Here is a 144,179-nt window from a genome sequence, read left to right on the forward strand (position 1 = left end):
AATTTACGAGCAAAAATCATCCGAAAGTCATAGACAAAATTGCCTAAACACAGGTCAGAATGAACATTCCGCGCACGCGGTTCATGAGCTGCGGTGTTTATTTTTACCTCTCCACCATAATTGCGGCTCTCAATTAATCTGCGCTCACAACGAAGAAATTACGTCAGGTAACATATTTTCTTCTTAAATTGACTCAATAATGGATGCACAAACTTATCTGCTAAATTCAATAATATCCATCTACCAGTCAAATAATTATAATAGCACAGCAAAATATATATAAATGTATCGGTCAGATACTGCCATTTCCCAGGCCTAAATTAATATAAATGAGCGCACATCAACCTTATTCAATAATTATTATTATTATGCTCATGACCTTAGGTGTTCTTTTACGCGATAACTAGGTTAATTTATTTTTATTTTTATTATTATTATTATCCCTGGCCGCGCAAGATCATACAGGCGGAAGCTACTGCACAACAATATCTCAGATGACTCTATCGCATTCGGAATCCAACCATACGTCGTATAATCGAGGAATGAACTCTGATATAATGGAATCCACGAAATTACTGTCCCATCTGATCTCAATTCAAGTATAAAAATTATTCACATAGTCCTAGTTTAACGTTGAGGTCGTATTACTTTTATTCTCCTGCCGCAATGAACTCGGGACAGTTGAAATATTTCTCGATGACATTCACTCAAACAAGCTAATAGGTTCAAAATACACACACTCATTCCCAAACTACCTTCACCAAGAAAGAAGAGGTGGAAAAAATTCTAACTAATAGAAATTCTTCTAAGCAAATAAGTAGAGGCTATGTCATTACACTTTACATTTACAAATAGGAAGAAAGAATAACAATGTTTAAATATTACTTGGTGGTGACTGTCGATCGTAGGACTCGGGCTGATGACCTAGTGCATTACCACGTTACGCACCATCGATCCTGGTCTCGCCCGTCTGAGCTGCTTTACGTTCTACTCGTTCATTGAGGACATGCTGGCGCGCTGGAAACCATACCATTCATCTCGTAGGAAGACAGGCATCCTGACTTGCACTCGAACCAATGATCTCCTCTGTAGAAGTTCTTGCGAAAGCTGAAACTGAAAATTAAGTCTGAGACAAGTCCAAAACACACACCGCTGTTTGACGAGATGGAAAAGCAACTTATCTTTTTAATATCTTCCGTTAATTGTAAGTAAAATCCGTGAATGTCTGAACTGCTATCTGCAAGATGTTGGAAGCTCTAAATAAGACGAAGTTCCCCAGTAAGCAAAGTGCGTCTTTTAACGTCTGTAGTTGAAGTCAGAATAATCTCCACTCGTCGCGTTCAGAGGTAGAAAATTTCAGAGTAAAGTTTCCTTAGGAAAATCCATAATTCACCGTCTTAAGACAGGGGTGAGTCTTTTCATTATACACGATTGGTCACTTCATTAACTTCACACCAAATTTATCACTTGATTGGCTGCCATAGTCAGACGTCATATACCTTTACTAATATCGATCGAGCACTTGTCACACATTTCGCCTGATCACGTGGTATTCACGGCTGATTTGAAGGTTACTTGGCTAGCGGTATCTGCTCGCTCCCTCTTGCTCGCCCTTGGGTGGGATTTCCGTACACCTGGTGACTGGTTCTAGTCGACTCGACGTGCTAAAACTCCCTTCCTGGTTCACAAAATAATGTTCCAATTCACAGTAGAAATAAAATATTCTCCAGTAAATGATTTTTACCACTTTTGAAGGGGACAGTATGTATGTATGTATGTATGTATGTATGTATGTATGTATGTATGTATGTATGTATGTATGTATGTATGTATGTATGTATGTATGTATGTATGTATGTATGTATGTATGTATGTATGTATGTATGTATGTATGTATGTATGTATGTATGTATGTATGTATGTATGTATGTATGTATGTTTTAGAATATGAAGTATATTATAGAGTATATATAAAAAGTGACTGCATAAAAACATGGTGAAACGCCGTTATTTCCACACCAAAAAGCTACAGCCAAACGAAGAGACGAGTGAAATGCAACACATTTTACAAGCAGAGCTCAAGGTATGTCAAGGTGGAAAATCCGAGTTTGGTGATACAAGAAGGCATGTGTGTACCGTGAGCATATTTAAGCCCTAAGAGTAGAAAACTTATTTCAAAAACCTAAACGTGTTATTCCCGTGCCTAAACCAGATTATCCCTTACCGAGTCTACTTGCCGTGCGTGCTGCCCTGGGTTCATTGCTAGGCAGTGCGAGTGGTATCGCAAAGGCTGTAAAGTCTGTAGAAAGAGCAAAATAGCTGGAGGAAGAAAAATTCATAATGAAACTATGGCAGCTATCCCGTTGCGCGGGAAATGGCTAGAGATGAAGGTGGCTCCCTTCAAATAAAGGACTTGGCATTTACATCAGTACAAACAAACCTATCTTAGGTGAACAACAGCGACGCACGAGGAAGTAATAAAATATGCTGAACAGTTAAAAATTCCCAATTTTTGAGGTGTTTTTATGCTAAATCTATTACCGTTACGTCCTTGGCACTACGAAACCGCCGTCATTAATCTAGACGATAGTCGTGGCCAGGCAACTCATTTTTAGCTTCCCTGCAGCGAGATAACATAGTGCGTGACTTGGATAGTTATGGGAACCTTCAACCTACAGCAGAGCTCGTACTATATTTTGGAAGCAGTGCAACGGTACATTATAATGTTCGACTCGAGCAGAATTGTTGCAGTCAAACTGTGAACATCTCTTCTTAAGTAGACATATTTACGTATAGACCTGGTTAATTATGTTCTATGTAGATTATTTTAACCGAGAGTAGAACAATCAATGTGCACGGTGAATGTGCTGATGTAACCAAATACTTTAATTCGCCTATTCAACCAGGTATCATCCCTTCGTGCTGGGACTCGTTTTTTTAAAGCTACAAGTACAGTGTAACATATTTGAAGATGTCAACGACAAGTTCTACTACGACGATCAAGTGCTAATTTTTCGTATATTTCTCCCTATTATGCCATCGCATTTGAGCGGCACTTCGTTTCTCACTACATGAAAATCAGCATTTGACTCCCCTATTCGAAGTTTTACCGTGCTCTTGGTTCAGATTTTCTCAGTGCTTATGTCTCATTACTCGGGGGGGGGGGGGGCGGATTTTTGCACAATCATAATATCTGAGGGTACCAACTGTTGTTTTAAGCGGGACACTTCGCCTCCCGTGTCTATCAGGAATCGGAGTAGGTTGTCTGGGCACCTCACTCCAATTTGTATGGTGCCCTCTATTTCAGTCGGCCTTTCGCCGTTTAACAAAAGTCCTTGATACGCTTCATGGACACTCAGACCCATGGGGAGTCTCTGCTCGAATATTCCTACACATCCTTCCTAGAAATTGATTATAAAGTCATGCCATACGTCTCTTCCTATTAATCCATCAATGGAATGTCTAAATTCATCCCCAACTACGTGAAATTCTGGGTAGTAATCACCTACTTGTAGGGCGACACACCCTCGGGTGCGGGAAGTACGTCGCGTAAATACCGCGAGCTCTATTTCAGCCTTACAATAATAAATTTCTCTCTTAGGTACGCTCCGTCCCCTTAGGAGACTCACATCAGCTCCTGTTTCGATCAAAATTCTGAACGGCCTTTCCCGCTCCTTTGAGTACATCAGGATCGAACCTGTGCGATCCCGTTCTGCGCGATCCTGTTCCACATATCACGGCGCACGGGTTTCTGTATAATCACACTTATGTTTCTTCCTCTTATTCGGTCTACCTATGTTCAGCGACTCACCAAGTGCCCTGTTAGTTTCCCTACCCTGTGGGCTAGTTATTCTACGGGACTGGTATTACTGCCCATGCCTACACTCCCCAGTTCATTTAAATCTCTGGTCGGCGGGCTCCTTTTCCTCTGAGCCTGAGCCCGGTTTCCACTAGGCCATAGGCCACCTGTTCCTCCTAGCTTCCCGGTTGCCCTCTTGGGAACGAACAGGTGAGCCTTGCCTACTTCTAAACCAGCAGACTCGTTGCAAGTGGCCCTTACGAATGTACAGAAATGATTCTCGTTCTGCAAGCTGGCGTTTCCACAGCATTCGGATTGTTTATGACCTATTTTGTTTCAATAGTAGCATAGGATCACTGCGCACACTTTTATTTCAAGCGACCCACATGGGCTTTTCGCCACCTGTCAAGCTCTTTACTTTTCGGCTCTATGACCGGTCATTTTACAGTGCCTACACACCGGAGGGTCCTTTTCTCTGGCCATCGTAGCTCTTCATTCACGAGCTATGTGTCCCTCACGGTTGCAATTGTAACACATTTCTCTAACAGTGGCCTCTTTATAAGGCTCCTCTCCGGATCGTCTCGCGTGAAGTCTTCACACCAACTCGCCCGAGTTTGCCTCTACACCTCCTTAAATCACTTCTTATTTTCCAGAACCAACTACTTGATAACCGATGTCACCCTGTTCGTGACTCTGAGTTGGCCCTTCCTGATTGGCTGGCCATTTCCCTTACCAGGGAAGGATGTCACCACGAGCATGTTCTGGAATTATTAAGCACAAAGGGCATTTCTATTGCTTACATGCGCCTTTGAAGCACCCAGCTTCCAATCTTTGAACATTTACATACCGGTGATAACCTGGCACAAACAGCTATGATGTTTCCTAATATTTCGTCATGCCTTGGCTCCACTCTAAGCCATCAACGAACTGAATTGCTTTTTCAGGGTTTCGCGTATGTATTAAATTATTCTCACTTTACTTTTTCCTATTACACTGAAAACTGAACAATGTGACTTCACTCATCTTTCGTTTCACTATGATGCTTGTTGTTTAAAGGGGCCTAACATCGAAGGTCATCGGCCCCGTTCCACTATGATACCACTGTAATTCTTGTAGTTAAGATTTTCTTTCTTAAAACTACTACATGTTATTTTGCATCTCTCTTGTACTGGGAGGTAGCTGTTCGACCCTGGTTCGAACAGTTCATTCTTTGTACGCGAATGGCGGAGCGCGCCATGCCGGAGACATGACAGAGGTGGTTTAGGGAGGGTTGTTCACGGTCGGAAGCTCGTTGGTAGGCGCGCTGGAATTGGGTGAGGTGGTACAATTCAAATTTGTGGAATGGAAAGATGTGTAGGGCCGAGATGGGATAGCGGAATGGGAGCCGGAGGGCGTGGCGTACGGTGTGTTGTTCTATGGAAAGGAGGGGGCAATATAGGTTTGGGTTGGATTTAGCTATTTCTGCTCAGGTGATGATTCCGTAGGTTATGTGAGGTCGGAATAATTACTTGCATGTGTGGAGAATGCGGGAGGATTGGAGACCACACCAGTTGCTGGCCGTGCTGCGCGCGGTGCACCATACGGGCACGGTTGACCGTCTTGGACTTGAAGTGTTGGACGTGGAGGGGATGGGTTAGTTGCAGGTCAAAGAGGTTGCCGAAGTATTTTCAGGAGGGTTGGGTTCGGATGCGGGTGTCCAGGACTTTTAGGTTGAGGTGGTCAGGATTGCGAGTGATGCTGGATTTGCCGCGGTTGCGGTGGAAGAGGATTGCTTGGGTTTTTTGGGGTTTAGTTTCAGTTGCCACCGGTCGCACAAGTGGATGACGGTGTCGAGGTAAGTTTGGATGGTTCGGTTGATGATTTGGACTGAGTGTAGTGTGGCCAGGATGGCTGTATAATATGCAAAATCAAGAAGTTGGGTGGGGGCAGAGGGTTACGGGATATCAGCTACGAAAGGGATAAAGAGTAACCGGGAGAGTGGTACCCTGAGGAACTCCGTGTGTGAGGGCGAACGGGGGGGAATGGTTTTTTATGGATATCAAGGTAGAGCGATCGGTAAGGTATGACGATACGAGGCGGATGTAGGAGATGGAGAAGGCGAAGGATCTGAGTATAAACTGGAGCGCGTGATTCCAGACGGAGTCGAAGGCTAGGTGGAAGTCGAAGGTGATTAGGAGCGTGGGACAAGCGCGGTTGAACTTATTGGATGTGGATAGGATGAGGCGGATGAGTAGATATTCGGTGGATAGTTTGGGTCGGAAGTCAAATTGGGAAGGATTTACACTGTAGGTGGGGATGGATAGGGCGGACCAGGATTTTATCCAGTATTTTGGCAAGGACTGTGATCAGGGTTATGGGACGGTATGAGTCGAGTTCGGAGAGGGGTTTACCAGATGTAGGGAATAGGAGCACTGTGGTATGTTTCCAGGAGGTAGTATAGAATCCTGTGCGAAGGATGAAGGTGTAGAGGTCGGCCAGTAATGTAAGAAGGTATGGTGGGGCATGTCGGATTTGGAGGTAGCGGGTTTTGTCGGGTCCGGCATCTCTGTCACGGGGTTTGAAAAAGACTGATTGGATTACGGTTGTTGTGCTTGGTGTGTGTAGGGAGTGATTGGAGACGGTGTGACTGTTTTAGAGAGTGAGGAGTGGGGAGGAGGATAAGGAAAGATGTATTGGGGTATCGGTGTTGTCGAAGTCGGAATCGAGGTTGGTATTAAAGCGGTGGAAGAAATGGTGGGCAAAGATTTCCAGCTTCTCCTGGATGTTGGAGCTACGCCGAGATGGGGTACTGGGTGTGGATTTAGTCCCGAGGAGTCTATTGAGTTTTCGCCAGTATTTAGTAGGATGGGAGTGTAGGAAGTTTACGTTAGTGCAGGTTTAGGCCCAGGTACGAAGGGAGTGTTCTGTAAGGTAGTTTCTGATGGTTCTAAGAGTTTTCCAGTGTAGGCGAAGGAAGTAGAGCTCCGCGGTTGTGATGAATTCTCGAAGGTAGGATTGCGAGAGTTTCTGTAGGTGGAGGAAGCGGGGGGCAGTCGGGGCTGTGACGGAGGATGTAGGGTAGTGGGGATGTTGGATTTTGAGGCGCAGGTTGAGGCGGAAAGAATGAACGTGCTGAGGGTATCGACAGAATTTGAATTGGTGAGAGGGAGCGGCGGGTTCCCTACAGCATTGTCTAGATTAGTTTGGTAGGAGGACCCGTCGGCTTTGGAGAAATTAGAGATGGGATTTGTAGGAGGAGATGTTGGCTGGGTGTTTGAGGATGGAATTTGGAGGAGAACTGGGAGGTGGTTGCTTCCTATGCTAGGTAATTTTTGCATGTTGAGGATGCGGGCTAGTGAGTTGTGGGCTATTAAGGCGTATATGGTATTAGTGGAGGCGAGAAAGGTTTGGGGCGGATATAGGAATTAGGAAGCAGTCCCTCTCACTTAGGAAAGTTCGGAGATTGTTCATTTCATGGCGGGTTTTAGAGGTGAGGTTCAGGTCTGCTAGTAGTAGGAAGTGGGGAAACGTATCGCTTAGGTAGGTCATGTAGTCTAGTGGAAGGGGGAGATGAGACCGGTGTTATATCGTGACTAGGTATAGGATACGGGAACGGAAGTACACAGTGATGGCAAGGGATTCTCTGGAAAGAGAGGGGGTGGAGTGGGGGTGTATGCGTTTGGGGAGCGATGTGCGGGTGTTTATTGCGGCTTCTACTTGGCCTATATCAAGAGGTGGTATGCTCTGTGAATAGTGAAGCAGAGTCTACTCATTCAGGAGCGAGTTTTATTATGCATATCATTTAAAAATCATTGATCAGACTGGGGATTAATAGGAAGACCAGAATAGCCTTCAATTTTACCTTTACACTATTTATATATTTCGACCACATATCATATTTAGAGTGTACTCATCCCGGAGCATGTTTCGATAAACATATCATTTGAAAATCACTAAATAGACTGGGGATTTACGGGAAGACAAGAAGCGGCTTTCTTTTTTGTTTTCTTTTACACTATGGGTTATAACTCGGCCAAGATTCATTTCTAGAGTGTACTCTTCCAGGGGCAGGTTTAGATATGCATATCATTTACAAATCACTGCATAGACTGGGAGTTAATAGGAAGACCAGAAGAGCAGGATTTTCAAATTTTTCTTACACTATTGACTATATGAAAAATTTGTAGGTTTTGTGAAACGCCCCTTCATGTTAAGTAATTTCTGTTTTGTACTTTGTAATTTCGCTTACTCTTCAAATGACGGAGAAATCACCATTTTCACGGGCTTCATGCTCTGCAGGCAGTGACCGACACCCTAGCAGACGTAAAGTTATTTAAAGAATCCGTAACAGGAGAAAATCAGAGGATACATCATATTTCTGTCGTCTTTAAAATTAATCCCACCTAATGTATCTGAACACCGAGGTAATGTGAGGTAGAAATTTTCCCTTTGGTGTCTGTCTGGTTATCTATCTGTTTGGTTATTCCTAGAAGTGGAAAACTTGTGGACTTATTTCAACCAAACTACGTATTTGAATTCTACACACTCAGTGTTGTGTTATCAGGTGAATATGAAATCACAGTAATCACATGGAGTTGGTATTTAAGGGAAGAGTGTTCTCAAATATTTTCGTTAACATTATGGCCTATCAGAAACTGTATACAACAAATGTTTAAGAATATGTTATTTCCGTTCCTTTATGCCATGTATCGCACGACGGATAATAACGCAAATGTTTACCAAAAACTGAATAATGTGTCCAAGTCCTCTGGGACATTCAGTGCATGTCACTTCAGGATGGGCAACGGGAAAAACTTAAGAGCCATTTTACTCTTTCAGGTACGATAAATATTAAGGGAGGTAGCATTAATATCAGAGCCCCTCGCCAGTGGTGAATGATGCAATATCGAATTTGAGAACCGAGGAAAATTTCGCACAACTTCGGACCAGGAACTGTTCCGTACAATAAATTCGGAAATCGTCATAATTATCTCTCAACTTTGTTCAGTTTCATCATATTTCACGTTACTCCCACGCGCCTTCGTACGAAAATATAGTTTTAACATGTCGCATTAAACGTGTGAAAAGAACTATTTTAATCGTACCTCGCACAAATTCATGAAGCTAACATGTAATTCACTGCAAATTCCCGTTAAAAGAACGGGTTCATATGCTAGTCCTATCTATGTTGCTATGTCACTTTCTCTAATGCACTCAACTGTAAAATTTAGTTATCAGTTTCTAACAATGACCAAGATTCGCGAAATGTATCTGAATTCTATAGACACGAATTAGCTCCTCCATTGTACCTCACTGACAGGAAGTTTTTCTCTTTCTGAGTTAGAATTCTTGTTTTGAAACCTTTTATTCTGTTTTACTTCCTGAGGAACACATTTCCAAGACGAGCTGCAATAAAATAAATATATTTTTTTGCTAGGGGCTTTACGTCGCACCGACACAGATAGGTCTTATGGCAACGATGGGATAGGAAAGGCCTAGGAGTTGTAAGGAAGCGGCCGTGGACTTAATTAAGGTACAGCCCCAGCATTTGCCTGGTGTGAAAATGGGAAACCACGGAAAACCGTCTTCAGGGCTGCCGATGCGCTTACTGGTGATAATGCTACAAGGAAATTACAGCATAGAACCTTACTATTTATCTCAATCCCACAAACAAATTCATTCTTTGTATGGAAACAGAAAATTTCCCACGAATTAAAGGCACCATGCGAAAAAGCATGAACATAATTCTGTGATTGCAGCTGGTTTGAAAATAAGATATTAGATATACAAAGTTAGAAAACAAATGGCTTGAACAGTTTTATGGTGGCAATAAATCCCTGCCAGGAGCTTGACTAACTGAAACCCTGTGAAACGGAACGTACGTGACAAACCCCATCGTGCGGTAAGTATCTCCATTCATCTGCTGTTTAGTCGCTCCTTCAGAGAGCAAATTGTTGTCGGATAGCATGTAATGCCAGCCATCAATAGTGACACTTTTTCAAGCAAGTGCACTTGAATACGAGCTGTATCGCGTGAGTGATAGGACGGACATCAGTGGTCCTCATCTCATTCATCATGTCTCAGACCTTGTGTGTTTTTGCTCCGTGTAAGTAGCTTGGGCCATTGCCGTCAATAGCTCCTTGTACTGGGCGTGCGTGAAGGTTCAGTTCAGTTAATGCGCTTATCGAGGACTATGTTCAATTCACTGTTAAGGGTGTTAATAAAACTTCACCTAATTACATTTCACTCATCAAAATGTTACTCGAGAGCTCCGTTTCATTATTGCGCTATAGGAGCGTGATAGCGAACTCATCCGTTGAAATACCACTAATTTATTATCTTGTACTTTTTTATTTGGTTTTACGTCACACAGGCTTAGACAGGATTTTTGCTAACCAAATGATAGGACAGGGCTGGAGCTGGAAAATAAGAGACCGTGGCTTTAAGTAAGGTACAGCACTGGCATTCGTCTGGTGTAAACACTGGAAACCGCAGAAAACTATCCTCCGGACTGCCGACAGTGGGGTTCGAACCTACCTTCTTCCGAATTCAAATTAATAGATACACAGCCTTAGCCGAACTGTTAAATAGCATGGTCTGATTTTGAAATTTGCAACGATTATTGATGATGATGCTTGTTGTTTAATGGGGTCCAACATCTAGGTCATCGGCCCCTATTATTTTGCTGTGATTATTGCATTAAAGCAAACACAAATACATAATCTCAGCGCCAAAGGAATAAACCAATAACAAACAAACAAATAATCACATATGGCTCAGCATTCATCGAACCCCAAACCCTCTGTACCGAAGGCCAATTCACTTACCATTCCACCAAGGAACTATAGGTCCTATTTACTTCCTTATCAGAAAATTTTCCCAAACCCTGGGCATTTGCGGGTGAAATCAGCACCACGCATAAGGACTTGATTATGCAGGTCGCCTGTACGGCGTCAACTCGGAAGACCTGCACCAGACCTCTTCGGAGGACACACGCCATAAAAACGATGGTAATTAGTAGTGTGTGTATGTTTCGTGTGCAAGTTAACGGGTGTGTATAAAGACGAACATACAGTCCCCAAGCCAGGGATATTAATCAGACGTAGCTAAAATTCTCAGCTTAGCATGAATAGAAACTCGGACTAAATACTGCCTATTTATTGCAAAAATTGTATGTATGTTCAGTCCTCAAACCCTAAGGCTGGTTTGATCCTCAACAGTTCCGCGATCAGCTGTCATAGATGTCCTAGGTATCACTGAAGAGGTGTATTACGGAAATGAGGAGTGAGGCACTTTCCTTTTGCTTTCCTCACCGAGCCAGTAGTAGTTATTACTTATCGGTCTGCTAAGCCCACTGAAACGCACGGACAAACCGACTCTAAGAGCAATGTTTGCAAAAAGTATTCTTCACCTTCGTATTATTAAACAAGAAACCTGCACGAGATTTAACCACTACTTCACTAACAATATACGGTATATATCGTTTTGTACAATTTATTTTACGACGGTACCGACACAGATAGGTCTTATGGCGACGGTGGGATAGGAAAGGTCTAGGAGTGGGAAGGAAGCGGCCGTGGCCTTAATTAAGAGACAGCCCCAGCATTCGCCAGGTGTGAAAATGGGGAGCTACGGAAAACCATTTTCATGGCTGCCGACAGTGGGGTTCGAACCCACTATATATACAATATAGAGTAGGCCTATATTTACGTTATAATATACCGATGTAGGATTAAATACAATGAAATTTTTCTTAACGGATTCCTCTGAACAGCAGACTTCTCTACATAATGGACAAGTTTTAATTCCCCGGCAGATATGTATAGGGACGAATTTGGAAGAATTAATTCTCAATAACGGACGCGGACAAAACAAGGTAAGCACCACCTGGTAACATTTTCTTTATAATAGACATGGACAAGGTTCCTGAAATGATGGTTGGAAAATGAAAGCGCTAAATGTGAACTTGCCGAATGTTTGTTATAAAGTGAAAAATTACTTCATCCATAGGGGAGTTGTATAGGTAGAAACCATTGTTTCAATAGTAGAAGTTCTAGGAAATATACTGTATATCGTCCCTGTTAAGGCAAGGCAAGGGACATTTTTGAGCTTACGATGTTTAAACGACAATTGGACTCCACTGCACATGCTGACAAATTAGCGTAAGCGTCAAATGACTCTAGAGGTGAAAAAATGTAAAAAAAAAAAAAAGAGTAATTATCGTCACCACCATCAGTAATATACAGTCCTTACATCTTAAGCGCCTGAGTTAAAATCTTGTAATTTGCCTACAAATTATAATATGGGAGAAGTTTTAATTCTGGAGGGAACGTTTCATTGTTCGTGACTTTTGTGGGTCATTACTGAAGTAAACGTTTTATAACTGCCTCAAATCAGTTTGGCACTTGAAACGTAAGACAAAGCTGACCTATCGCATGTTGATTGACAGCTAGTGTACTAGTGGAATGCTCAAAAACGGGTGGAAAGGGAAGAGAAGGCAGACTTGGCAGAGCATGTACGGTCAGTAACTAAACAAACCCGTTAATTGTCAGTACATACTCCTACTGTACTTGCTGCTGAAAATTCTAACTCAAGTTTGCGACAGCAAATGGACACACACGAGAGATTGTTTAGTGTTTATAGGTTTGTGAATAAGGAAGCTGAGGGCAGAAAGAATAAAACACAAGAAGAGTATAGAAGGGAATTATTGAAGGTACAAGAAAAAATAGCAGATGCAACAAAAGTTGTGTAGAGTACGGTCAAGAGAATTTTAACCGAGCAAGTTGGCCATGCGGTAATAGTAGCGCAGTTGTGAGCTTGCATTCGGGAGGTAGTGGGTTTGGATACCACCGTCGCAAATTCTGAAGTTGGCTTTCCGTGGATTCCAATTTTCACACGAGCCAAATCCTGGGGCTCTACCTTAATCAAGGACACTATGCTACCTTCAAAGTCCTAGCCCTTTTGACGCCTCCTTTGCCAAAAACCTTCAATGTGTTAGTGTGACGTTAAACAAGTACGGTAGTCAAAAGGAAAATAGTAGAACACAGACAGCACGAGACTAAAGAAACGTAATTTGGTACATCAGGAAAAACACGGAAAGGAAAGAAGCGTGTAACGGATTTTTAAGATTTAGAAGCACAATCCTTGAATTTTATATTCTTCAGAAAACAACTCCATCATTATATAAATTAAGACCTGTGTGAGGAGGGAGGATTGGTTTACAAGGAAGTTGTATCAGTTTGAGATTATTGTAAAGAAGTTAGGCTTCAAGTAGAAGATGATTAGAAATAACAGAAGGGTTTTAGCCGGGGTCGCTTGTACAGCGAAGGACCTGCACCCTGCATCCCAGGAGGCCACACGCCATGACATGACAGTGGTTAATTTGTGAATAAATTTATGACGGAGCTGGTGCGTAAACTGAGTGCACTTCTGACGACTGAAGTGACCTCGAACGAGGAAGTTACCAGGTGACACAAGACGAGTATCTAAACGTGATTTACGACTCCAACACAGTGATCTATTACCACAAACAGACGAGGAGTACTGATAAAATGTTCTTTTCTAAACATTTAACTGTAATCAGTATAATTTCATATTCTCTTATTGTAGTCTAGCAACTCAATTCTTCTATTGATTTTTATCTACATTTCTTAATACAATCAGTTAAGAAAATCTCTTATTATTCTCATGCCTTATAGTCCTCCAAACAAGGGTCAATGACCTAGATTTTAGGGCTTTAAACAACGAGCAAGCATCAACAAGAAGCAAGTACTTCAAGCCAATCCGTCTAAAATATCGTAAGCGCTACAAAAGCTATCCGTTAAACAGCGCACTCGACAACGAACGGCAAACAATCGTAAGCGACATTCATAACTTTAAAATAATTTCCTCTTCGCTGCAGTTGGATAAATAGTGTACCTGTTCAAGGCTTCAGTACATAAACAAGTTACCGTGGTTCATGAATATGATATTAGCATGGAGCACCTCCGATGAATTTCGAACTCAGCCCGGATACCTAAGTCTCACCTTCCCCTACTAGAATGATTCGCTAGCTGAGTCGGTATAGCATTTCGGGTCTGACTGGAGCGTCCGATGTACCTTTCTAATAATCTCTATATTAGGGAAATATTAATTATGAGAGGAACACTAGTTCATTACTAATGAGAAGAGAAACAATATATTGTATAACAATTTTACTATACTAGTGAAACACATCTTATTAACATGGATATGCCCTACAGCGCACTTTACAAATATTATTTAGATTGATCTTGACGTCGTTATATGGAAGCTAATGAATAATTGGAAGCGTTTGCTTGTCTTCTGTGTTAGTATGGGTTTATCTGTTACGAATACATTCTTCAAGCATAAGGTTATTCACCGCTACACATTGGAGGCTAGGGGTAACAGACCCATAATATACTAATCTTAGCTGACTTCGAATTCAGGAAATCTGTTAGGAATGTACGAGTTTATCGCGGATTTTTCGATGATACAGACCACTATCTGATCTGTAGTGAACTAAGTATCTCTAGGCCTAGGGTAGAGAAAGTGAAATCTGTCTGCAAACGAATAAGGGTAGAACATCTCCAGGACGAGGAAATAAGACAGAAGTACGTGGATATGATTTGTGAGAAGTTTCGAACAGTAGACAGTAATCAGGTTCAGGATATAGAAAGTGAATGGGTGGCATACAGGGATGCTGTAGTAGAAACAGCAAGGGAACACCTAGGAACAACTGTGTATAAGGATGGGAAAAGGCGAATATCTTGGTGGAATGATGAAGTGAGAGCAGCTTGTAAACGTAAAAAGAAGGCTTATCAAAAACAAGGGCCGAGGCAGACAGGGAGTTGTACGTAGATGAAAGGAACAGAGCGAAACAAATAGTTGTTGAATCCCAAAAGAAGTCATGGGAAGATTTTGGTAATAACCTGGAAAGGCTAGGTCAAGCAGCAGTGAAACTTTTCTGTACAGTAATGAAGAATCTTAGGAAGGGAGGGAAAAGGAAATGAACAGTGTTTTTGGTAATTCAGGTGAACTCATAAGAGATCCCAGGTAATCACTGGAGAGGTGGAGGGAATATTTTTAACATCTTCTCAATGTGAAAGGAAATCATCTTGGTGGTGTTGCAAACAGCCAAGATCATGGGTAGGAAGAAAATAATGTTGGTGAAATTATGCTTGAGGAAGTGGAAATGATGGTAAAAAAACTCCATTGACATAAGGCAGCAGGAATAGATGAAATTTGACCAGAAATGGTGAAGTATAGTGGGAAGGCTGGGATGAAATGGCTTCATAGAGTAGTAAAATTAGCATGCGGTGTTGGTAAAGTACCTTCAGATTGGGCAAAAGCAGGAATTGTACCTATCTATAAGCAAGGGAACAGGAAGGATTGCAACAACTATCGAGGTATCTCATTGATTAGTACACCAGGCAAAGTATTCATTGGCATCTTGGAAGCGAGGGCGCGATCAGTCATTGAGACGAAGTTGGATGAAAACCAGTGTGGTTTCAGACCAAAGACAGGCTGTCAGGATCAGATTTTCAGTATGCGCCAGGTAATTGAAAAATGCTACGAGAGGAATAGGAAGATGTGTTTATGTTTCGTAGATCTAGAGAAAGCATATGACAGGGTACCGAGGGAAAAGATGTTCGCCATACTGGGGGACTATGGAATTAAAGGTTGAATATTAAAAGCAATCAAAGGTATTTATGTTGACAATTGGGCTTCGGTGAGAGTTATGGTAGAATGAGTTCTTGGTTCAGGGTACTTACAGGGGTTAAACAAGGCTGTAATCATTCACCTTTGCTGTTCGTAGTTTACATGGTTCATCTGCTGAAAGGTATAAAATGGCAGCGAGGGATTCAGTTAGGTGGAAATGTAGTAAGCAGTTTGCCCTATGCTGACAACTTGGTCTTAATGGCAGACTGTGCCGAAAGCCTGCAGTCTAATATCTTGGAACTAGAAAATAGGTGCAATGAGTATGGTATGAAAATTAGCCTCTTGAAGACTTAATTGATGTCAGTAGGTAAGAAATTCAACAGAATTGAATGTCAGATTGGTGATACAAAGCTAGAACTGGTCGATAATTTCAAGTATTTAGGTTGTGTGTTCTCCCAGGATAGTAATAGAATAAGTGAGATTGAATCAAGGCGTCGTAAAGCTAATGCAGTGAGCTCGCAGTTGCGATCAACAGTATTCTGTAAGAAGGAAGTCAGCTCCCAGGCGAAACTATCTATACATCGTTCTGTTTACAGACCAACTTTGCTTTATGGGAGCGAAAGCTGGGTGGACTCAGGATATCTTATTCATAACTTAAAAGTAACAGACATGAAAGTAGCAAGAATAATTGCTGGTACAAACAGATGGGAACAATGGCAGGAGGGTACTCGGCATGAAGATATAAAGGCTAATTTAAGAATGAACTCGATGGATGAAGCTGTACGCATAAACCGGCTTCGGTGGTGGGGTCATGTGAGGCGAATGGAGGAGGATAGGTTACCTAGGAGAATAATGGACTCTGCTATGGAGGGTAAGAGAAGTAGCGGTAGACCAAAACGACGATGGTTAGACTGGTTTTCTAACGATTTAAAGATAAGAGGTATAGAACTAAATGAGGCCACAACACTAGTTGTAAATCGAGGATTTTGACGACGTTTAGTAAATTCACAGAGGCTTGCAGACTGAACGCTGAAGGATATAACAGTCTGTAATGATAATGTATGTATGTATGTATTGTGGCCTTGGCCGGGTGATAAGAAACCAGTTTTTGACATGAAGAGGGTGGCTGGATGATTGACAAAAAAATAAAAAAATAAAAGTGGACGAGAGAAAAAAGTAACCAGTGTGTGTCACCTGTAATTACATCGATCGGAAAGGAATGAAATATTTATAATATCATTGTTACCGTGGTATGCATAATTATGAAAGTGCTCATGGATCATATTTTACTGAACTGTTTTAATAATATCACGTGTGAGACATAAAAATCAAATATTGAATTTTTGTTTAATTTTAATGGTATTTCGGCTAGAATGATGGTAAAATTTATGTAGTCTAACCCCAGAAGAATTCAGTACTTGAGTTGACTTCACTTCCCACCACGAGGGCCATGCACAATATTTAAGACAAGTCATATGAGTACAAGCTCTCACCTGCTGACAAGTACACATGCTCACATGCTGACATGTTCCTGACCTCCGATCTACTGTTACTTCGTAGACGTCGTTAAAGGATTTCAACTTAGACAGCTGTGTAATACTATCATCAGGGATAGTGGACCCATTCCTGTGTTCAACGGTTCCTACAATTATATTAATCTACAACCGGAGTTTGTGCAGCGAACAAACGTCGAAAGAGCAGATAAAATTTATAAAGTACGTCTTATTTTCAACCTAAAATTACGGGGCGAGTTGGCCGTGCGCGTAGAGGCGCGAGGCTGTGAGCTTGCATCCGGGAGATAGTAGGTTCGAATCCCATTATCGGCAGCCCTGAAAATGGTTTTCCGTGGTTTCCCATTTTCACACCAGGCAAATGCTGGGGCTGTACCTTAATTAAGGCCACGGCCGCTTCCTTCCAACTACTAGGCCTTTCCCATCCCATCGTTGCCATAATACCTCTCTGTCTCGGTGCGACGTAAAGCGCCTAGCAACAAAAACCTAAAATTACGTGTGTGGTTAGGATTTGTTCTAACACATTTGTACAAGTTTCAGCTACCTCACGAGTGAACGTGGAAGAGGACCTTTACGTTATCATCGCCAGGAGAAGATGGAATTTCGTGTCATGGATTCCATGTGTTTCACCATGAAGTTTTAAGCCATCGACCGCCGTCGGCAGCGACGAAATGCAGAGATTTTCACCTTAGCATGGCTGATTGAGGACCCAGACTTCAAGATGTGAAGTCATCTGCATAAGATAAGTCGACTACGTCTTATCTATATCTTTTCTATGTAGCTCTTTATTTCTACTCTTCATCTTTCCTTAGATTTTTTCTCAAATATCTAGTAGATTTATTTCACGACTTCTCACTGTTTGTTTTCTAGATGTAAGATAGGACATGCTGCTTACTTTGCATACTTGCTTGATTCATGACCACGTGTTAACGAGCTTGAGGATGATGGTTCAGTTAAAGTGATCCATGTGTTATCGAAACCATCCTTTCTTATTGTATGAATTTCATTATGATAGTGAGGTAATATGTGTTTGACGAATTTATTGAGTTGATATTTTTCTGATATTTTTCACATTTTCATGGAATTAGGACTTTTAATTGTACCTTACATTTATGATAGCGTGTCATCAGGATATTAATTCTGAATCGTGTGTAAGAATTAAATAGAGTACTTGCATAATTGTATGTGATAATTGATGGATTAGTTAATCGTCGGGACGAATTTCAGGAGGATATTACGTATTTTGAGGACGATGAAATGTCCTTATGATTTTCATGGTTACACATGAGTGATAATGTTAATGATAATGTTAATGTTGTAATATTGTTATGCCTGAGGTTGATCAGGATAGGAGGAAAATATGGAATCATCGAAAGGTTATGAGGTTTAGTTAAGATGATAGTGTTTTCTGATGATGAAGACAAGTCCATGTTAATCGATGTACTCCATAATTCGAGATAATATCCTAATAGTGTTCGTGAAAGTCAATAATTCCGAGTTAAGGTACGTGGAAATTTATTGGAAGACCTTTGATCTTGTTAACAGATCCTCAGTTAAATATTCTAATAATATTCAGTTCGAAACCAGGCATGCTCATTCTTCAAGGTATTATTTAGTACTCACGTGGTGACTTTATCTTCTGAACACAATGGAACGGGTTATAGGAGAGTGGCAAGTTTGATTGACACTTTATGATGTGTAAATATTGTAGATATTTCTTCTTTAATATTTTCAGTAGCTGGTAGTAGATGTAGAGATTTCCTAGTTGCAAGACACTTATTTTCTATGTACTTATTGTGTGCTGATATGCGACACTTTGATAGTGTTAATTGATTGCGGACGGGATGTCCACGTTGAGGATATTTTCTACATTAGTCGATTTTCGTAGGTCATGATGTTAATTATTTTGTCCAGTTAATGACCAAGTGATTATAAGTTTATTATTAGTTCCCACGAGGAGATATGTGGGAAGACGTGAACAGATATATCCGACGTCTCGAGTTAACTTGTAGAAAATAAAAGGAAATTCAACTTTTCATTTTTTTACGTCAACAAAATTTTTGATAGAATTTCATTCTTATTATCATGGTAGTAAAATTAATTAATCTTGAATATTTATTTATCATACACTTTATTAAAATTAATTCAATTTTTCAGATTGTTCGTGGAATGATAGTGATGACCTCATTTTTTATTTTCATTTAAAAAATCGACTTTAAATTACTAAATTAATAATTTTAAAACGAAGAAATACAATTTTATGTAAAAACACTCAGTTAGAATGGTAGGTAAGATAAGTTACGTGTACTGTACCGTACCCAGGGGTAAATACCTTCTAGGACGATGCCTCCATTCCTGTATGAACATCCGTCTAACTCAGGGTTGGGCAGAGAGTGGGTTGGTCGTCAATTAGGTCAGGCTAAAAGTCGAAGTTCTACACTTAAATATAAGTAAATGACAGGAAAATGGAGGTATAACTCGAATGAGAAACAATAATATGGGGTAGTATGAGTTTATTCGTAAATATCCCCGAATCATACTACTCAAAAATCAAATAAATCAAATAATAAAATGTCATTACATAAATCTCAAAATTAAAGAAATAACTGGACATTAACAACGTTAATTATTCAAAGAAACAAAAGTGAAATGAAGTATGAAGCACAACATTGGATACTTGCATACTTTCAGAAATAATCTTCCTCTGTTTGTCCATTGTTCATGATATATGGTAACATATGTACGCATTCACTGATACGTAGTTAGCCTATTTCGAATGGAGTCACCCTTGAAATCATCACAACGATACGGGATACGAATTTAATTTAGAGTGAGAGCCGTCACAAAATTAAACGTTAAAAGGAAAAATTACAATATAAAGGAAAGTTACGATGAAAAGAAAAACTAAGACGCAATGGGACATGATATGAATTATGAAAAATACTAGTGGCATTATCCTACACTATATTTACAATGAACAAAATGAGCAAAATAACACATCTATTTACATTGGATAAAGAGAATGTGTCTTACATACTACACAGATTCTACGGCAATCGCGGTTCACCACAAAGGATCTAGTGAGAACTAGATTGACCATCAATATAACTCAGCACTCGGGCTGTTCCCCATTAACAACGAGACAAGATATTCAAACAACAAGAAACATCATAAAACATCATCCTGAAAGGGGAAAACATATAATTCTCCATCAATATCATGTAGAAAGCAATGGGCAACATTGCCTTCTTCTGCTGCAATTGAGCGCTCAACAGCGCGGTCATCCGTCAAGTATTCCCTGGTGGGCTGTGAGCTGAAAGGAAATGTTGAACTCAACACTGTACTAAGGCTTGGATTCTGTCTCCCAAGACTGTAACACGGAAATACCATCTCATTCGCGCCGTCTAAGAAACACGGCCAATATATCAGCTTGCAACGAGACATCTTTCGTCCGCTACACGGAAACTCACGTATAATCGTATTCCTTCCTAGCATGTTTTGACAATTTAACACACATCAGACTCATTGGTCTGGAATCAATTCCGTCAATTCTGATAATAATATTCTCTCAGAGGACAATAGCATGTACATATCCACTGCACATTATTCTTTCACATATCAGGCATGCAATCGGCCTGCATAATCACTTTATAACTCCGCATGCATTATAACTCCTCATATCTCTCACAAATCACATCAACCTTTTACATTATGAGACGCGGTTCGTTTCCTGTGCAAATCAATGGACAAAAACAGATTCCAACCTAAATTCGAAGATCCTATTCTTTCAACGTCGTTATGCAGCTCCTTATGTACAGCTTCTGAAATACCATGCTTCATGCAATTAACTATTACTGTCTCCCTAAATGACCAAAATAAAATAACGTAGCAAGTATTTAACTTTGAACTTGGATGAACTTGTCAATATAAACCTCCTAGCACTAATATACAAGGAGAAATCGGAATAATCTACATTAAATTATCATGCATAAATGAACAACAATTAATCCTATCAAATACCTCATTATCCCAATTATCTAGTCATAAATCAAAATAAAAATATAGATAACGTGCATTTCTCTCTTAACCGTATACACAAGAAGATCAAAGTGAAATAAACACATGCCGTCAGGCTTACATTACGTTAAATAAAATCCCTATTCTAAACTGCACTAGTATTTTAACATAACCCATATAACTTTCCATAATGAACACATGCGTCTTATCTTAACTTGGACGACTCTCTGGATACATGGCAGCAGCTCACATCTCTGCCTTATTGGGTTTCTACTCCATGTCGATCACTGCTTCAACACGTAGAAATACACTTCCTTCTTCCATAGGCGAAGCCATCTTCTTGCTGAAAGTTATTTAACACTGCAACACAGAAGGCTTTGGATGAATATCTCTTCACCGCTCAATTCTGCACGTGCCGAACAACCCTTGCTTGGCTACACACTCAGCCAACACACTGACATAAAATAAATACACTACAAGTTTTACACTTAAGGGTTTATGTACCCAGTTATTGAGAGCGGCACGCGGTACGGATCGAGAGTTCCTCGCGAAAAGCGACCGACACGAAAATATGAGACAATGGCACGTCTCTCCTGTACTTTCTACACTGCGGCTAATTTTCACCGTCTATATATTGGTAGTGAACTTTGCGATAATATGATCTGCAATTAACTCTGCATCAATTACTTTCTCCAACTACACGACTGAAACACTGTTTAAAACCATATACTGTTACTGATACATTCTCGTGGCAACTTTTAGGTATAATTTTCAGAGCACACCGAACAACTTCACATCACCTCGGCTACCGCGATCAGAATGATGCTCTCCAGAGCTTAGGGCGTTGAGGACGCTTAGGTAGCTCCGTTTCAACTATGGGATTCCCGCTTGTCTAGACAAACCACCAATAAGAATGCTTGCCGTTGATTATGACACAATATTAATTTTAACACATTAACAAACCACAGTTCAAATCATATCAAATCTCTTCCTATAATGTTTATATCGTATTCCTGATTATATTTCACTTATAGACCTGTGGAAATCCGATAAATGACAGAAGTGAACTCAAACAACTGTCCACGTTGGTCAACCTGGGATTATAACTTCCCGCGATGTAGACTCCATGTTTGCCATATCCTCACGTTCTCATTGGCTGAATATTTAGCTTGGTCAGCACCTTGTTCACGTGCCGATCTGTGCCAACGCTTGGTGACGCTAAGCTATTCTCCCGAGGAAATGTTGGGCAATATCCAGCGACTTGATGGCTCCATAGATTTCCGGTCTCAGCTATCTTGGAATTCATTACTCTACCATATATGACTGATATTTATATGAATAAAATTTATATATTATGTCGAATAATAATCTGAGTATCTCATTTGTGCCAGCATGATACGGCTCAGTACCATCCCATTTGTTTGCATTTTCTTTGTTACATCAAGAGCCACAGTAATTACGTAAAGTAGCGATCATTTCCATTATCGTAGCTGTCAGGATGGCTAATATTTCATTTTCATCAATAAATGTGTAATATTTGTTCTACATTTTGAACATGCTTATTTTCCGAACCCTATGTAAATCCTGCCACTTTTCATATATTTTTCTGAGCCTACGGCCATCGAACTGAGCACCCCTGGGGTGTCTCTAGCTCACTGGCAGGCCTAGTCGGGGACAGTATGTATGTTGACGTTGTGAATGTTCGTTAGTCTCTATCTACACCTCATTCGACGTTAAATTATTTCAAATTCAAAGAAGCCTTTCCTCTTGAATTATTTACACTATTTCAAAATTAGAGAGGCGTTTCCTCTCGAATTATTTACATTTATCACTTTGCGCACACATTTAATTAGTATAGGCATACCCTGCTGTAATTACGTTTACCTGTTGAGAATTAATATATTCAAATTATATTCATTAGGAATTTTATCAATACACATAACACGACATTTTTACATAACTTTGCTACTTGTGGACAATCATAAAGCAATTCAGATACCCATACATCATAAACAGAATATCATAGCTCATCCTGCAAGAGATGGGCAAGAACAAATACATTTCAAACACACACGATGAGTCACAGATGGTACCAGTCATCAGCTGCTGGTGACAGTGAGTAGAAGCTTTCACTATCTCCTGAAATGGACTCAGGATCTTCTGAGACGGGGTGTATTTAACCTGGAATTCCATGCACGCTGTAAATAATTAAGGCAAGAAATTGGAGGGATCCTTCCTTTAATGCACATTCGAATCCATGCGACGTTGGTAATATAAAAATTGACGCACGTAATCGCTGTGCCGAGAGGAATGAACCAACTACTTGTATTCTGTTCCCTTTCAATGGAGCAAACACTTTACTTCGTCTCCTTTGACGGGCTCGTAAATTACCTAGCTGCGAGTCGCCCATGACCCACTTCCAAATAGCGGGCCACTGAGTCTTCTCATACAATTGCTTCACGACAAATAATCTCACTTCTTTCCTTCCTGGCCGCATTGGTAGCACATTAAATATTGGCTCTAAATCCGGCCGTAATCGTCATCTTCGTAGCACGGTATCCACTTCGCGCTTATTAATAACAGATTCCAGGGGAACTTTGCATTTCTACTTCACAATATACATTAGGGCTACAGCCTGCCTAGCCCCTTGTTCCTCCTCTCGGTACCTCAAATACAATGCTACTTAATGATGGGTCCCTGCCACTCGGGTCCGAATTACATCACGCACTCATGAGCTAAATAATTCGACGATATATACCCCAATGTCATGCCTCCATCCGTTGTTTCAGCAACCTTAATTACTTGTTAGGAGGACTCCCTACCAGGTGTGAAGTGCAAACAAAAAATCAATTACTTAGAGATCTTTCATGACTCATATTTGCTATAGAGAAGATGATAACTGGAGTCATTTTTACAGAATATTTAAGTCCTCTTTACTCGACAGCACTTCACACTTAATTAATCTAAGGTCCTTAGAATTACGTCATGCATTACCAAAATCCCTTATAAAAACGGAAGTAAAATATGGTTGTTCCAAACCATGATGAATCTATTCAATAAAAAGCCCAAAATAAAATGAAATTATTATTATCCCTTTGAAATGGCATATTGGCGATCTACGTTACGTCTACATGCAAATTTATTGTATAGTTACAATAGGATATGACTTTCAAAGCTACACATAAATGGAAAAGTACTCATCCTCCTTAAAACCGCGAACACAGCATTACAGGAGGGCACGCCCATGCCTTTACTCTGAACTCAGGAGGCCATCAGCGATGTGAAGTCCTTTGAAGACCAACTGGCAAGTCACGAACATGACGGCTTGATCTCGTGCGAAGTTCCAGACGATATCTGCTACACCAGGCGAAATTCCGGCAAGCAGCTAGATACCTCGTTCACTCCGACGTTCTTGTAGACTCCTTGTGTAAATGAGGGGAAGTTATCTCATATGAATGGGTTAGAATATATTACACATCACAGACTAAATATATGGTTGGGTCTGCTTAATGACACAAGCATCCCAACCTTACGTCGGTTGTGTCCCTGAAGCCCGACATTATTCCCTTCTCATCCACCTATCCTTTTTATTGACAGCTACTCTAAGTCCTGAAGCTTCACTGGTTCACTTAGAAACGTCACTGGTTAGGCTACTAATGTGTTAGCACTCTCGTATTTCACAACAATAATTCAGGCATACTCTACTGCACTTAGTCATACGTACGTCGAGCTCTCTACTGCGTTACGGATCGATCTAACGTGGCACTGCCCTTAATCATGCTGACAATGAGCCGTTCATTCCCTTTCCTTATATTTCACATTCATATCGAGTACACTCACTCCACGCACTTAGTTAAATACGTGCCTATTTATGTTAATTGAGCCGTATTAGTTTAGGCATATATGAGGCTCGACGCACGACCTATTCGACACACAGACAGCCATCATCACGGTTTTGTACCGTTCCTACTATATTTGTCAGCGGCACACTGTACGCGCAAAGAACTTACTCAGATTGTGATTATTTCCACAACATATTCACAGACTTCAACAAATCACTGCATTACACTGCTCACATTACAGAATGATTAAATCATTTTTCTTCATAAAAGACACACACAAATCACGATGAACTGGTAACGAACTGACGTTTAACTGAAAATGAACTGGTGGTGTCCGTTCCTCAGCTCCTTACCATATAGGCGAGATGCCCTGGTACTACAGTGGGTGTAAAACACACCCCCTTCTCAAAATGTGCTTCGGTAATACGCAACGTAGAGTGAAGAACAGGATATCAAATTGTAGCTACTGTATTCCCATTTTCACTGAGTGAATATTATTAAAATAGCTTCGTGGATTACCAAGCAATCTTAAAAACGTCCTTTTGTTTCTGTCGGTGAATGATGACGAGCGCCAGGGGAATCCTTGAGCTGGCTGCCACGGTTGGGACCCAACATCTGGTAACCATTAAGACGAGCCCTTGTTACGGCGTAGCTACCGTTCTTTCAATTATGTAGAGCACTTCTTGGTCTCATAATTATGTGTAAAATTCTCTGATTCAAATGAATGTTTGCACGTGACTTTCCGTCGAGTATTTTGCGATTTAAAATAATTATTAGGGGAAAAACAATTGAACTCGATGAGTTGGCAGTGGTGAATGAATGAGGGAAACAGGGTATAATGTTAGTTCTCACTTTGGATGTACTCCCTGAGCTCTGCTAGTGACCTAGATTCTCTGTCACGTGATAACGTGTCTCTTTCCGTCTTACTCGTGGTTGGAGTGAGAAAACTTCGAGTACCAGCGCTCCTGCAATGCCTCGCTGCTAATTACCGACAAGTAGAGTTGGGTCGCGCGAGCCGGCATACCGCAAATCGCATCCAGGAGCGGGTGGATAAATCCAACTTGGACAGATTTTACGGCAGAATGACGCGGAAAACGGCATATTTCATCTCCTAGGTATCATGACATACTATATGTGACGTTGTGAACGGTCACAATACGTAACCTCATATATGACAATAAGGTGAAAAATTCATTCCTGGAGTGGAATAAAAACAGAAACTGTCTAAACTGTAAGTTTTTCACTCGTTAATCGTTTTTTAAATCTCCTGTGAAATTCATATTTTTTCGCCTACGATACTTTGCGTTGCCACGGACGATATATATACCGGTATATGTTTCTTGCAATTTGCTTACGTCTCACCGACACAGATAGGTCTTATGGCGACGATGGGTGGACGGCGCTAGGAGTTGGAAGGAAGTGGCCGTGGATTTAATTAAGCAGGTGTGAAAATGGGAAACCACGGAAAACCATATTCAGAGCTGCCTACAGTGGGATTCGAACCCACTATCTCCCTGATGCTAGCTGGCTAAAAAGACCTTATCGTGTGAGAGAAGACGTTGCACTTCTGACTGGAACAGTTATATTTGGCTTGAAGTGAGTAAAAGTAAATTATTGATGGGTATGTTATAAAGAGATACACCTGCTGAAATTTGTATACTTAAAAGTAACAAACAATCTTACTGAATGATAAATACTGTTTTTTAAATACAAATCTTTGTATTACAAGTGAACATCTTTTTAATTTTCTTTACCTCGCACCGACACAGGTAGTTCTTATGGCAATGATGGAATAGGATAGAGCTAGAAGTGGGAAGGTAGCGAGTGTGTTTTAATACAGATACAGTCCCAGCATTGGGAAACAGCACTGAAGGTAACTAAGGGTGATTGGTAATTGCGGGGAAGATAGGAAGCTAATAGGAATAGGAAGCCTTTGCTGGACTTCTGTGCTGAATAGGATTACGGGTTACTAGTACATTCTTCAAGCATAAGACTGTTCACCGATACACATGGGAGGGAAGGGGCACCCGATCTATAATACACTGTATCATAACCGAATTTGATTTCAAGAAATATGTGTCGGTATGAAGTACAGCTAAATGTTAAAAAATACCCTTTGTGAAGTTTTCAGCATTGGAATTTTTCTAACAGAGAAATAAATACTTGGGAGGATAATTCTGTACTGAAGCTGCAAGTTGTACAACTGGTGTTTCCAATCCCTTCTTGTTTCCATTTGTTCTTGGCCTAGAGGTACGCGGAGGTGAATGATTGGCTGTAGAGGCAGGTGCTATGGCTTGTGCCTGAGACACGCTAAGGAATACTTTTTCATTATTATTGTGTTCGTGTACATATCCTGAAAACGGAAGACTCACAGGTATAATTCCTTTCCATACCCTTTCTTCGTCAGCAACAACTGCTATCAGTTTGCGTGGATATGAAATATATTTAGCAGATTTAAACAATATCTAAGAAAACTTTATAATTTGCCAGTTGTGAACCTTCTTCATACTTGCATAAATCTAAAAAAAGAACATTTTAAAATGGTATAAACATTCTTGAAACTGCTATATACTGACTATAAACCTCTATAAAGTTGAAATAATGACTGGTCATCCCAAATCGGCACAAAATTAAATTAATGCAAGATCAAAACCTGATATACTATACTTCATTATAAAGCAGAATAAATTTCTATACTACTGAGCAACGACCTAATGCAAAATGAAAAACGATGGCATTTCAACGAGATCCTCCCCTAGTAATAAAATTATTATTATTATTATTATTATTATTATTATTATTATTATTATTATTATTATTATTATTATTATTATTATTATTATTATTATACGGGCCGTGTTTTTTAGCCTTACATTCACAAGATGGTGGGTTCATCTCAACTTCGAAGCTCTGCAGACCGTTTCCCGTTTTCATATCAGGCAAATGCCTCAATTAAGACCAGAGCTGCTACGTTTATAATCTTAGAACTGATCTCGATACAACGAACATAGCAGGCGAACACCTGACTATGTCATATGAATCTGAGCAAAAAATATGGATCAAAGTTCGCTAGGACATAAATATACAGAACGTATGTAAGTAATTCGAAGGACTGTAACGTGTCTCAAACTACCTGAGAACTTCTAATACTGCACAATGTCGTAGTACTGTGAGGCATGACAATTCCTAGGAGTTTCCGTTCAAGATTTTTAATCTAAATCTGAGGGCTGGAACGGGATTCACTCACGGGGAACCCATTCAACTTCGAGGTTTGGGAAGATTCATGTCGTGTATATATTTGAAAGCACACCACACGATATCCAGTTTACATCCCCATATCAGCTGCTAATTGAAAACATTGTGCGAAGGAGAAAATATAAAGTTTTCCTGCGGGTAAGAAGGATCTGCCTCTAAATAGGAAGATGATCTGTAGGTGATAAGAAAATTCACAAAATTATGAAAACAAACATTTAACACAACTTACGAGCATCGAATGAAGAATGAGTCACTCCAGTGACCACAAAAGTTTGCTCCATGTAAACGAAATGCGAACTTCTTCAGTGCGTTAAACCATCTAAGATGCTCATAAATTGAGGTATGCTTATCAAATCTGCAAACTGTGCAAATATCATTCTCTCAAATTATTTACAACAATGATAAAATCTCTTTATTTTAGATGGAGTGGAAAATTGTGATCAATTAATTGACTCGTCCTTCATTCGCTCCTCATGGTGTAAGTTGAATGTTCCGTTGTTTTAGTGGCTAAATTAAAACACTTATGTTGTAAATCAATATGACGATTATGCCATATAAATCTCAGAATAAAGGATGCTTCTTATCATTAATCTCCAAAATTAGATTCCTTCGTTTTGTGACCTCTGATGATGAGCACTTGTTGAAATACAAGTCCTGTCTAATATAGTTCATGTCTTGTATTTTAACAAGTGCTCATCGTCAGAGGTCACAAAACGAAGGGATCTAATTTTGGAGATTAATGATAAGAAGTATCCTTTACTCTGAGATTTATATGACATAATCGTCATATTGATTTACAACATAAGTGTTTTAATTTAGCCTCATCACTCTCGTGAATTCAGCAGAGGAATTAAATGATCTGAAAAGCAGAGGAGCTGGTAAAATGGTCAAATTTGGAAGTCGTCACCATGACCTATGTAACATTCTAATCATCTGATCGTGCAGTGGTGGTCTTCGAAAATCAAAGGTCAATAATGGGCTGTGCATTCCAGGAGTGTATTCTCCGTCCACCCTTCCTCACCTTTGCTCTCTCCCCCATTCTATCCCTGCGAGGATTCAGGTCGTACATGAATAAATATTTGCCTTCTAGTACACTAGGCTAAATAATGAGAATTTTCTGCATCACCTGGCAGCTTCACAGGTCACGTAGTGAATAAATAATTCGAGACGATAGTTTCGGAATGTATCAACCTACACATATTTATATTAATTATGCATTACGAACGTATGATCCGTCTACAGGAAAAGTGAAAACAAAAGAAAACCGTGTTAAATGCCAAATCTTCCAGGAAGAATATAACATGACATACATAAAATTATGTTTCTTGAAGGAATCCACTATCGTATTTCATCGTTGGCGAAGCTCTTTCGATTTTTCAGTCGATAAATCACCAGCATTTTGCAACATTGTGGTAGTGGGCTCCTCATTTGGATTGCGCAGTAATTAAAACCGAGAGGACATTTCCAATTTTGTGAAACTCAAACCTGACTTTTAACCCCGTTTATCATCATACCATTGCCTACTGTCCATCTCACAACATTATCGAGGTCATTTTGCAGTTGTTATTTTTCCATGTACTGAAGTTTAGTGCACCAATTAGACACTTGGTTCACACGTAAATTCACAGAAGTTAGTTTTTTTAATGCCAGCTTCTTACAAAAATAACAATCATCTTAGTAATATCTCAACAAATCTCACGTGATGCCCTTCTTTAAATTTCTGATGTTGTAAGTACCGACAATATTCCCTTCTAAATCTTTTAAGGAATATGCACATTTCCCGATACGGTTCACAATCGTGAAATATCCCTGACACAAAAGAAAGAATTTTGACATATTTCTCGCCTCTGCAGATGATGGAAATGGAACTCTGAGTAGCACCTTTTCACCCAAATTGAATTCGTCCAATTTTGAATTTTCTGCTGGCGATTGCGTTTATTTCCTCCTTTGATTAAATTTTCCCCTGGCCAGCTGGATATAATAATCCTTAGATTTTCCCTCTCCCAAGTCTAAACCTACCATAATGAATTTCCTAAGGCGTACATCCCGTAGACTCGTAAAACGTAGTATTACACCATCTTTCTATATTACCTAGTCGTGAAAACCACGAAATGTACTTATCGTGTACGTAGGCCCTAAATAATCTCCCTCTCTCTCTCATGACCCGTTCGACCATATTACCTTGTAGGTATCGAATAGACGAATATATGGTCTTACCACCCAGTTCATTCAACTTGGTAGTCCATATCATTGAAATGAACTGACTGCCGTGATCTGATTATATTCTGAGTGGACATCCAAACTCAGGAATATATCTATCAATAACCTTATTCAGGAAACCCCTTCCCGTAGCTTTTATCAGAGGATACATATTGCTATATTTGCTGAAGGCATCTATAAAACGAGCACATATCGGTTTCCATACCGAGATTTTACTAGTTGTCCATACAAATCTACGCAAATCAGTTTGCCTGGCTTGTCTACAATGACGGTCTGCCGTGGCCCCTCTAACGTTCTGTTAGAATGCTTACTGCCTTGACATAGATCACAAGTCTCAAATAATTTCCTAATACTCCTTCACATATACTTCCACAAGAAATACCCTTGAATTGCATAATGAACCTTGTTTGCCCCAAAATGACCTAATTCTTTGTGGTAATACCATATCATATCTTCCTGCAATGCCCTGTGTACACAAACTTTAAATTGACCAGATTGACACTTCCTTGACAGGAAACCACTAATTATTTTGTACTCATGTTTACCTTCCTTCACGACTACATCTGCCCCCTTATCTCTTAGCAAAGTCAGGAAAGCATACATCTCATCCTCCCTCTCATGTTCCAACATGAGATGACGTAATCGATTTCGTTCCATTATGTTGTCCGTGGCATTTCCCACACATACCAGCATCCCTTCTCTTATCTCTACATACCTGGACTCCGTATTACCTGACAGATTCCTACTGAGGAAATCGGCCAAGATGTTATCATTACTCGCAATATGCCAAATAGTAAAGTCATATTCACTGATGGCCAAAATTCAACTTCTCCTTCTATTACTTGTTAGCTTACATGTCTTAATAAATACTAATGTGTGGTGATCTATCCATATATCAAACTTATTTCGTAATACATACATCCTAAACTTACTATGAATAAATAATGGCCATGAACTCAATTTCCGTGAAGGTATACCTCTTTTCTGTCAAGCTGAGTCCCCGACTCGCCAAGGAAATAATACCCAAATTTCCTTATTTATCCCTCTGACACAAGCACCTAGAAATACCATTTTCCGACGCATCGATCATGAGTACGAATTCGCAATCAGGTATGGTATTTAACATAACGGCGTCATTAAAACCTTTCTTTAGCCTAAGAAATGCCTCATCATGTTCACCCGTACACTTCTATTTAGCTCCACCTTTCAATAATCCTATAAATGGCTCTAACAACGCTGCATATTAAATAACAAGACGTCTAAAATAATTACAAACATCTAAAAATTATGTTAACTGTTTAACATTAGGTGGAGTACTCGTATTGTTAATATTCTATAATCTCGTTCGTTCTGGTTTTATCCCCATGTGCAGATAGAGTGTGCCCAAAAAATGTTATCTGTTATGTTCAAAATGTCCATTTATCCAGTTTTAATGTGAAGCGCCCATCTGTAATTTTCTGTAAAAGTACGTTCAAATGTTCCTTGTGTTCTTCAAAAGGGTGAGATGCTATAACCTCGTCATAAATATACATCGTAACAAAATCCCACGTATCCCGACCTAAAACTCTAGACAGAGCACGAATCAACGCTGCGGATGATGTCTTTGTCCCAAATGGGACCTTGACAAATTGATACAAACAGTTCTTATATGCAAAATCTGTGGGAGGTCTATCCTCTTTTCTGAGGGAAATTTGCCAAAATGAAGAAGAAAAATCCGTGATGGAAAACCATGTTTTTCCTTCAAAACGCTGAATGTGTTCTTTCGCTGTTTTAGACCTCAGTTGTTCTGCCTCAATTTTCTAACTCATCAGCCTGACGTAAATACATATCCTGACATATCCATCCTTCTTGGCAACAACAATTAAAGGATTAATACTATGACTGCAAGTTGGTTAAATTATTCCGTAATCCAGCATAATGTTTTTTGTTCTTCGACGGCACTAGCATATTTAAGTAGAATGGGGTACATAGGTCCCAAAAAATGATGAATGGTCATGTACTACAAATTTGTGTTCATATACGTGTGTTCTTCCTGGCTTGTCGCTAAATATGTCCCCATGCCCAACTAACATCGAACACAATTATTTTTCCTGTAATTCACTGAAATTACTTCTCTCCACTGCCTCATACAGACTATCCCTGGAATCCTGTCGTGTAGACACGAGACACACATCAAAACATTTCATCTCACTAGGAACACCTTCACTCACCTCTCTACTATCTTTAATAGAACACACGTTTCCAGCACCTACCTCAGACACATCATAATTTACATATACTTCATTGCTAGTTTTCCCCCAGGACAAACAAGCACTATCTAAATCAAAGTATAATCTTGCTATATTTGGTCTACTCTCCTTTATGGCGTTGAAGCTTGGACGTTAAAAGAGGCCGCCATCAAAAGACTGGAAGCCTTAAAACTTTGGCTTCATAGAAGAATGCTTAGAGTCTCGTGGATTGACCATGCCACCGATAAACAAGTATTACAGAGAGCAAAATGCAAAAAAGAACAGGTAACCACCATACAATGCAGAAACATTGCATACCTAAGGCATGTTTTGCGTGGTAAAAAATACGCAGTTTTACATCTAATTTTGAAAGGCAAAATTGAAGGGCGCCGAGCAGTAGGCAGAAGGAGAAGAAGATGCCTTAAGATTATTAAATACTGGAGAGGCATAAAAAGCACTGACGAAGTGTACCGTATTGTTGAAGACAGAAAAGTACTCTCCACATTAATGGCCAACGTCCGCGAGACTGGGAACGGCACATAGAAGGAGAAGAATCTAGCTCGATGATTTGTAAGCAAGTCTCATTACCGACATTATGAAAGTTAACAGTCAATATATTCCATCAAATGTGAACATGAGTAGAATGTCACTTTAGAACTTTGAGTTCAGACCACCCCACACAAGCAACACAACAGGACCTCCTCCTAACGTCTAAAGGACTTCAACACACCCACCAGCCACACACTACATCTTGAATCCAGTGAACGCTCTTCAACCTGACACTAAATAACCTCAAGAAGCTCCACAACGAAATAACATACAACAAGTTTATACGGTCATGTATTAATCCGTTATCTAACAAATCTTGATCAAACTCTCTAACAGCATTCTCGCCTTTCCACTTTAAGGCACCTAAATGTTAATGCTCATTCTTCTATGGAGTGATACTGATCTATAGAATATTTAGACCTAAAAAAACATATAAGCTGAAAATGTTTCAATGTCCGACAAATTTAAAATGGTATATTTAAATGCTATGACTTCAATAGACTATAATGCCATCCCAGCATCAGCATTTTCTCCATTTAACAGGATATGAATAAGACATTCCATTGAAACTTCAAGACAAGTTCAACCACTTCAGTTCCTAAATGTACCATAAGTTTGGATATATATTATGTAAATTGTTGTAAAAAATTATGTTTAAAATAGTTCTAGCATATGTTAATCTCCAATAAGTTGTAAAAATGTACAGATGATTTAATTCAACTTTCAGCAAGCCGTTCTCATTACCGTCATTATGAAAGTTAACAGTCAATATATTCCATTAAATGAGAACATGAGTAGAATGTCACTTTAGAACTTTAAAACATGGACGGCTTAATCAATCATTTGCAATGTTAAATAAATAATATTGACTATGATTAATCCTAAAATAGCACCCACTCAGAGCTCTGACTTGGAGATAGAAATAATGGCTGATGATGCCTGCTATGCCATGCGAAACAAGTACCATACTCAAAGTTAATGTAATGACATTGTTATAGTCATAAAGACTTAACCAGTATTGAATAGGTGGTTTCAATAAATTAATGTTCAACATTTAATAATTGATTTTCAATACGGTCAAAATGAAAATAAACATATAAACATATAATAACTGTGTACTGTAGCCAATAAACGCCTTTGGGTGTGTCTTAATTATTCATGAAAGGTCTCGAAACTTCCCCGAGGGTATAAAAACTGCTGATTTTCTTGTCTCTCGGCCACTTCATCAACATCTTAGTGTATGAACGTGTAGCCGGAGGCGGGAAGGGCCTTTTTCTTCAGGCAGCAGTTTTTCAGTAAGGTAATGGCCACTTAACATGTTTATTTCTTGCTAGCTCAGCAGTTTAACCCGCGGGGAAGGTCCGAAATTTTTACCATGTACTCCATCACTTTAAAATGTACATTTCTTCTTGTTTATGTAAAAACTTCACATATCTTTAACTGTAAATCGGGGATAGAGAGCGCTTTACCCTCTCGAGCTCCCCTTCATTTTGATTTGAGGTGACTACGTTTTTGTAACCGATTTTCTACTCTTCCTTAATGTATTAAATTTATTCATTATACGAGTTACCTCCATAGTTTGGGAATAGCCCCTGTTTCATCGGCCTAGTGCCTCTTAGGTTTTAAGAAGTTTCAAGTAGTTGTGCAAATTCACGCCTCCATTCATTTTGCATTTTGGGCCATTGACTTAACCTATTATTTTTCTTCTAAGGCCCAGTAGGCTGGGTACAATATACCCCGTTTCATGTTGTGTAAGTTGTGCCTTGATGTCAATTTAGGGTTGCGCCTGGTGTTGCCTTTCATAGGCTTGGAGAACTGAGAGCGGGTCAGCTCTTTCAAGTATTGGAAATGTGCCTCTAGGAGGCTTGACATTGCTTGGTGGGAGCAAGTGCCCCATATTATTTGGGGATTTCTGCCCTATGGTAAACATGTGTTTGTGAGCTGGGAGCTCAGGAATTGTGAAACTTGGGACTTGAAGCCCAGATTGTTAAATTGCCTCTAAATTTTGGCTTTTCCTGGTCTCGTAACTGATTGTCGGTTATTTGTTGAATTATTGTTATGTGTTAAAATTTGAAATTCTATGTGAATATTGTTAAGTTTTGCTATTTTCGAAAACATAACCTTTAATGCAATTTTTAATTCATATCTCGGCCTTGTAGTTAGACCCATTCACCCCGGCACCTTCTTTCATCTCTGCTGATCCACCAAACCACGGTAACAAGAAAAAAATACATTACAAGTGAAAGAATCTAGGTATTAAATTTGAATTCCTCTTGACCGGACATTTAAAAGTTGTACAAGAAATTTATCCGTCACTGGTTCACATAACAGTACCTTCAACACTTTGAGTGTAATTACGACGTATTCCTTTGAGTTTGTGTCATCTGTAGGTATTTCAAGCCTAATTTGGTGATGTATACTTTTGTTTCACTGACGAGATATTGCATAGCTTGAAATTTTATTCACACTTGACAATAAACAAGTAATTCACTGATAACTGTTAGTCTGAATTATGACGACTCAGTATTCGGCTGTCACCGCACTGGCACAAAAACTCGACCGAACAGATATACGAAGCACACTCCGAACAATTAATCCATATGGTGACTGATGACTACGTATCCATGTGACTGCTCCTTCTCCACCTCACTGACTGACTACTACCACCTCAGTAGTACTCCGTATGGCAAGGCTCTGTATCCCATGACTTCATGGCAAGTCTCCCCATTCATCTCCTTCCAATCAACTGCTTTCAACTGAACTTTCCAACTGATTGACTGACTGAGGCCTCTCCATCCAAATGACTGACTCCATAGAAGACTGGTCCTAGTATATATAGACATTAGTTGTCACACCTACGTAATCACCAAAAGTAACAATGATGTCACGCCTAACCAACTCAGAGTGTTGCAGGTTGTTGTGAAAAAGCCTAAGGCGACTAGGTGTTTCCCTGAATATGAGCTCATCGCTAAAAGCATATAATGACAGACAGAGCGATGACTCGACAGTTACGGTAGCAGTATTGCACAATGTGGTGCAATGTTCAAAGTTACTTCACAAAATATATCCACATCTGATATTAGGCAGTAAGTCTCACTTTACATGATATTCACATATATATATATTGAACCCGAGTGACATAGGTCCATAGTCAGTCATGATTTGATTGATAAAATAATATATGGTACATTTATTGAGATACAGAAAACTTATTCCGTACAAGCTTTGTTGAAATAATAGGTTAAGTACACGACAAACTGGAGCCGTGAGGCTTAGCTCGACACAACAACATTTAGCTACTTCACAGCAGGGGATCTCATTAGTTGGCGACCAGGGAAATATACAAGTCCACAAATAAGTCTTGGTCAGAAAGAGAAGGGGGTAGTGGACACAAAGGAAGCTCGCAACATGAGTAATGCGCTGGGATATTTTTGGCGGATGGAGATTTCAGTGACGTCATGGAAAAGTACAGCGGTTGCGAGGACATTCGCTAGCCTAGGTTCGGGCAGGTGGAAATTTAAATCACGTGACCACTTGCCGGCAAATCGCTAAAAGTTGATGGAAGACTCAGGGATACCATCTTAAGAGATGATGGATGAGATAATCTCGTAACTTCAAAAGTAATCAGTAATAAATTATTGTGAGTACACGGAGCAATGTAATGAATTTATTAGATGTCACGCATGGAAAAATAATCAATAATTATTGGCAAATTAAATAAATTGAAGGCTGGATTTCTTGGAAACCAGACAGCTTGAATGTCATTGGCTGGACGAAAACCACGTTGTAAGGGACGCTTCCAAAGGCGCGAAATGTGAGGAGCTAAATCCACCCGTATCTCCTAAATCTGTGATCGCCAGGAGTTCATATTTAATCCAGCAAAAAAGCTAGAGGAGTGGATTAATTTGATATAAATTTTAACGTCAAATTCGGAGTGCAAGTGCCGATATTAAAAATCCACCCCCTCCCTCAAGGGGATGACGTCAATGAATCCGCGAGGGAAAGCTTCATCCATATATACGAGCGCAAGGGATACTCGCCACCACACTTGAAATGAATCTCTGGAGCTGAACCGTCGTTCGCAGCCGACTTCAAATCCGTCAGGCGTATAGTAACTCAACATTTAATGGCGCGAGCATCCGCCAGTACTTATAAAATGTGATCGCGCTCAAGCAACATGAACTGGAAATAGTTAACTTAGGACAGTGTTTGTCAGTTATAAATATCATAGTGAAGTCAGTTAATTGCATTGTAAGAGTAATTAATATAAATTGCACCGCAATAAGTACGTAAATAACATACTGTGTGACGAACAGTACTTTGAGGGAATAATAGCCTGTACTTTGGAATATAACCGATATCATGAACACTTCAAGAGGGCCGTATGAAACAGACGTATCGCGTCGGACGACATAAATCGCGACGGGCGTAGAATTTGACACACCGCCGTACGTGTCCATGTCCATTGTGCGGTAATTGGACGAAGTTTAAAACAGTGTAAAATATTAAAAATTTGGGTCTAGGGTATTAAATTGTTTTATAAAAGTAAATGGTCAGTGTTAACCTTGTCAATGGTAAATTATTGTGATAATTAAGGTATTAGTGTAAAATGGTAATGTGCCAGGAAATCATTTGTGGAACTACGCCATCAAGAATGGAGGAGTAAGAACGGCGGAGAGGGGCCAAAAGGAGCCTCTCATCTGCCAAGCAGCAATGGATTACCGATAACTAAGATGAGTACTAAACTGTAAATAATATTTGGGAAATGTTAGCATGATTGGAAAAATGGGAATAATTTGATTAGATTTGGTTACCTTCTGTAACAAGATGAGTCGCTTAACGACCCCATCCTAAATTTGTAGCACGGACAGTATTAAATAATAACAATGTAAATAATCGGGTCCTTTTATGTATTCAGTTTGTTGTAGATGTAAATTTTGTAGATATAGGGTAGTACGTTAAGTCATGCATGCATTCTTATTTTCTTTGTATTCAAGAATAATTTTCTTTACATTTGATTTCGTTATCAGAGTCAAATAGACCCGATCTGTGCTTTTCTGTTAGTCATTTTGACGAGTTTTGTAATGACATTGAAGGGAAGTCCAGCCTTGTCATACCAAAGTGAAGTTGTTAAATTTGTGAGAAGCGATAATAATAATAATAATAATTCATGAGATATTGGAATTTTTAGTGATCAGTGGGTAATAATAAAATTTAAGTGATCAGGTGTTGAGTTTGTCGGAAATCATTTAATGGCGGGATGTCGTTTTTAATTCGGAATTAAAGTGTGTGGTAAGTTAACTTGATAAATTAATAATATTGAAATTTAAGATCGGTGCTAATAATCCGTACATGTTAATGAACGTATGGTTTAAATTACGGTCCAATATTTTTCTTTACGAATAAATGTCGTGTCTTAAATTTGCAATTCAGTAGCCGGAACACGTAGGACTAATATTATGAAACCATGATTGTCAAATTTTGGTAAATATAATTTCTAAATGTTACGATTATTTGTATAGAACGAACTAAGGCGTAGATCAAAATGAGATAGAAAAATGTTAAAGAATCTGCAGTCAGATAATAAAAGGTCGTACGATGTCAGAAGTGGATCAATAAGTCAGTTGATAATTCTGTGAGAAATAAATGAATCAAGGAATATTGAGATAGAAAGGAATATAAATTCCGTACGAGAGACACTTAGGATGTAAATGAGTGTAAAATGTACGGGCAGTGTCACAGAGAAATACTGAGTTACGTAGCGGGTAGAATTCGAACCCGTGACAGCATGTACGAAATAAATAGACTGCACCGCTATTCGTCGAGATACTACGGATTTAAGGATAATGAGAGTTCTGATTCCACATAAATGATCATATATTGTAATCATTGTAATGACGAGTGATGACAATCATGATGTCGTGATAATAATAATAATAAATATTGCAGATAAAGGATTGGACCGCTTTAAATAAATTGAGCGTTGATAAAGATGTTAAACGGGAATCTAAATGAGAATATGCAACCGATAATCATAGTAACAATGTTAGGACGATGTCAAATCATCGCGGTCAGTTTAATAATAATTGTCATAATAATAACAGTAATGATGACGTTGGTTGATCAGTGAAATAATTGTGATCGCGAACGATATCCTAATGCATTTTTGGCGGAAGTGACCGATTCATTAATAATAATAATAATCTTGAGTAACATTAATAATAATAAAATTAACATCTTGAGTGACGTTAATAATAATAATACCTTGGGTCACCTATTCATTAATAATAATAATAATAACCACAAGAGGGATATACTAATAATAATAACATTAATAACCATCCGTGTTTGCGTCCCGCATAATAATGACGATATTAATCAAACGTGACAATGCCAGGAACCGTTGAGTATAATAATAATAATAATAATAATAATAATAATAATAATAATAATAATAATAATTATGATAATTTCATGATAAATGAATATTCTGACGATAGTTAATTAATTAATTGGTGACAACATCCCTCGATTCGTATGTTTGAATAATAAGAATGATAAATATTATAGTCATTTGTTACCTCGTTATCATACGGTTTCCGCACGAGACGAGTTACAGTAATATCTTGGTGTGTTTGTTTACTTCGCCCGCGATGCGAGGGGAGGTCATCGGCGCGGTATTTCCCATCGCTTCTCTTTATCTCATCTGTGGCAGTAGTCTACTGAGGCTACTTTGTAACATCTCAGATCATGTGTAAATAAAATATAAATGCTAATTCAGTGGTATGGTATCAGCTGGACATCGTAAGATAGGAACTGTCCGTGTAATCCATTTTTCGTAATTCACGAGAAACATTATCCAGTCCGAGTACCGGTCTCGGAAAAATGTATATAGCCGGGGTACATCATCTTAGTTAAATCGGGAAGCCGACCGTAACATGGGTTATGCTCGGGCTCCCGATAGAAGGAAGCTATATCCTTGAACAACGGTGCGATTCAAATAGAATCGATCCATAAGTTATACTCCACTTGTAATTCCTTTCAGAAGCAACCCAGCAAGATATTGATACCACTTGCGGTATAGCAAGTGATTTGTTTATGTAACATGTGTGGAAATTTAAATATCATTGCAAAATGTATCAAAGTTTCGTACGTCGGGTGGCGTAATAAACTGCTCCTTCTGGCAATTATTTCAAAGGAAACTATTCTCATAATCCTTTTATTGTAGTTAGATGAGACCCTTTTTAAAGTTAACAGTCACTTCCTAGTCCTATCATGGAGTGCTTAAATTCAAGTTTACATTCGAGCTTTCCCCAATTTAATTTTAAATTGCTCCGTTCATTCCCGTGTTCTATTATGCCTCTATATTTATATATTCGTGGACTTTAATAATGAACCGACACCCCTGAGATAAATGCTAGTCTGGGACTCGGGAGGTGGACGGGTGCAATATATATATATACAATAAATTAAATACAATAATTCATGCGATAATCACTTACTACATAGCGAAATCAGGTAACAGGATTGAATTAAGCAATAATAATAATGAAAATTGCAAAAATACTAATAACAATAATACAAATTCAATAATAATAATGTCCGACTCGTTGGCTGAATGGTCAGCGTACTGGCCTTCGGATGGCCCGGTGGCTGGGGTTTGTGCTGTCCCCAACATTCCTGCAACTCACACACCACACACAACACAATCCTCCACCACAATAACACGCAGTTACCTACAAATGGCAGATGCCGCCCACCCTCATCGGAGGGTCTGCCTTACAAGGGCTGCACTCGGCTAGAAATAGCCACACGAAATAATAATAATAATAATAATAATAATAATAATAATAATAATAATAATAATAATAATAATAACACAGATGAATACTTGTAACGGGATTTAAACCGTTACACTAAGCACAAGTGGAAATGAAAATTGCAATTAGGTCTAAAGTTTTAAATTCACAAGTACTACCCAAGGATTATCACAAAGTTTAGCACTACTTTATCCTACTATGCTCTAATAGAAATAAAACTTGGTGTTTGATTAAATGCTGAAGTATCGAAGGGTTACCGTACAAACAGATACACACGAATATAACAAGTAAGAATCTGACATACCGTATCTACACTACAATTCTCAACTGAAATGTGGTTATGTTATTATTACAGCTGAAGGATTACTATTATTTTCCCTACTCCACGGGACGAGGAATCGAAGTGTCCTTAAATGCTGAAAAATACGAGGTTGCCTAGAAAAATTCCTCAAAAGTTCTTCTGTCAAAACTAAGCCAGGGACATGAACTGCAATAATTGGGATGTAGGAACTTGATTATTATTAGCTAACTGCTCATAAATACTGGAAGATCGAGGGTGCTAAATATAAATTACGGATACTTAACTATTTACTCAGAACTACAAATTATCGGAATACAAGGAACAGCTGACTTTTATTTATATTTACTCCACTACACTACACCCTTTGTTCACGACTGTAGAAGACAATGCAATATTTGAATATGAGGAGCGACAATAATCGATAACAATACAACCACTGTTAACTATTTCGTCAGTGAAATACTTTATGCTGTTGAAATCCTTTATTTAAACACAATTTAGAGCAGTATTGCGTTATTTAGAGAAGTTATTACCTCCGCCATAGGTGGAACAGTTGAACTGCTATTTCAAATACCCTGCCAATTGCCTGTAGTAATATAACCGCTGCCGAAGTTACGACTCATTTTAATATCCCGTGCTTTAGGTACGTATTATCAAAGAAACTACTGATATTTAATAATAATATTTTAAGAAATATATATTTCTTTCTTTCACGCAGACCTAAATTACAGCTTGTAATCTAGCGAACGCTTACGGAACTACTCAGTGTAAACATTGTAAGTAAATACTACTAATCTCAAATACTACAAACAAACACTAAACACCAATATTTGTGGAACTAAATGTATCACATACACACACAAGGTTTGCTAAGTTTCTACAACTATTAACTACTTTATCACTAAGATAATACAGAGCTCTTGGATCGGACAACCACTCTCTAGCGCATCCAAGAATCAACAATGAGAAAAATACATTGATATTGATACTGATATTGATATTGTTATTGATATTGATATTGATATTGATATTGATATTGATATTGATATTGATATTCATATTGATATTGATATTGATATTGATATTGATATTGATATTGATATTGATATTGATATTGATATTGATATTGATATTGATATTGATATTGATATTGATATTGATATTGATATTGATATTGATATTGATATTGATATTGATATTGATATTGATATTGATATTGATATTGATATTGATATTGATATTGATAAAAGTGAGCAACGGAATTATAACCAACGCAGACATTGATGAGTAACGCAAAGTGTTGTTTTTACAATGACAAAACAGTTGGCATGCCAAGAGTGTCGAAAAAAGTAGGCAATCATTGCTGTGGAGCTGGTGCGTGTGGGGTGGATTTATACCAAATTAATTCTAGTTTGGTGAAACATGAGGGACATCAAAATGTAGTTGATTACAGAGGTTATTATTTCAGTATTCCTAACTGTGTTACCTTTTTTATTGTAGTTGTTTGTTAAGGCTTGGTAATTTTTAGTAATCGGTTCCTCGGTATAATGCACGCAGAAATGTCAACCTGCTAATGTATGAGATGGCCGATAATTTGTTATGAAAAGCAGAGGAGCTGGTAGAAATAGACAAATTTGGAGGTCATCACCATGAATATCTTGGTATTTGTTAGGAGTTAGTGAGGAGGATACTTTGCAAATATTTGTAGATAGCGCTGGGGCTTGAAACTTGGAACAGCAAACTGTTTAGCTTTCAAGAAGTATCGTACGGTGAATTCATTCGCGTAGCAACGAAAGTGGGTAGAAACCGAGTGATTCCAAATAAATCATATACGTGGAGAAATAATATTATATTTACTTGTTTTTGTTCAATATATGGGAAATTATAATCAATTGAGAATGGTTAGTTTGAAAAACTTCACATCGTTCAGAGCTTGCATCATTCTAATTTCATGGAATACTTCCTCGTTGTAATGATATTGAATTAAACAAGGAAATATCGTTATTATAAAATGAATAAACTATTATTTTCGAAGTTCACATCCCATAGGATCGTCTAGTCACACCTACCTCTGTACACTAGCCATCGAATTTTGAAAAACAGTGGTTTTTACATTATTACAAAGTCTGAATGCCAATTAAACAATTTCTTCGCTTTATAAAACAATTGATAATGATTTTAAATATTGATTACTGAAGCCCCTACGATGGTGGAAAAATACGCAAAATATACCATCATTTTTTGGTTAAGTCCAGGATTTGAACGTACCGTAAGTACCACACTAATTATTAATACATGCGCATCTTCAACGACCTTCCGATGTTCTCATACCCTACAATTCATGATACGTACTGAAGGACTTATACCGAGAAACCCTTCCCTTCCTCAGGATAGACAACATAAAGGGAAATCTTAAATTTCGATCGTTATTGCAAACAAGGGCAGTAATTGTGGTCGACCTCGAAAAGCGAGACAGGCTTCTTGCTTTTACGAGGCCTTTTACAGCTCCTACTACGTTGTGGCTTACGAGCTCACAGGAGAACAATGCACTGAAAATGCTTTCACTGAAATTACGATAACACAACAAACGGAACTCAAAGGGAAGTGACATAAGTCTTTATGTCCTGCAGTTAAATATTGTCAAGAGCATATTCAATTATTTACATAAATATTTTATGTTCCCACCGTCACTAAATGAATTTGTGTATTGAATACGTTGTTCCATGACCTGCGATGTTAAAATACGTGTTTCATAAACTAAATTAGCGGAGCTGATAATATTAAAGTTTTGTAATGCTTGAGGGTACAAAAGGTTTGTGATTTAACGTCTTCCTTAACTGCATTCTTCAAGGATACTTGCAGTGGAATGTGGGTGAAGGAAGTGGTGGTGATTATTTCTTTAACGATAAATTACAACTATAAAAAAGGGAAATTTCCGATGTAAGCATCAGAAAAAGGAAGGAAGGACTCATGAAGTTCATGAAAACGAAAGACACCCTAGGCCTAGCGATCCTAATATCATCGGGATGGGGAAAGAACAAGAGTCGGCCAAGCAGTTAGGACGGATTGCTTGAAGGAGATTGGCATAAGTAGGTGGAAGCAATACCACACTTGGCTAGGAGCCTTCTGGTCTCCATTCACGCTCTCAATCTGAGAGCCTCTGCGGGTCCATTCACAAAAGGTAGTGAAATTAAATAAATAAATGCCATCTTACCCATCAGTGTAATACTTCCTCTGTGGAACTCTTTCCGAATTGAATACTTAACATTTCGAAACCTGTTAAGTGACGTGTTTAGTTAAGCACAAGTAGCATAAATGTTTTTACTGGAAGTAAATGTAATACATAGCGACTTACGCTGCCATTTTAATGTACAGTACATTTTCGTTATTAGTTTTCATCTAAATGTACTCAGTAACGTTGTTCGAGAAAAATTCTACCGCACAGTTTACGAAATTTTCTGGAAAATGGAAATTAATACATGCATAATTCTTATATCAGTAAGGAATGACGATGAGAATTCACAATAAAATATTCAAATAGGGTTTATACATACCGTACTATTTTCATGTCTAAATGGTTGCACTTGGACATATGTTACCTTCATTACTCTGAGACTGTCCAGAGTATATCGATACAGTAACAAAGTTGACCGTATAACGGGAGACTATCCCCTTTCTGCAGGGTGATATTCCATGGAGGGCAGCAATTTCGTCAATGCTGACTTGAATCCGAAGAGGACCCAGCGCACTGAGGAAATTCAGGATCACATAGCTACTTGCGGAGCTGCTTCATTGAAATACGACTCCTGCTGCAACGTATTCGGCAACAAGATACCACCTCATTATCTCAGCTGAGAACAATGCAAATACGGACGCCAGTTCTCGGATATCTTTAACTATCAATGGTTGCTAAGAATCTCCGGGTCAGCCACTAAGATTGTAAGATGGAAAGTCCGAAACAGACACTAAAGTACGAATCCTGTAGCTATACGGTGTATTATAATGACAGTGATCGCAGGAAGGGAGTTGTCTTGATAGTGTCGAAATACGTTAGTCGTATTGTGAAGTGTTTCATAGCACTGTCAGATCGTGTCACACTGTTACAGCCATGAGCGGTAAGTTGGAATTGTCATTGTCAAAATCATTCATTAACACGCTCCAACTGCTGACATGAACAATAATGAGGAGGTAGAACAGTTCTACGAGCAAGTCAAGGAAACAATGTGCTTGACGAAGAAACGTGACCTGAATATAATTATGGGAAGTTATGGTGCTGAGATAGGGAAGGGAAGGGTGCGCGAGGTAGTGGGGGACTATGAACTGGGACTACGGAACATAAGAGGAAGTCGTATCTTTGAGTTTCGTGAAGAGGACAATCCGGTAGTCCTTAGCACATTCTTTACCACCATGGTGCCTCTGCACTTGTAAGTCAATCCTATACGGAGATGAGAATGCAGCAAGCAATGGGATAGTCGTATTTTGGTCAACCAGAAGTTCAGAAAGATCTATCAGTCACTCAAAACGTACCCAGGATAAAACTCAGTATAAGACTACAATCCGGTGTTCGGTAAAATAAAGTTGAAACTGAAGTCCGTTCGCAAGAGGTCTCGGGCAGTGGAGAATGGCGTCAACAAAGTGAAGGGTGCCGAGGTTCTTCACAGGGTAACGAGTGATCTTGCGGTTTGTCTAAAGCAACTGAAGAATAATGATAGTAATGTGGAGGATCTGTGGACCGGCATTAAGCAGGAGCTTGTCTCAATAGAGGCAACACATTTGCAAGCAGGAAGGAGAAAGAAGAAACGAGACTGGAGGACAGACGAAATTCTGGAGTTGATGAATGAAAGACAGAAGTGGAATAATCGGAAACAACATGGATGAGAACAGTTGGATCTGTTAACAAGAGCCAAGCACCGTGTCACTGAAAGCACTGGATGTCAGCAGTATGTCACGAGATCAAAGACATCCGGGAGCATATAATTAAAGAGATGCTGTAGATAGACGTAAACCGGGGCTTCAGTGTACTGATCACAGGCACATAGTGATCGAAGAAAAAGCTCTTTATGAGTATATTGTGCAGTCATTTGTAGACACTAGATCAGAAAAGCACGTTGTTGATGAATCTTACTCTGGATCTGACATGTTTAAACATGAAGTGAGGCATGCCGTCCATCAAGCAAAGAGTGGAAATGCTGCAGGAAAGGATTAGTTCAATGCAGAAATAACTTAACTGGTTGACAAATCTGCTTAAATCAATTGATAGAACTGGCGTGCTCCGAGAAGTCTGGCTGAAATTGCCTTTCGTCACTTTACCACTGGAAGCAAATGCCGACGATGCATGTAACATTATACTATCAGCCTGAGGAGTCATATTCTCAAGATATTTCCAAAGTTCATTCATGAGGAAATCTTCACGAAGTGTGAGGTGGTACTTTCTAAAACACAATTTAGATTCAGGAACGGCCTCAGGACAAGGGACGCCCTATTTTGTATAACAAACAAGCAGCCAAATGTTTCACTGGTCAGTCGACAAGGTAACTGTATCACAATCAGTTCAAATCCTGCCTCTGCTACAAAATATGTGGGAGCTACATAAAATCGTCGCCTATGACCGAAGCACTTAATAAAGCACAAAATAACGCAAGCATAGATCTTGCTTAAAACATGATTTTTATTCATCCTGGTTAAAGTGTGTTCATTCAGTTATCTTTAATATCATATTTATTATTATTATTTTTATTAATGTTTGCCTTTCAGCGACAACTATAAGTGAGTTTTTAATTAAGATGAGCTTCTAGCACTTCATATGACGAGATATCATTATTTATGGAAAAGTCTTGCACAATTCAACAACCACAAATCATATTATATCATCGTAATAAATAAAACAGTCGAGTAATATTGTTTATCCACTAACTTTTGAACAGATGGAATGGATATTATTAGATTACATATTATTTCTCACCTCTATCTATGCATGGTTATCATAAGAAGATATAACTAAAACCAATTATAGAGAACATAGGAAAATCGGCTGAAATTATTTCAGTTAGTTGCACATGGCTTAGGTGATGAGTTGCATACTGTAGATAAATAGAGAGAAATTGTTTAATATCTCATTCATCGAGGTAACTTATAAGCCATGGGAACAAAAATCAAATTCACATTTCATACGTACATCTTGATTATGGACTATTATGCCTTTTAACGTTCAGTCTGCAAGCCACTGTGAATTTACTAACAGCCTCCACAATCCGATATATGTGACTAGTTCCGTCGTCTCATTTAATTATATACCCATTATCATAAAAATTGTGTGAAAGTGTCTAACCATCGTCCACTTGGTTTCCCTCTACTTCACTTACCCTCGATAACAGAGTCCATTATTCTCCTATGTAACCTATCCACCTTCATTGCGTCAAATGACCCCATCACCGAAACCGGTTTATGCTTTCAGCTTGACTCATCGAGTTCATTCCAGCTCAGCTTTTATCTCCTCATTCCACCTACACTCTTGCCATTTTCCCACAGGTTTATGCGAGCAAACACTTTACCTACTTTCATCTCTTTTAGTTCTAACGTATTAATAAGATACCCTTAGTCCACCAAGATTTCATTGCCGCAAAGCAATGTTGTTCTGAAAACAGCCCGGTGTAAATATTGGTTCGTCCTGGAGTGGATTTTCTTCTTACAGAATACTGCTGAACCCAACTGTGAACTAACTGCATTCGCTTTGCTGCATCTTGACACATTCTCACGTACTATACTACCATCTTGAGAGAACACACATCTTAAATACTTGAAATTATCTACATGTTCCTGCTTTGAATCCCCAGTTTGCCATTCAATTCTCTTGAATTTCTTACCTGCTGACATCAAAGGCTAATTTTCACACTATTCTCACAGCAACCATTTTCATGTTCAGAGATAACAGACTAAGCCTTTGGCCACAATCTTCCATTAAGACCAAGTCTTCAGCATAGGCTAGGTTGCTTACTACATTTTTCACAAAACTTAATCCCTCCCGTTATTGTGCTCTGGCGGCTAGGATTACGCAATACACCTGGGTCCCTAACTCGTTTGAGGAGAGATACTGGGGTTACGTGTAGGTAGGGTAGCATCCTGCTTCACAGAATTTACCGAGTTCAGAACGTTTAAATCAAGCCTCGAACCTATGGGAGTAACGGAGTCCCACTTCCATTAGACAGACGAGGGACTCCTCGGAAACAACTTGGCGAACGAGATGTAATTCGACGAGAGGCTATCAATATTAAAGGGGATTACGGAAGAAATAAAATAATACTGACTGAATCAGCAAAGAGGATGCATTTGGATGTGTGATATTCGCGTAAGACGATATAACGGGAAAGAGATATGAATTCATAAAGTGTTTTTGACGAGTGTTAAAAAGGAAGGGCAGTGTTTGGTGTAGGACTCTTCATCAGAAGTATTATTGCACGCTGCAGAGTTTATGTTAGGCACCCAAATGAGTGACTGATGTGGGTAGATTTGTCAGTTGGAGGAATAAGGACGAGATTTTTATCAGTCTATTCACCATATGAATGTGTTGATGAGGAAGAACTTAACAAGTTTCATGAAGTTATATATGACATAATGGACATAGCCAATGGCAAGTCCAGGGTTCAGTGCGAGAGTTGCAAATAGAACTGAAGAATATGAGAAGGTTTTAGGTAAATATTGGCATGTTATGGAAGTTAATAGAAAAGGGAAGCTTTTACTGGACTTCTGTGTTACTACGGGATTAACTGTTACTAATGCATTCTTCAAGCATAAGGCTATACACCGCTGCACATTGGTGTGTATGGACATCGGATACATAATAGACTAAATGATAACGTACTTTGGATTCAGGGAAGGCATATGACAGAGTACGGAAGGAAAAGATGTTCACCACAATGTGAGTCGACAGGATTAAGGGCAGATTATTAAAATCAATTGGACAATTGGATTGCTGTGATAAGTGATGGTAGAATGAGTTCTCGTTTCAAGGTACTTATAGGGGTTAGACAAGACTGTAATGTGTCATCCTTGTAATCCATTCAGTAGTTTATATGGATCATCTACTGAACGGTGGCAAGGAGAGATTCAGTTAGATGGAAATGTAATCAACAGTTTGGCCTATGCCGGCAGCTCATAATGAAAGCCTGCATTCTAATATATTGGAACGTGTAAATGCATGCAATGAGTATGGTATGAAAATAAACCTTTCCAAGACTAAAGGAATGTCAGTAAGTAAAAAACCTAAGAGAACTGAATGTCGAGTTGGAGATACAAAGCTGGAAAAGGCAGATAATTTCAAGAATTTATGATATGTATTCTCCCAGGATGGTAGTATATTTAGATTGAATCTAAGTGCAGCAATGCAAATGCAGTGAGTTCGCATTTGCGATCAACAGTATTCTGTAAGAGGAAGCCCGCTCCTGGACGCAACTGTCTTTACACCGGTCTATATTCAGGCACCAAATATGCTTCACAGGAGTGAAAGCTGAGGGGACTCACTATATCTTATTTATAAATCTGAATTAGCATACGTGGAATTAGCGAGTATGATCGCTGGTAAAAACAAGTGGGAACAATGGCAGGAGGGTACTCGAAATTAGGAGATAATGTCCAAGTTAGGAATGAACAAGATTGATGAAGCTGTGCAAAGGATTAAGTGATATATTTGTTATTCGATTGAGCCCCAGCACATTTATTTTTATGTTCCTTTATCCTGTACATACTCCTTGTATTTAGAATGTGACAACGTAGTTTCTTAGATGTGCACAAAAATAAACTATGTTAAACAGGCTGGAGTATTAAAGTTAGATTATATAATTTACGATCAACTCACAGACAATGAATACGGGAGGGATATATCGACTTGTGAAGAATATATCGAGACTGTTAAACGCGCGATCCAAAGAGCTACACGAGGCGACGATAAGGAGCTTTCTAATGAAACTGAAAATTTTAAAATGAATCAAAATCACGATGAGCTGCCTTCTTCCTCAACATTTATACACTCTAATTAATTACTTCCCGTCAAGTTCGAGCCATTTTCGGGGGACGTTGAAAGCAGGGAACCTTTTTGGGAACAATTTGAAACGTCAATTTTAAGGACCCTTCCCTCTCTACGGTTACTAAGTATTGTGTTTCTCAGAGGCTATCTTGAGAGAAAAGCTAAGTTACTGGTAGAGGGAATTGCCGTTACGGCATCTGCTTGCAAGGATACCAAAAGAATTTTACGCGGAAGAAATGGAGACAGAAACCGCATTATACAAGCCCACCTAGATTACTTGGAAGATGTCACGCCGATTAAGTTCATCTCTCTTAAAACTCTCAACACGAAGTTCATTGAATGCAATAGACGTATACACGCCCTCCAGGCCTCAGGAGAAGACGTTAATGCCTATGGTCGTGTACAAGCCCTGAAAATACTTCATATTCTCCCCCGAGGATGTCTGTTGGAGATGGATAATTAACGTTAAAAGGGAAAAATCCACCCGAAGGCGAAATCACAAAATTGATGGGAGTTCCTAGGTGCGGAAGTAGATGGTGCCGTTATTGCACAGACGACGCTTGCGGAGTCTAATGTTCCTAATCTGACACCCACCGCGGCAACTTTATTTGTCAAGGCCAATTGCGTGTAGGGAAATCGAAGAAATAAGAAACCTGTGAATCCTTTTTTGTCCTTTGTGAGGAATGTAGTCATTGGGCTCAAGAGTGCAACGCTCTTGCGGATATTCGCAGTCGTATGGAAAACTAAGGGCAAAAAGTCGTTGCTACCTATGCCCGAATCGGAGTCACAATGCTGCCGAATGTACTAAGAAAGGAAGGGTATCGTGTGCCAATTGTAAGAAGGGCCATCATGTATCGATATGCAGTAGCATAAACGAAACCAGAACCAATACCAGTCAGAAGTTAAAGAAGTCTGTCGGCAAGATAGGTGTTGCACTTTCAAATTTTACCTATCTTCAAACTTCACGAGTGTGGGTTACAGGTCCAGCGGGTCTAGGTAAACTAACAAGATGTGTATTAGACGGTTGCCCTCAATCGCTATTAGTCTCAAAGTTACTAATTGACGAGCTAAAATTAGGAACTATAGAGAATGGGTGTCTATCTGTCAGTGCCTTTGAAATGACATCGGCCTGCACAGTCCCAGGTAGACTAGTTCGCTTGAAGCTTAAGGGTATGTGGGTAAATTCCACAACATCAGTTACTGCCTTTCATTCATCATCCGACTTTACCGCAGGGTGTCACTCTACTGTTAGGGTAGGGAGCCCTGTCAACAAATACTATATCGCACTATTTATTTGTGCTACAACTTGTGCTGTCCATCTAGAGCATAGCTCCGCCATGACTATAGACAAATTTCCTATCTGCACTGCAACGGTTTGTAGGAAGATGAGGCATACCACGTACTATGGTAATGAAAACACATTGACAGAACAGAACTGTGGGCCTCACTCACTGCCTCCAACAACCATCAACACTTGGCTGAGTACGGGATCACTTGGAAGTTCATCGCTCCCAGGGCTGCTTGGTGAGGACTTTTGTGGGCAAGGATGGTGAGCACGACAAAGCTGTGCTTAAGGAAGGTATTAGGAAGGGCTCAAATTTCAGAAGAAAAAGTCAATACTACTCTTATAATGATTGAAGCAGCCCTAAATTCTAGGACCATCGCGCAAGGAGAGGATGGAGAGTCACAACCGCTAACGCCTGCACATTCTCTCTGCGGAGATAGACTCACAGTAATTCCAACGGGGCTGGAACATGCAGTTGAAACAAACCTGGTATATTTTACAATTCGTTTTGCGTCGCACCGACACAGATAGGTCACAAACCTGATAAAAGAGCCCCGAAAACAACTGATATTTGGAGAAATGGACGAAGGAGTGTCTCGTCCGGTTACGGAGCTTCCATGAAGTCCGCCGACCCCACGAAACATCGCCAAGTGTCAGAACTGGTGAGGTAGCACTGGTCCATGATGAGATACGACCACGTCATATTTGGAAAAGAGGCTGGTGTAGAGGAATAAGTATTATCTTTGTAATTAGACTGGGCCTCACCACGTGTATTATGCTCTTTGTTTCTCTAAATACTCCATGTATTTTGAATATGCCAATGTAGTTTCTTAGATGTACACAACAATAAACCATGTTAAAGGGGATAGAGTGTTAAATTGCAACAAGCTGTACGCATAAACCTGCTTCGATGGTGGGGTCATGCGAGATGAATGGAGGAGGATAGGTTACCTGAGAGAATAAAGGACTCGATCATGGAGAGTAAGAGGGGTAGAGGGAAAATTGATATCCCGACTACCAGGACCATTTATTACGCCACTCAGCCGTTGCCCATGGTTGACGAACTAGGACGCGACTACATTAACACACACTACGAACGTAATAATAATAATAATAATAATAATAATAATAATAATAATAATAATAATAATAATAATAATAATAAAGTAATAACAGATCATCTCAAGTGCAGTAGTAACAATGCTAACAGGTACTACTGCTAAATATAAGCTATAAATACATATACTACTATAAATATATGTTCTTTTGAACTGATGTTCTAATATATGTACGTTCAAGTTGAACACGCTGTGTGTAAATCAGACCACCAGATCCTAGTGCTAAAGATGCTGTTAATTATTGGGGTTTTATGAAATGTGACATCGAATCGTTCAAAGGATTGACGTCCTGCGTAGAATTTATATCATATGTTCTTAATTGTTCATGTTCAGCTTCATGCCACCCCTGAATATATTCCTAATAGTGGGATATTAGTGAAAACATGTCAGTAAGATCCATGCCATACAACAACGTTAGCCAAATTTTATTAAACTCTTTCTTACCTTTCGCAAACTCAGTATCAATCAATCGTCATTCATTCATGAATGCTGCGCATTTAGGCCTGTAGCCCAAGTGGCAGTCTCCTTCATTCTTATATGCTCTTGGGATTCCTCCATATGTTCTTCCTTATCAAATGCATTCATAAGCTCATATTTGTAACATGAATTACACATGTCCTTCATTGGTCTATGAAAAGCTATATTAAAGTCCTTACTGAAACAATCTCTATATATTCATTCTTTTGTCTGGAATAGTATTGCTCTCTCTATACTGCTGATCACAAAGGTCGTACATGAATTTTATAGTTAAACCTTTTTAAAGATATTCTTTATTTGAGTTTGCTCTGTTTTAGTGTCAAAGCATCATAGGAAAATAATTGATACGGTCCTCATTAATGTATCTGGCGTCTTGTGGTCGTGCTATTCCAGGTTAGTGTTCTCCTCTCTTGTCATCTGATGTCACGTGAGGAGAGTTCCTATTTTCTATTGCACATCGATCATTTCTTTCTGAAGCACCTAGCGTAGCCAGAAAAAGAGTTTACAGATAGCAACTCTTTCCTTATCACATGTTCAAGAGTAGAAAGTAGATAATGGTCGTTTAGAGTTGTGTGAGGTTGTTCTCACCGTAGCTTTTGGATGTACGCCCAGAAGGGAGATCACATATTAACGTTTGCTATTTAATGTCAAGTTTTCCCAAAAGGTTGAAAACATGAATTTCCTTTGCGATTCATTTATCTTCTTACCGTAATGCCTCACACAATTATCAAGGCCTGGCACTGGCTTCTTAACTACAGCTGGTTTTGTTACTCCTTTCACTGATACATATTCTTCTCCAGCATGTTGTCTGTCTCCTCTTTTATTTTGCTTCCAGTTCTTGGGATCAGCAGTCTCCTTTCATCTTCTCTTACGGGGGGAGCAGGGTTCTGTTACAGTCGCCGAGGTAGAATTTGTATTTTCAATAACATTTTCACTCTAATCACTACCTGATTGCACCCTATGCTCTGGTCCACTGGCATGAACATACAAATCACTTTCTGTGACGCCACTGTTATTAAACTTCTTAAGAGCATTATCATAATTTGACAAAAGCTGCTCAGAAGTATCTAATGTGATAGGAATCTGTAATGGTTCAGTTTCACACAATGACTCAATAACACTACCATTTCCGTTAAAAACAAATACAATAGGAACATTGCTCAAATCCTGTAACAGGTTACTTTTACCAACACCATCACTAATATCACCATCATTTACTGTACTTTGTTGTCAATTCAAAGATGTTTCTAACAGTGAGTCAGTTGATTCCAAATTTGCTTTACTGCCTAAATCATCACTCACTTCTTCATTCAATGCAATTTGTTGAGGGTTCAAGGATGTTTAATTTTCTGACATTATGAACTTCGCTTGTTTTCTCCTACTAAGTAATAAGCCGTGCGATGTCTCCATTGCTGGTTCTTTAGATTGTAAACATGATTCGGACTGTTTGCATAGTGTCATTTGAAGCAACAGTTCTCCAAGAGAAAATTCATGATCTATAAACGAAATACAAGTAATGATTAAAACATGGTGATAATTAATACTCGTGACAACATATGAGAAAGTCAATCTAATTACTGTAAAGTTAAAATTATCATTAAAATTATCATTAGAATCAGCAAATGTTTATTTTAAGATCTGTAAAGTGAATAGTAAAAGTAGATAATATATCCCGATAATAGCCAGGATAATAAATTATGATAGAAATGCATGCTTCATTAGCGTACTAATCCACTTTGCTGATTTTAGTGGCTCATATTTTAGACTAACCTTCTTCATTAATACTGTAGTATGATTCTAGTTTAAAAACAGTATCAAGTATTTACTATTATAGTGCTCAAAAGTAGAGAAACTCATATAACAATAAGGTAATATGGTTAACACACGCTAGTCACACGTTTCCATGGAGAATAAATAAAATAATAGTTAGAATGAAGATGAAGTATCAGGAGTTACACCATGTTGTTCCTAAATAATGTGCCTCATATCTTACGTGTTTGTAAGTAACAACGAGCCGTATATTGATTCGCCCTTTGGTTACTTACTACAACAATTCTGCTAATGAATTACGCCACATAAAATTTTAAAACTGGGATAGTTAGAGATACGCCGTTCTGTTACTCAAATACAGCATTCATTGCGCATTGCAATGATACTATAACCTCAAAATGTCAAAAAATTTAGATACGCCACTATGATCATAAGCTTGTGAAATCGTGCACCTTCCCTTTGGATCTTTTCCACTTCTCTTATCACTAAATGCTGCTCTCGGTCCCATACTCTAATTGGGGTCTTACCAGTGACTTATATACCCTCTCTTATATATCTTAACTACAAATTGCAAATATGATTATTATAATAATTCTTTACAACCGCGTTAATGTGATTACCCCAATGACTATCGTTCCTCATATTAACACACCTACGTACTTACAGTGATCCCTATGGGGTACTATCAACACAGTAATTAAAGCTGAGAGGACTTCTCCTCTTGATGAAACTTGTAACCTGACTTTTCATACCCTAAACCATTATTCCATTGTCTGCTATCAGTCTCACAATATTGTCTAGGTCTTTTTGTCGTCACTCACAATCATGTAACTTATTTACTACTCTATACTGTATAACATTCTCTATACAGTATAACGTTATCGTCCGACCCATTGGCTGAATGGTCAGCGTTGCGGTCTTCGGTTCATAGGGCCCGGGTTCGATTCCCGACCTGGTCGGGGACGTTAATCACCTCTGATTAATTCTTCTGGCCCGGGGACTGGGTGTTTGTGTTTGTGCCAACACTTTACTCTTCATATGCATACAACACACTACACTGCCAACCACAACAGAAACACGCAATAGTGATTCCATCCCTCCATATAGGGTTAGCGTCAGGAAGGGATCCGGCCGTAAAACAGAGCCAAATCCACATGTGCGACACAGTTCACACCCGTGACCCCATAGGTTTGGGAAAAGCGGTAGAAATAGAAGAAGGAGATGATGAAGACTCTATAACATCATCATCAAATAAGCTTTTCTCATATTCCAGTTCTTTACGCATATCATTTATATATAATAAAAAATAAAGGTCCATTAGTACTGCCCACTGTGATTTCACTCCTCTCCCACCCACCATTATCCTTACAGCATCAGAATGCACTTCACCTACTTTGATTCTCTGAGTTCTGTTTTATAGAAATTTCGCCACACTTTCAACCACCCTCATTTTGGCCCGTAATCTCACATGACCTACCCTATCAAAACCTTTGGAAAGCGATACAATCTATTTTACTTCCTGAATGTATAATATTCTAAATATCCAAATATTTAATATCTGCTATATCTTTCTAGATCCTGCAAATTCAGCCAAACTGGAATAACCTTTCATAAATCCGAAATACCGTCTATGAAACTTGATTTCCCAAACCTGTCTAATGTATTCATAAATAATGCCTTCCCAGTGCTTAAAAACAACACATTTCAAGCTGACTATATTCTAATTATCCACTTTTTGTTTATCACCCTTTCCCTTGTTCACTAGTGCTACTATTGCACCTGGCGAGTTGGCCGTGCCGCTAGGGGCGCGCGGCTGTGAGCTTGCATCCGGGATATAGTGGGTTCGAACCCTACTGTCGGCAGCCCTGAAGACGGTTTCCCGTGGTTTCCCATTTTCACACCAGGCAAATGCTGAGACTGTACGGCTACAGCCTTCCCTCTCTTAGGTCTTTCCTATCTCATCGTCGCCTTAAGACCTATCTGTGTCGGTGCGACGTAAAGCAAATTTAAAATAAAAGCTACTATTGCAACTCTCCATCCTTTTGGGTTAGTTCCTTCATGCAAACAGTAACGCAATAAGTATTTCAGATATCACAACCCATAGCATTTAATGTATTCCTAGAAATCTTACCAATCCCAGCTGGTTATCTAGCTTTTAACTTTTGTATCTTTGTGTAAATATCTTTATTACAGTAGGTAAATTTCAATAATTCGCCAGTATTAGTCAACTCTTCCGTCTGGATAGTATCCTTATATCCTCTACCTGTATATACAGTTTACTGATACGTCTGCCTTCTGTGAGTCCTCACGTAAACACTCCCGTCTTTATTAATGATTCCTGGAAAGTCCTTGTCGGAATCCGTTTCTTCATTAAAATATATAGACGTATCCCGCCATTGCTCTATAAAATTCATGTGGTTGCCAATACTGTCTGACCTTTTTGATAAATTGAGTTCCTTCAAACTCTCCACACTCCCTCAACCATTCCTAACTATATTCCCTTCTAACATCTCCACATTCGTGTTATAATATCCTTACTGCTTATAAAGATACACACCTGTTTTCACACTCGTCAACGATTGCTTTAAACCCATCACATAGAATGTTCACATGATTATTTACCACATTCAATTGATCAATATTGTTTTTTGGATGTTTCTGCATGCCTCTTTTGTCAACCATGTAATATTACCTAGAAGTCCTACCTTTACAACATACCTGTCTGTAATATTTACTTTCAGCTATGACAATAACAGCTTCATGATACCTTATACTATCCATCACTTCAGTTTCTCTATACAGTACATCTGGTTTGAACAGCACAACGTGTAGAATATTTTACCCACATCTTTATTCTCTCACTTTCCGATTCAGTAGTCCTTCCCATGTCGACTTATTCAACATTTGTTGGTGATGATTTCTGTCTTGGTAAAACTTTGGATATAGCAACCCATTTTCTTTTCACTTTGAAATTCTAACCATAACGGCCATCGAATTATGAATATGTCTCGCATGTAGTTTCGAAGTTAAGGTATTATTTTATGTTATTACTCAATTCATGTAGTGTAACTGTCATGTAACTGGGTATGCTGTAAATATAGTGTTATTACTTTAAACATACGTATTTACCTATATACATACTGCACCCTTTCATGTTAGTTGCAAGGTCATTCGGGTGTCCATCGAGTGTCATTTATTCCTTCAACTTGCCTTTAACCTGAGTAATACGGGCGATAGATTGCTCGCGTAATCTCCTATTAATCTATTTTGTAACATCTACGACTTCTCCCAGGGGATAGTTATGTGGAACTAGGACCATCTGAAGAAAAAGTAATTGTGAAGTGCTCGTGCTAATATAAAATTCACTTTCATAATGTGACGTTATAATTAACAAATATTTCGTGAAGTTAACAGTTTTCTAATTACTCAGTAGAATACGCGTCCGTTGTTTAAAGCTGTATCAATATGCGCCGGGGAAATAGTCCGGCGAATGTCATTCAGTCAGTCAGTCGGTGGATAAATAAATAAATCTCAATCGAGCTCATGGCGAATATCATTGAAGTTGGCGAATTTTAATGACCTATGAATATAAAAATATGCAAGCAAGTACGACCTAAAATTATTTTAACATGACCCCAAAACTATTTTACCTTAGCGGTTAATTAATGTATGTAAAAATGTGATCTAGAGTTAAATAAATTAAACTACGGTATAACTAACATCTCATAATCATTTCAGGCTACTAATTATTTGTATCATCTTTCAGAAAGTTCTTTGTTCCACTTCGCCTTCATTTTTGAAAAGTAATAAAGGGAAAAGAGTAACAATCACTGATAAAGTACGTTGCTGATGTGTAATCAGCAAATTATTTATAAAAATTGAATGAAATTTGCGTACATGGCTTTAGATCCCTTTGCCAATGAAATAACACTCGATAATCCAGTTTTCATTTTGACAAACTGGAAGCCCCTTCGGTTGTCAAAAATGATGTTTTATACCGTGTGAAACTCTGCTCGATATCACATTATACTATTTGAGTTAATTCGAATAAAGTTATATCCTCACATTTTCCTTTCTGTTCTCAATGAATGTCACTAATCTTGCGAAGTGTAGGAAAATCTACATTAGACAACAGCACACTTTACAATTTTGCGCTAAATGTATCGATCATGTCACCTTCGGCTCGTTTATGCTCTGCTCCAATGCATGATAAAGTGGAAGATTTTCTATTCGAAGAAGAGTGATTGATCTTGTTTCTTTCGAAGTTTGATATTATGTACGCTAAGTTTCAACCAAGCTCTCAGAAGAAATCAAATGTTGGGCAATTGTAATGCTTGGCGAGTCATAAGAATGAAACTCTTGAATTACGCTCTCAAAGGATTCAAAATGTCTGCAATAATATTGAGTAGCATCAACCCACGTCCACCCGGGCGCAGTTATAATTTGAAGAGGGAGAGGCAGAGCAGGGATATTTTTGTTCCATCTGCTGTAATAATTCTTTAGGAATATTTCCTTCCCATCACAGATTAGCCAGCCTACGTCGCGGTAGTTGCTTCGATCCACTTCTGCCACTCTATACAAACCAAGCACGAGACACGCACCATGGACCGCTTACGGATAAAGTAACCTACGTCCTTCCTCTGTCTTGGTTATGTACGGGATGGCATTGGTTGCAAGCAGTAGAATATTTCCCGTCTTACACCACCTGTTCAGACAAGCTTGATGACGTTTCAAACTGCATGGCAATGGCGAAATTAATTACACAGTTCAAGAAAGTTAGGGAAACAAGGTTTGTGACGTCTGGTATGTGAACCTTAATTTGGTACATGGGGTTCCAATGGTCATGCAACATACCTTGATACCTTAGCTACTCAGGATATGCCAAATCATAGTTATACTCCATCTGTAGGCGTAGCCATGCATTGAACGGCCAGGTGACAGCTCGAAACAAAGTGAACAGAGGTGCGTCCGTGTGTCGTTGCGAGCCACACAGACTACTGCGGTCATTTGAGCACGTTGTACGCAAAACCAGAACATCCCATGAGACATCCTAGCGAGGTTCAAGTCGCAAGGGTCGTCACCTTGATCCCGGTAGAATGGACATCTCGTCGTGTTGCCTTCGATCTCATTGTCTCTCCGTCAGTTATTCAACGCTTGTGGAATCGCTACAATGAGACAGGCCAGTTCACAAGGAGGGTTGGACAAGTTCGTGAACGCATGACAACCCCACAGGATGACCAATATATGACAATCTGTGCGTTTCGGCATCGTTCAGCAACCGCCAGAGAACTGCAACAAGACATCAGGAGAGTCACTGGAGTCACGTTGTCTGATCAGACAGTAAAGAACAGGTTAAGAAAAGTGTCTTTAGGACGCAAACGTCCTGTTCGAATGCCCCGTTTAACGATGCAATATCGCGCAGCACGCCTTCCCTTTGCCCGTACCCACGTCAACTGGCAACTTCGCCAATGGTGAACTGTGTTGTTCAAAGACGAGGCAAGACTTCCCCTGACACAACGTGATGGACTTCAACGTATATGGAGATGCCGTGGTGAGCAGTACATGCCAAATTTTATACAGGAAGGAGACCGATAAGGACAAGGTTCTGTGATAATGTGAGGTGGCATCAGTATTGATGGCCGTACGGACCTTGCCGTCGTCCGTGGTAATGTTACCGCTGCGGGGTACATCGAGCAGAATTTGCTACATCATCTGTTGGTTGCTGCATAAGGTGTTGGCTCTGAATTCGTACTCATGAACGGCAATGCCAGGGCTCATTTAACGGGCGTTACCAGAGCTGTCTTGCGAGACCTGGACATTCAAAAGATGGAATGACCAGCAGTAGGTGCCAAGCTGTGATGAATGCTCATGGAGGACATTCACTATACTGAAGCTATCCAACTGTGGTACAAATCCACAATGGAGGACAGTTATCACTTTGTTTTCGCCCCTATTTGGACATTTCCGTTTGTGTTCTCAAAATGAACTCGAACTCATCGATGTTCTTTTGTGGACTTCAACGGTAGGGAATAAAGGCTTAGTCGGCAATATACCTGGATGTGAGGTATTGTTTCGTGAAGCATGGCATTCGTTCAAAAACATGTTCCCATAATTTTTGAACTGTGTATTTTCCCCAGAATTTCGCCTGTTAGAAGAAACACTTCGCCCGACCTCTCCCCTCATTAAACCAAGACTAACTTTAGCTGCATATCTCCGATCTACATCGGTTGTTTTATCAACCGAAACTCATATCCTATCGTTAAGAACTGTATGAATGTATGTTGGGTATTCAGCCCGAAGGCTGGTTTGATCCTCCACAGCTCCACCAACAGCTGCCATAGATAGCCTAGGTGTCACTGAAGAGGCATACTAAGGAAATGGGGAGTGAGGTAGTTTCCCGATGCTTTCCTCACTGAGCCAGAAGTTGCTCTTACACATCAGTCTGCCAGCCCCACTGAAATGCCTGCATCAACTGACCCTATGAGCAATATTTTCACACCATTTATAACAGGGACTTGCTGCATAAGGAATGGTATTACTAGCATCGCTCATACCTCGGTCACTTTCATATTGTCAAAGCCAATGATGAGACGGAGACAGGTCAATGAAAGTAACAAATTTATTATAGCCCATACCAGAAGACACAGTGCAATAAAAACACTACATCTCGCCATCAAAGGCAAGAGACTTGTATATCTTGTCTTATTTAATACATCTTTACAGCGAGAGTACATATAATCATTTATATGTGTTAATTCATTGGGAATTGCCTACTGATGTACGTTTCTAAGAAGGAGCTAAAGCTGGAACTATTTACATTTTTATACGAATATTGGTGATCTTCACAGAAAATTGAAACCCTTATCTAAGAATACCGTATCTGCAGAAGCTCCATCAAAAAGCAGACGCTGCCTCTTCTCTGCAGTGGAAAATCTCATTAAACGCCTTTCATGCTTGCCGATATCGTAGTGTTATTGCACATTAAAACTCCATTGAATCGATAACATAACTACATACAGTTTAGTGAAGAAAAAAACTGTAAGTTACTGAAAGTCTTTTCCCCAAATTCTTGTACGAATTGCCTCAGTTTCGTACTCTTTGGAGACTTCACTTTAGAATGTTCAAATCGCACTGAAAATCTGAAGTTGCGATCTCAGACTGAGGATCGTTGAAGGGCGGAGGGGTAGTTCAGTTGCCCTAGTTTTCCCAGGGAAAAAATCATGATAACGTGACCATTCAGATTACAGTGGGATTGAACGTCCCAAGCCAAGCTGTCGTTTACAAAATACACTCTCACAGTCATGGTTGAGCCATTAGGAATTTCTAATAAGCCTCCTTTCTCATGCTATTGCTGCTACCTCCCAAAATAGACTAAAGCTGAGAAATAGTCCTTCCAGAGAAGGTCTCGGCCTATCTGTTGCAGTTATAATATATTAATTTTTGCCACAGAAATGTACATACCCTTAATATAAATGTCTATGGAATATACTAAAACTATGATTTGTATTTAAGCAGAAATATGACCGATGTCTCAGAGAGGTCCAAACCATGACTTTTAAGTAAAAATAATACTCTGTAATTATTTTAAATGACATACACAGTATGTTTTCACATATATAGAAAGCAATATAAAGCTCTTAGGACAAATATGATATTTCATAGAGATCCGCATGTTAGTTATTTTAGGAGAAAACTTATTCTCTCTATGTCACATTCTCGTTAGGAGCTAATTATAATTGTTTCTCGAGAATTATCCGTTTCTGAGGGAAATCCTTTGGACAAATTTGTGACGGTATTAAGTACCTAATTATTTCGACGACTTGTGAGTGTTGACAGCATCTTGCGACAAAGAATGTAGTGAGGTCTGTCATTCTTTACTTCTATCCTTATTCTGTATTGTTCTATTACGTTGCATTTGTACTTGGCGCGGCTTTAATATCGTACTTCCGTCTAACAACCATTTGTGTCTTGCCAGATTTCGTATTTCGAACTCCATTCCTCCATTCTACTCCACCCTATGTCTAACTATAGTCCTACGAGGGAGATTGAAAATTGGAACCTTTCTTGCTTAGTATGTGACTCCAAGATGAACCGACCTCATTTTGAGATGGACATTGGTATTGTTCTCAAATTTTGGGGATTCTCCCTATTCAATACCTTCGAGTTTGTTAGTTTATGGTCTGAAAAAATATGTGACGTATTTGATATTATTTTACTTTGTTGTATTTCGAAGTTTATATTTATCCCGTATGGCCTTAGTACAGATTCATCCTCGTGTTTCTCTTAGTATGCGTGACGTGTGTTTATTTTTATTTGCCATGCCCACGGATATTATTTTACTAGTGTTGTTTTAGTGTGCTTGAGCTTCACTCATCTCTACCAAAACGATTAATTTCAATTAAATTCTGTCTTTATATAATTATTCAGTGAATTGGAGTTTGAAATATTTCATTTGTTGGCGTGTAGGTAGTGTAAACGTTAAGTTGGAATTTCACACCAAATGGGCTATTCATTCACTTTAAAAGCTAAAGCTAACGTATCCCTTGTTTGATTTCAGTTATGAAAGAGTTTAGGTACAGTACCTTGTTTTCTTGTTCATAACGTTTTTTATATCTCGTATTCCTGAAGCTATCATAGTGTGTTCTTCTGATCCGCAATTTTCTTAGGTGAGATTTTACTTTGATTCCTTTTTTTTTTTTTTTTTTTTTTTTTTTTTTTGCACCTTTTAGTATTAACTTCATGATGTTTTGACAAAGACAGGGTGTGCTCTTAGTTATATTTCTACTATGCTCGTGACTTCATTTATGTGATTATCTCACTTTCTTATTGATTCATTTTACGTGGTTAACTGTAACATTTGGTGATTTGCTTGCCTTGGTTTGGACTGCTGGTTTTCTCTTGGTTACCGTGGTGTTATATCAATCTCCTTTATTGGATATTTGTCTAAGTCCACGATGTGACAGGGATATGCGCTACTTCTCTGAGTTAATTTTAGGGGACAATATATTAGAAATACGATATATTAAAGTTTCCATACTGGATACATGTGTATTAGGCAAATCCTTCCTTGTGTGTTCTATATTCACTGTGTCGATATGCGTCATTCCAGATTCCTGGTCTCTGGAAGAGCTGATTGTTGGAGGGAAGCAAGCATGTGAGACAAACCTCGAAGATGCCCAGATATTGAGAGAGAGAGAACGATTACTCTTTGCGATCCTGTTGCTTACATGCGAGGAAATTGGTCTTCGAATGCGTGTGATTAATTTATTAATTGCTTGAAAACTGATAACACTTCAGTTAACGTGGTTAAAAGATCAAGGGCTAAAATCACTATTGAGGATTTGCTACGCCTGAAATTCAAATCCTAAAGTTTGACATTATATACTACCTCATTAACACAAGCTCGTATGCTGTTCTGGAGTTTGGACTCTGTATTGAAAAACTTAAATCCCAGAAATATTGTTGTTCCTACCAATGTGTTACTCCCAGGTCCCGAGGATGAAACTATTTCTGTTAGTGTGTCATTAACTTCGGTAATGATAGTGATAATCAGAGGTTTAGGTGGTTTAGTGATTGTCATCGTAACATAAAACGTCAGCATAAGTTTGGACAATTACCTAACGATGTAAATATTTTATTTATCGGTGTATCTAAGTCTTCTATTAGTACAGTGGAATAAACGCTATCATAGTACAATTCCCGCCCGAATTTGAAGAACATGTCGTTGAATTCAATATTGAACGCCACGAAGTGTTAAAAGTTTTGTGCTCGTATTCTTCCAGAATTCCAACTCGTGAAATTTCAACGATTCCATTCTAGATAAATCGTTAAATAAATTGGTATATTGGAACACTTTCCCATTAAATATTCGTATACGACAGTTTTGAGGAAGTTCATACATGCACATGCATTGTGTGACCAACAGTTAGTCACGCTTGTTTATACTGGGTAGAGAATGAGTTGTGATGTATTTATACGCCGTGTTTTATGGCCGGATGCCTTTCCTGACGCCAAACTCAGAAGAAGATCCATGAATATGAAATAAATGATATGGAATGAAATTGGGTAAGGGGATGGTAGGAATCGGCTGTGGCCTATGAAATGGAACTGTCCCGGCATTTGCCTGGAAATGAAAATGGAAAACCACAGGAAACCACTCTCAGGGCAGCCGGTGGCGGGGTTAGAACCTAAGCGTCTCCCAAATGCAGAGCTTGGCTCCACAGCCATAACACGCTCGGCCACTCCACTCGGTATACCTGCACGTGCAGTAAATTCCTTAACCTGAAACCACAGTTCTAGAAAATACCTCGAAATATATTCAAGACTTTAGGATGTTTGCTAATGTATTCAGACAATCTGTATCCGAAGGTCGTATGGTGAATAATATAAGTGAAGGAATTTCACCTCACTATTGCTCATTTCTGTGTTTAGATAGTAGTCTGTAAACATTCCATGAATTGGAACTGTTGGTCGCCGAAGCTGAACCTAGGAAGTATGCTGATACATCGCGCACTGTTCATTTGCCTTCTCAGATTTTGAACAGTGCATCTCCCCGTAAATAAATTTCAAAAAGTGTTGTATGGATATGTTTCACTTGAGGATCCCCGAATCTCTTAAGGGGTAACTGCCCGATCACTCAATCCCAACCGGAAGAAAAAAGGGAGTAATGATGATTTTCGCTCTTACAATTGTGCCTCTAACCATTATACAAAGGTCTATTGTCCCCTAACTCTGGAACCAAATGCTACTTCATCAAATAGAAATAGTAGTAGATGACTAGAAACTTCTGGAGGCTGAGAAACTACTTTCGTTCCTCTGAAATGGAAAATTCATGTGAACTATGTTTCGAGTTTCTGTTTCAAGTATTGATTGTCCAGTTTAATAGTCGATGTTCGGACAATTACCTAACGTTAAGGCTGATGTTCCATTTATTCTAATAGAAATAAGTAATGAACCCGTTTCTGCGCTTATCTACTCGCGCAGTGTTGTAACACTGATAAATAAAGAGTCGTATGACCTCAAGAAAACGACATGCATCTTGCCTAATATCGATTCTGTATCTCTGATCTGCATCACTGCTAATGCTGGCTGTCTTGATGTTATTGAGTCCAAAGTCGTAAAGATAAAGATTTCACATTTCAGTTGGAAATATCATTATTTATTAGTAAAGAAACTGTCTCGTTATATCATGTTGAAGTGTTACTGAACTTGTACGATTTGAAAATATTGTTGAAATTCTGCACCTCGTGCAAAATTCCTCTTATTAGTTATAGAATCTCTGCCTGTTGTCATTTCTTGATGGATACAGTACTTTTGCATCCATCTCTTGGCACAGGCCAGAGTAAAGTGTAGCTTCCACCGAAGTCCCAGTCAACATCCATGGCTGTGACAATATGGAAGTTGCTGAGGTATGGGTAGTGCTGAGTAATGACATTCAGAGCATGACTAGTGCATCTGAGTGTTACGAAAGGTGCTGCTCATAGGGTCAGTCGTGCTGCAATAGTACTTTCTGACCCAGTGAGGAAAGCAATGGCAAACTACCTCACTCCTCATCTTGCCTAGTACGCCTCATTTTGGTGCTGCCATTGGTTTTTGGGGTTTCCTTATAACCGCATAACCTTTGGTGGTGCTATTTGAGGATCCAACCAGCCTCTGGGCTGATGACCTAACAGACAGTTATAGAATCATTTATTCTAATGGTATTCCATCCATTGTGGAGAAAGAAACTTGTGATGAAAGACACGTAGATATGAACTATATCACCGACAATCAGACTAAGAAACTTCTAAACTTTTGTGAAGAGTTCCCTGATGTTTTCAGAAACCATTGAGGAGTAAGTAACGTGGCAGATTATAAAATTGAAGTGTCTGACTCGATTTCTGTTCATTCCCCTCCGTCTCGATGTACACTGTTAAGAATTGAGGTCTTATTGCGTACATCACGAAACTGTGGAATTCAATTATACACTATGGCCATCCCCTTCTAATGTCATGAATGCAGCATCGGTCAGTTGAGACTTCACTCTACAAGGGACATTACAATGGAGAGCGGAATCTCTCTTGACAGGAGGCCTCCAGAGTCCAAGCAACAAATCTCCTTTGTCATCTCCCCCCGAAACATCAGATCAACTGGCTTGAACTTCGGTCTATCTAGTTGAATTTCGTGGCACTAACCACAGATGTAGAATACTTTTATGTACATGTTTCCCTTTATAGCTTTAGAGGTCCAGATTTGTGGCTGAAGAAAAGTGGTCGCCAGTTGTGTGCTCCTACTTCAGGGATATAATTATTTCATTTCATAGACTTTATAGTTGCGTGACGTATGTTTTTACACGTGAATTTCGTTAGACTGAAATAAGGAAAGTTGAGATTATAATCTTCCAAAATTACTTTCATAAGATTTACGTGGGGCTGAAATTGGAATGTATAATTCATTAGGTGATGTGATTGTGGCATTTAAACTCATCCGAGCTCGTCAGGTTTCAAACACCAGGACTGTATACTGTCTCAACAACGTGAGTTAAACCGCCTGATAAATGAACGGTTATGATCGTCTGGAATTGCGGTAACATTTGATGTTAGAACGATTGGAAAAGTGCTCCGCTGCACGAAGTACTTACGATGATTCTGTCCTTAATAACCAGTGTCATTTCAATGTGTTATTTCTGTACAGCATTAGTCGATAATCAAGTCTTGGATGTTGAAGAATATCATAAGTAAGGCGAAACATTTCGTGCAGCAATACGCCAAAATACAAAGGAGTATCAAATATTAGTTTATCCACACAACGGTTTTGTTACGAGATTTGGACAGGCACTTCGGGATACGCTACTCTACCAACACAACCGTACAGCGAGGAAGATACTCGCTTTTTTGGTTATTTCTTATTGCATGAAATTCCTGGCCCTAGTAATAATAAGAATATTCGAAGTTCCTGTCTCCAATAGAACTTGAGTATAATATATATTTTTTGAGATTAATCAACGTAGAATTCAATCCACGTCCCTCGTTATTCTACGGGTACACATAACATAAAACTGTACTGCGTTGTCTGGTTCGTACGGTAAGTTCCACCACAATGACCAATACTTAACTAAATATGAACTGTATGCAGCAGTGGCGTATGCTGTGATCAAGACGTGGGCTACCACTACACTTAGGTTACTCCTTTCTGATATTTGGTTTAGTGAACGTCAAACCTTAAGCTTTTTGAGCCACAGGAGTAGCCTGCTATGTTGTCAAGGCTGATTCAGTAGCTACTGCCCTGGCCACTGCCACTTCTAATATTCAGCACCGGATCTGTGGAAATAGTAGCCTCGAGTTTAGCAAATGTAAGGCCTTAGCAAATTTAAGTCCGGCTTTATGGCTAAATGAGTAGAATGTTTGCCATTGTTTCAATGGCCCCAGTTCAATTTTTGGTATCAATTTCCTCGTACTCTTAATTCCCATTGCTTGGGAACTGCGGGTTTATGACGTCCGCACCATTCATTTCGTCCTCATTAGATCACCATCAAGCCTGTCCAATAGTTATGAAACTTTATTGTTATTATTATGATTATCAATTAATATGTAGAATTTTACAGCGTTACAAGCGGTCGTACACATCGTTCATTGGTTTGTCAATAGTGATGGCGACCCATGTTCACGGGATCAATTCCAAACAACAAAAGAGAAGATTAAGCCTGAAAGATTGCATTTCACTTTAGCAGATCTGCGTATAAAATAAAAGTTACATTACTCCTATAACTGCAGAGATTCCAGTGTCTTCATACAATGATGTAGAAGTAAACGGGAGTGAAGTACCAGCACTGTATTATCTATATATTATAATTAAGTCACAAGTATGAGGTGAGAAAGTATTTATATGAAAAGGAACGCATGGCTGCTCGCTCTCGCTGGTTAGCAGTTGCGATCTAACGGAGCGAAGCCTTGGCTACCTACACTCCTTCCCCCCAACTGCGGTCACGCACCAATCCGACATACAAAGTGATCCGTGCGATGTGGGTCTAGGGGAGGGGGACTCACTGCCCGGAATGCAATGTCGGTCTCAGGTGCCTTGCACTCAGAAATACGAGCGACGATATTTCTCATGCTTTAAAGTTGTAAATGGAACAACGTGTCATATCGTTACATTATAACGCGCTATAAGATTTCCTTTGTTTTTTACTAGTTGCTTTACGTCGCACCGACACAGAAAGGTCTTATGGCGACGATGGGATAGGAATGACCCAGGAATTGGAAGGAAGCGGCCGTGGCCTTAATTAAGGTACAGCCCCGGCATTTGCCTGGTGTGAAAATGGGAAACCACGGAAAACCATCTTCAGGGCTGCCGACAGTGGGGCTCGAACCCACTATCTCCCGTTTACTGGATACTGGCCTCACTTAAGCGACTGCAGCTATCGAGCTCGGTACATAAGATTTCCATCATTCTCATTTGAGGTTTGGGCTTCACCGACAGCCCTGGTAGCCCTCAGTTTTCGCGACTGGTATTCAGGTAGTAGATACTGCATACAATGTTTTAATACAGGATACCGTGAGAAACATCCGCTGTCGCAGAATGGAGTTATGGTTCTAAACGAAACCATATCCACAATCATCACAAACTTTACTCCTGTTTAAATTAAATTTATCATATAAACACAGACACAACGACAATTCACATTATCAAACACACCATGACACAAATAAAACTAGTAAATTCCACCCATCTATCCCCTAACAATAAAAATCATTCCAAATAAAAGAAAATCATGGTAATATATAAAATACATTATGATCCGTATTGAAAAATATTCACAATTGTAAGAACTGATATTTGATATAAGTTATATTCCAATCAAATATATTGTAAATTTAATTTAATGTAAATGTAACTCATATCAAATATCAATTTGCATTGAAAAAGTGGACCTTACTTTAATTCATATAATTGTGAAAAAGAAATTAATCACAACTTCAACTCTCAGAATGAACCCTGCTGAATGAATGCCCGCATTCCCTACTATACAGTTTCCTGATGCATTTATTTATGTTTGAAATAAATGTGCTTTCTTACACATTAGAGGCTACAAGTGTATAATTTGTGGATCACTTAAAAGTATTAAAACTTGTATTTATGATCTGAACACCTGAACACACGGAAGTGATACAGAAGCCTGAAGAAATATTGTATTATGACGAAGAAACTGTAATCGTATCAAGATTTTGGCCCTCCTAATTTTCCAAGTATTGTTCCTTATGGATCACTTAAAATCGAACCAGTTGAGGTCTCTTACCACTGTCCAATATTTTCTCTTTAGCCTTCTTGATGCCCGTTTCCTAGTTCCAGGTTACTTCCTCATTGTTTGAGAAGCCTTTGACTTTAAACCTCATTGTTTTAGAAGCTTTTCACATGGACAGTCGAGATTATCATCTGATGAGGCAGAACAAAGTATTCTGCGCAACGTAAAAAAATTCACCTTATTTTCTTGACACGGCATAAGCCCAAAAGCCTAGATCATGTCTATAAACACGGGCCGTGAAGGCATCAATGACAACAATAAGAATAATGTCTACTTTGGTTAGGAAAGCTTGAGCACATTTCGTAGACGTACGCTTGGACATTAAGTATGCTATCGTACTGTTCGTTATAAACTTGATGCACATATATATAAATTGGAACAACATGATAAATGAAATTTGACGATATTAACGTTAAATAAAGAGGATGATCAGCCAATGTTCTTTAATTTTGAAAAAAGTCGAAATTCGAGGCAGTCTTACATATGCAAATAAGGGAAGAAGTACACAGACATGTTCAGCCAATGTCCAATGAATACAATGTCCACTAAAAAACTCTTCACAACTAAAACGTCCAATTAAATAGGATCAAGTTAAGTTATCGAATCAAAGGAGATTTAATGTGCAACAACACTATGATGTCGGCAAGCATGAAAGGCGTTTAATGAGGTTTTCCACTGCGGAGAACAGGCAGCGGCGTTTTGAGGGAGCTTTTGCAGATAGGGTATCCTTAGATACAGCTATAAATTTTTCTGAAGATCTCCAATATTCGTAATAGAAAGTAAATAGTTCCAGCTTCAGATCCTTCTTAGAAACGTACATCAGTCGGGCAATTCCAATTGAATCAACACGTAAATATGATTATACACTGACTGACAGAGAAAATGCAACACCAAGAAGGAGTGGTCAGAACTTTATGCCAATTGCAGGGTAGACTGACGTCACTGAGGTATGCTCATGATGTGAAATGCGCCGCTGTGCTGCGCACGTAGCGAACGGTAAATGGGACACGGCGTTGGCGAATGGCCCACTTCGTACCGTGATTTCTCAGCCGACAGTCATTGTAGAACGTGTTGTCGTGTGCCACAGGACACGTGTATAGCTACGAATGCCAGGCCGTCGTCAACGGAGGCATTTCCAGCAGACAGACGACTTTACGAGGGGTGTGGTGATCGGGCTGAGAAGGGCAGGTTGGTCGCTTCGTCAAATCGCAGCCGATACCCATAGGGATGTGTCCACGGTGCAGCGCCTGTGGCGAAGATGGTTGGCGCAGGGACATGTGGCACGTGCGAGGGGTCCAGGCGCAGCCCGAGTGACGTCAGCACGCGAGGATCGGCACATCCGCCGCCAAGCGGTGGCAGGCCCGCACGCCACGTCAACCGCCATTCTTCAGCATGTGCAAGACACCCTGGCTGTTCCAATATCGACCAGAACAATTTCCCGTCGATTGGTTGAAGGAGGCCTGCACTCCCGGCGTCCGCTCAGAAGACTACCATTGACTCTACAGCATAGACGTGCATGCCTGGCATGGTGCCGGGCTAGAGCGACTTGGATGAGGGAATGGCGGAACGTCGTGTTCTCCGATGAGTCACGCTTCTGTTCTGTCAGTGATAGTCACCGCAGACGAGTGTGGCGTCGGCGTGGAGAAAGGTCAAATCCGGCAGTAACTGTGGAGCGCCCTACCGCTAGACAACGCGGCATCATGGTTTGGGGCGCTATTGCGTATGATTCCACGTCACCTCTAGTGCGTATTCAAGGCACGTCAAATGCCCAGCGCTACGTGCAGCATGTGCTGCGGCCGGTGGCACTCCTGTACCTTCAGGGGCTGCACAATGCTCTGTTTCAGCAGGATAATGCCCGCCCACACACTGCTCGCATCTCCCAACAGGCTCTACGAGGTGTACAGATGCTTCCGTGGCCAGCGTACTCTCCGGATCTCTCACCAATCGAACACGTGTGGGATCTCATTGGACGCCGTTTGCAAACTCTGCCCCAGCCTCGTACGGACGACCAACTGTGGCAAATGGTTGACAGAGAATGGAGAACCATCCCTCAGGACACCATCCGCACTCTTATTGACTCTGTACCTCGACGTGTTTCTGCGTGCATCGCCGCTCGCGGTGGTCCTACATCCTACTGAGTCGATGCCGTGCGCATTGTGTAACCTGCATATCGGTTTGAAATAAACATCAATTATTCGTCCGTGCCGCCTCTGTTTTTTCCCCAACTTACATCCCTTTCGAACCAGTCCTTCTTGGTGTTGCATTTGCTCTGTCAGTCAGTGTATATACTCTTAAAATATGTCACATCGGATTGTCCCTTGTCTATTTTTTATTATGACAAGCCCAGAGCCTCTTCTGCTCTCCGCATGACCCTCGTTTATCACTGCATCGATCCATGGAATCTTGAAGATGCTTCGATAACGCTATAATTCTTTTAAGTGTAATTAGTACATTAATGACATTAGTACTGGAGATTTGGATATGTAGGGGTAAAGAAAAAGGAACTGACTTTCGAAAAAAAAATTCGAAAATACTTTTGCAGGTCTTACGGTAGGCCAATGCAGCAAGCATAGTCTAAATCCTTACCGTAGAAGCTCGAGGCGTTCCAGCAGCCACAGTTCCAGTCGCAGCAGTCGAAGTTTTGATTCTAGAGAAATGAATGCAGCCATGTGAAACGAAGACCGGCTGTAAATTAGAGGCGAATTTATCTGCTGTCAGTCATGATGGAAGCAGCAAACACATGTTACTTCTGAGGGATAAAGAAAGAGGTCCAATCAGGAAGGGTGATAAACCTGACCCTAAATATACAGGAAACTGAGATCCCAATATGCAGTGTTATAATAATGACGTGTGGCGTCCTAAGTGGCCTGGTGCATGCCTTCCGAGTTCAGGACGTATGTGTGAACTGCGCATTTATGATGATACGGTCCTACCTATGATGAATTTCGAGCCGTTGGAAATAACTAATGAAGGTTAAAATCCCTAACCCTGCTGGGAATCGACCCAGGGACCCTCTGGACCAGAGGCCAGCACGCTGACCATTTAGCTATGGAGATGTGTATATTATACAGTGTTCAAGTCTTGACACTAGGTTCAGGATTGCACAGAAAATTCGAGTGGCCATGTATTGAACCCATAATTCTACGGTGAGAAAAATTTTATTTTTCTCAAATATTTATTTGGTATTCAGAAACTACTGTATGTTTGAGGGCAGCCATTTTTGCGCTCCTACGAGCCCCGATGTTAGCGTGGGAAGGTTCTTCCTCAAGGCAAGCTCGTGGATTGCCGGGACACCTCGGTGGGACTCGAGTGCCCGACGATTCTCTAAATTAATGGAATTCTGCACAACGAGGGATTTTGATAATATAGTAAATGAAGAAATAAATAAGCAAAATTATTCATACACCCTCTGTGAAGTTAGTGACACCAGGGAAAATTTTAAAGTGCAGTTAAGCCTAAGTACATGGTAGCGTGAGACCAGCGAACTAGTTACACGTGCCAAGGTCAGGGGCAGAAGAAAACGCGCGAAACGCACGGGCAGAAACAATTTATTTCCCGTGTTATGAGTGTAGGAAAATTTATAAAATTAACATCGAACATAAGTGCAAGTCTGTCCGGAGTTCTGGGACAAGTCTTATCAAAATCGGTTAAATTAGAAGCAAAATTGGCAGATTACACAACTAAGCCTCATAGAGGGGATAGCGTCCTTCCTGAAATTATAAAAGAAACCCCCCACCGTAGATTTTTCAGTGTCGATCTGGAACTTGGAGCCGCGGGAGCTTGCGCCCGTCATCTTGGGAAATTCGCGCCAGATTGACCGACAAATATCTAAATTCATGTTCGTGGCTAAGGTCCATATATTTGGTTAAGGAGAGAAAGTGATTGGAGAAGTTCTGAACGTTTGCAGACGAACTGAGAAGGTGTAGGCTGGATAATATACACAGCAGATTTGATATTTTATCATTTCATGTACTCTTGTAAGTGAAGAGGGTCTGGGGGAAGCTACGCAGAGGAGTTCTGCTCCCTTTATCGGTTGAACACCTGTTCTTATTGAAACAACGGAGAGAGAAACCACTCTGAGAAAGCATCAGACAGTTGTAGTCGACTGCAGGACGAGGGAAGTTCGTGGTGCAAGTTACAGAGAAAGTGCATTATTTATATGGTAATTTTAACATCGTGTGTGTGAAGGGTAGTGTTTGGATGAGTGATATTTTGAAGATGAAAATGTTATCTGTGAAAATGAGTGGCTAAGTACGAGGTTGCTGGTGAGGATGTAACCAGAATGCTGAGAATGTCACCATTGTGCAGGTCTGCCTAATTTATATTATGTTGTAGTTAGTTAGTTACTGTCTGTCCTAAACAAATTTTCCAGATGCTTGTCGGGTTGATATTCGTAATTATCAGGCGAGAGGCGTTGTAAATTTTGGTCAGCGTGTGAAAATTTCAGTGTGTAAAGTTCATGTCAAGAACCGTAAAATGCGACGCTTAAAATTTTGTGTTGAGATGAGATATCATTCAAAGTGCGGTTTGTGAACGTTATAAGTGTAAATTTGTCGTGGCGAATATCGTAATTTCAGGTGTCAGTTGCATTCATAAATGTTTGTCGATAATAATAATAATAATAATAATAATAATAATAATGTTTACCGCGGGATAAGGAAATTCTTCTATGTCAAATTGCATTTAACCAGTTATTTTTACAAGGATCGTAAGCATATTTAGATAATGTCAAATAAATTTGTTAGAGTCACAGTTATTAATGGGAAGGAAATTTTGAGACATCGTGTATACCAGTGTTGCGAAAGGTCGATGTGTGCTCTTGGACTCTTGAGGTTCGAAAGTCGTAATAATAGTAAAGTAAGAGATGTGTTTAATAATGGTTGTCGTTTTCACCAGGGGATCGAAGTATGAAAAAGGGTCTTGAAGGAAAAGGGATTGAGAGCGATGGATTTATATGTACGTGGAGATGAGAGAGAAGCGATACCGCTGGAATAAAGCGATGAGAAAGTGTGTTGAGATAAGCTGTATTTTGTGGAGGAAGTATTTATGGAACAGGCTGTGTGAGGCAGGCTGTATTGTTTTCCGCAATCAATCCAAATTTGAGATGACTATGATGTGAAGCATTGTAAAATTTATAGAACGATTCCAAGTGAAAACGACTCTAGTAAAATGTTAAAGTCTGGGTAGTAAACATCCAGTGATTTTTGATAAGATAATGAGCGGCCTCAAGGATTAACGAGCATTTTGGACACACGGTTGGGTTATATTGAATTTGTTCACTGGATAAGTCATTGATAAGATGGTTGGAATTGATGATAGGCGATTTGAGAATTTCGAATGCGGTGGTGATGATTATTATTTTGAAGGCATCCACTAACAGGGTAAACATGTGTTGGGAATTTTTATTTGCTTCCCTAACACTTCAGTGCACAGGCTGAGATTGTGTTCGAGGTGGAGAATCGTTCGTCACGTCTATTTATTTTTGAATTCACATATTATAATGAGGTAGACACTTACTGTATTTTTCGAGAGGTAGATATTTACTGTATTCCGACTTGCATTCCTTTGATAATAGAGACGTTGGTTCCGTCGTGTGGTATTTTGTCTGACCAAATCTAGTGTGGAATATCAGAGTTTGTTTGAAATTGCTGTTCGCCTGATAAGTTAAGAGAGGTGTAGTACGACCCACTTTGACGCCCGACGATAGATTTAGGACGTCAAGTGTTATTCTTAGAGTCACTGATGATGAGACGTCCTAGGTCACGCCCGACGATAGAATTTGGAAGGCATCGTGTATATAATGATTAGGGTTAGGGTGTACAGATTTCAAGTGAGCCCGACGATAGGTCTGGGATGGTAGCTGTACACACTCAAGCCTCAGTTTAGATATTTCTTTGTTTTGTTTCTTGAAGCGGCCTGGGGAAAGGTAGCATTTACAATACGATATGATTTTATGACGAGGGTCAATGCGGAGCTCTCCATTGAGATAACGGGACTGCTATCAGAGAAGTGAGGGCTGTCCAAGTGTTGGATATCGGCTCGACATAGATTAAAAGTTTTTACTGTAATTCTTCGTGCGTGTTAAGCGTTAATGACTTCGAGATGTTAATTTATTTTTACGGACTTTATTGTTTTCTCGATTGACGTCCGTTCTCGTTTGAGAGTGTGCATAGTGACACTCAGTGTATTAGTGTGAGACTTGAGTTGCGAATGCGGTTTCGATTCGTCAGCCAGTAACATATTTATTTCCAATCTGGTCATATTTTCATTCTTTCATAATTAAAGTAAGTAAGTAAGTAATCACTTTGTAGTAGTGTGTTGGGACAGACAGTAAATAGAGAGATCTGTACTGGTAGCATTGTTTTCAAGGGAAAGAATTCCTTAAAATTGTAGTAAATTTTAGCGTGGACTGGTAAATTTATTAAGCATAATAAACCCATTTCTAACCTGAAAATCGGTTCAATAATAATATTTTCAAGTGACTTTCACTTTTCGATTAACTTCATTGTTTGGCATTTCTTCTAAATGCATGATTAGTAATTGTTTCCTGCATTTCGCAGTTTAGTTCCTTTAGAACGATCTAACGTAAGATCCTCCCGGATCCTGTTGTTGTTGGTTCCTTCCGAACAGCTGTTTGGGGTGATGCACAGTTAGCATCGGGATTATCTTATCACTTAAGGGTGTCATGAATGACAAATACATGGTGGAATTTTATTTCAATTGTGAATGATGCTGTTAACTTGTAGTGAACACCATGCTTTCCCATAATATTTCGCAACCTATCCAAAGCAACTGATAGTCAGTTTGGTTCGATTAAGGGTCCATTCGGCGGATGTTCCGTATCCGTGAAGGGTATTTGACTGGTGGATAACCTTAATTGAGAGGAAATCAGGCGTTCTACTTGTTGAAAGTCAGATTTTCCACGGATCGTGTGGATTAACTCTCAGTTCTTGTTTGGAATAATAGGTGCCCGGTTTTCAGGTCCTCCCCTTTTCAGTTTTTCAGTTTCGCTGTCCACTAACATATTAGCTTCTCCGAAGAAAATCTTCGGCATTGTAAGAAACAAATCGACGTTATGTAATGTGACTGTGTTTGAAACATTCAAAATCAATAATTTATAGTCTATTTATTTTTTTCCGCAAGAATGCCTATTAAATTAATTATGTTATCGTGCTATTTCAGTTTAATAAAAGTTAGTAAGCACATTTTTGCTCCTCATTTCAAGTAGTTAGGCTTTCTTCTGAACCCCATCGTTTGGTTAAGATCGTGACCGAATTTATCCCCGCAACGACCCATGATTTAAGAGTTCTAAATTGTTCTACTGTAGCAGCCGTGGCCGACCAACGATGGAATGGTAAGTTCAAGGGTTCAGTATTGTCGCCCAAATTGGAAAGTGAATATTAGGAGAAAACTTTCTGAATGAATTTAATTAATGACTTGACCTTCAATAAAAGAGATAAATTGATTGTGTATCCCAACTGTTCAGTAAATGTGAAGTTATGACCTTCCCACACAAGGAACGTTAGGAACTGTAAACAAAATCATTAAATTATCTTATTTATTTAAATCCGGTCTGGAAATCACGGTACCCAACGGAGTTCCAGATAAAATCTGCCGTTATGTCAAACATCATATCAGCACTCAAGGTTCCCCAGTTTATTCTAACCGTAGACTTTTAGGTCCTAATCGATTGCAACAGGCTAGACAGAAGTTAAACCACTGTTGAGCCATGGGATCATCAGACCATCACACTCCGAGTGGGCTAGTATGCTTCACATGTTGACTAAGAAAGATGGTACTCTTCGTTCATGTGGAGGCTACCAAATGATGAACTACTCTACTATTCCTGACAGTTACTGCACCCATCATATGAGCCTGATTGGGGAATTTAATTAATTATATTCAATATTGGACAAAAGTATTCATATATCCTATTATAATTACAATATTATTTTTGTGTGTTCAAGAGCTGGTATCCTTCCGCTAATGAGTAACTTTTCTACCAAACAGCCCCAATCTCCAACGTCAGTCAGCTACAGAGGGATCGTGCAGATAACACGCGTGTCTTGCATCGCTCCGTCTTTTCGGATATCCACAGTGAACAAATGAAGTGAAATGGCGTATGGCTTTTAGTGCCGGGAGTGTCCGAGGACATGTTCGGCTCGCCACATGCAGGTCTTTTGATTCGACTCCCGTAGGCGACCTGCGCGTCGTGATGAAGATGAAATGATTATGAAGACGACACATACACCCAGCCCTTGCGCCAGCGAAATTAACCAGTGATGGTTAAAATTCCCGACCCTACCGGGAATCGAACCCGGGACCCCTGTGGCCAAAGGCCAGCACGCTAACCATTTAGCCATGGAGCCGGACACAGTGAACAAAGAATGTTTGTATATATATCAGTGTGAAGTTAACTCTTAGAAATACCAAGTGCCTATGGAAGTGATTTATGAATATCAGGGAATTAAATAGTGGATAAACATATTTTCAGAATCGAACTTAAACATTACCGACACGAGACCATGAGTTACGCAATAATTGCAACACAGTCGTAATACGTGTTTAGTATGCTAACTAGTGTCGGGAATCAGACATTCTAAAACGCTAGCAGATTACTACAGTTGTGGGAATATTCTCCTTGTTTGTTGTACTGAGTCAGCTGATACATAGCTATTTAGGGAAGGCTGCAAATTTCACCAGCCAGCTTTGTGTCAAAGTTGAGCGCAAACCACAGCATTGTAACTATTCTTTTGTTAAGACCAGGGGTTGACGACACCGAGCAGCAAACTACGTGTGAAGGAAGGGATGGGACGTCCAGGGTGACGAATGGTAATAATAATCTTCTGCGGTTCAGCACAAGTCGCGTACATATTAAATTAGTAGTGTTCTAATATTTTACAGTAGCGATATAGTCAAAATATAGTATGAAAGTGTATTTGTGTTAGTTATAAGCAGTGATTAAGGAATATGTGTACCTCAAGAAAAACGAAGAAACAAAATTGTTGTCAAATGTGTTACTAAATCACCATGGCTGCTACCTTGGACGGTGATGATTGGTTGCTAATGTAAGTACCAACCTCATGTGGTTATGTAGAATCTAAAGCATCTCTTTAATGTAATTTAGATGTAACTTGCGCGAGTCGTAGCTTTACACGGAGACACAGTCCAATTATTTCGGGTATTGTGTTCATATTAATGCGCTTAGGTATTATTATTATTATTATTATTATTATTATTATTATTATTATTATTATTATTATTATTATTACTACGTAATTATGTCGTTATTTCAGGTTCTTTGTAACAATTTCTACGACTGTTTAAAGTACAATTTCAGCTTTGTGTGATGTTGAAAGCATGTCCAATTTGAGATATTTGAAGGTTCAGCGTCGGAAATATTATTATTATTATTATTATTATTATTATTATTATTATTATTATTATTATTATTATTATTATTATTGTTACGGAGATTTCCGTGGTAGGTAGAGGTGAAAGAAGGTGCGGGTGTGAATAGGTCTCCAACTACGGAATTAAAGTTAATGTAAAATTTTAACAAGGTTATATTTTCTTTCCAAAATTCAGAAATAACAAGAATGGCAGGTACGGAGTAGCAAGGCAACAAAGTACAATTACAGTATTTACAGGATTTGGGCTTCGAGCCCTGAAAACACAATTCTTGAGCAACTAGCCCAACTTTACGATACACAAATTTCACCAACGGGGCAGAAGACCCCAATCAAACCCTGGAGCACTTGCTCCAAATTACACAGTAAAGTCTCCTCGAGGCATACAACACTCAGTTTTCAAAAAAAAGAGCCACTCGCTCTCAACTTTAAGCCTCTCCCAGGCCACACCAAACTCGACCTTCAAGCTGTCCTCAACGGACATAAACACAGGGGTAAAATACCCAATCTACTGAGGCCTATTAAGTGAGAAAAGGTTAATTATATGGCCTCTAAAATACCAACTTGAAAGGAGGCTCTCCGCACTCCTAATACACTTTATTTAAAACCTACTTGGCACTAGGCCATTAATGCAAGGGCTAATCCCATACTACAGAGGTGACTTCAGAAAAGAACAATTTACATTATATTAACGAAGAATAGGTTGAGAAAGATAAGATCACCTCAAAACAATATGATTGGGAGCTCGAGAGGGTACAGCACTCTCTATCCCGATATGCAGTTTAAAAGATGAAATAGATACAAGTTTCTTTACATTTTAAAGAAGGTTACATAATGGAAAAAGCTTCGGACCCGCCCCGAGAGTTAAACTGCTGATCAGCAAGAAAATAAGTAATTAATCGGCCATTACCTGGTTGTTGACCGCCGCCGAAGAAAGAGGCGCTTCCCGCCCCCTGCTATGTACTTTACACACTGAAAGATGGAACAGAAGTGGCCCAGAGGCCCTAAAATCAGCAGTTTATATACTCTCGCGGAAGGTTCTAGGCGTTAGGGGAATGAGAACACCTGCCCACAATCACTTTATTGGAGAATAAAGAGAAACCCCTACACAAGATGAAGAAGAAACACATTATTGGTGGAAAATTAAGTTAAGAAATTCGGGATTGGCTAGATTTAAAACAAAGGGAAAGAAAGGGTTAATATTGCCAACTTAAACAATGACTGAAAGAAATTTAGCAAGGAACAAACTTTTGAAATTAAATTTTCTCCAAAGAACAGTTCTTTTTCTTCGCACTAGGGTGCACTATTGTAGTTCTTCAGTAGTGTCCTCTAGAAGAGAAAGTTCACACTTCTTACTTCAAGCAAAACAAAACACATCAAAAATGACACAGTTCTCAAACTCCAAAATTTACAGGTAGTGACATCTTCTGAGAAGGTAGAAAATTAATACCGTCAATAAAGTTCAGACTTCCTCCAGCAGAGGAATTTCAACTGGCGCACATTTTAAATTAGCGGCGTGGAGGTGTACCGCCCGGTACAATTATTATTATTATTATTATTATTATTATTATTATTATTATTATTATTATTATTATTATTATTATTATTATTATTATTAATGAATTAGTAATATTATTTTGTGTGCAGACTAGTATACCGAGTGATGATTATGATAATACAATTGAATGCTATAATCAGAATCTACGTGGATCAACGTCATAATTTAAGTACGGGTGATGGTGATCGTTATTTTCAGTGCCATCTTAATAAATAATTGGATGGTTAATATTACGATAAGAAAATTTGTCTCTAGTAAGAATTATTTGTTGTTGAGTTATAAACGCAATTTTGAGTATTACGCGATGTAATTCCCAGAGGAAAAATGAGAGATTTTTGTATATTAGCATGTTGACTGCAAATAAAGGATATCAGCGATGCTTCTGAGATGTAATGAATGCCGGCGTTATGAAGCCGAGGTAATTTAAATACTCAGAAGTAGATATGATGATATACCAATCAAAATAATACGTGACTGAAAGGACCAAGTGACGCTTTTATGGATTTATTGTGACACAACATCGATCAATGACAAGTAGAATTTAATTGGATAGTTAGAATGCCGCTGTAATATTGTGTTGGGCACGACCAACACCCAATTAATTTATTAAGAGTGCTAGATATTGTTTATCTACAGGAATAACATTTTGTGCGTGACACTACGAATTATTATTCTTATTATTATTATTATTATTACTATTATTATTATTATTGTTATTCTTATTCTTATTATTATTATTATCATCAAAATTATAACTTTTTATTTTTGGTATTACGGTCATTAGTAATGACATGAACTCTATTGTATGCATTCATCGTATGCTATATTGAGTAAGCCACGAAGTTAATTGATTCATGGACGTGGTTAACGGTATATTTCAGTGAATTACTGTATTTGGACACTGAAATTAACCAATCATTATATAGAGTTTGCGAACCTGAGTAATAATTTTCTTTTGGAGAAATGGTTGGTGCATATCAATCTTTTCTGTAGATTCTGTAAATAATTAGTGAGAGTTTGCTGTTCTTTAAATTTTGATTAACATGTTAGGTTCTTACATTTGGCTGTGATTCTCGTTTGTTTTAAATAGTATCATATTTTAGGAGATATTTTCTTAAGTGGGAGAGTATTTTCTCTTTCGTGTAACGTAGAATAAGGTAGGATAAAGAATCTCGTACGAGATAAAGATATGTTTTAGATTCTAAGGCAACAACAACAAAAATCCATAAATTTGTCAGGTTACTGAATTGAATGATATGAATTAACATTTATGTTCTTTAGTAAGAGTGTGTTATGGAACACGAATTATACTTGGAAAATTCAGTAACTATGTGGTAATAAAATTTATTATTATTATTATTATTATTATTATTATTATTATTATTATTATTATTATTATTATTATTATTATTATTATTATTTTGGAAAAATACGTATAAGGCAATTCATATATTTTCTTTGCACGGTGTACAAGTTCTTTTCCTTTTGAGTTGAAACAGGTCATGGAAATTATTATGTAAAACAATAAATTCATTCAAATATATAAATAAGAGTAGTGTAATCACCAGAGGAGTGGTATGTCGTGACTGTTCTGAGTTATAAATTACACGTACATAGTGGTTAAAAATTATGGTGGACATGAGTGGCTACATTTCATTATGATGATAAAGAAGATTATTATTATTATTATTATTATTATTATTATTATTATTATTATTATTATTATTATTATTATTTTAGTATGTCACCAGTATGATTTACAGGTTATTTGAAAGGCCTAATTAGGCATGGTACCAATCATTTAAGACAGTCAGTCGTGCATAAAAAAGAAATTAATTGTAATTTAATTAATTATACATTAACATCTGTATTTTTTTGTAACTTCCAAAATATTTTATTACCAATTTTTATTGAGTTTGGTAGATGATTATTAGTATTTTTGATGATCAATTTATGGATTGTCACTAGGAAAGTCATTCAGTAAAACTTATATTATTATTTTGATTATTATTATTATTAATATAATTATTACTAATCCTTCTTCTTCTTGTTCTTCTTCTTCTTCTTATTATTATTATTATTCTATATCCACCAACTATTATGCTTATCCAGGTTATTAATACCATATAGTCATGGTAGTGTGCACATCTATGTTTGTATTTACAAATTTCAAATAACAGGTTTGGTAATTAATTTTCAAAATTGGTAATTAACAAATTAATTATTCCAACAATTATTTAGTGTTGTGGTAACACATTTCAATTTATAAACTATACTTTTGGTCGTTGTAATAATGTAATACTATGATCTGAACCTGAATTCACATTAATTATATTAATTTAATTCTTCTTTTTTTAAATTTTGAATAAATGAAAATTTTATGCACAAATATCAAAAATCAGTCCGTGTCATATTTTTATGTAGCTAGTAGACTATCCCTAGCTGAGCTGTACCTATGCATCCCTATTCAACGACAGGAAGTGATCGCTCCTGAAGAGGAATCTCACATCTTCGGTAAGTATATTCTTTTCAGGAGCAGCCGTGGCAATATATATATAAAGTTTTACTGGCAGCCCAACGATGAAGCAAGACTGCCGTCTGCAGGTTATTAAAAATGGTAAATCTGAGTTAGGATAGTTAGAATGACCAGACTGATACTCAGAACATTCACAATTAAGTGGTAAAAATGAAAAATTAACACTGTGTAAAAGGTAGAATTTCATTATATATGTTATGCATATTGAATATATGTTAGTTGTATTTATCCTTTTTATGGGTAAAATGGAAATGTTTGTTGTTGTTGCATATTAGCAGCTAACTTCACTTAGTCTTAGGAGCAGTTTCTTTGTGCATACTATGGTTGTGACGCAAGATCAGTGGGAAAAATTGTGGCAGGTATTAACTTGCTAAACACCAAACTGGAAACTGTATAGAGTGAAGTGAAGGAAGGTCAGGATAGATTAGAAAACGCTCAAACAGTGCTTAAGGCAGAATTAACTGAAAATCTTTCAGAAAAATTAGAGAACACTCAGACTGTACTCAAAGACGAACTCACTAGGAACTTAACCTGAAACCTAACAGAACAGTTACAAAACACACGCACTGCATTGAAAGATGAATTGACTGAAAATTTAATAGAAGTCGACCATATCTGCGTTGCGGCAGCGAGAGAAATGGAGCGATCGTCAAGCACAGAGACCTGGCTACAAAGAACCTGAGTACCGAGATCGTGAGAAGAGAAGGTATGTACAGGAATTTCGAGGTCAACTAGAAGAACAAAAAATGGAAGCAAGCCTTGGACAGACGGGACCTAAATCCTGATATTACCGGAGCAGAAAGTATAGAATTCCTGCAAGCACGAGAGCAAGAGAACAGGCGCAACCAATCATTCAAACCAATGGCACAGTCTTACCCGATTGGGGGTAATGAACATGAAAAAAACGTCAAATTTGAATTGCTAACTCCATCCGATTGGCAGGATCCTGGGCTGATTAATGACAATGCTAACGAATGAGTTGTGGCACAGGTAGATTCCTGGGTCGTTGAACCATATGATCTGCTGGAAGATCCAATAAAGAGAGAAGCAGTGCAAATTAAAAGATTACCTGTCATAAACATAAGGATACATGGCATGCAGGCAAGGGCATAAGCTGATACAGGCGCTACTATCAGTATTATTTCCACGACACTGTTTAATGACCTAAAAGAAAGACATAATCTACCGGAAATTCCAGTTTCGGCTGTGAAGATCAGAGGCATTTTACCGGATAAAACTACAATTTGTAAATCACAAACACTTTTGGATATTGAAATCGGGAATTCAACCTTCACACACCCGTTTGTTATCATGTCACGGGTGAATTATAATGTCATCTTGGGGGCTGATTTCTTGACGGAAACCAACGCTGTTGTAGATCCTGCACAAAACATCAAAAATTTCGTAAGATGGATGTAATGAACAAGTACAGATGAACCAAGAGATTGATGTGAAAAAGGATATCAACTGTGCAGATCAGGCTGAGACAGACTTTGAAGTAATAGATCATATTTTGGACCACGAAGAGATTTTTCTTGATATTTTCAACAGCGAAGTACAGTCTGAGTTAGAAGATTTAATTGAAGCAAAGGTAGCTGAATTTAAGGGAACGAAAGAGCAGAAACTGCTATTAAGAGGTATGCATATAAAGTATCAGGAAGTTTTTTATTATTAGGTGGGAAAATTCCAAATTTTGCATACGCTTTAAATGTCACAAACTGGCGTCCATATAAGAGAAAGCCGTATCCAATTCCTGAAAAACAATACCAGGAAGTCAGGAGAATTATCAAAGAAATGGAAGAGAACGGAATAATAGCCAAGAGAGTCACACCTTTTGTCAATAATTTGGTTACTGTTGTAAAACCAGATGGGTCGGTACACATTTGGTTAGATGTCGCTAGTTGAACGAGAAGCTCATTCCAGAGAATGATCAGGTCCCCCGATAAAGGATATAATCCGGCGCTTTAAGGGCATGAACATGTTCACAGGTGTTGATCTGACCTCTTCCTTTCACCATATTCAGCTTGAAGAAAAATCAATGTTACTCACCGGCTTTATTTTTGATGAACACACGTACACTTTTAAAAGACTTCCTTTTGGCCTGAAAAAAGTAGTGCAGCATTAATAAGAGTTTTGAATAGGAACCTTACTGACGCTGTAAAGGAGATCACAACTAGATTCATCTACGATATCTTTATTCTGAGTACATCTTTTGAAGAAAACCTACATCATGTTGGCATGCTTTTTCAAAATTTAATTGACACTGGATTTAAGGTTAACCTGAAGAAGTCCCATTTCTGCCAAACGGATATATTATTTTTAGGGCATATCATTGATGGTCTAGGAATCCGACCAAATCCAGTCAAGTTAGAGGCCATCAATAACTTTCAAAGACCCAGAAAAATTAAGCATATTAGGCAATTTTTGGGTGTGCCAATTTTCCGCCGACCACTGTCCAAATTACACTGAGGTAGTGTAGCCGTTGCAAGAATTGTTACATAAAAACAATAAGTGGCGATGGACAGCTGCAACTGAAATATCCTTTCAGTGAACCAAGAAATTGCTATCCAGGAGGATTAAGTTATCCTGTCCGGATTTTGAATTGCTATTTGTATTGCAGACCGACGCAGCCAATGTAGGAATTTGTGCAGTGTTATTCCAGGTAATAGAGCAACCATCGAAGATCAAGAAATATATTTCATTCTTCAGTCGGAAACTGAGAAAACACGAAATAAACTAGAGTACTACTGAATTAAGGATGTTGGCTATAGTCCATTCGCTGCATCACTGGCAGAAAATTATCTATGGCTTTCCTGTAAAGATTAGAACTGACCATAAGGCAGTAACATTCATGTTAAAGACGGCTGTTTCTAGTCAAAGGGTTCCACGTTGGTCTCTATACGTACAACAATTTAATTTTTCTATTGAATATTGACCTGGAAAGGAGAACATCATTGCGGATATTCTTAGTAGAAACCCCAATGAAGTAGTGGAGCAAGCTAATTATGCAGACCTGGTGCAGGAAGACCATGAAGTCTTGCTTCATTTGATCCAGCTAGGTAGCCTTCAACATGCAGATGCTACTTTGGGACGGTTAATTGACTTTCTTCGAGGAAGGATTCAACAAGGAGATCCAAATTATTCAGAAATTCAAAAGGAGGCTGAATAATACTTATTCGTCAATAACCTTTTGGTCAAGTATTTGGATAAAGACCATACAAAATTAAGGGTAGTGATTCCACCTGAACTTCAGGAAGAAATTATCTGGCATGTTCATCGAATTACGGGGCACGGCGGAATTGATAAAGTCGTTGCTATCATTCAGGAAAATTTCATTTGGAGAAATCTTAGATTATCAGTTAGAAAAGCCATCATTACCTGTTACATTTGTCAGAGGGTCAAAGCAAATTCATATCTTATTAGGCTAGCAAATGAACCTAAAGAGCTATATGGTATGGACATTTTCGGTCCAATCTCAAAGTCCACCAGAAGAAATAGAGTTATCTTGGTCACAATGGATGTGTTTTCCAAATTTACTACCCTATTTCCTATGCAAAAGGCCAACACAAAACTTGTGATACGATGCCTTACTCGGAACAAAATTCCTAGCATATGAAAACCTGAAAGTTTATTGACTGATCATGGACCGCAGTTCACCTCGGCCCAATTTAAAGCCATTCTTCAGGAACTAGACATAAAGCACGTCATGAGTTCTATAAGAAATCCCCAGAGTAACCCATCAGAGAGAGTCATGAAGGTCATTTCAAAGTTCTGTAGGATTTATATCCCTAATGAACCTGCGAATTGGGTAAAGCTGTTGCCGGTAATCACGGACTGCATAAATACTAGAGTTCATGAAGCGACGGGAAATATACCTTCAGTGGTTCATTTGAATCAGTATCCAATTACACCTTGGCATGCTACGGTAAATACCCCAACGGATGCACAACCTGCACCAGAAATTAAGATACGAGAAGTAGCAGAACATCTGCGACAACAGGCGCAGCGTCGCTTAAGAAGATTTCGAGGGAGAAGATTACATCGTCCGCATTGTGTGGGGGAAGTTGTCTTGATTCGACGCCCAGCCACCTTCATACCGGCAGCCAGATATTATGCCAAATTTGCAAAGCTTAATGTGGGTCCATATCGTGTTACACAAACTTTCAACAATAATGCTTATCGGATATGTGACCTGAACGGAAACAACGAAGTAATTTTGAATGCATCCAATTTAAAACTGTATAGACCACCACGAAATGGAATTCCACAACAGGTCAACGTTGCTGAATGTTATGAAGAGTCTACAGAAGAAGATGACATCCGTTGCGATGATGAGGAAGAAGACGAGGAGGAAATGGATTTATCACCGGACGAAGAGGAAACATTCTATACTTCTGAAGATGAAACCATCTCTGATTCAGCGCAAGGTAAAGAAGAAGAGGGAAGGAATACCTGTCTAACGTGCCTACAAGAAAAGATTGAATTAAGGGAAATTTTACGGATGTTTGCATATGACTTAATTGAGGAACAAGGACAACGTATCCAGGAGAATCAACAACTCCGAAGTAACCTGCAAGAGGCAAATTGGTCATAAATATTGATACAGACACAATGATAGTCGCAATTGATTAATATAAGTTTGCACTAAGATCATTGAGGATAGAAATTTTTCTCGCTACACTCATTAAGCTTCTATTTAAGTGGGAGAGTGTTGCACCCATCATATGAGCCTGATTGGGGAATTTAATTAATTGTATTCAATATTGGACAAAGGTATTCATATATGCTATTATAATTACAATATTATTTTTGTGTGTTCAAGAGCTAATGTCCTTCCGCCAATGAGTAACTTTGCTACCAAACAACCCCAATCTCCAACGTCAGTCAGCTACAGAGGGTTCGTGCAGATAATACGCGTGTCGTGCATCGCTCTGTCTTTTCGGATATCCACAGTGAACAAAGAATGTTCGTATATACATCTGTGTGAAGTTAACTCTTAGAAACACCAAGTGGCTATGGAAGTGATTTATGAATATCAGGGAATTAAATAATGGATAAACATATTTTCAGAATCGAACTTAAACCTTACCGATACAAGATCATGTGTTACGCAATAATTGCAACACAGTCGTAATACGTTTTTAGTATGCTAACTAGTGGCGGGAATCAGAAATTCTAAAACGCTAGTTAATTATTACAGTTTTGGGAATATTCTCCTTGTTTTGTTGTACTGAGTCAGCTGATACACGCTATTTAGGGAAGGCTGCAATATTCACCAACCAGCTTTGTGTCAAGGTTGACCGCAAACCCCCGCATTGTAACTATTCTTTTGTTAAGACCAGGGGTTGATTGACAATAGCATTCAGTGCATTTGAAAGGTCCATAGGTGACGAAGCAAAGTGATACGCGATGTAATTCTCAGAGGAAAAATGAGAGATTTATGTATATTAGCATGTTGACTGCAAATAAAGTATATCAGCGATTCTTCTTAGACGTAATGAATGCCGGCGGTATGAAGCCGAGGGAATTAAATATTGAGAAGTAGATATGATGATAAACCAGTCAAAATATTACGTGATTGAAAGGACCATGTGATGCTTTTATGGATTCATTGTGACTACAACATCGATTCATGAAAAGTAGAATTTTATTGGATAGTTAGAATGCAACTGTAATATTGTGTTGGGCACGACCAACACCCAAATAATTTATTAAGAGTGCTAGATATTATTTATCTGCAGGAATAACATTTTGTGCATGACACTACGAAATATTATTATTATTATTATTATTATTATTATTATTATTATTATTATTATTATTATTATTATTATTATTATTATTATTATTATCAAAATTATTTCTTTTTATTTTTGGTATTACGGTCATTAGTAATGACATGAACTCTATTGTATGCTATATTGAGTAAGCCACGACGTTAATTGATTCATGGACGTGGTTAACGGCATATTTCAGTGAATTACTGTATTTGGACACTGAAATTAACCAATCATTATATAGAGTTCGTGAACCTGAGTAATAATTTTCTTTTCGAGAAATGGTTGGTGCATATCAATCTTTTCTGTAGATTCTGTAAATAATTAGTGAGAGTTTGCTGTTCTTTAAATTTTGATTAACATGTTAGGTTAGTACATTTGACTGTGTTCCTCGTTTGTTTTAAATAGTATCATATTTTAGGAGATATTTTCTTAAGCGGGAGAGTGTTTTCTCTTTCATTTAACGTAGAATAAGATAGGGTAAAGACTCGCGTACGAGATAAAGAAATGTTTTAGATTCTAAGGCAACAACAACAAAAATCCATAAATTTGTCATATTACTGAATTGAATGATATGAATTAACATTTATGTGCTTTAGTAATAGTGTGTTATGGAACACGAATTATACTTGGAAAATTCAGTAACTATGTGGTAATAAAATTTATTATTATTATTATTATTATTATTATTATTATTATTATTATTATTATTATTATTATTATTATTATTATTATGTTGGAAAAATACGTATAAGGAAATTCATATTTTTTTCTTCGCGCAGTGTACAAGTTCTTTTCCTTTTGAGTTGAAACAGGTCGTGGAAATTATTATGTTATACAATAAATTCATTCAAATATATAAATAAGAGTAAAGTGTAATCACCAGAGGAGTGGTATGTTGTGACTGTTCTGAGTTATAAATTACACGTACATAGTGGTTAAAAGTTATGGTGGACATGAGTGGCTACATTTCATTATGATGATAAAGAAGATTATCATTATTATTATTATTATTATTATTATTATTATTATTATTATTATTATTATTATTATTTTAGTATGTCAGCAGTATGATTTACAGGTTATTTGAAAGGCCTAATTAGGCATGGTACCAATCATTTAAGATAGTCAGTTGTGCATAAAAACGAAATTAATTTTAATTTAATTAATTAAAGATTAACATCTGTACTTTTTGTAACTTCTAAAATATGTTTTATCAATTTTTTGAGTTTGGTGGATGCTTATTAGTATTTTTGATGATCAATTTATGGATAGCCACTAGAAAAGTCATTTAGTAAAACTTATATAAATATTATTCATATTATTATTATTATTATTATTATTATTATTATTATTATTATTATCCTATGTCCGCCAACTATTATGTGTATCCAGGTTATTAATTCCATATAATCATGGTAGTGTGTACATCTACGTTTGTATTTACAAATTTTAAATAACAGGTTTGGTAATTAATTTTCGTATTTGGTAATTAACAAATTAATTATTCCAACAATTATTTAGTGATGTGGTAACACATTTCAATTTATAAACTATACTTTTGGTCGTTGTAATTATGTAATACTATGATCTGAACTTGAATTCACATTAATTATATTAATTTAATTCTTCATTTTTCTTATATTTTGAATAAATAAAAATTTTATACACAAATCTCAAAAATCAGTCCGTGTCATAATTTTATGTAGCTAGTAGACTATCCCTAGCTGAGCTGTACCTATGCATCCCTATTTGACGACAGGAACTGATCGCGCCTGAAGAGGAATCTTACATCTTCGGTAAGTATATTCTTTTCAGGAGCAGCCGAGGAAATACTGGACTTTATGTCAACGCCGAAGAAGCTCTGCAAGGGTGCAGTACCTCATTTTAAGAACCGAGGACTTTCGTCGTATCTTGAAAGGTTCTAGGCTGTTTTCGCAAATAGGTTTGTTTAATGCGTACTTTCAATTTCCGCAGCAAAAGAGGATACGGAAAATAAGTGATATAATCGCACCTCTTAGGTTGTACAAGCTCGATGCTGTGAGTTTTGTATTGTGTAACGCATCACGAAAGATTCAGAGCTTTATAAGTTAGATCTTGTAGGGGTTGAACTTTGTGTTCCTGTATCTAGATGACACAGTGATAGCTTCAGCATCCGAAGAACAACATCAAAATCATCTACGAATTCTCCTTGAGGGATTGGCAAAGTATGGTCTTCGTATTAACAAGATCAAATCCGTGATAGGTTCAGAAATACTGGAATATCAAGGATATCCAATCACACCAAATAGCTTAAGACCACTTCGTGAGAAGGTGCAGATAATCGAAGAATTCACGTTCCCTGAGACAGTGAAGGAAAATTCCTTCTAGTTCTAGTTAAATTCTGTCGTCGTTGCCTCAAGAATGTTGTCCAAGATCAAGCTGCTCTGCAAAAATATTTAAAGGGAGCTATTAAGCATGATAGAAGAACGTTACATAGACTGATGAAGCAAGGAACCAATTCGGGAAATGGAAAAAAGATTTGGTGAATGCTGCGCTCATAGCATTTCCAAACCCCGTTTTCCCCACAGCATTCTTTACGGATGCCTCAGGCAAATATTGGAACGGTGTTACAGCATCATGAAGATGACTGTTGGAAGCCTATCGCTTTATACTCTAAAAACTGAATTACAAAAGGAAAATGCATATTTTCCTATATAAAATTGAAAATACTTTTGCCATTTATTCATCTGTAAAAGAATTCAAACACTTCCTTCATAGAAGACACTTCATTATATTTACAGAAAACGAGTCAATTACCTACGCATTTCAGAAAAAGGACGACAAACATTCACCTAGTCAGTTACAACACCTGCAGATTATGTCACGCTTCACAGCTGACATAAGGAACGTAAGTGTCCAAGATGCTGTCACAGCTGATACATTACCAAGATTTAAGGATATTAATATGATCGACTATGAAGTTATTGCTAGACACCAAGAAGATGATGAAGAACTGAAGGTGCTGCGACAGCCAGGCACGTCCTTAAAGTTTAAACACTGTCAGTCAGAAGCAGACATGCATTAGTGTGAAATGTCCTAAAAGATATTGCACCTTTTGTCTTAAAATCATATCACACCCAAATCTTCAATCAAATTCACAATCAGCCACTTAAAGTTCTTAGAACTGCGGGCAAGCATATTACCTCCAAGTTCATATGGGAAGGCATTAAGAATATTCTTCGTAAATGGACCCAAGCTTGCGTTAGTTGTCAGAAGAACAAGATAACAACGCTTACAAAGTCTCAGCTTGTAAACTTCAATCAGCCAGATGACATATTTTTCGGGGTGCATGTTGATGTAATTGCACAATTGCCAACATCAGAGGGAAGTATTTTTTTTCTTACCTGCACTGATGGTTGTTGTGGTTTATGGAAGTCGACGAATACTCCACGAAATCTGATGGATTTTCCCATGTACGATTTCAGCGATAGAATACTTCGAGTGTTCAAGCAGAGCTGCTCGCGGGTGTAATAGAACGTTCGGCAGAGTCCCAGTCCATTTCCTTGAGTATTCGTTGACCAATCAATAAGAGTGCAAGTAGAACCGCATAGTCTCGTGGCTCAACTGCGAAATAACATAGAAATGTTAAATATCGCATGGCTTTTTCGAGCTTGGTGCAGTCATTGTAAAGCAGACCCTGCAACGAGAGTGGGTGACAACTGCCATATGTAAGAAACTGCGCTTTATTGTGGTGGATGTGTGCTATGTGAGTTTCAGGGTTGTTCGAGTTAGAACTCACATCCAGTCACCTAGCCAAGAAAATGAACCATTTAGGTTAAACTATCTGACACAGCCGAGAACCGAAACCGGAGCCCCCTGAACTGAAATCCACTACACTGACCATTCTGCCGAGGAGCCGGACTATGGATCATATAAAACCTCTGGACACGGAAAGCCCCACTACAACCAGTGTTGAAGTGCGACCAGTATCCAGTATTAAGGAGATAGTGGGTTCGAACCACACTGTCGGCAGCCCTGAAGTTGGTTTTCCGTGGTTTCCCATTTTCGCACCAAGATAATGCTGGGGCTGTACCTTAATTAAGGCTACAGACGCTTCCTTCCCAATCCTAGTCCTTTCCTGCCCCATCGTCGCCATAAGACCTGTCGTGACGCTGCGACGTAAAGCCAATAGCAAAAAAAAAAAAAATCTGTGTTCGTCCGCAAAGAACTTGTGATAGAAAGGAAGGTCTTATAAGTAGAACTAGTAGATAGTACCATATGTCTGATAAAGCAGCCATGATGCAGTTTCTAAACAGTAAATATGATAGGTGGAAAACGGTAAATAAATATGTAAACAGACTCTGGGATGGGTTTAAAGCAATTGTTGAGGAATGTGAAAACAGGTTTGTACTTTTAAATGTGGTAAGGAACGGTCAAGTCCCACCTTATTATAATACAGTAATACAGAGACTAAGAAGGATATGCAGACTGGAAAGAAATAGATTTAGAAATGGCTGTGGAATTAAGGAGAAATTGAAGGAAATTACTAGAAAATTGAATCTAGCAAAGAAAGCAGCTAAGGATAACATGATGGCAAGCATAATTGGCAGTCATTCAAATTTTAGTGAAAAATGGAACGGTATGTATAGGTATCTTAATAAGGCAGAAATAGGTTCCAAAAAAGGACATTCCAGGAATAATTAATGAAAAAGAGGAGTGTGTATGTGAGGATCTTCAAAAGGCAGAAGTATTCAGTCAACAGTATGTAAATATTGTTGGTTACAAGGATAATTTCCAGATAGAGGAGGGGACTAATGTTAAAGAAGTATTAAAATTTACATATGATAACAATGACATTTACAATAAGATACCAAAGTTGAAAACTAGGAAAGCAGCTGGAATTGATAAGATTTCTGGGGATATACTAAAGACAATGGGTTGGGATATAGTACCATATCTGAACTACTTATCTTATTATTGTTTTGTCAACGGAGCTATACCAAATGAATGGAGAGTTACTATAGTAGCCTCCGTGTATAAAGGAAAGGGTAATAGACATAAAGCTAAAAATTACAGGCCAGTAAGTTTGACGTGCATTGTATGTAAGCTTTGGGAAGACATTCTTTCTGATTGTATTAGACATGTTTGCGAAATTAATAACTGGTTCGATAGAAGGCAGTTCGGTTTTAGGAAAGGTTATTCCACTGAAGCTCAGCTTGTAGGATTCCGGCAAGATGTAGCAGATATCTCCGATTCAGGAGGTCAAATGGACTCTATCGCGATTGACCTGTCCAAAGCATTTGATATGGTGGATCATGGGAGACTGCTGGCAAAATATGAGTGCAATTGGACTAGACAAAAGAGTGGCTGAGTGGGTTGCTATATTTCTAGGAAATAGATCTCAGAGAATTAGAGTAGGTGAAGCTTTATCTGACCCTGTAATAATTAAGAGGGGAATTCCTCAAGGCAGTATTATTGGACATTTATGTTTTCTTATATATATAAATGATATGAGTAAAGGAGTGGAATCGTAGGTAAGGCTTTTTGCGGATGATGTTATTCTCTATAGAGTGATAATCGAAAATGTTGTGAGATGAACAGCAGGCAATAGTATGTTGATAAACGGGGTTAAAAGTCAGGTTGTGAGTTTCACAAATAGGAAAAGTCCTCTGATTTTTAATTACTGCGTTGATGGGTGAATGATCCTTTTGGGGATCATTGTGAGTATCTAGGTGCTAATATAAGGAAAGATCTTCATTGGGGTAATCCCATAAATAGAGAGTACGGATCTCTGCACATGGTTATGAGGGTGTTTAGGGGTTGCAGTAAGGATGTAAAGGAGAGGGCATATAATTCTCTGGTAAGACCCCGAGTAGAGTATGGTTCCAGTGTATGGGACCCTCACCAGGATTACCTGATTCAAGAACGGGAAAAATTCCAACGAAAAGCAGCCCGATTTGTTCTGGGTGATTTCCGACAAAAGAGTAGCGTTACAAAAAGTTTGCAAAGTTTAGGCTGGGAAGAATTGTGAGAAAGAAGACGAGCTGATCGACTAAGTGGTATGTTCCGAGCTGTCAGCGGAGAGATGGCGTGGAATGACATTAATAGACGAGTAAGTTTGAGTGGCGTTTATGAAAGTAGGATAGATCACAATATGAAGATAAAGTTGGAATTCAAGAGGACAAACTGGGGCAAAAATTCATATGTAGGAAGGGGAGTTATGGATTGGAATAACTTACCAAGGGAGATGTTCGATAAATTTCCAATTTCTTCGAAATCATTTAGGAAAAGGCTAGGAAAACAACAGATAGGGATTCTTTCACCTGGGCGACTGCCTTAAATGCAGATCAGTATTGATTGATTCTGCCTGACACCATTTCTAAGAGACAAGGTCGAAAGTTCCCTAGATGCAACATATGAAGGACCTTCTCTAATATTAGACAGGCATAATCAATATTTGAATATTAATATCAAAGGTATAACGCTAAGGGGTTTATTGCATTAAATCCGAAACTGCCTTGTTTTCCCGTGTTGAACTCGGTTATCCGGACCGATGTCTTACATGATAGCCACATGATAGGAAAACTACCAGAAGGGAATTTTGAGTTTCTTCCTCTTTTCTCCTGGCCTTTTTAAAACCTCTGTGTCAATCTCTGTTTAAGTCGACTGTTTCTGATTGTTAAATGAACATAATTGAATACACATTGCCCCAACTAATGCATAGACAGCGACCACGTGTTTATCGACAGGCGAGGCCTGTCGACAGTTGAAGAAGATGGACCGTCTAACTGAAATAACTACCCGTGAATCCAGGGTGGTACCATACATCCAATTCACACCCTTATTCCGTGTGGAAAATTAAGAGAAATGGGGCTCTGCGCTCGAACAATATCGCGTAACCTGTAAATGTTGGGCTTTGCTTGGAGATATGAAATATGCACTGTTACTGGACAACTTGAAACCTTCACGCGTATGAATAATCGGTGGTATTAATATCCATAAGTCTACTCATAGATCAACGAATGTAACACGATTATTATTATTATTATTATTATTATTATTATTATTATTATTATTATTATTATTATTATTATTATTATTATTATTATTCGGCCACATTTCCCGAAAGCTACTAGGATCATGAATGCGAATTGTGTCGCACATGTAGACTTGGCCTTGACGAAAAGTATGCAGGCCCTTATTGGTAAAGTTTATTTCATGGAAACTAAGGCAGAGGGATCACCGAAATGACGCAGTTCGGGACGTTATGTGTAACCTGGCTATTGTCTATCATACAATTTCAGAATAATACATTGCATACATGCACATTATCGCCCAATGGACTTATGAGACGTGATAGTGACCCATGACATTCCACGTTACTCTCAGACGAATGTATCAGGTTCCCCTTTATGCCACGTGTTACATCCGTGTCAGTGGGTAACCGTAAGGGTTCTTGATTTGTTTGTGTGCAGCACTGTAGGATTAAAGATGGAAGACAATTAGGAATTCAATATTAATTTCGTCAGACTTGATGAAAAATCTCCGTTTATTTACCATCTCCTTTTCCATTCTGTGAAATTATAGGAATTTTTCTGGATATTTATTCAACTGTTCAAATACGCTATATTCACTGTGTTCACGTATGTTAAGTTGCCAATAAAAGCTCACCCGTAACTGAATTAAACCGAGTTTTTCAATATTATCTTTCATTGAAATATCTAGGTCTTGAATATCTTCATTTGGCACGGAGGACATTTCACTAGGTACTGGTTGATCACATCGATGGGTGTTAAGTCACATACAAGGTACATCAACGTCACGTCCCTGCTTGATCATCTGCCATGACAGACAACTGCTTTTAACTCACGATTACTTTCAGGTGATACACTACGGTTAGCGTGCCCTTAGACAGATAATCACCGTCCACTGTGTCGAATGCTCTCACTCGGGAAGGAAGCGAAATGAAATTTACACAATTTAAACAAAGGAAGCTAATCTCATAATGATGTTCAGTGTGTAATAGGTAACTCACCACGAGGTTCAGCTCAGCATCTTACTTGCTATTCATATACTCACACATGAGTGCCGTGACCCCATCGACCCGACCTGACCTCTGACTGTATAAATCATACCGCAATGAACAATTCAACACGTATAGGAGCTCTCTCCTTAGCACAAGCTGTACAGTGTCCGGTCCGGTTTACTGCAGGTAGGGTCACTAGATCATTCGACTGGTTGTCTGCTTCAAACCGTAATGTGAAAATGCAAATATAGTGGTCTGATACACAGTTTTCTATTACATTCACTGGATTGTAACTTAGTTAAAAACACGGTAATGCACTCCACATTTCAGAATTTCAATCGAACACTAATGACTACAGCTACATAGTCATTCTATTTCAGTGAAATTAAATATGAAGTAGCTTAATAGGTTTATCGGTATTTTTCGGAATGTCAGTACGGAAGAGAATACACCATGATACGATTTAGGGACTAAAGCAGCTTTTGTTTAGGAAAATGTGATGTGTAACTTTGGTGGAATATTTTGCTCTGTGTTTTAGGGGCCAATGAAATACCTGAAAATGGTACTGAGATAATGTTGCATAAAGTTAAGTGGTATAAATGCTACTGAGCATTATTTAATTTCCAATGCTGTTGGAATTGTGCCAGAAAACAATGAAAACCAAACGGCTATGAGTGTTAATAATCAATATCGATGAATACAACCAGAGTGCCGGGTTGAAGTATCATTATCCTCAGCAAGGTCTCGTTAACCGTCATAATACCAAGGAAGGGAGATACTCAAACATTATATACCATACATTAACACACCGATAGGGATTTTTTTAATGAAATGTACCGAAGTCATTTCAAGATAGCTTTGTGGATAACCGCTGGGCTTTAATATGAGGAAGATGAATTATCGAAAACACAATTTTTAAAGACTCCCAGCTAACAATAGCTGTAAGTATTGATACACAGACTGACAGAGCAAATGCAACACCAAGGAGGAGTGGTTCGAAAGGAATGAAAGTTGGGGGAAAAACAGAGTCGGCACGGAAGAATAATTGATGTTTATTTCAAACCGATATGCAGGTTACACAATGCGCACGGCATCAACTCAGTAGGATGTAGGACCACCGCGAGCGGCGATGCACGCAGAAACACGTCGAGGTACAGAGTCAATAAGAGTAAGGATGGTGTCCTGAGGGATGGTTCTCCATTCTCTGTCAACCATTTGCCACAGTTGGTCGTCCGTACGAGGCAGGGGCAGAGTTTGCAAACGGCGTCCAATGAGATCCCACACGTGTTCGATTGGTGAGAGATCCGGAGAGTACGCTGGCCACGGAAGCATCTGTACACCTCGTAGAGCCTGCTGGGAGATGCGAGCAGTGTGTGGGCGGGCATTATCCTGCTGAAACAGAGCATTGGGCAGCCCCTGAAGGTACGGGAGTGCCACCGGCCGCAGCACGTGCTGCACGTAGCGGTGGGCATTTAACGTGCCTTGAATACGCACTAGAGGTGACGTGGAATCATACGCAATAGCGCCCCAAACCATGATGCCGCGTTGTCTAGCGGTAGGGCGCTCCACAGTTACTGCCGGATTTGACCTTTCTCCACGCCGACGCCACACTCGTCTGCGGTGACTATCACTGACAGAACAGAAGCGTGACTCATCGGAGAACACGACGTTCCGCCATTCCCTCATCCAAGTCGCTCTAGCCCGGCACCATGCCAGGCGTGCACGTCTATGCTGTGGAGTCAATGGTAGTCTTGTGAGCGGACGCCGGGAGTGCAGGCCTCCTTCAACCAATCGACGGGAAATTGTTCTGGTCGATATTGGAACAGCCAGGGTGTCTTGCACATGCTGAAGAATGGCGGTTGACGTGGCGTGCGGGGCTGCCACCGCTTGGCTGCGGATGCGCCGATCCTCGCGTGCTGACGTCACTCGGGCTGCGCCTGGACCCCTCGCACGTGCCACATGTCCCTGCGCCAACCATCTTCGCCACAGGCGCTGCGCCGTGAACACATCCCTATGGGTATCGGCTGCGATTTGACGAAGCGACCAACCTGCCCTTCTCAGCCCGATCACCATACCCCTCGTAAAGTCGTCTGTCTGCTGGAAATGCCTCCGTTGACGGCGGCCTGGCATTCTTAGCTACACACGTGTCCTGTGGCACACGACAACACGTTCTACAATGACTGTCGGCTGAGAAATCACGGTACGAAGTGGGCCATTCGCCAACGCCGTGTCCCATTTATCGTTCGCTACGTGCGCAGCACAGCGGCGCATTTCACATCATGAGCATACCTCAGTGACGTCAGTCTACCCTGCAATTGGCATAAAGTTCTGACCACTCATTCTTGGTGTTGCATTTGCTCTGTCAGTCAGTGTATATACGGTCACCCAGACGGAAACGTGCATGTTTTAAGGCCCATTTTGTAGGTACATATCTGAGGAAATATTTAATCCAAGACTGTTAACATCTGCTTACATTTTAACATGAACGTCGGAAAAATACTTTCATAATATCAGATAACTACACCAACAGAAATGCAACAAATTACCCTTCATCTTCAAATGTTAGTACCAACATCAGGTACAACTCCCACGAAAGTTCCTACTATCCGAAACATAATTCTTTTTAGGTAGTTCACCAATACTAGCACCCACAATCAAGGATTAAAAATGTATCCAAAATGTTAAAAATGTGTTATCAAAAGATAATGTGGTTTCCTTCATAAATTCTGGAGTGGTCAGTCGCATAGTACTTATATTCCATGGAAAATTGTGCTTTATATAAATCATACTTGTTGCTTTAATGCAAATAAAGAAAATGTGCAAAGATTGAAATGGTTCTCTAGAAATGTTTGCCCAAAGAAAATGTAATGTTACCTGAGAGTAGAGAATGATTTGCGGTTGTGACACCATAATCAAATAGCCCACTAAAATACAATCTAGTTGCAGGAACATACATATATTGTATATTTTTCGATTCATGAAAGCTTATTCTATTCAAATAATTGAAAAAGAGTATATCAGTTTTCAACACTTCTTACGTTCAGGTGCTTTGAACGTTTCACGTTTCTCATTAACTCTGTACTTCTTTGTGACAGCATGGTATTTCAAAAACTTCGGAAACTATTACAATAATCTTCATCTGCCTAACATTGTGAAATCGAATCCGAGTATATTTGGTCGCCCTTTATTTTTGCTTCCCTACTCTGGTGATACAGTCCCTTAGGCGTCGGCATTGTATTCCCCAAAACGTGGATTTGATGTCAGACGATATCAATGGCATTTGAGGATGTCCAAATGTGACAACTGTGCGTCATTGGTTTCCAGCACTGTTGCTGCTTTCTGTTGGTACTCGGCTGCCGCATTTCATTTGTCATAGTTGGCAACATGCTGCTGCCTCCCTTTAATTAACAGAATGAACATGACGACCGGCAGCAGTATACGGATTTTGGTGTGCCTCTTAATTTGTTGCACATGTGTGTAAATATGCAGTGATTTATTTATGTCTAATAAATATTTGAATCACCTTCTGAGTGATGTGTTTGTGTCTGCTCGTTTGGGGCAGTCTGGTCCTCCATCTGACCTAATTCAAAATTCTATTCGTGCGCCTATGGAACTGAACTGTGTTATGTGAGGCCGATATATTGTTTCGTCGTTCGCAACAAGCACGTTTAAGAACGTCTGTCAAAAACTATTTCTAGTCCTCGAAGTCTCATATGTCGTTCTACTGGGATCACGAATTCTAACAGTGTCGCACATGTTGGCTTGACACTGTTAAAACGGACCAAAGAATAGGTAACATTACCATTAATTATTATTTGATGTTTAATAGAGACAGGAACTTGGTAGTGCATTGCCGTTAGCTTTAGTTTGACGGTGAAATCCATACAAGGTTAAAGTACGAAATCTCACTATCCCTAAGCCCACTCTGGACGTAACACGATTCTTCTTCTTTTTTCTTTTTACTATGATTATAATTATCGCTATTTTTATTAATGTGACATTCTGGCGGGTAGCAGGTAAACAAATTCAAGACGGGTAGAGTTTACTGTAAACTTTATTGACTTATACTAATTGCTATCACACTCTGCAGGCACACAATCACACTAGTTAGTGCTCACTTTCTCTTTGTTCTCACTGTCCAGTGACAGAAGTATTCACTCAGGTACTTACAAGCTACAACATTAACACTACGGTCATTCCTGCAACTGTCACTTGGACCGTAGGGTAGTTCACGATTAAAACTTGCAGTACAACTATTAGCGGCCACACACTTAGTTCTGTCCCATAGTCTCTGTACGCGATGCAGAGTTTACTCACACACGGCAATATTTATTCGGTATCCCTCGTTGCTTAGGTGCACTGCGGTCCCTCGTGGCTCAGTTGCATTCTTCGTGTTCGCCTTCCGTTCACAATGAGCACTCGCTCACAGCACTGTCACTCACAAAAATGAGCAACCTCAATCACTGGCAGAACTTACCCCAAACTGAATCGCTGAGGCTCATCTGGCCTGACTTATATATGGAGGCCGGTTCTTCCATATTCTCTGCATGAGAAGAAATCCCCGGAACTCTCTGAAAATCGATACTTTGGTTACACCTTTCCCGTTGTTTATCGTACCTCTGCAAGGCATGGAATGATGTCAGTAATTGTGGCAAATGGGCTGCCCAATGCGTTACCGCCTTGTCTCTAACTGAATGCCTGCAGTGGCAGGAGGGTGGAGTCGTACCTCGGATATGTCACCCGCCGTTGTAGCCTGGCTAGCTTGCCCCTCCCAAGGCCTTATAACAAATCGGTGGACACCGTCACATTAATATTATTGTCGTTGCCGCACCGATGTAGTACTAAAGTACAAAGAGAGTTGGAAAAGTGGCTGGTTAGTAAGATAGAAAGAGGCTCATGCGGTGGTAAACAAGTCATATGAAATTTATTATAAATTATTATAATTAGTAAGACGTATGTTTCTGTCAGTGGTGACGATGAGTTATTCAATATGCTTTCCCAGGAACAGCTTCATCCTTGCTTTTCAGAGACTGACCACTCACTCTTAAGACAATGTTGGTGATGGGTTCTTCAGGTATTTCCGTGTTCGTATTCCTCCATTGGCTGCAGATGTTTCTTTCATAGAAGTGTCTGAAATAGCCGCAGGAAAATGATCATAAGGTGTGTAATTTGGAAATAAATGGCTGAACTAACATGTAGTGTGGTAGGACAAAATAATATTCCCAAATTAAAATATTTCCTCTTCTGTAAGTTGTTCCCGTACATTTCTTTTGTCTGTCCTCTTAAACTACGTGTCTCTTCTTAGCACAGTACTAACCTACCAGTAAAAAAATTAAAATGCATCTGTTGGAAAATTTTTCAGTTTGTACTTCAGAACGAACACAACCTAAAGAATAACTAAATTTACATCATAGCTCGTAGTTATTTTCTTAATGCAAATCTAACTAAATCATGAATATATGACATGATGAAATGAAATTAAATAAAGCACGAGTGTAAATGTGCATAGGGCCAACAAAAACCAAACCAATAACCCGAAAGGAACGTAACTCCGTTGAAAGGGCCTTGGCCTTCCCAGTGATCGCTGCTCAGCCCGAAGGCCTGCAGATTACGAGGGGTCGTGTGGTCAGCACGAAGCATCCTCTCAGCCGATATTCTGGGCTTTAGAGACCGGGGCCGCCATTTCACCGCCAGATAGATCCGCAATTCTAATCACGCAGGCTGAGTGGACCTCGAACCAGCCCTCAGGTCAAGAGAAAAATCCCTGACCTGTCCGGGAATCGAAACCGGGTCCTCCGGGCGAGAGGAAGGCACGCTACCCCCACACCACGGGGCCGGCGCACAGGGTCTACACTAAGTGGTAAATAAGTTGAATTAGAAATGCGCATATATTCATTAATAAATATTGTTTGTCTTGTTTGGCTTTCGGTATGAATATTCGGCCGGTGTCTCCGTCTAACAATACACGTCTCAGAAAATAATACGACCTTACAACTGGAGAGTTAACACAGTGTTGGAAAATAAATGTTTGATATGTACAAGGGAAATGTTCCTTATTTGCTAAATTTTAAATATACCTCGAAGAATATTTATTTATTTATTTATTTATTTATTTATTTATTTATTTATTTATTTATTTATATATTTATTTATTTATTTATTTATTTATTTATTTATTTATTTATTTATTTATTTATTTATTTAACTTTTTATCATTATTGTGGTGAAGTTATGGCCTTAATCCTTTATTGCTCGTGATGATGTACCGTTCTTGAGATATTTACAGGATTATTTTACATATCATAGCTATCGATTCCAATGAATCAAAAATTTATGTTAAATAGGGAGTAACGAGAAAGAAAAAATACCTTTGATAAAACCTAAAAATAACTAAGTTAACATCGTAGCTCCTAGTCATTTTATTAATGAAAGTATAATTAAATAATGAATATAAGTCATGAAGAAATGACCTGAAATGAACACTATCTCTATTCAGTGGGAACATGTTACTCTGTTATTATGTTAAAGCTGTGTCACGCTAGGCAAGATAACTAGCAGCTAGTATTGGGGGCTAGTGCTTGTGGCTACAAGGGTAGTACTGGGGCCTGTTTCATAAAGCTACAAGTCTACAAGTTACAAGTAATTTTTCATACAAGTTGTAGGAAAAAATGAATTCCTGTTTCATAAAAGCACTTGTAGGTACAAGTGAATTTATACAAGTTACAAGACTTGTCAACAAGTCAAAATTCATGTTTTGTTTCATAAAGATACTTGTAGAGTAAAAAAACTTGTAGAAAATACAGTTTTTCTTACAAGTTGTTTGACACATGTAAGACTGAATACAAGTATGTGTAATTTGCCGTTAAATACCCAATAATCAATTACTTTCAAGCTTTGTGTTCATTTTTGTGTGGAATATGGATTTGTTATATAGTAGTAGCGATGGTGATGAAGATATAATAGGGGATGGGCAGAGACGTAAAAGAACTTTCAGAAGTAGGGTTAACATGGCTTTCACAAGCTTTTATGAATACAATGAAAGGTTTAGAATGAGTTCAGTGAAACTGGGGTCACTCCTTCAAGATGTAGGTAATCAACTTCAACATGCAACTAACAGAAACTGTGCTCTATCTCCAAAACAACAGTTACTTATAGCATTACACTGGTTAGGAAATGGAGGGAAATATCATGCAGTAGGTGATATGCATGGTGTATCAAAATGTAGTGTGTGCAGAGCAGTTCATTCAGTTGTGAATGCAGTGAATATTGTCGAGTTTCCCACAGTTGTTGACTGGCCAGGGGAAACTGGCCACATTGTTCGAGAGTTCCATGCTATTGCTCATATGCCTCAAGCATGTGGATGTATTGATGGAACACTAATAAACATTGATGCTCCTGCAGTAGGACATGAGAATGACTTCATTGATAGGCATGGGAACCATTCCATAAATTGCATGGTAGTGTGTGGACCAAATCTTAAGTTTTACTATGCAAGTGCTAACTGGCCTGGAAGTGTGCATGATGCACGTGTACTAAGAAACAGCACTCTTTCTCAACGCTTTGATGCAGGGTGGCGTCCATTTCCGGGTGCTATTCTTCTTGGTGATTCAGGGTACCCACTTATGGAATGGCTCATTACACCTGTCTTGAATAATATACATGACCCTGCAGTTATGCGTTTTAATAAAGCTCATAAGTCAAAAAGACGTATAATTGAAAATGCTATTGGGATCTTCAAAGATAAATTTCCATGTCTCAATCATCTTAGAGTTAACCCTACTTTTGCAGCTAATATTTTTACTTGTTGTGTTACACTTTGTAACATTTCAAGAGAATTTCAAGATCAGAATGTGATGAACATAGAACCTGTTGAAAATAAAAACGATGAACCAGATTTTGACTATGTACCACTTCCAGCAGCACATAGGCGCCTACAGCAACTCATTAACCATTTTGCTTAAGATTAAGGCTTACCTAAAATATTCAGTGAAATAATGTGATAAAAGGCAGTTATTTACACAGACAAACTATTTTAATGTTATTGTTTAATTTACATGGGAAAAAATAATCAAACATAGATGTAAACTCATTCATTAGCTTCTTCAGCCACTCCATTTGTTAATAAATAATAAACACCCTCTTCTGCATTATCATCACACTTTGCAATATCCTTTGTATAATGAGACATGGGTAGGCCCAAGTCTCTCTCAAGTTTCAAAGCCTCCAATTTTGATGTATATATTTGTATTTATAATAGCTCATTCTGAAGGGCTATCTTCTTTCTCCTCTGAATTTCCTGGTAATCTGTGTGGTGAAGTGAAGTCTCAGAAGAAAGTTTCTTCCTTTTCTGACCTGAAATGTTCATATATGGTTAGAATATTATGATTAAAGGTTAAAATATTGTTAAAATGGGTAAATATGGTTAAAATATTAGAATGTATCTGAAATTTGTAAACAAATAAGAAACATTAACTTGCCTTTGCTTGAACATGGTGTTTCATCACCAACTACTACTGGTGTTGCTTCTGCATTGTTTTCACAAGCAGTAGTTTCTTTTGATGGTTTCTCCCATGTTTCGTTTACCCCTAAACTTGTTACAATGGGGGATTCTTTGCCAATTATATCAATTACTATATTATCTATATCTGTCAGCTATGATGTTTTGCCACCAGCAGAACCTGTTTTTTTGGCATTGTCCAATTTTTCCTGTGAAATAATGGAAAATATACATGTATAACAAATTCATATTCTGACTGTGTAATAAATATAAGTATATGAATACTATTTGTCTGAAATTCAGAATATTATAAAATTGTTATGTACAAAGTTGTATACAATGATAACCTACCCATAAAATTTAAGAGATAAGAATATAGGCCTATGTGACAATATATGTTTTAATACTTACAACAGTGGTCTTCTTTAGATTCTGCCACAAGACATCTCTAACATAGGTAAAATCTTTAGTATCAGGGATAAGACCCACAGATGAGGCAATATTGTGGATATTCCTCCACTCTCTAACTTTATCTTCTTTTGTGAGTGAAGAAGAGAAGGCTCCAAACAAAATTTCTTTTGCATCTCTGCTTTTATTCATGATTAAAAGTTTATTGGCAATTTGTTGCTGTTTACTACTCATCTTTGACTCCTGTGACTCCACTTGTCTATCTCACAGAAATCAGCTGACTTGTAAGACTTGTAGTGAAAAGTACCAACCTTACAATTGTAGGAACTTTGTTTATGAAACAAACATTTCTTACAAGTGTAGGAACATGCACTTGTAACTACAACTTGTACACTTGTAGACTTGTAGCTTTATGAAACAGGCCCCTGGTAGATAATTACTCGCAACTAGTAACCCAGTTTTGGAAAGAACTCTGAATGTGCAAGGCTGCGTCCTTTGCTTTCTTATTCATATACGAATCACTTGAGAGATTCTACAAACATTTACACCTTCTGAATATGTTTAAGAAATCTATAATTTGTTTTCCATTCCACGTTCATTAATAATCGACCATTTTGACTTCACAGAGAACAGTGCAGATGTGCACGTGTCTATCCCTTAACTGGGGTGCTGAACTCCAAGGAAAGTACAAGCCGCCAATGTTCGATCAGTAGTCCGAGTGTCGAACTTTGAGACTGTAAAGTTCGGTGATGACGTCGGCTGGCAGATTAAGCATGCAATCTCGGGCATCGAAATTGGGCCTGTAAGTTTAGTGCCCTTGTGTGCTTAAGCCTGGAGTCGAATCCAAGCCGGTTAAGTTAAGCTTGCATTCTCATGCAGTTAGTCCCAGCATCCAACTTTGAGTCTGCGAGGTTCCGTGACGACATCGGCTGCTAGGTTAAGCTTGCAGTCATGAGCATAGACCTTTAAGGATAATAATCCCTCAAATTTAAGCTTGGGGTTAAATACAAGCCTGCTGGGTTAAGCTCGCACTCTTGTGCGATTAGCCTGGGTGTCATGCTTTGCTTCTCTAAGATTCCGTGATGACACCGGCTGTTAGGTTAAGTTTGCAATCTTGGGCATAAAACTTGGATCTGTGAGGCTTGAATCCCTGTGAGGTTAAGCCTGGAGTCAAATCCAGGCCTGTTAGGTTAAGCATAAACACGTTGCCAATAGGTAACATTTCAAATCGCCTGCCAAGTGACGTCATGTGAGATGAGATGCATTTTTCAGGCAGTCCGTCCGTGACGAGGCGCCCTCCTCAGGCGTAAGGAGATAGGAGACCGCCAAAAGCCCCAAAATACACTACCGGCATCTGCGTGCATGCATGGAGCATGAGTTCGTATTATTTTCTGGAGGCTTATCAGAAAACCATCGTCTCACCTGTAAGGGAATGGGGACAGGTAATTTTAATTTCTCTGTGATGACGCTGATGAGTTGTTGACAACAGCTGGATCACTTTTCATTCGATTATTTCGAACGGATTCACTAATCGATTTCCTCAATCAATCGACTGGTGTTTCGAATGAACAATGGAAGATGTAATCAAATGGAATGAAATGGAATAAAATGAAATAATCGAATAAGCTATTATTATGTGTTTGATTATCCCACCATTAATCCTGGGCCTTATTTATTCCATAACGCGTAGGTTTCAGCAACATACTGTAGCTTGGTGCGGGCGAACTGGGTACTGACAATGGGGCGTTGTATGGACACCTCTCTACACTGCTCAGAAATGGTGTTCCTGTATGGGTTGTGTCCAAAGTTATGAGGAAAAGCACTTTTAATTTTCCGTCACCTATGTCTGCCTGTCTGTCTGTCTGTATGTATGTATGTATGTATGTATGTATGTATGTATGTACGTGCATCATGAGAAAATCACTAATTAGAAATGAGTGAAAATCGGAATGTAAAGTTAGGGAAAAAGGCACTACACTCTTGGCTATAAATAATTTTATTCACGCCAGATCAAATGGCAGTTTAGGGGAATGTGCCTAAAATTTTAAAAACCAATGTCATTTGTCATATCGAAAAGTACTACATAACAAAAGTTGTAGAAAATAAAACTCCCATTAATTTATGTCCCGTAGTTTCACCGTACCGAGTATTATAACATAATAAATTAATCTAGAATTTGGTTGCTTAGTCCATATCAACGCCGAATATTATTTAGGTGGAAATATTGTTCAATCGAGTTAACTGGCGATGGTTTTTGTCATGATTGTCTTAAGATGTAAAACCATGTGGTCATAGGTCCATATCGACAAGAAAAATTGTGAATATGATACTAACAAAATTAGAAAAAAAAACGTAATGGAATGATCGCTTCAAGAATAACACATGAGGGAGTCATTAATGAAGGAATGACTCCATTTACATCGGATCCCCTAACATCAGCGATTCGGAAGAAAACTAAATGTGAAATCCTAAAATATCGAAAGCTCATGAAATGAACCAACATTACATTGACGATTGTTTATTGTGGTGTGTTTTGTTTCGTCTGTTGCCACTTATCTCCGATAAATGCTATTACTGCTGCGTTTTATTCCGTACACAGGAATTGTAATTATCGTCCTATTTTCATACCTTGCCATGTCTGCTTTATGCTGCGTGCAGTAGCGTGCTGAAAGGTTTATCAAATACTTTCTACATGTTAGGTAGTGTCTACAATCCTGACCCATGATATACTGAACTAAGCATAAACAAGAATAAAGCATTTTCAAATATGAATCGGAAGAGGACACATTGTTCTTCAAGTGGAGCTCATCTTGTTATGGTGAGGGCTTTTGTTTGCTGCGTTCATGAAAGCAACAATAGGATTTGTTGGAAGTTACGTTTTGTAAAACAATGCGTGAAGTGAAATGGAGGACAGATGAATATTCACTAATGTGTGGTGATATTGAATTTATATCTTGCAAACGGCAGGTGATCAATGTAAATAATAGTAATATAATAATAATAATTCAAGTGTGATGCTTGTAATAGTAAGTTGGTGTTCTAGTATGGGAATGGTCGATACGGCAAGTGTTGATCTGTAATATCAGTGAGCATACGATTAGAAGTGTGTGATATGTCTCTAATACAAAATTTTGAGTTTCAGTTTACCGACCACATGGATGATGGAATTATTATTATTACCCAAAGGAATTTTGTTAATACTATGATGGAGTCAAATGGCTATATGGTGTGTTAGCTATGATGAATCTCTCTGAATAGCCCAACCACATAATGGGAGAAGTCACCGAATGTTAAGTACCATTCATTTTCCATATGTACTTACTATTTTATGTAAAGATTCTTTTTTTTCTTTTCATTCGATTTACTGTTTCAATGAAGATAATTACTTAATTAACCCTTGAGAGGGCGCATCATGGTCTTTTCGACCGGGTTCAGAGATAGATGTTTATAATTCTTAACGTAGCGGGCTGCTAGCTTCTATCCCCTCAGTACCTTACATTGGACCCGTCCACTATCAGGGTGTGTAAACAATACCCCGCTCATGCTCCTCAGTTTCAGCCTAAGTGCGTTGCTTGACGGTCCCGGGCTAAAACATCTGGCGCGCCCCATGACGAATGCGTGTTTATGAGTTAAGTTTTATTGTATTTTTTCAGTTAATATACTAAGAATGTGTTAGTTTTGTTTTATTTTCGTGTAAAATAGTTCCTCCGTATATAGTGAAGTCCAACGCATCATACAGGGAAAGAGAAATCGAAAGACTTATAACGAGCATTAGTCAGTTTCACGGACAAGCAACCGTTGGCCAATGACTTTGATTTTTACTATCTTGAACATTACTGGAATTAATTCGTATATTATTTACAAGCATGCGAAAGGTAACCTTAATATTCAAAGGCGTAATTATTCGAAAGAACTAAACCAACAGCTATGCGTGATATAATTGCTGGAACGCTATTCAAACTCTCCCAACGGGGCTAAAAGGGAACCATTCGCTAAATGTAAGAATTGTCTAAAGAAGAGCTGTCCTCTGCAGTTATACAAGAACTAGAAGGGCCTGGAATATGCGCGTACTGCAACAGGAAAAGAAAACAGAGAAACCAAGACTAGATGCCGTATATGCCAGTGACATTTCTACAAAGAAAACTCGGCAGTGGCATGTGTTCTGTGTAGTACGGAAAGTCATAAATCTATTGTTGACGCAGAATGAACGTCAGTGATTTAACATCCGATTTTTGTATTGTCAAAATACCATTGAACATTATTTATAAGTCCGCGCAAAATTATTTACTAGTTTTGTAACATTAAATATAGTTTTTGCTTGATTTGTGCTATTTTTTCATAATCCGGTCTAAAACACCGTGCACGCCTCCTCACGGGATTATTTCTACGGGCTTTTTCCAGGGTTAATTAGGCCAGCTTGGGCAATGACGGTTAATTTGAAGGAACCATAGGGTCGTCAGCTAACTATGGAGTAAAATTATTAGGAATATGTCATAACATTCAGTAGATTTAGAAGCATCTGAATGAGTGGATCGTCAAAACTCCGCCTAGATAAGATGCTCTTAAAGTACTCACGTGTCATAACAGGTAGTAGGAGTGTGGATCTGTTATACAATCCAGCACTTAGAAGTACAGTTGAAAGCCAAATGTTAATGCCATGACATTATTTTAATGGCATAATTATAGACTGTCGAATATTAAAACAGTTATTGGGGCGTGATCTTCATGAGATACCACGCATGATGGTTATTTTTTGGGTTTGTAGTCTACATGGAGACGCAGGGATGAAAATCATATACTCTTCATAATAGTTCAAGTGTTGAGATTTATTCGACGGTGAGGGAGTCTGAAATTTTAAGATTTAGTTGAGTAGGAGTTCATACCTAGATAGATTGTTGATGGAGAGAATAGGTTCTTCGATATGAACATGGTAAAATCGTTGTTATGTGAGCCTAGGGGACTATATGCGACTGATGAAAGAAGTCTTCGGAACAGGTCAATGGAAATATAAATTCATAGGGAAGCCGTCGAGTGAAATGAAGTGTTCTCTCTTGAGTTAAATATATGGAGAGTATAATCTGATGCACGCCGGTTGATGGCTTATCGATCAGTAAATATGGGTACGTTGTATAGAATACATAACAACTTACAACAACAGTGAAGTTCGGTGTAGGAACATTTCATCTCGGCGTATTGATAAGAGTGCGTTGGAGCAGAGGAGCAATTAAATCAATTTTGAAACCAATTTTAACAGGTAGTGTGTAAGTTTATGAAGGAATCTTCAAAAGTAATGTATGTTTGGAATGCATGTTCCATAGATTGTTGTTAATTATGTTTTGTGGTACTTTCATGTCTTAGATTATTTCAGAATTTGCCAAGATCATGTATATAATATACCCATATTTTATGTGGTGGATTATGTTGTTCTTGGCGTTTCGGGTTTCGGGACGATGTTGACTTTTTTATATTTGTACGTGTCCATTGTCAGTGACTCCGGTCCATCATGGTAACCTTTTTGTTTACTATTAAGACCAGCAATTTTGCTTCAAATTAAGCCTAATTTTCATGTTTTCTGTACATAATTTTGCGTTTCCTAGATGTGATATGTGATATAAAAAGGAAAGGAATCTGTGATTATCGGGGGAAAATAAAATACACTAAACGTATTACGTAAAGCGAGAGATGAGAAATATAATAAAATGCGAGCTACAGAACGAATATCGAATTCCGGGCTATTATTATCCTGTAAAAAATACATTGTTCCTTTTTCTTCTGTAGTTTGATGTGATAACAAAATTGATGTAGAATATTACGGGTTTCTTTGAATGAGTATGTCAGACAAGGAATGTACGGGATACCATCAGTCATGCCTTATATTTTTCACAGATTATTGTTCATTGTCACAGCAGGCGATAACTATTGTAACCTGCTTTGATTGAATATTGAAGCCAACGCCTACCCACATATTTTATCTTCGTAATTCAATAAACGGCTGAGTTGTATCTCTCAATATTTTTATAAATATAATTTTCATAATTTTCATAATAGTATAATATATATACACATATATATAATAGAATACATATAATATGAGGCGTCTAGTATCAAAACCGGCCGAGTCAAAAAATTTACGAAAATGAGTAAAGATTATCAATTTGAAGTAAAAGTATACCACTATCAGGTGAAATAAGAATATGCTTTAAAATTGTCCGTGTCTTCATGTTACAGAGCACTGAATTCTTGGTCGTGCAACAGAATGGGCCAAGTCATGCAGGCAGTGAATTCATAATCGGCCATGTCATGTTGCAGCATCATTGTCTGGAATCATGTGTTGTTACATTACGCAAATTAGGCAAAATCGTTCCTTATATTGTATATTCTTTGAAGTCATAATATTTCGTATTTGTTCATTTGAAACACTGATTTACGTATTCGCAGGCGTCTTGCCGTCATTTGCGCGAAAGCAATCCTATTTTCTGTGTGCTCGTATTTTGTCATTATTGTGTATTATAACGTATATATTTTTCCGAGTGGTGAACTGAAAAAATTGTTTGCATACCTTGTCCTACATAATGAAGCCGGCCCCGTGGTGTAGGGGATAGCGTGCCTGCCTCTTACCCGGAGGTCCCGGGTTCGATTCCCGGCCAGGTCAGGGATTTTTACCTGGACCTGAGGGTTGGTTCGAGGTCCACCCAGCCTACGTGATTAGAATTGAGGAGCTATCTGACGGTGAGATAGCGGCCCCGGTATAGAAAGCCAAGAATAACGGCCGAGAGGATTCGTCGTGCTGACCACACGACACCTCGTAATCTGCAGGCCTTCGGGCTGAGCAGCGGTCGCTTGGTAGGCCAAGGCTCTTCAAGGGCTGTAGTGCCATGGGGTTTGGTTTGGTTTCGTCCTACATAATGGAAACATGAATAGATGAAACCCCCGAGATCAAGTGCAAGAAAGAGAACAAGAGATACATCAAAGTGAAAATCACAACAACGAAAGCGAGAGTAGTAAGAATATTATTTCATTTTATTTTACTTCAGATTATCAAAATTTCTCGCACAAAATTCTACTCGTGTAAATGGTGAGGTATTTTACATTAATGATCTTGGGAAGTACCGAAGTCTGTGTAAAAGAAGAAAATCGCTAGCTCAAATGACACGTAACATAGTGATCTAAGGCATTATTCTTCCTGTCTCTAAAACAGAAGATATAAAAAATCTCCTGCAGAACCACTTTGGATCAACATGGCAAGATCATACATTACTGCAGTTTTATAAAGCTATAAAACTATAATATTAGCAAGTGAAACAGTTTCACTGGTCATGAAAGTTCCAACACCGTCCGTCAAGTCTGCATCAATAGTCCACATCAAATGCCTGACATTGTGTTATAAATAACAGCAAATTGAAGACTTAAAACATCAATATTACTTAGTATATGCGAACAGTACCTATCTCAATAATGATTCTGTTAATATAAGTGACTATTATTGCTGATCATTTCCTTTTACTGTGTTCGATATGTAAATGAACTACAAACTTTTACTGAGAGAAATCGTATTTTGTATTCTCCTCAGCTTTCTGATATTCTTCCTCATATATTATTATCCCATTTATTCTGGAATACTTTTTTTTGATTGCAATAAAGAAAAGAAACTACGTCAATTTATTTTAATTAAATTGCCTTTTTTCACAGGGGTTTGGAATTTAAATTGAATACAGTTTTAGAAAAAAGCCTAAAATTATACAAAATTGCAACAAAAACGCCCAAGTCAAAATTTATATTAAAAAGACGGGTTCGTTATGAGTCAGATTTCTCAAAACAGCAGAACTTTCATATTAAACCGTGAAGGATATAACTATGAAAAAATCGTTTGTGGCTATCATTGCGTTGTCTCTACAGGTTTTTCGTCCATATTGAAAAATATGCCTTCAGTGACTTGGCCGGTTTTGACACTAGACGCCTCATATATAATATAATATAATATAATATAATATAATATAATATAATATAATATAATATAATATAATATAATATAATATAATATAATATAATATAATATAATATAATATAATATAATATAATATAATATAATATATAGCCCGTTACTGCCTATTCAAGAAATCAATAATTTTTAATGGAATTTAACATCTCTTCAGATAGGGACATGGTTTTCAGGATGATTAAAGCAGCTGTACTTTATTCACGATAGAAACCTGCACATCTGAGATTGGAGCGACAGCTGATGAAGAAGAGGGATGACAGGAAATTTTATTACTTGGAATTAATTATTTAGACAAGCTTTAGTCTTCAGTTGATAATTTAGAGCCTAAGTGATGATAACTGTTTTGTATCTGTTATCCCATCTCAGACTTGGTGCCGCTGAGTTAATCGAGGTGTATGTACGGCCACTTTATGGATATCTCAGTGTATAATGGATAATTCTCTTGTGTGGTAGCCATAATTGCAAGCGTGGTCTTTCTCTATACCTTTATTACATCCTGTCATCAGCACTTTATTTCTCTTACCTCACGAGGACAGCCAATTTTTTCACTAAATACTGTGACGGTAACTCACTAGATTAACGGCACTACACTCTGTCCTCTCGTCTTCTTAAAACACACATTCAAGATACCAGCTCTCCTGTTCATGTCACACGTCTGACTAAAGTGATTGACATCTCTCATTTTAATTATATGGTTAATATGTAAGGGGCATCCGGGAGATAGTGGGTTCGAATCCCACTGTCGGCAGCCCTGAAGATGGTTTTCCGTGGTTTCCCATTTTCACACCAGGCAAATGCTGGGGCTGTACCTTAATTAAGGCCACGCCGCTTCCTTCCCACTCCTAGCCCTTTCCTATCCCATCGTCGCCATAAGACCTGTCTGTGTCGGTGCGACGTAAAGCAAATAGCAAAAAAAAAAAAAAATATGTAAGGGATAAATTCTTATATACTTCACTTACAAGGACATTTCAGTGTGCAGTTTAAATGGTTTAAATTACTTTACTGGTTGAGGGAGCCATTGAGGAGTATTAGGTGGAGAGGCACTTCACCACTTCGTAGCCCAACACCACTTCACCAATTAATTTCCCAGAAATATTTAAAAATAGTTTCCTTTCACGTATGTTAGTCTTAATACAAAAAGTACTTCCGTATTTCTGTACGGGGCCGAACTATTATATTTCCGGCAGCGAACTCAGTGTGATTGTGACCACAGCGACCGTAGAAGTACAGTGGCCTTCTTCACACGCTGCTCAACCTCGAGTGGTGGAGCTAAGCTCGATGGTTGGAATGATAACCGTGAGGTCACTCGTAACAGATGATAATGCAGAAAGGCGCGGGATGAAGTAAATTAGAGAGATACATCTTTCCTCTTCCAGTGAGGAGTGAGCACCCTTGATTTTTTGGAGCTGTGCTGCTTTATATATGAATCTTGTTTTAGATATAATGCGTGTGTTTTATTAGTAACACAATTTTCAACTTGGAAAGACGAATATAGTGATCGGGGATTTAAACGAGATTATATAATGGGTACGTGGGAAATTGGCTAAGAGACCTGTAGATCCTAATGGATGGATAGGATGTAGAGATCTAAGTTTAGACGGCCTTCACTTGAACCACAATGGTACATATAAGTTATGGGGTTTGCTTAGAAGAGCTATAAAGTGATATATTGAGAGAAACCGGGTGGGCTAGGGAGCGGTGATGACCGTATAGGAAGCAGGAGATCAAGTAAGCATGACATAACTTTGTTAGTGTTAAACTCTGCAGTCGTAGTATTGTAACAAAAGGAATAGAATTAAGTAAATTAACAGTCATATATTCAGCAGATATTACAATAGGAATTGAATCATGCCTGAGAAGTGTAATTATGGCTGCAAAAATTTTCCCACGGAACTGCGGTGATTATCATAGGGGCAGGTTATTAACCCTTTCAGCCCCAAATTATTATTTTTGAGAGAATTTTTTTTCTTGTTTAGAATAGTTGTTTTAGAACACAGTGATCATGTTTAATAACAATTTTCAAAATTTCCCAAACAAATTTAGAAAATCCAGCATGTTGCTCTAGGTTAACATTGGGACTCTTTGGTAACAGTCAAATGCGACATATATATTTCACAGAGCTATTTACATGGTGTTCTTCTGTACACAAAATTACATCTAGCGAAAAAATAAGCTATTTTTAACATTTTATCACGACATAATTCTACAAAGGTAAATAGAACAATAAATTATGCCTCAAAAAGTAATGTTTCTTCAATTACTTGTTATGAAATTCGAAGAAGTAGTTCTTAGCTCCTGTCAAGCACAAATTAACACTACATTTAGAGCAGGCAGCTGGGTGATTCCACTAGGACAACATTTACATCAGCCTTTCCTTTTTTCATACTGAGGCAAGTGTGGATATGCATCATACCTTACATCATCGACTGGTCTTGGAGCAAACTTTTCTCGACTGGGTTCTGGAATTGGACTATCACTTGGTCAGCCATGCTCTTGATTCAGAACTTTCCCTGCCCTAGTCAATGCTTGAGATATTTCTAACAGAAATTGTACAAGGGAATACATGCATTTTTCTCCTTGGTGCTTTTTTTAATGTTTACCGTACAGTAGCCAACCATGACTACTGCAACAATAATACACCAAAACACAATTCTCATATACTAATTGAAAGATCTAATGTCTATTTTGTATAGCTCAAGCAGCATAACTGCTAGATCTACTCCCCCCATGAACTGATTATATTCTTTCACCGCCGGACTGAGTGGCTCAGACGGTTGAGGCGCTGGCCTTCTGACCCCAACTTGGCAGGTTCGATCCTGAGTCAGTCCGGTGGTATTTGAAGGTGCTCAAATACGTCAGCCTCGTGCCGGTAGATTTACTGGCACTTAAAAGAACTCATGCTGGACAAAATTCTGGCACCTCGGCGTCTCCGAAAACCGTAAAAGAGTAGTTAGTGGGGCGTAAAGCAAATAACATTATTATTATTCTTTCACCACTTGGGGACACTCTTTTCCCACAGTTTTCTTTTCCGACTGGCTCCATCGTTGGCATTTACGTATCTACTGGGTCTACACGGATATATGTAGAAATGAAATGGATTGCCTTCCTACTGAACCTCGGAATGAGGGCAATGTTGTGTTCCTCTTCCACTCTGTAGTCATAGGTGTCTCTTCCTTTCTTCTTTAGGTCATTTTCAGACATAAGCGGACATTCCGTCACTCAGGATGGTACCAACACAAAGAATACCCTTTCTTTCGGGGCAATAGCTAACCGTAGCGAGGAAAACCAATTGTCAAAGTAAACTTTAAAATGTTTATGATCAGGAAGTTCACTTGTGAGAGCCATTACAATGTCGCCAGAAAAACCTAGACCCACATCTTTGCAACTACCCTTCCCGGTATAAAATTTAAAAGGATACTTGGGACGTTTGTTCTTTTCTGGGACATGTTCACTTATCTTGTTGTCTAAACTTCCTCCAGCACATTGTTCTCCATAATCTGGATTTGCATCTGTGACCTACAGAACAAATTATTAAATCAAGGCGAGTGTGATGTACATAATACACTATTTATATATAGGCCTATATAGTTACAAAATTCATTACATGAATCACTATCTTCGAAGTCAGAGATTGTCCCGTCAATAAGCTTATCGAGAACATCCTCTATTTCTGCCTCTTCCAGTGCCCTACCAAAACACTTCATCTTGCTCATTATTGTTTTAAGGTTAGGATATGGTAACACAGTTTACCCCTTGAGTCCCAATGTTGCTTTAGATTAACAACAACTTCAGATATATTTATAACAAAATGATATTGCTAAATTGAAGTGTATGTGATACGCACGGTATTTTGAAAGGTTTTTACACAAAACATAATAAATACACTCCTAATTCAACACACCCTCACTTATAAAATGCAGAAAGTAAACACCAAGACATCATCCCCCATGACCATGGAGTGCACCTCTGTCAACTTTTTTATCTAAGATAAATTATATTCAACTTTTCTGCCATCTCTTGACTGATTATGGAAGCTTATATCTGTAGTTAATTAAGAGCGACATTGGGACTTAGGGGAAAGTAATAAGCTTAGTGCATGTGTGCACTGAATATCATGTTAAAGCAACTTTGGGACTGAAAGGGTTAACGATGGGAGGCTGTCGCTGACGCTGAGGTGCAATTATATCTTAAGAAAATCAGCTATGTGGGAACGGCACAGAGAGGATTTTTATAGTAGCGCGTATTCTGAACAGGTAAGGCAATGGGAATGACAGAATGTATGACCAACAGAATGGTGAATAGGAATGGCATAATGTATGAGCAACAAACGTTCAATAAGTTAATACAGGAAGGATAGATGTACCAGAAAATTACTGAACCAACTAGAGGGGGAAATATTCTAGAAGTGGTGCTGATGAAACCAGACGGTAGATCAAGAAGCCGTCTTTGTCGTAGTTAAATTAAATGTGATAGAGACCAGGCAAGTTGACCGTGCGCGTAGGGATTGAATAACTCGAATGCTATGATGAACCAGTGTGTTACGTACCAGTAGTATCAGAAAATATATGAACCAGAGTATTGGCATGCCAAAGAAGAAAGTTATATAACTCCCCATCTAATTCCCGCCAATATTCAGGCTGGCTGTTACACTCGGTACGACCGCGTGAGTTGGCCGTGTGCTTAGGGGCGTGCAGCTGTGAGCTTGCATCCGGGAGATAGAGGGTTCGAATTCCACCCCCGCCAGCCCTAACGATGGTTTTTCGTGGTTTCCCATTTCCACACCAGGCAAATGCTGGCTGGGGCTGTACCTTAATTAAGGCCACGGCCGCTTCCTTTCAACTCCTAGGCCTATCCTACCCATCGTCGCCATAAGACCTATCTGTGTCGGTGCGACGTAAACCCCCTAGCAAAGAAAGTGATAGCAATAAGTTTTGTAAAAAGTAGGACTGTTAGGCAATACCATTTGGTTTGTAAGAGAGGCACGGGGAATTATTACAATTAATAAATTAAATTATTCAATTTTATAAAACCAATTTAAAAGTAGTAAGGTAAATAGGGAGATTAGGAAGGAGGTGCAGACTAGAAAGAAATAGGGTTAGGAATGGTTGTGGGAGTAAGGAGAGTTTGAAGGCGCTTACTAGGAAATAGAATTTAGCAAAAAATCAGCTAAGGATAACATGATTGCAATCATAATCAGCAGCCATACAAATTTTTAGAGAGCAGTGGAAAGAAATGTATATTAAATTCAAAAAATATCCAAGTTCATTGATATTATTTATGAAATGGCTTGGTATATAATTGATAGGGAATCTGCCACGTGGGTGACGGAACTAATTACAGATAGATCAATTTTTGATTGTATGAGTGATTGATTGATTGATTGATTGATTGATTGATTGATTGATTGATTGATTGATTGATTGATTGATTGATTGATTGATTGATTGATTGATTGATTGATTGATTGATTGATTGATTGATTGATTGATTGATTGATTGATTGATTGATTGATTGATTGATTGATTGATTGATTGATTGATTGATTGATTGATTGATTGATTGATTGATTGATTGATTGATTGATTGATTGATTGATTGGAATTTTATATTGTAGGCCCCCTACTGAGTCTATATAAATATGTGCTAGGAAATTATTGAAATATTAGGCAGATGCCACAATGTTATTTTCGGAGGTTCGTTGTTTAGGGAATTCCCGTACTTGTGCTCTCCAGAAATTGCTTTGTTGGCCATGTTCGCCTTTTAACAGTAAAAGCAAGGTTTGGGATAAGTGAGTTTAACTGAGGACCGAAGATGGAAAAGGGTGAAATAGTGTTTTTTTGAAGTAAGGGTATATGTTAGCAATGCCGCATATGGTGGTAACTTGTGCATGTGCCTGAGGACATTAGTTTAGTTGGTAGGAAGTTCAACAGGTAGAGCCACAATCCAATGTACCCAACTGAGTTCGATGGGGAAGGGTGAATATACCAGCGTCTCGTGTTGCAATTCTTCTTTGCTGTCTATTGTGTCAGTTTGCTATCAATAAGGTATTTTATAATTTCTGAGCCACTTAATTGATGAATTGAAATTGATAGAATTTAAAAAAATTATGTAATTATATAAAAGATATTGGATTTAGTACACTTGCACTTCATAGGCTGTAGGTAATCATTAATTCCTGGTCTCCTTTCGTAGAGAAGGGTGAAAGTGCCATTGTGCTCCGGAACTCTATTATTGGTGCTTACTCGGAAACATGCTTCTGGCACTTTCATCCTTTTCCATATTTGGTCCTCAATTCTTAAGATAAGAGTATGCAAATATATAATTAACCTACTATCCCTTCACCTAATTTCATAGACATGAGCCGCCACTATCAACACTAAGAAGTACTTCCTACCGGTTTGCTGTCGACAAAATATCGATCTGGATATACTTATTCTACTGACTTCGTTTTAGGAAAATGAGATTCTGTAAGGTGTTATTATCAACGATTTATTGGTCATTAAGACAAATTGGAACACTAAATTTCATGATCACTCGATGTGAGTTAAACAATATTATCCAGGAAAGATTATTATCAAAGAATGCAGTATGTTGGGTGATATTTTATTGTAAGACATTTACGTGAGATGAGTTACATTTGTCGGTAACAGTTACATTTTGTCAACATTCGCATCTGGTTTGTTCTCCAAAACCAAGATTAATCGTAAAAGAGATATCGAAGAACCAAATTAGAACTCTATTTCCCTTATATACAACCACCTAGCATGAAGATAAATAATAAGTGTTTCACTAGTACTAATCCAATTGTATTTCCCATATACACAACCACTGAACATGAAGATTCATAATAAGTGTTTCAGTAGTACGAAGTCCAACTGTGTTTCCCGTATACAAAACCAGTAAACATGAAGATTTATAAGGAGTGTTTCACTAGTATCAAGTCCAACTGTATTTCGCGCATACGAAGTGTTACTATACAACCAGTGACCGTGGAGATTTATAATGAGTGTTTCACTAGTACCGAGTCCGAATGTATTTCCCATATTTACAGCCAGTGAAAATGAAGATTTATAACGAGTTTCAACTAGTACCAATTCCAACTGTTTTTCACATACACACACTCACACACAAACACACATATATATAAGAAAAAATAGTTATATATATATATAACTAGTGAAAATGAAGATTTATAATGAGTGTTTTGCTACTATCAAATCCAACAGTATTTCCCACATATTCAACCAGTGAGCAAGAAGATATATAATGAGTGTTTCACTACGTGTCGGAATATTATTTCCTTTCAAGTTTACATTGTAAGGCTGATGATTAGTTTAAATCTCCCTTCTGGGGAGGAAGTGTGTGACTGAATGTATGTGTGAGAATGTATTCGCTCTGTGTGAGAGTAATAACTGATTTCTCTGTGTTGACATGGGGAAAATGAAAATCCCGTGGGGGCTTGCAGCGAGCTGCTCTCAAAAGATACAAAGGTGATTTCCAAGCTTGGTGTTACTCTTCAGCGACAATTCACTATCGTCAATAAAATATACCTTTAGGCAATATACACTGTGATCTCTAACACACAATTGTCATCTAATTTGTTTCTTCCCTGTTTTGCACGCTTTCATGGTCCATGTCCCTAGAAATGTGTGTAACAGTTAAACCTGAAAATACCCACTTTCGTTTATGAAGAATCATAAATTACTTCTTCAACGATATATGATTCACTTCGAGATACGAATTTCGTCTTAGGATTATTTCCATCTTTCTTTTATTCGTGACTTACATAACGTTTGGTTTAGATCGCGTTTCTGGTTACCTGAACGAATTATTACAAATTTTATATGTTTAGTGTTGTGTGGATGGTCTGAGAGATAAATTAAATTTTGCTCCCATCCCTATAGATAATGCCGTCAGCTCTCCTTTGCCATCCATCATCGCAAAAAGTCTGAGGTGATTTACCACATTTTCCTATGCCCCTTATATCGCACAAAGGTCTAATGTTCATATCGTAACCTCTATACAATTTCTTTGATCTCATAGATGAAGCTGAAGCCCTACATGAAGTACAGAATATAGTTAACTTAGTCGCCAGTCCCTTTCTACTTGCAGTGTCTTCAAATAAATTGATAGATTCAACACCTCACAATGTTTACACCTTACAAAGGGTTTCATAATTTCATATGACAAACCAATATCAACTATAACATATCCTTCACTAGCTTCACGTTCAAAGGTACCTTCCTTACTCTCAGCTTGTACATCAGAATGTTTCCTCTGGGATGAACTAGGCCTAACTACTCTCTCAAACGAACAACTTACTGGAGTGAGGTTAGAGCTATTGTTTATATCTCTATTAGTGCTATTAACTGATCTTTTAATGTGTAAATTGCCGTAAAACTTTATTTTACCCAACTTATTTTTCCTAACCATCACAAAAGCAATAGAGTAGTAAACACACAGTACGGATAAGCGTATACGTATCAGCCTACACCACACGTTTCTCTGGAATCAAAACAAGCAATAACCACACGTAACTAAACAAAAGCAGCCTTCACAGCGTCTGTACACAAGACCAGTACCAGCATAAAAGTGTACATTTAATATACACTTATAATTTGAGAAGTGAAATATTCAGAGAGAAAACATACCGAGAGTACAAAGCACTGAAATGAAGAATAGGGCGTGTCATCTAGTGGCAGCAATTTTAAAAAAATGTATACCACATAAACGGATAAATACAACAACAAATATATATATATAGGCTTGTAGAGTAAAGCATGACGAATCATTTAAGACATAAAACAAAATATACATTTTTGACCGATAAGTTAATACTTGCCTTCTGTCCTTAAGGAAACGAAGATGGCAGCATAAGCAGCTTAGTGAATTTAAAGGATGCCGTGTAATAGGGATGCGAGAAGGTGTTTGTTCTTACCGCGATACTGCAGAGAGACTTGGCAGGTATGTATCCATAGTGCATCGGTGTTGGCAGCAATTGTCACGGGAAGACACTGCCTCAAGACAACTAGCGTCAGGGGCACACGGGCCACTGAGGAGAGGAATGACCACCGTTTTCATCGCGTGGCTGAGGTTGATCGAATTGCATCTCCAGCAGGCCATTAGAGCTTCAGTAGGCACGAATGAACTGTAACAAATCGATTACATAAGGGACAGCACCCAGCGAGATGTCCTGTAGCGTTCATGCCACGAAGTTCGAATCACTACCATCTGCTACTTTAGTGGCGCCAAGCTAGAACTCTTTGGAGGGCGGAGTGGAGATCTGTTGTGTCGTCGGATGACAAACACTTCTGTCTTGATGCCAGCGATAATGTACGTTAGTAAGAAGGAGGCCCTGTGAGTGGCGTCAACAGACTGGACCTAAACCAGCAGTTGTGGTCTGGGGAGCTATTACCTTTAATAAGAAGAGAACTCTCGTTGTTATCCCAAGAACCTTCACAGCGGATTTGTACGTCTTACTGGTGAATAAACCGGCTGTACTTATATTCATTTGCAGTATTCAAGGGGATATTTCATCCTCGTACCACTGCCGTCACCCAAAGTGCTTTACAGAGTGTCGTGTCGACCAGTTGCCTTGGCCTGCGAGATCACCAGACCTTTTACCCATTCAGCACGTTTGGGATATTATGGGACGATAAATCCAGCGTCTTCTAATATCAGCATTATCCATTGCTGATTTGACTGACTAAGTGCAACAGGCGTGGAGCTTCATGCTCTAAAGTGACATGCGGTACTTGTACATCATAATGCGTGCGTGTCTGCGTTCTAATTCGTGGCAACTACAGGTGTTAATAATGTACCATCATGTCGTTTCTCGCATACTTGAAACTGTGACTTGGAAACTAATGAAATAAATATGTTACTTAGAGAATTGCTTAGCATAAATTGCATTCCTCTAAACTAATGTCATCTTTATGTTGGGATTTCATTTTCCGCCAGTGTAATAATATCTTCCACCCTCTAACTACTTCAACGTATTTGGATGATCATGAATTGAAATGAAAATGAATCAATATGGAAAACTGTTATAGTTTCGAATCGAAGTGTAGAATGAGTCGCAAATGGAGTTACTACACACACAGTTATGGCAATTTTACATATCTCGACCTAAATGTATGTGATATAAAACGATTTTTCCATGTAAGATCAGTCTAACAGAAGTTCTTAGCAGTCCATTTTCTATAATCGGTGAACAATCCAAGTGACTGCCGTAGGAGTTATACATGAGTTACATGTCGCATCGAATATATCCATAAGGGGGACACATAAGAATACGCGGAGGAAAGTATCTGTAAGAAATAATGGAAAAGGGCAGGATTACTGATATCTATACTGCTACGATTATTGACTAGGAAATTCTATTATATGATATAGGGAAACCGAAGAAAAATAAAACATATGGCAATATACGAATAACTGAAGTGAAAAGTGAATGAACCCAATAAACTCGTCTACAATATATATTACAGTCTCTAAAGACTTTATTGAATCTACGTGGGAAAGCGGGAGCTTGAATGAATTGCGCTGTCGTCTAGAAGATTGATTTAGAATTCAGAAATTACAATGAATATATATTGTCTGCGGTCAGTCAAGTATCAATTATGTAAGTCCACACTTCGAACAGCACTTCTTCGTTAAGTAAAGAGAAAAATGTCGAAAGTCGCCTGAAAAGTATCTTTTTATGAAGAGTGCAATAATTAACCACAAAATGTTCAATTGTGGGAATATAATGACGAAGGATTAAATATTATAACACAAATATACTAGTATGTTTTAAGTAATATTATCCTCATACTCCGTATTTGAATATTCTCCATCCTGGAGGATTCATTTATTATCCTGAAGTAAAATACAGTGTAGTCCATGGCTCGTACATTTTATAGCAGACCTTATGTGTGACGAGACGACCGCCAAATAATCGTAAGGTGTTGGAATATCAAGAGGATGTCGTATCGTCTCCCTAGAACTAATGACCATCTTTGCTTGCTCTCATGCAGGACAGATTCTCACTTAACCTAACGAGGCCGAGTGAATTTTATTTCAACCAACACATCAGGATTAATATCCATAGACAAACTGGTAATTAAACTCAGTTCCTTGTGGTAAATGAATTGACTGTATCTCTACAGTACATGCTGGTCAAGCACTGATTACGTGCGTAGTATCTGCATTTATTATCATCATTATTAATGACAAAAAGAATTGTGATAAAATTTATGGGTGGAAGGTGAAGTAAGGGTGAGACCCACATACGTTTCTCGCTCTCATCTCCATCAACAACCAACCATTTACGTAGCAATCAATGCAATGCATACAATAAATTCATCTCATTCGTAAATATGTCTGAAGTTAAGTGATACAATTCATATGAAAAAGCATTAAATCATCATAGGTTGATATTTTTCATTAGTACACCACAAAAGTCATTTAAAAACACAGTATAAAGTATTTGCCTCACTTCTGTCACTGAAAATTTTGATACGCTAGAAGTAACAATGAAATTGCGGCTTGTTTTTCCGAACATGCCAATAAAGATTATTTCAAACTGTGTCCAATTTCCTACAAATGTCTACCTTCTTCAAAATAAGGTGGTAAAGAGATAAATTTGCTGCGCGGTTTGGGTCACGTAGCTGTCATCTTGCATTAGGCAGATAATGGGTTCGAACCCCAATGCCGGCAGCCCTGAAGAAGGTTTTGGGTGTTTTCCTGTTTTAAAACAAGGGAAATGCTGGGGCTGTAACATAATTAAGACTACGACTGATTTCTTTACACTCCTAGCCCTTTTCTCTCCTATCATCGCCATACGACCCATCTGCCTCTTTGTGATGTAAAGTAAATTGTGTGTATGTGCAGTGGAAAGTGAAACTTTACGACACTGTAATTACTTAGCGCACCCAACTTCTGCCAACACAAAGATATATCGGTGAAAACCTGTTTCTGAGCATACTAAACAGCTAGGTATACACTTTCCGAATGGCTATACTGCGTCATGTGGTTGAGTCAATGGATCTACCGACTAATTCTAGAAGTAGACCAGCATTTCATGGACGGCATCGACTGTTGAGTGGCGGGATCTGAACTTAATATAATGCGTTCATCTAAATGATATTGAAAAAAAGAATAAATTGATCAAGGTATGGAATAAAATATTGTTTGTTACATGGACGAAACTGTTCACGTATTCGATTTGAGATACGTAAGAACTCACTTAAGGTCATTGTAATGTTCAGTAAATAAATATTCTTAATATGCCTACCTATGCAGTAGATTTAAGAAGTTAGGAGTGACTAATGTGACAACTATTATTTACTACATTTTCAATTCTTGTATTGTATATTTACCTCAAGATTCCAAGGTTTTTATCATAGCAAGTAAATCAGATGTTGCAAAGAACAAATCAGTGCGTCCGTTTGAAAAAGATCATGTCGTAGGAAGAAAATGAATTGACTGCCACGTTGAAATTAATATTAAGGCAAATATATTGCCAGTACACTAATTTCACCGTCTGTTCGGAAATAAACCTTACCTTCAGTAACTGTATATATCTATTTAGGTCAAATATCTACAAATGTGCACCAGACATTAAGTCGGGAAGAAGGTCAGAATTTTTACATTGTACAATACAAAGCACTGTGGTACGTAATGACCACACAACTAAATATTAAAGCATATGCTTACCTATATATTTCAATTTCAGAAATGTACTCAAGCCGCACGAATAGCTGTTAAGGACTTTGGAAAATATATTATGTTATCCTATTAATACGGAATCACAACTGATTGATTTGAGGGCAAGAAGATCAGATATTTATAAAATGCCGGAAAGAGCCCATGTAATTTTATGTACCGTACTGCTGCAGGATTACATCAAATAAACTACATTTATATTTGAATAATAATTAACTGTCATAAACTTCTGAAGAAACTTTTAACTTATCGGAAATACATCCTGCAATATACAGATGGATATTATTAGCAGTGAAAATAATTGTATAAATCAGCCCTAGAGTGAATATAAATGCCATTAATAAATGTGCCTAACCGATTCCCTAAGATAAGTACATCCTTTTACTCATAACAATATATATGTGTACATAGTTTTCGACAATGCAGTTTCAGTTTCCTACTTTCGTGGCTCCAGTCAAAGCATCAGTGCAACACTTCTGTATGGAAATTACTTCATTACATCGGAAATGAACAAAATCAAGTAACGTTACATTGACGTTTCTTTGAGGAAGGTTTTCCTACCCCTGAAATCTGTAGCACCCGTCTTCTCCACCCTACCCTTTCTCTTCTAGCTAATACCATTCCACCCACCCGTTTACACCTGATTTGTATCCTCCCACCCTAGCGTTGGGACGCTGAAATATGGACCATATCCCTGTAATGCATGTCTTTAAGATGGATGGAGCAAGTACCCATATTCCTAGCTACAGCCAGTGGTGAGGAGATAGAAAATGAGAGAACCACGCATATAGCTCGGTCAATAAGATGAATGAACTTGGGACGTATTAAAGACGCTGGCAATATAATATACCATAACACAGCCTGAAAGATTAATATCACACTCAACGCAGACTGCGCTTTAATGCGTGATATCTGTTATTTCACATAAGACGTCTACATTGAAAGCGCAAAATTATTTCAATGTCCTGCAATTCGATCGCCCATTTACTACTTTTAACATTCGGGATCTAGTGTACTCGAGAACACTATCCGTGGAACTAAGTCTATCTTCCTGTTCTATCTATTATCGAGGGACTGAGTCTGTCGTGTCCGGCTGCTGTGAAGTGAAAGCTTTGTTTCTGATGCAGCGTGTGAGAACTCGACGATGGATCGACAATGGACAAGGAACGTAGACTGTTGTGAGTGTACAGACAGTGTACAACGTACAGAGACTTTGCTGTGCGCAAGCTCTGAACTGTGTGGCTATTATAGTGTACAGCGAGTAGAACTGTTGAGCTGCCTTAGAGTATAAGTGACAGTACTAGAACAGTGTGTGAGATGTACAGTGTAGCTAGCGTGATTATGTTAGGGCGTAAGCAGTAGAGTTAACAACCAGTGTGATTGAGTTAGCGAGAGTTGAGTGGGCGCTAACTGGTTTACTTGTATGTCTATATAGTGTGCTAGAAATAGCAGTAAATACATCCTATTCATAGAATTTAAACTCTTCCAGTTGTGTTTATTTCCTAACCGACGTCACGTTACAATATATATTCCGGAACGCCAATTATTGAGATTCCTTCCCTCGTCAATATTTTTCACCATTTCCTTCCACAGCTGCTGCAGTCAGAAAAGCACCAGTTGTTTAGCATACCTCCGTGTTCATACCCCTCTATCGCATTATGTTACGTGAATACATTGAACATCGCTTCACATTACCTCTTCCGTTTGTCCAGTTGTACCCGAGATCCGCAATGAACACATGTATTAACCTAAATTCCTAGTAATTTAATCTTTTAACTCCTTCCTCAGATTTGAGAAACACTCCATACAGGTTTCTCATCCATCCTATCCAGCCTTTCTAGTTTATTTTAAAATTATTACTTAAATAAATTATAATATTGTCTCTACACTTCAAGCGTTTTCCTCATACGTTCTTTTTTATCCCGGATAAGATATACAAATATCTAAAGTAGGTTCAGTGCAATTGTCGTCAGTATGACTTGTTTCATTGTTTATTCGTTTTGTTTTTATGGCATCAAGAGAAATTTGATGCACAGAATTTCTAGAAACTCTGGTCATAATGTTCACAATATCATTAATATAAATGGTTATAAAATTGACACTAAAACGGATTATTTGATAACATTCATCTTCCTGCTCCCTAACACGGTAAAACTTCGAAGTCGAATACAGCTACCTCTCACATCACATAGTTAACTTATACTAGCTGAATACGGGCCCTCACCAGTCCGAAACATTCACAATATACCTACTCACTCACGGAGTTTCGTGACTCTCATAATTCAAATCACCACACTTGAATTATTTAACACAGATTTCGAGAACAGTTTTCCATCATGATCCATCAACCACTTTTGCATATATTTTCCTTGTCAGAATATTGTCGCCATAAGTGAGAAATAGAATATGAGGGTTTCTCTGCCCTGATTTATTACTGTTCTATGCGTTATCATCAACACGTCACCTAGGTATAAAATGTGAAAATTCGATTATAGATTAAATACTTGTAAATCTCAATGTTGATGTTATCCCATTTAATGAATGTGAATTGAATCGAAACATTTTAGAATGATGACGAATATTAACAAATTATATCACAGTGTTCTCTGACGGAAAATTAATTTAAAAATAATAATGTTATCTCATTAATGTCTGACATCTTACGAGCAATAGATGTGCTGTAATTAGAACAGATAAAATAATAACTTGAATTCCTCAATAAATCCAGTAAATCAGGATCTTAGTAAGTACACTCTCTCATAGGCCAGTTAACCACCATTCTATTCGATCCCACAATTTATAGCATACATAGCGAATTACTAGCTGATGATGCCCTATAGTCCATAGGCTACCAATCACACCGTTCTATAGCAACATCCGCATAAAGTTAATGTTTCACAGTTAATATTGTGATAGTAGCCATTGCACCTTCAGTTTTACATGGTATCCAAACCACACAAACGTAATTTACTTCAAAACAACCACGTGCATTGCTCATGATTACGCTTGATGAGAAGCCAGTGACGATGTCTCTCAGCTATTTCGCCCCCTTATTATTAACATCTTTGATTATAACCTTCATATTTAACATGCCATTTTTTCCACAGTAAACGGATACATGCATGCCTAAATCTGTATGTTTTTCTGAACAGTTCTAGGAGCCTATCGATTCCTGCTGTGCTTCTTTTTCTTTTTGGATTCATTGTATTCCACACTTTTATGCTTATAAAACTTCACGTTTGCTGAGACGACATAATTAATTAAGCATCCAAATACACCATACCAATGCATTTAATAATTTCAATTAATATGCAGTTTTAATGTTCAGTCGATACCTACATGTACATCTTGTGGTAAATAGTGCAATTACCTGGCTACATTTAAGTGAAGGTCACTTGAGCTTAATCTTGCCAGGATAAATAAATAAATAAATAAATAAATAAATAAATAAATAAATAAATAAATAAATAAATAAATAAATAAATAAATAAATAAATAAATTAATTAATTAATCAATCAATCAATTAATCAATCAATCATTATATCAGGGCACTGTATCTTTTCTAAAATCGTACGAGTAATTCAACTGGAATCGTTTCTACATATATGAATACTGACAATAATAATATGCATTATTATTATTATTATTATTATTATTATTATTATTATTATTATTATTATTATTATTATTATTATTATTCAGTAAGAATAATGCATACGAAGACCGTCTCTGTACTGCAGTGGTTAGTGTGATTAGCTGCTATCCACAAAATGGTTTGCCGTGTTTTCCCACTTCTTCCCCAAGCAAATGCCAGAAAGGTACCTAACTTAAGCCAACGGCCACTTCCTTCCCTCTTCCTCGCCTATACCTTCCAACCTTCCCCTCACCCACAAGAGCCCTGTTCATCATAGCAGGTGAGACCGCTTGGGCGAGGCATTTTTCGTACCCCCTGATGTATCCACGACGAAATGTCTAAGGTGGGATCAATCCCTCTCTGAGTCTGGGGGGATGAAAGAACTCTGGGCTGTAAACGGACTGAGAAAGAAAGAAAGAAAGAAAGAAAGAAAGAAAGAAAGAAAGAAAGAAAGAAAGAATTACATACAAAAATGCACTTCAACTCTTCAAAGGAAAGTCTCCGAAGACCGTAAAAGTAGTTAGTGGGACGTAAAACAAATAACATTATTATTCTTCAAAGGAAAGCCTTCAGTTACTTATACTTAATAAAATACATCTACATAACACGATGAGGAAGAGAACAGAACTCTATCTCACAGCTGGGATTACAGGGTGGTTCACCCGTCCTTTGTGATCTAGTTTTATGCAACCCACTGCTTTTACTGCAGTTCTGAAACACATCGGCCCCTTTCCCTAAATAATGTAACAAGATATGTGGTTGTGGGCTAGAAAACTGCAGGAACCGTGAAAGCCACTATTAATTAATTATGAGTGCCCCGAATGAACCAATAAATCGAGCAAAGATATGTAAAACCTGTACCTTACAACAGGATTTGCACACAGAGATGAGGAAGAGGTATTGTATAGATGGAAACTGCCCCCTACATGTAGATCCTCGCAATAGCTGACTCGGTAGGGGAGGTTACTTGATAGTTCCCAGAGACTGATTTGCTTATTTGTCCCTGAAATTGGCCGTTGGTATGGTGGCATATATGCCACATGATGTTGGGTTGGGAGAGGCTAGGAAACATGTGGTAGGATTTCAGTTCCCTATGTCGTTTAGTGCAGCATCTGATCGAACTGACTACTTCCGTGTTCGACACAAAGCTGTCCGAGATGTTTTAATGACCGTTTGCATGTTGCAACATCCCCGGCGTAATGGATCGGCATTCGTCGGTGACGAACTCTCTAATGAAACCACGCTTGGTTGGCTCCTTTGCGTACACCAGTTTTTCATGCCCCCATAGAAAAATATCCGGGACGAAGTATCGGGGATCTAGCGGGCCAGACAGATCTTCCCATTCCTATTCATTTATCAGGATGCGTCACTTGGAGACTGTTCCGGACAAACACCGCTGCGTGCGGTGGAACTCCGTGATGTTCAAATCACATCCTGCAGCGGTCAAGGAGTGGCAAATATTCCAAGAATGGTGGTAGTTTCTCTTGGAGGAACCGCAGAGAGATTTCGATCATCAGAGGTCCTTCAAAGAAATAGGGACCAATGAGATGATTTTCTTACTACTTGTTAAACACGTCGGAGGTTTTCGGCGACGGAAGGATGGGAAAGTGCTGGGATTAGGAAAGTAGCATGTTTGGACGTAATTATGGTACAGCCCCCGAATTTTGTCTTGTGTGAACATGGGAAATGATGGAAAACCATCTTCAGGGCTGCCGATGGTAAGACTCGAACCCAATATCTCCCAAATATAACCTCACATGTGTGCGAATCTGACCGCATGGCTAACTCGCTCGGTCCAATGAGGTGATCACGCACGATGCCACACCATACCTTCACTCCCTACTGAATCAGAAAAGCTGCCTGTCGAACCCAATGAGAATTATCCACACTCCAGTAATACATATCTTGCCGAATAACGTTTCCATTGTTGTGGAACTGGAATTCGTCCGTAAATAAAATGGTCGCTAAAAGGTGCCCAAATGCTGTAGAGTCCATTAAGGGAACGCCGCCCGGGCTTCGAAATCATGAGCATGGAGCTCGTGCTGTAAGTGCAGAGAGTACGGGTGAAACCGCTGGGTATGCAATATACGCATAACAGACGCCCGGCTGATATTCGTCTCCTGTGTAATGGCTCGTCTGTTAGTGTGGTGATCTCGAACAGACCGTGTTCTTTTATGGGACGCAGTAACCCGGGGACATCTTTTCACATTCCGAAATGTCATGCCAGTCGGCTTTCGTCTATCCGGATAGCGTTCGTGATACACGCGTTGCGCCTGATATGCTTTCTCTCTAGCTTTTTCATAGATGAGTAACATATCAACTTACACATCGTTGGAATACATCACGAGGCTGTGAATAAGCTTTGTGTTTTGTCGTGACTTGCCTCGAAGGAAGGCAGTTCGCACAGCTACATACCTACCTGCCACCGCATGTTGTTATCCTCCCATTGGAGCACACTTTGCCCTACCTGTGGTTTATGGAGCTGGGAACATGTACGACGTAGGTAACTGGTTGTCTGTGCCATACCCACAGACTACCACACACCCATGCTCGTCCAACCCAGCTCCATACCCTATGCCACGATACATACGGCCCTTCACAGCTCCAAATAAACAAATCAGTCCTTGGAAGCTATCGAGTATGCGACCTGACCACATTTCTGGCAATTGGCGTTAAAAAAGAATATACTTGTGTGGGATTCGCACCTTCGAGGACTGTCCATTATCAACTCTTCCACCGCGCCCTTGCCATGTGAGCTACTGAAAGGCTTGACATGCGGCGCAAAGTTCCCAGCCCATACAATAAATGCTCCTGGCCTGTGTGTGTGCCTCCTGTTGTAGGGTACGTGTTCTTAGTATCTGTACTCGTTTGACGAATTCATTGGAGGTTTTCATAATGAATTAATAGTGACGCTCACGATTTCTGCTGTCTTCTAGCCCGTAACGACACATCTCGTCATACACCCCGGTTTAAGGAGCGGGAGCGATGTATTTCCTAATTGTAGTAAAAGCGGCACTTCTCTTCCAGGCAAATGCCGGGATGCTAGGTCTTACCTAACTTAAGGCCACGACCTCTTCCTTCCCACTTCCTTGTCTGTCCCTTCCAATCTTCCCAATCCCCTCACCCCCCTAAAGACCTCTGTTGAACATAGCAGGTGAGGCCGCCTGAGTGAGGTACTGGCCCTCCTTCCCAGTTTATATCCCCCGACCCTAAGTCTCACGCTCCAGGACACTGCCCTTGAGGCGATGGAGTTGGGGAATCCTTCGCTGAGTCCGAGTAAAAAACAATCCTGGAGCGTAAACAGATTAAGAAATAAAAAATTAAAAATAAAAGCGGCGGGATGCATAAAACAGTATTGCAAGGGGCTGGTGCACCTCCCGGTTTATACAGAGATACTCGCCAGTTTCACTGGACTATAACGATCGCCAGTCGTGTCCTCCAACGCCGTCTGATTTGATGTTCGACTGTCGACTGGATTTTGATTATATTATACTGTACAGATAAAGCTGAATGCCTCAAACTCTATATTAGGGGCTGTCTAGCTGAGGCAACACATATCGGGTCGATTCATCCGCAAGGTCTTAGGTTCGATTCCCCGCCAGGATATAAAACAAGGGTCAGCAATAGGTTCATATCTGCGGTCAAGGTCGTCAGAGCATTGACCTAATCATTCTATTCTACTTAGTACTGAAGTTACGGATGTAGGAAACATTTACTTCCACTCCTCCAAGAGCCTTTATGGCCTGCTCGGAGATCGGTTTGCTCCTTTTGTGTTACAATTATTTTAACGTTTGTGTATGAGTAGACAGAAAGACTTAAAGAGTTTACACTTTCTTAAAATTCATCGACACAACACGACTAGGAAGAAATCAGAACGTAATATCTCAACGGAACCTTACAAGACGATCTAGCACATGGGAAATTTTCCCAAAGGAGAAAAAACTTTGTCTGGTTAGTGCCCATCACATGTTTTGTGACTAAACATTAGTAGGAAAAAGCCACAAGTAAGGAATACTTACATCTCCTTCCAAATGAAGAAAGGTAGGCAATTTTAGAAAACACTTTCATTCCGTCTAATTGTACGTAGAGGAAGTATTTCCTCAACGAATAGTCAAAAAAACCGCTAGAAGTAAGGCCATAATTCGATGCAAAGTAATGTAAATATCTTAGAACTCTGACCTAAGTTCGAACCATGATATCTGTGAACACTGGAATAATTGTTTTCTTTCTCTGCCCAAATTAAATACTCTACATTCATACATTTCTTTGTTTGGTAGGAAAAAACTCGACAGTGAACAATTATAATGATGTGACTTGTTAAATTATGAATTTTAGCATATTTGTACATGATTAATGACTCATGAAAAATACCATGTGACTTGCCTGCGACAAACCAGCTACTTATTTTCAATGACGATCCTGTAGAAAACACTGATTCAATGTCAATGTTTCTTGGCGTGCATCCACGCGGAAGAACTGAAACTAGACCCTTAATTACCATAAATGACCGCGTATTCAAGCCAGATATTAATCTATAACAGTCTTGTCAATATGCATTTATATTTCATAATGAACCTCATATCAACATATATTTGATCCCATTGTATCTACCACAAGAGTGAACAAACAATTTTGGTTTTAGAATACACACATCTTCCATTTTATTTCTAATCCTTATTTGCAAAAAATATAATTATTTTAAATAAGAGTCGTATCGTTTGATGTAGTGCACACAACGGACAGTGTTAAATAGCATAGACTGAGGTCGAAAATGTAAAGCTAAGAGTTGCGCAATCTCTCTAAATTTTGTAAATCTCGTCACCAAGTTTCAATATTGCATAGGAAGTCACCAAAAGGCTTCATGTCCTTATCACCCTACAGATTTACACAGACTGGGCTACGAGCCTCTTAAAATTCATGAACAAAATTAACCCATCATCCAATTCCGGTCCTTAAGTTCGATATTGCTCTGCTTGCTACCCACGTATCGGAAACGTATAACGAGCCGTTCTTGCACAGGAAATACGACTATCTGCAATCTTCAGTCGAAGAGGAGAGGACCATTACACAAACACGCTGTTTTAATACAAGTTCCGCTAATATGATCATGTTAGTGAGTTTCGCAAAGTGGTTTAGTTTCACAGAAATTGAATCGGCGCTATGAAACATGAATCGGAAGTATGACACGCTAATTAAATTATCGATGTGAAAGAAGCAAGCATATGTAGTGCGCTTCCTGGGAGAAAGGAGTGCGTAGTCATAGTGGATGAACTGGCAAATTCTGAAAATGGATCCACGCTTCTAACTCTGCTCTGTGGATATATTTTAGAAGGTATTCACAGCTTCGCTGCACCTATGTATGGTAGAGTGTCTCCTTCGAGCTGATAACACAGAGTTATCTCCAGCGTGTATGCTACCTCAACTCCACAGATGTTACGGAAGGTCACAACACAAAACTTCATTCACTTGTGGGAGCGAACACGATTGTTTTTACTTATCTACACTCGGGACGTGTTCCAGTGACGAATACGTCGATATGTTATTCATCTATGGAGTTACGTGACATACGTCACTAAAGTTGCAACGCCAGTATCACACGCGATTTCCTGAGGGAGGAAAACCAACAGCCAATACCTTCCGGAGCCTTCAACAATGTTTGCATTAAACTAGAGCACTTGGAAGGTAATCTTCTAGAGATACTCCTATAAGATCAGGTCAAAATGAAGAAGTTCTTTTAGACACGGTCCGGCCTCTCCCTCATGAAGGTAAATAGACACTTATACAATTAACCAATATCAGCCTGTCATCTATTATCAATACATGTCATCCACACCATCTGCAGTTACACCAAACGATTCATGATCTGACTTCGATGCTTGGGGAATATTTTATCAATAGGTAAAGCCAAACATGGGCGGAGATGCATCCTTCTTATCGATAGGACTGTGCTCTTTTTTGATAAGATCACTATTTAGCGGACCGGGCGAGTTGGCCATGCGCGGCTGTGAGCTTGCATCCGGGAGATAATGGGTTCGAATCCCACTGTCGGGAGCCCTGAAGATAGTTTTCCGTTATTTCCCATTTTCACACCACACAAATGGTGGGGCTCTACCTTGATTAAGGCCAGGGCCGCTTCCTTCCAACTCCTATGCCTTTCCTATCCCATCGTCACCATAAGACCTATCTCCGTCGGTGCGACGTAACGCCTATAGAAAAAATAATCTATTTAGCTGGCAGAGTAGCTCTGACGTTAGAACGCTGATCTTCTGGTTCCAAGTTGGCAGGTTTGATCCTGGCCCAGTCCGCTGGTATTTGATGGTGCTCAAATATGCCGACCTCATGTCAGTAGATTTAGCGGGACATAAAATAACTCCTATGGGATAAATATCCGGCACCTAGGTATCTCCGAAAACCGTAAAATTAGTTTCTGGGAAGTAAAAATTATTAGCATTATTACCATATTATTATTATTATTATTATTATTATTATTATTATTATTATTATTATTATTATTATTATTATTATTATTATTATAAAATCACGAATTAACAATAATCACGCTACGTAACATACAAGAGAAAGCGGATCTCTTCAAGGCCAAATAAAAATATATTCTTTGGAAATGTGTAGTTATGTGGCCACACCAAGTCCACTGTATGAGGCAGTAAAAAAAAATGCTGCCCAGAATTTGAACCTGCCTCTACACTGCCTTCTTTCTTAACCACTGAGGTGCCAGGCCTAGCAGCCAGTAGAAATTTACAGTCGATGTGTTATCTGTTCATAGGCTGAATATACGCGTCCTATATCAACGTAGGTGTTATGATAGCTGTGAGAGTTTCTAGCTTCATTACACTTTTGATCAATGAATTACTATTGGCATTAACACTTCCGTCTGTAATGTCGAGCCTATATCAAAATATATCGTTATGCCAATACTCTACAGGAACAAAGTCCGGTATTTTTATTTAGCCTCACATTGCAGGTAGAATGAAACAAAATTTTAAGTGCTGGTGTAACGCTCTGTATAGTAGAAGTCACTGTGTTCTAGTAGAAGAAGGGTAGGAATACACAATCTTCCTATATTTAGATATGATTCCTAGCAGAATATTACCAACAAAAAGCTGGAATCAAAGAAATGCATATACTACTACTGACAATGACAGCCTGTTTCCAGTCATTCGACCGAGGTCAATAATGGAAAGAATGAAGCCCCCATCTAGCGGGAGGGATAGGAACTAAGCTGGATACCGAAACCTGTCGCACTCCTATGGGGCAATGTTTAATGAATGACAGGTGAATTGAAATGAAATGATACTGGGTGACACTGAAAAGTGTTGCTGGAATGAATTACGACAGGGAAAACCAGAGTACCCGGAGAAAAACTTGTCCCACCTCCGCTTTGTCCAGCACAAATCTTACATGGAGTGACCGGGATTTGAACCATGGAACCCACCGGTGAGATGCCAGCGCGCTGCCGTCTGAGGCACGGAGGCTCTCCCTACTACTGACGATACTACTACTACTACTACTAGTACTAATAAGAATAAGAATAAGAATAAGAATAAGAATAAGAATAAGAATAAGAATAAGAATAAGAATAAGAATAAGAATAAGAATAAGAATAAGAATAAGAATAAGAATAAGAATAAGAATAAGAATAAGAATAAGAATAAGAATAAGAATAAGAATAAGAATATGATTACTAGCACAATATTGCCAGCGAAATGCAGGCATCAAAGAAATACATATACTAATACTACTAATAATGATATTAATAATAATTGTTCCGTAATTTCCGTGGCTCACAGAGGAGTAGCAAACGCCTAGTTTGAATGGCTGGGAAAGGAATTACTTAGACCAGCATATAACATAACAAGGTTGGAAATGTTATTTCTTTCCCTTCTTGAAATTGAGAGATAGAAAATCTGAATGGATAATAAAACAATAGAACAGGTAATAATGGGCTCGTCATCTCTTACAATATCATGGACCTAGAAGTCCTCAATCATTTAGAAAACTTGATGTAAGTACCCAGTCCTCAAGTTACATCGAGAAGAGCTTTATTGCTCCTGATAAGTACAATATTCGAGAGAGAAAGATTTGCTGCGAGTCGGTGCACTTCACAGGAGTCTGAACTACAAAAATAAAAGATTTTAACCTCGAAGAGGCAATCAGTTCCTCACGGCGCACTTAAAATTACACTAGGCAATCCATCCGGTGATCCCACTTCAATGCTTCCATCATTGCTCAACAATAATGGTAGTCACCGTTCCCAAAGGGAACTAAAACCAGGAGCAGTTACCTTATGGAAAAACATGATAAACAGGGGCATAATTACCCATACTACATGGCCCTAAGTATAAAAATATAGTTGCACATATGGCCATCAACAAAAGGCAAGGAGGAGAAACAATAGCACTCCTTTTAGAAATTTCCAGAAACCTAAGTGGGATTACGTCTCAAATATACAGAGGCGAATTCTATACTACAAAGGGGTGAATAAAGGGGGAGCATTTAAAGCTGATACAAGATTTACGAAATTTAGTGCTTAAAACTTCAGTCACCCAATTGCAATGTTGGGAGAAGGCAGAGCCTCACCACTCTTCGTTCCCTTACATTACATATTTCCCAGTCGGGAATAAAACCAGAGTCCTCAGACATCGCCGAAAATCCTACAATTCAACCACCAGTTTACAAAATGACATTAACTAAAAACGGCTGAAACCTTCCCCTCACACTACCCGCAGGCGCTATAATATGTTTAAGTAAGTTCTGCCATTACCTTGTATCCGTAAATGTTCTTCAAGCAGGCCGCTCCCCTGCCTCCCTAGGCCTCCATCAAGTCGAGAGATTTATTGGCACATTTCAGCACATTGGCGTCTCCGGAGACAGTACAAGTAGTTAAAGGAACGTAAAGCCTGTTACATTATTATTAATATTATTTCTTATCTAGCAGTTTGCTTGTACGTACATAATAGGGATGGATAAAATTATTGGAATGACATAACAAATGGACAAAAGCATACCTATCTCTTATAAATCTATTTTCATTTTCTTGTTATGAAATTGACATACATTATACATGTCCATCCTGAAAAACCAGTACCGTTGCAATTAACAACGAATTTTAAATTATTTTTATTTATTATTATGCTTCACCTTTCGTTTCCAAACAGTTCAGTGAAAAACATTGTGTTGTCTATCTTCATTTCACAGGAACGAATAACTTTCAATGTTGTCCTGCACAAATCTTGTATTTAAAATCCCTGTCAGTTGAATGTGTATACAGAGTGGGAAGTAACTAATGCACAAAATTAACACAAGTAATAGGTACTGGGGTGGTTGCGTTGCGGCATGCAGTTGTATATTCAACGTCGAGCGTCCTCTGCCAATAAAAACAATAACAGCATTCTTAACCTCTTTCCAGATGAACGGTTAGCACTAGAGCATTGACCGAGTTGTGTGACAGTACTAGGTGTAACTTCACGCTTTAAGCTTAACAATCGTAATGAACATTCGATAACTATTCAACAATATGACATTGAACGTACCTTGGTCTATTCCAATGATGAGGATTCCTGCCCCTTATTTTTTACCCTGAGTGTGAGAATGGGAAAATACGGAATACTTTCATCGACACGACCGGCAGTGATGTTCAAATCACTCATCATCCGATTGCAGCAAACGGTGACGCTAACAAGTGCACCATGCTACTCGGGTTGGCCAGCCCGTTAATTAGTAATAGCATAAAGAGAACACAACTGTGCGGCTACGTAGCTGAATTGCTAGCGCATTAGCCTCTCATCCTAGAGGCCTAGGGTTACCCATCTGGGCCAGGGATTATTAATTTCGCAAAGTGCGTTGCTAGGGCGCGGGGACTGGGTTTTTCAGTCATCTTCAACACTTGTAAGCAGGACACAACAAGATACGACACACAAGATTAAAGCGCAGTATTTCTCTAATAGTTGGCGTGAAGGAGGGCATCTAGACGTAAAACTCTCCCCAATCTCATACACATCCCTGACCTCACGGGGAAAACGGGATACAAAGGGGTGTAATAGAAAAAATCTAGTGGAATTGCTGCTCGCTTCTCACCAAGGCAGTCCGGATTCCCTGCCAATGCATGTAGGATTTACGAAAGGAAATATCACGTCCCATGGGTCGGACTTCACATTTTTTTAAATGTCCCGTGGTTTTTGATCACAAAAGTAAAGGTCACGAAGAACCCTACGTGCTCTTTAACTTTCTAATAGGAAGAAAATGAGAGCACAAAAGCAGAACGGTTGATTACCTTTTAGGAAGTGACACACTCGACCAGTTTTTTCGTGAGAAATGGTGCACATTGCTAAAGCAGGTGTTCGAAATGTCCACCATTGATGGTAATACATGCTCGGTAAATTCGGGGGCAATTATCTCGCATCCGCTTTTGTATCTCGTGGTTTAGATTGATGTTTTCAGCGTCTTTCAAGGAACGTTTTCGGAGTTCTTTCAGGCTTTTACTCTTCTATGCGCCACACCTTAGGTTTCATGTACCCTCAAAGTGAGTAATCTAAGGGGTTTATAGCCAAGTTCTTTCCTGCCAGCTGAAAGGGCCCAAACGCCGAACACATCGCAGATAAGTGGCGTTCATTTGATGGCAAAATACGTTGGTAATGTGCAAGGGTGCTCCATCATACTGGAATCAAATGGAGTAGGAACTCAACTACTGTTACTAGAGGATTACTTATAATAAAAATAATCCTCTAGTAATAGTAGTTGAGTTCCTTCCAGAAACCGTAAAAGTGATACGTCAGTCAGTCAACGAATAAAACCACAGGTACTATGATAATGGCTCCAAAAATCCCTGTCCAAACACTAATGGAAAAGCGAACCTAGCGATGGGAACGTTTCACAGCATGGGAACTGTTCTCCGAAAACACATGCGTGTCGTGAAAATTGATGACGCCTCTTCCCATAAACGCAGCTGCAAATTTAAACAAAATATGGTGCACTAAATCTTCGGGTTGACAATGGACCCATTCACATAAGGTCATGCGTGGTACAATTTCTCTCCCCGACAGGTGGTGAATGCGCTGCAGATGGTACGGATGTTGGGCGCCTCCCCGTAATGTTCGCAGGAGTGTCCAATCGGACACCCCTACCACTGCTGCGACTTGGTGAGTACTCCTGACGCGTTCCTCAGCATTAAGTTCTTACACATGGTAGGTACTCTGCACGAAGATCACGTCTAGTCTCACCAGCTTCACGTCTGGGCATGACATTTCAAGAGTCAACTATTCTCTGTATAACTGCTACATGACAACTTCTCAATGGAAGAGGCGAGAATGAAGTCATTTGCGTAGAGAGGTCACATTTTGGACCTGTATAGACAACCTCTCACTGGAAGGGACGAAATTAAATTCTGATAATACGTTGTAGACGCAGTTCTCCGCAACTGCAGTTTACTTGCTCTTTCTGTATTCCTTAGATGTAAACTAGATATCAGAAGGGAGGACATTCAGCCTGGGCGATCGTCGATCAACGTCAACGTCATTTACAGTCAGTCGCCTGTCCTTTCTGTCTTCTGTACACATCCTCTACCCTTCTCAATGGATTTTAATACTGGCAGGAGGGCTCATATGCACGTGTAGCTTACATCAAATACAGGAGAACCTGAAAAGGGCTACTCCATCTCAGGGCGAGGATACGAATTTACATTTACGAAAATGTTCCAACCTTTGTGCTAGGAAGACCTGCGCGTGAGTAAAAGAGCTGCTCAACTAAACGGTACGTTCTGAGCTGTTAATAGAGGGATGGAGTGGAATGACATTAGTAGAAGAAAGTGGCCTGAATGTTTCCTGAAGTAGGAAAATTTGTAATAGAAGATACAGTTGAAATTCAAGAGGACTAATCGGGGCAAATACTCATTTATGGGAAGTAAAATTAGGGACTGGAATAGTTTATCAAGTGAGATGTTGGATAAATTTACAAATTACTTAAAACCATTTTTGAAATACAGTATAACTCATAGGGTATCTGCTACTTGGGTGACAGTCCTAAATGCAGATTAATCATGGTTGATTTATTGTACACCGATATTGAGCCTTCCTTGTGAAAATCGAAGAGTGCCCATCTCCGCAGCTGCACGACCATTGTCCTAATTCAACGTAAATTAAAATCATTTTCAAATATTGCCTCGATATTAACTGTGCCATGTCTAGGCGTTATGTGTAAAGTCCGGATTGTGAACATTGCGTGACGTCACTCCTCCCCTCCAATGAGGCTACCGACCTTGTTCATAGTTCGCTTCATCGTAGCTGCGTTGCCACATGTCCTTTATTAACATTGAAGTCTTGCGTTTTAAATTTTTACCTCTAAGAGCACCGAGATACAGGACAAATATCAAATAACCTACATTAAGGCTATAAGCCTTTACATCACTGATTTCATTGTGACATTATAGCCTAACGGTGAAAGCAACAGACCTGAAACTTGTGATATTGTGGTCCTCTCCCCAAGTTATATATCATAAGTGTTAATTTGGTACATCAGTTACATGATAACCTGCATATACCCTACTCAGTAGTAGTACCATGGGCAGTATCGCTGATTTTGAATAGCTTAAGTGCGGTCAGTATCCAGTATTCGGGAGATAGTGGGTTCGAACCCCACTGTCGGCAGCCCTGAAAATGGTTTTCCGTGGTTTTCCATTTTCACACCAGGCAAATGCTGGGGCTGTACCTTAATTAAGGCCACGGCCGCTTCCTTCCCACTTCCAGCCCTCCCCTGTCCCATCGTCGCCATAAGACCTACCTGTGTCGGTGCAACGTAAAACAAATAGCAAAAAAAAAAGGGAGATTTTGAATACTTTTAAACTTGTTGACATATAGGCCACCTTAATGTAACACATAATGAAACGTAATATTAAAAAATGAATAAAAATAATGTTATTGGCTATACGTCCCACTAACTACATTCCTACGGCTTTCAGAGACGACGAGGTGCCGGAATTTAGTCCCACAGCAGTTCTTTCTACGTGCCAGTAAATCTACCTACATGAAGATGCTGTATCTGAACACCTTCATATACCACTGGACTGAGCCAGGATCGATCCTGCCGAGCTGGGGTCAGAAGGCCAGTCACTCAACCGTCCAACATACTCAGCCCGGCGATATAGATACAGTAAGTTTGAATGGAGCAGTTGAGGAGGAAATGTTCAGCTCACTGGAATGGTCTACCAGTTTAACGTCCAGCACTCCAATATTCTGGAACACAAATCGTGTGCACCTATATATTTATTTACCTGTTTTAACAGTGCATGTAACAGACCTTAGCTCCTACTGCAAGAGAGAGTAGGTTATACGCAAATATAACCAGAACGGAACGAGCTTGATAGCTGCAGTCGCTTAAGTGCGCCCAGTATCCACTATTCGGGAGATAGTAGGTTCGAACCCCACTGTCGGCAGCGCTGAAAGTGGTTTTCCGTGGTTTCCCATTTTTACACTAGGCAAATGCTGGGGTTGTACCTTAAT

Source organism: Anabrus simplex, chromosome 2, assembly GCF_040414725.1.
Source record: "Anabrus simplex isolate iqAnaSimp1 chromosome 2, ASM4041472v1, whole genome shotgun sequence".
NCBI lineage: Eukaryota > Metazoa > Arthropoda > Insecta > Orthoptera > Tettigoniidae > Anabrus > Anabrus simplex.